Here is a 144,179-nt window from a genome sequence, read left to right as displayed (position 1 = left end):
GGGTATATCCGGTCTGGCCCAGGAGACTTATCTACCCTTATGTTTTCAAAATTTTCGGTACATCCTCCTTCTTAACATCAACCTGTTCGAACATATCAGCCTGTTTCACCCGGTCCTTACAAATGACAAGGTCCCTCTCAGTAGTGAATACTGAAGCAAAGTATTCATTAAGGACCTCTCCTACCTCCTCTGACTCCAGGCACAAGTTTCCTCTATTATTCCCGATTGGCCCTACCCTCACTCAGCCATCCCCTTGTTCTTCACGTAAATGTAGAATACCTTAGGGTTTTCTTTAATGCTAGCTGCTAAAGCTTTTTCATGCCCCATTCTAGCTCTCCTAAGTCTATTCTTCAGTTCCTTCCTGTCTACCTTGTAACCTTCTAGATCTCTGTCTGATCCTTACCTCCTCAACCTTAAGTACGCTTCCTTCTTCCTCTTGACTAGAGGTTCAACATCCCTGGTCACCCAAGGTTCCTTCATCTTACCATCCCTTCTTTACCTCAGTGGCACAAACCTATCCAGCACTATCAGCATTTTTGAATTTTAGCAGTCCATGGGGAATAGGTACACCAATGATGATCTTAGATTTTTGATTCTTTGACTCAGTCATGTTTCCACATTGGCAATTAAGATCTAACATAATAATGAGCTCAGAGTTACCTGAGAATGACATTGCTGAGGTTGGCATGGGCAATTAATAGTTCCAGGCCAGTGGCAAAATTACTTTTGCAAATGGATGTTACATTCAGCAAATTGGAATTAAATTGTGAGATCTTTAACAATACAAAACATGAGAAGAAATAGAGACAATCTAAGAATCCGCTTGCCAGAAGTATTGAACGATTCTATGCTTATGATTGTGTTTCTAGAGTAGAAACAAATTGAATTTGCTTCAGTGTCACGTGCGTGTACAGAGATGTGCCATTTGAAAACTAGGAAATTCTTCATCTGATAATTTTCTGTGTATGTAAAAGCACAACACTAACAGTTTGTTAGGAAGCTGAATAGTCAATCTTTTTGAGCATAATGATCAAAGCTATTAATACACGCTAGCACTGAAAAATCAATCACTTCCAGCCCTCTAGACATGACAGTCACAGTGATCAATACTGTGCTCCAAACTCTCTCCAACCAGAAGAAACCCCGGACACTATTATTTTGATGCGATACCTAAAGGACAAAATTAAAAAGAGAACAAGCTGCATAAATACTGAATAAATATATCTGTAACATGTCAATGATGTAAGCACTCAATTATTTATAGTCAAGACTATACAATATGTGTCAGTCAAAAAACAAATCAATCCCTGGAATCAGCAAGGAGCTAAAACATCATCAGGGTTTATAAAGCTCAATTCTGAACTGTAAAGGGACCATAAAAGGCTCTACAACTTGACATTTGTTACGAAATTGCAGTAATCCAGACTATCTAGCTTTCAGCCAATCCCAGCACAGCCCCAAGTGTGATATGCCATAATTGCCATAATAGGGAATGCCATGAATTTCCCAGTAGAAGGTAAAGTGGGTAACCACGACCAGAAACACTGTTTAATACTGATTTGGTGCTTGACCCACATTTGGACCTTGTCAGTCCTATTACTTGCGTCTAATAAACGTTTTCGGTAAATGTATGTTCAGCTGCATGAGGTCCACTTAACCAATCAATCCCAATACCACTATATGAAGGGATCGCCATAACAGTATGGGAAAGAAACAATAAAACACCGGTAATACATGGAAATGAAGTTACTGGTTACACTGGGGCACCATTTGAAGTATACAGGGTGAGTGGGGAGATTAGGCCTCAATCAGTATTTTTACTGGAAGTACCGATTCATTTTTGCTGCTACATAATTTTACATTGTCGGAAGGATTCAAAAGGGATTCTGAAGGGAGCTGGATTTTGACAAGGAGGTCAGAGGGGTTTTGAGCTTTCTGTCAGCAGAACTTATACAACGTATATAAATTATAATCCCTATTGGACTGCAAAACAATAGCTTTGTGGTAGTCGGGAAACAGAGAAAGGAAGCTGTATACAGAACAAAAAGCGGAAGGATTTTTAATATCAGGCCTGACTTACTGTAGAGGCATGGATTCATAATTATGCTCATACCCAATGAATGAATAATGCTATAATCATAGGGGTCCGTGTTGAAGGTCAGCCAGATAGAATGGGGTAGTCACATTGCTTATTGTGAGGTCTTCGATGTAAAAAGCTATAAATAAATACATGAAAGAAAACTCTACCAGCTTATGTCAAAGTCACTTACAGAGTAACAGAAATCTAGATCAGCCAAGATTCACAAGGAACAAAAAGACAATGATGTCAGAATATGGTGCCGGTGTGGGGGACAAGAGTTTAGAATAAGTGATGCCACAGATTTGAAGCCCACAGGTGGAAACCAAGAAACATGGATTTAAAGATTTAAGTTTGACATCGCAAGGAAGAAAGAAGCAAAGAAAACAAAGGGGCCACAAAGCGTGCCAGTAAGGATGTTTAAAACTACTCTAACAGCCACTACCACTTCTCTGGTCATTCGGAAATACGGAGGGTAGCAGCAAGAGAACTGCCAGGTTGAAGAGCACTGAATAACTTCAATACAAGGCACTGAAACCCCAGGTCTGTACTCTCTGTATGTCATTGAGCCCATAGCAGATGGTGACATAGAAAAGTATAGCACAGAACAGGCCCTTTGGCCCATGATGTTGTGCCGAGAGTTAATCCTAATGTAAAATAAAAAAACTTAACCTACGCACCCCTCAACTCACTGCTATCCATGTGCATGTCCAGCAGTCGCTTAAATGTCCCTAATGACTCTGCTTCCACTACCATTCACAACTCTCTGCATAAAGAACCTTCCTCTGCCGCCCCCTCTATACCTTTCTCCTAATATCTTAAAACTATGACCCCTCATACCAGTCAACCCTGCCCTGGCGAAAAGTCTCTGGCTATTGACTTTATCCATTCCTCTCATTATCTTGTATACCTCAATCAGGTCACCGCTCTTCCTCCTTCTCTCCAGAGAGAAATTTTCAAGCTTGTTTAACCTCTCTTCATAAGGCAAGTCCAGGAAGCATCCTGGTAAACCTTCTCTGCACACTCTCCAAAGCCTCTGTATCTTTTCTATAGTAAGGCAACCAGAACTGGACACAATATTCCAAGTGTGGTCTCACCAGGGACTTGTAGAGCTGTATCAAAACCTTGCAGCTCTTAAATTTGATCCCCCTGTTAATGAAAGCCAAACACCAAATGCTTTTTTAACAAAGCATGGGGAGGCAAGGAGATAAGGAGACCCCAACATCCTATAATGAAGTTCTAGGTATATCTGATGCTTATTTCAGCATCAGGATAAATCTGGCTCAACCCAAGTGAGGCTCAACCAAAGAAGGCAGAGGACAGGAGAATCCATTAATTCAATTACAGATGGCTCCTACAAACGAATAAATAGATGCAGCTACGAAAGCTTAAAAGATTACTTAATTTATGTCTGTTATAGTTCTTGGCATGTTTTCTCAAGTGTGATAATATTTCTTAGGAGAAAGTGAGGACTGCAGATGCTGGAGATCAGAGCTGAAAAATGTGTTGCTGGAAAAGCGCAACAGGTCAGGCAGCATCCAAGGAGCAGGAGAATCGACGTTTCGGGCATAAGAAGGGCTTATGCCCGAAACGTCGATTCTCCTGCTCCTTGGATGCTGTTTGACCTGCTGCGCTTTTCCAGCAACACATTTTTCAGCTCTGATAATATTTCATGCAAATGAGAGAGGATTTAACGTTCGAACAAGCTGTTCACATGAAGTGGGTAAAGCAACAGAAACAGAATTGTGCCATATTCTAAGGTTCCAAGGCATTTATCAACTATGTGAGCCCAACGGTGGGAGCCCCTTTCACTGAGAAACCAATGAAAAATCCCACACAAGCAACTGAAAGATCTAGAACCCCCCTTTCAACCATTTCGAAATAATCCTGATGTGGCACCACAGTACCTCATTGCAGAATTAGATGTCCAGCAGTGGCAATGTTTTAAACAGTTCCACAGATCTAAACTTCTATCTTGCTTTATTTTTAATTCAATGTGGGAGCAGGACCAGCACTTATTGAATTTCCTCAGTTGCCCTTGAGAAGGTGCCGGTGAGCTGTCTTCTTGAATCACTGCAGTCCTTTAAAGAAAGAAGGCTAAACCGTACTTCTAACAAACAGAATGTCAGAAATCAAAATATAGACATTGAAGCTGAAAATATCCTCAGAGAAATACAAGATTCTGCCCAATAGAACTGGAAGTCAAAGGATTCTGGGGAGAATTTAAACTTGACACAGGGGCCAGAGTATAGTCTTAGTGGATAATTCTGAATGGCTTAAAGAAGCAGACATCCAAATTAAAACGACAAAGACCAGGATGCACTGTCCTTAAAATCAAGGGCCTGCACACCACAACTCCGAGACACAAAGACAAAGAAGTTAGGGAAACTTTGTACATCTTGCAGAACCAGTGTCTCTCCTCAATGGGGAAATATGGTCAAATACAAGCATACAAACATACAAAAGAGGTGCAGATTTAGACCATTCAGCACCTGAGGTCTGCTCCACCATTCAATAAGATCATAGCTGATCTGTTTGAATGCTAAATGCCATATTCCCAAATACTCCTGATAACCTTTGATTCTACTGACTAACAAGAATCTATCTACATATGCCTTAAATATATTTAATGGCACACTTCCACCACTTTCTGATGCATATTTCCAAAGGGTCATGCCCATCTGATCATGTTTTTTCCTAACTTCTGTCTTAAAATAACGAGCCTCAATTCTAAAATAGTGCCCCCTAGAGCTACACTTCAATCATGTCATCCCTTACTCTTTGAAATTCCAGTGGAAACAACCCCAGCCTGAACTGTACCATCCCCAGAAGACAAACCAATCATTCATGGAAATAAAGAAGCCTAGCAAATAGGAGCAGCTCTTCAAGCTTTTTCCACCACTCATTATAATCATGGCTAATCATCCAACTCAATAGCTCATTTTGACTTTGCTCCCGCATCCTTTGATCCTGTTAGCTCCAAATGCTATATCCAACTCCTTCTTGAAATCATGCAATGGTTTGGTCCTGACTCTTTTTGTGATAGTGAATTCCATAGGCTCACCCCTCTCTGAGTGATGACGTTTCTTCACATCTCAGTCCTCGATGTTCTACCCAGTATCCTTCGACTGTGACAATCTCTCCTTCATTAAAGAAATCAAAACCACATACACTATTAGAGATGTGATAGCATGAATAACATTTATGTTCAATTTCTCGAGCAATAAGGGTTGACATCTCATTAGCCTTTTCTCATTATGTAACTGAATCTAATTCTAAAGTTTTTTTGATTCATGCACTTGAAGATCTAAATCCCTCTTCACCTCAAAATTCAACATTTGTTCTTAGTTTAAGAGATAGTCCACTTTTCCATTCTTACTAACAAAATGAACAACTTCACATTTTCCCACATTATACTTCATCTGCTAGATCTTTGTCCACTTACTCAATCTATTTATATTTGCCTGCACCTTACGTCTTACTTACAAAATATCTTCCTACTTATTTTAACGTCATCTGCAGACTTAGTTATTTTCATCTAACTTGTTGATGTAAATTGCAAATGATTGAGGCTCCAGAACAGATTCCTGTAGGATTTCACATAATATATCATGCCACTCAAATCCATGTAGGCATACACTGTTTTGTATCAGCCAGCCAATCATATATCTATGGTAATATGTTACTCCCTACACCATGAGGATTTAGTCTCTGCAGTAAACTTTGATGTGGCACCTTAATCAATGGCTTCTGGAAATCCAAATGCAATACACTTACTGGGTCCCCTATGTCCACTTGACAAAACCACACTGACTTTTCCCAGTTATCTTGAGTTTTTCTAAATGTAAAGTTACAATTGATTATCAATCTCAACACTAACCCCACGACAGACATCAGTCTAACCTGTCTATAGTTTCCTGGCACAATCCCTTCTTGAAAGGACAGGCTATATTTGGCAATTTCCTTTCTGATGGAACATTTCCTCAATTGAGGCAAGTTTGGAAGATTAACACCAATTCATTCACTAGCTCATTATCCATCTGTTTTAAGACCCCAGACTGAAGTCTGTGTGAACCTGAAAACTTGACAGCTCCATCAGTTTACTTAGCATCACCACCCAACTCCTGATTTACACTATCACTGGATTTATTTTGTATCCTCTGAACTGGAGATAGAAGCAATATACTTGTTCATTTTACCTGCCTTTTCTTTATTTTCTGCTTTTAACTACTTATTATCACTTTCTAGAGATCCACATCTCACTTTACTTACTCTGTATACACTCATCAAAGCTCTTGTCATTCATGTTTACATTCCTAGCTATCTTCCTCTCATACTCTAATTTCTTCTTCTTGCTTAATCTGTTAGTCATACTCTGCCATTCTGACCAATCGTCTGACATGCCACTCATCGTTGTGCAATTATATGCTTTTTCCTTAAGTTTATGCTGTCCCTAATTTCTTTAATTAACCTCTAGAATTTGCCTTTAAGTGTGAACATTTTTATTTTTGGTATTCTGAAACGTTTGCCTCAGTAGCTCTATTGATTTATCTCCTGTCCTAGTATTTCAGTTCACTTCAGCTAGTTCATCTTTAAAGTCTGCATTATTGTCCTTATTTATGTTTAAAATACAAGTCTTAGACCATTTTTCTCCCTTTCAAACAGGCTGTAAAATTCAATCTTATTGTGGTTGCTGTGACCTTCTACTCAGAGGTCATTCAATAATTTTGTCACATTACAGAATACCAATAACTTGCTCTGTGGTCATTTCCAGAATTATGCTGCTCTAAGAAATTATCTCAAAAGCATTCAACAAGCCCCTCATCCAGGCTCACGTGCCAAGCTGATTTTCTTCTGGTATATATGTATATAAAGGTCATCCATGATTATTGCTTTGTCCTTAATCACAGGCACCCACTATTTCTTCTTGTATGCTTTGTCTCAAATTGTGGTTACTGTTAGGAGTCTGTAGACAACTCCCACTAATAATTTCTTACACCACTACTCTTCATCTCCACACAAACTGATTGCATAACCTGATCTCTTCAGCCAAGGTCATTTCTAATTATTTGCATAAATGCCATCTTTGATTAACAATTCTTCACCTCCACCTTTGCCTTGTTTCCTATTCATCAAATAATCATTCCACAAGGAAGGGGACCTTTGCCCCATTGAGTCTGTGTGGTCAAAAATACACCAATACCTACACCAGTCTCATTTTTCCACACTAGACCTGAATGAAATGACATTTCAAGTGTTCATCCAAATACTTTGTCAAGGTGGTAAGAATACCTGCTTCAACATCATTCCAGATCACCGCCAGCCTCTAGGTTAAGAAAAGGTTTCTTTAAATCCTTTCTAAACCTCCTGCCTTTCACTTTAAAAAGTGTCCCCTTGTTCTTGACCTATCAACCATGGGGAAAAGCTGCTTTCTACTCATCCGGTCTATGCTCATAATCCTATACATCTCTACTAAATCCTCCCCCCACCCCCTCAAAATCTTTGTTCCAAAGAAAACAACCCAAGCTTGTACAGCCTTTCTTCACAGCTAAAATGCTCTATCCCTGGCAACATTCTAGTGTATCTCCTCTGCACCTCCTCCAGTGCAATAACATCCTTCCTATAGTGTGGTGAGTAGAACTACACACAGTACTCCAGCTGTGGCTTTACCAAAGTCTGTACAGCTCCCATATAATCTCCCTGCCCTTATAATCTATATCATTACTGATAAAGGCAAAGCTTTGAGGAGAAAGTGAGGACTGCAGATGCTGGAGATCAGAGCTGAAAATGTGTTGCTGGAAAAGTGCAGGTCAGGCAGCATCCAAGGAGCAGGAGAATCGACGTTTCGGGCATGAGGCCTCCTTCAGGAATGAGGAAAGTGTGTCCAGCAGGCTAAGATAAAAGGTAGGGAGGAGGGACTTGGGGGAGGGGCATTGGAAATGCAATAGGTGGAAGGAGGTCAAGGTGAGGGCCCCAATATAGAGGAGGCCACATCGGGTACAGTGGATGCAGTAAATGATGTGTGTGGAGGTGCAGGTGAATTTGCGATGTATATGGAAGGATCCATTGAGGCCTTGGAGGGAGGTGAGAGGGGAGGTCTGGGCGCAAGTTTTGCATTTCTTGCGGTTGCAGGGGAAGGTGCCGGGAGTGGAAGTTGGGTTGGTGGGGGGGGGGGTGGACCTGACGAGGGAGTCATGGAGGAAGTTGTCTTTTTGGAATGCTGATAGGGGAGGGGAGGGAAATATATCCCTGGTGGTGGGGTCCGTTTGGAGGTGGTGGAAATGACAACGGGTGATACGATGTATATGTAAGTTGATGGGATGGTAGGTGAGGACCAGTGGGGTTCTGTCCTGGTGGCGATTGGAGGGGCGGGGTTCAAGGGCGGAGGAACAGGAAGTGGAGGAGATGCGGTGGAGGGCATCGGCGATCACGTCTGGGGGAAAATTAGGAACCCTCCAACCACAAGGGATGAACTCAGATTTCTCCAGTTTCCTCATTTCCCCTCCTCCCACCTTGTCTCAGTCAAATCCCTCGAACTCAGCACCGCCTTCCTAACCTGCAATCTTCTTCCTGACCTCTCCCCCCCCACCCCACTCCGGCCTATCACCCTCACCTTGACCTCCTTCCACCTATCGCATTTCCAACACCCCTCCCCCAAGTCCCTCCTTCCTACCTTATTGAATTCCCTATAAACTAACCTCATTTATACAGTTCATATCATCTATACACAACCAAGGCATCAAGTGCTACATCAAAAAACATCAACAAGGACGCTCTGTCACTGGCTTGATGTTACATTTACAACCTCCTTCCTTTTTTCTAAGCCTGTCCACACAGCTCCAGCTGCTGCTGTCAGATGAGTGTGTCTCCTTTTTGACAGGGGCAGGCTGCCTTTAAGAAGAACAGGGTAGTTTTAAGTTATTGCTAGAAGCGTACACACCCAGGCCCTTTACTGAGCATGCAGCCAGTCCACAGTCCATTATACTCTGGACAGTGCAGCACAGCCATTGAGATCTGCAGGAAGCACAATATTTATATGCTCTCTGCCTCAATTCAACTAGGCATACATCATGATCTACATACCCGCTAACGGGCCTGATCAAATTGTTAGTCCGAGGACCTGCCATTGACAATCTGTCCATTTGCATAGCTTGTATAAGCTTGCTCTATCATAGAGATTCTGGTGCAAATTCAGGGATAGCAGTGTCAAGAGCATACCATCTGCACAGATTCAAAACTGAAGTTAAACCCCAGTTAATTCAATCACTTTGTGAAGACAACAAAGATATGAGTAATAAAAGGAAGTGGTACATTGTGTGGGAAGACAGTTCTTTTCCTTTCTGAAAGCTCAGTGCAATCCAGTATGACAGATGAAATGTAGGCTCTCTTTCTTTTATCGATGATTATGCCATATGTTGTGTTAGAAAATAGTCACTTTAAGCTCCAGGATCAGGATACAAATTGAGCCGAAATAGTGGAAATGATGGTCTTCTCTCTGTCATGTATCGCCAAGGATCATTAATAAAATCTATTTCTCCTGAATTAATTTCCTGAAAGTATTAAGCCACAATACAAAACTAACATTCAACTTCAGATTTGGACGTTAAAGAAAGTACATTTATAAAAGGAATTGGAGTAGGACAGTCTCATTTACATGATTTAACCATGCGATCTAAGATAGATATTGTAGAGTAATTTTACAATAACTTTTTGAATTAATGTAACAGATGGCCATTTCTAAGTACTTTTGTTCAAACCCTGGTTAACTTTAAATGCTGTCTTCAGCTAAAGAGGTCTAGAAATGCAAGGCTGAATCTTTGTTTAGGAGGTTTCAGTAAGAGTGACTGCATTGGTTAATGTGGCTTTGCATCCAGCAGGGTATTTTACCGAATGAAGCTTATGTTATCCTTTATAACATAAAAAAGTGCATATCATGGTATTAAAGAATCTAACAGATATTTATTATAGCTAGCTTTTATATGCAGGCATTACATTCTTCAGGCACATTAGTGTCTGAGCTGACATTGAACTATTAAGTTGCAGAGTAGCCTGCTTCTCATGGCATGTCATCCTTCAAGTGATTTTAAGTGAGAATATAGAAAATATAAGTAGGAACAGGCCATTCAGTTCATTTAGCTCGTTCCATGCTCTTTGATATCCACCTCCCAAGCTCTTTGACACTTTTAGTGTTTAGAAATTTACTTATTTCAATCTTCGACATTTCTGTGACTTTGCATCTCTAGTCTTCTTTGCTCAAGAATTCCATAGGTTCACCAGCCTCTGAGTGAAGAAATTTCTCCTCACCCCAGTCCAAAATATGTATCAAATAATTTGGGGAATAATCTGAAGAATGTGGATGCAGTGCAGAAAGCACTTTCTGACCTACTGAAGCTTGGAAAAGTGAGCAACACACAGACGCCTGGCTGCTAACTTGATATACAGCAGCACCCCCACAAGCTGTCCACAACACCGTCATCTTCCTCCACGTGGCTGAGCTCATTCTCACTTTGAACATTTCACCTCCAACTATGTCAACTGATGGCACCTGAACCATTCTTAATCCTTTTGTTTCTGGTTCAATACAAGATTGTGACATCAAATTTAGGATCTTCATAGGTCCTGAGCCTTTCACACCTCTTGTATAGGTGAGTCAGCTCACAACATTTTAAGAGTTGCTGCTCATGATGTGGGTTTCTGCCTCCATCCTCTTTAAGTGTAGAGAACTATCATGTATGCTCCATCTGGTATGGTAGATTCAAACTACTTCTTGTAGATAATAAGAAAAAAATTATTGCATGTTAGCAACAGGTTTACATCGGTATGATAAGCATTGTGACTGAGACTTTGCAGGGGACTGGTTACTAGGCCCTAATCCTTCGAGATCCTGAGATGTTCTGTGCACATGATATTATCATAGTGGGTGGGGCTCATGGCATACTTCAGTATTAACTCTTTCAGAACCATACACAAGAATTCTTATCCTTGTAATCTTAATGGTGAAATATTGTGTGATAGATTAACCTTTCAATTTACAACATAATGTGATAATAATAATCTTTCAGTTTACAACAATTGTGACTTGTATTTATAAAGTGCCTTTAATATCGGAGTACTTTTCAGGGTACTCCCCTGTAAAGGAGAATCGGAGCAAACACTGGAGTGGAGAAGTGCCTGGAATATAGTTGGCTACAGAAACAGAAAATCAGTACTCTCAGGCCAGTTAATAAAGCTGAAAACTTGTGCTTTGTTGAAATTGAAGATGAAATGAAAGGTCTACTCATTAATAAAGAACACAGTACTGAGAAGGGGCAGCCAGTTTAAAAAGCAAATGGAGACGGACTTCAGTCTGAACACAGTGCAGAAAGGAGGCCGAAAGTTTAAAAAAACATAGAAAGTAGGAACACTTCATCACACAAAGAGGCAGCGAGTTTAAAATGAGCACAGAGAGCAGGGAGTGACTTGATTGCAGACACAGAACTGATAGAGGACGCAGCCAGTTTAAAAAGAGAATGGAGAGCAGGGATTGGCTTCATTCCGAATACAGCACAGAGAGGATGCAACAAATTTAATGGAAGTTTAGACATTAGGGACATTATCTGAACATAATGCCAAACAAGGAAGCAGCAAGTTCGAAACAGCAGAGAGCAGGGAACAACTTAATTGTGAATACAGAGATAAGAAAGACAGCAACAGCTTACGAAGAGTGTTGTAAGCAGGGAACGAATTCATTCTAAACACAGAACCAAGAAAGAAGGCAATACGTTTAAAAAGTGCAAAGAACGTGGACTGCATTTATTCAAAGCATACCACTCCTGAGAGAGGAGGCAAGTTTTAAAACAATGTGGAGAATTTTAAGCAGCGTGTCAAGAGAGAAGGCAGCAAATTTAAAAAGAAGGCAGAAAGGGGAAGAGAATTATGATAAACACTACACCAAGAGAGGCTGATGGTGGGAAAAAAAAATCCAAGAATGACTTGGAAGTGCATGATAAAATAGGGCTGAGTCAGCATGGCTTTTCAAGGGGAGGTCATGTCTGACAAATTTGTTTGAATTCTGTGAGAAGTTAACAATTAATTTAGACACAGGAGAATCTGTAGACATGATTTATTTGGATTTCCAAAGCCTGTGACAAGGTGCCGCACAGGAGTTCTGCTCAGTAAAATAAGAGCCCATTTTATTAGGGGCAAAGTACAGGCATAATTAGAGGATTGGCTGACTGACAGAAGGCAGAGAGTGGGAGAAAGGGGCCTTTTTCAGGATGGCGGCCAGTGACTGGATTTCCACAGGAGTTAGTGTTGGGCCCACAATTATTCATGTCATACATTAATGAACTGGACACAGGAACTAAGGATGTTGTTGCTAAGTTTGCAGATGTCACAAGGTTAGATGGAGGGACAGGTAGTGTTGAAGAAGCGGAAAGACTGCGGAAAGAGTTGGGCAGGCTAGGAGTCTGGGCAAAGAAGGGGCAGATGGAATACAATTTAGGAAACTGTGAGGTTATGCACTTTGGTAGAAAAAATAGAGATGTAGACTATTTCCTAAATGGGGAAAAACTTCAGAAATCTGAAGCACAAAGGGACTTAGGAGTCTGAGTTCAGGATTCTCTTAAGGTTAACATTCGGTTTCCATTAGCAGTGAGGAAGGCAAATGAAATGTTAGCATCCAAGCGGGTTAGAATACAAGAGCAGTGATGTATTGTTGAGAGTGTTTAAGGTTTCACTCAGAATGCCCTTGGGATATTTTGAGCAGTTTTAGACTCAATATCTGAGCAAGGGTGTGCTGGCATTGGAAGCGCCAGAGGAGGTTTACAAGAATGCTCCTCAGATGAAGGGCTTATTGTATGAGGAGCGGTTTTACTTGATGGAGTTTAGAAAGATGAGGGAGGATCTGATTGAAACGTACAGAATAGTGAGAGGCCTGGATAGAACAGATGTGGAGATGTTTCCAGTGGTAAGAGAGACTAGAGGGCAGAGAAACTTGCCATTTATGAAGAGCAAGTAGTTTTCAGGGTTACATGACAGCAAGCTAGTGCAGGCTAGTGGAGTGTACATCCTGCAGGTTGGAGAAATCATGAACATATCATGGCATAGAATCATAGAATCCCTACAGTGTTGAAGCAGGCCAATCCCCTAAACAGCTTTCCACCCAGACTCACCCCCTACTCTATCCCTGTCACCCTGCATTTCCCATGGCTAATCCACCTAGCCTGCATATCCCTGGACAGTACGGGTACTTTAGCATGGACAATCCACCTATCTTGCACATTTTTGGACAGAGCAACACCCCTGCAGCAAGTATCACACCCTGGAAATTGATAAGGGCAATGGTTTCTCAGGTAGGTACAGCTAGAGATAAGTGAATGGTACCAAAGGCACCTCAGCTGTACAGGTTGGTGGGAGTGGGGAAGATGAAAGAATGGAAGGGAAGTAGTGCTAGGGGATTCCATTGGCAGGGGATCTGACAGGAGCTCCTGCAACATGAAATGTGACTCCAGGATGGTGTGTTGCCTCCCTAGTGCCAGGGTCAAGGATGTCACAGAACAGCTGCAGGGCATCCTTCTAGGGGAGGGGGATCAACCTGAAGTTGTGGCCCACATTGGTACCAACAACATGGTTGGAAGTGGGTGGAGGTCCTGAAAGCAAAATTCAGAGAGTTAGGAAGAAAATTAAAAAGCAGGACCACGTGAGCAGTAATCTCAGGATTACTCTCAGTGCAGTCCTTAACAAGTGGCATGCATTGTGTGGTCCTCAGAGAGCTTTCTTATCCAAATGGAAGACAGACAAGAAGAGGAGGAGGGAAAGGGTTCCCTATCACCACTACAGAGCAGGATCTGTGCCAACAGCTATTTGTTCTCTTGTATCAGTGAATCATCTACAACTGCCACAGTTGTATACTGTCTTAAACTAACTAATGTAGCATACCTAAACTTAACCAACTTAATAAACTATCAGAAAATTGTTATAAATTATTGATGGCATATATAAAGTAGCTGCAATCACAAAGCTCCCAGAAATCAACACTGGGGAGTTTAGAACAGAGGACACAATTAAAAGATAAGTGAGATGCCATTTAACAGAGACAAGATGGGAGGAAATCTTTGGGATTCTCAAGCCCAGAGTGTTGTGGAAGCTCAGTCTTTGAGTACATTAGAGTAGAGGTTGATAAAGTCTGGATTATCAGTGATGGAAAGGGTTCCAAGGATAGTGCTATGTAGGCAAAAGGCATTGAAGCGTTTGATTAACCATGATCATATCAAATGGCAGAGTAAGCTTGATAGGTGAATGGCCTACTCCTGCTCATTTGTTTCTAAAATTGAGGCCACCATGAATTGACATATTTCTACACTTTCAAGGGCATTATCAACTTGACATAGGAGTTCATGCGGAGATATTAAGACAGATGCCAGGCCAAAAAGGTAGATTTTAAGGAGTGAGTTGAAGTAGAACAGAGAGGCAGACTATTGGAGATGTTAAGGAGGGGAATTCTCGAGCTCACTGTCTTTTTGGCTGAAGGCTTGACCATATATTTTCTAAATGGGAAGAACATTCAGAAGCCTGGACAGCAAAGTGACTTGGGAGTCCTAGTTCAGGATTCTCTTAAGGTAAACTTGCAGGTTGCATCAGTAGTTAGGAAGGCAAATACAATGCTGTCATTCATCTCAAGAGGACAAGAATATAAAGGCAGGGATGCACTTCTGAGGCTTTATAAGCTCTGGTCAGACCACATGTAGGGTATTTTAAGCAATTTTGGGCCTATACCTCAGGAAAGATGCATTGGCCCTGTAACAAGTCCAGAAGAGGTTCACGAGAATGATTCCAGGAATGAAAGGAGGATATGAGGAATGTGTAAGTACTTTGGGAATATACTTGATGGAATTTAGAAGGTTAAGGGAGGATCTGACTTAAACTTTCAGAATACTGAATGGCTTGGACAGAGTGGATGTTTGGAAGGTGTTTCCACTGGTAGGAGATACGAGGACCCGAGGGCACAGCCTTAGTAGAAAGGGAAGACCTTTTAGAATGGAGATAAAGAGAAACTTCTATTGCCAGAGAGTGGTGAATCTATGGAATCCACTGCCACAGAAGGCTGTGGAGGCCAGGTCTTGAGTATGTTTAAGACAGAGATAGATAAGCTCTTGATTGCCAAGGGGATCAAACATTACAGGGAGAAAGCAGGAAATGGGGCTGAAAAACCTATCAGCCATAATTGAATGGTGGAGCAGACCCGGTGAGCTGAATGGCCTAATTTCAGCTCCTATGTCCTATGGTCTTATGGTCTTATATTTTAACAGAATTAAAATCGGACATCCTCAAGATGTACTTTTAACAGAAGTACAAACATTTCAATGTTTTGGGGCTGGTGAAGATTACAGAGAAACATAGCAGTAAGACCATGAAGGGAAATGAAAACAAAATTTAAATTTTGAAGAGTTGTTGTATCAAACCTGGCTCAATTGGTAGCCCTCTATGACTCGATGACACACTGTCTCTGAGTTAGAGATTGTGGCTTCAAATCATGCTCCAGGCCTTGATTCCAAAAATCTAGGCTGACGTTTGAGTGCAGTGCAATCTTTAGATTGAAATATTAAACAAAGACCCACTCAGTTTCACATAATAGCCCAGTAGCATTAATCTTAAAGAAGAGCAGCCATGATATCCTGGCCAATAGTTATCCCACAATCAGCATTATAATGAAAAAAGATTATCAGGTCATTACCACATTGCTGTATGTGGGATGTAGCACTGTTCGTTTTGGCAACTGTGGTTTCTATATTACAGCAGTAATTGTGATTCAAAAGTTCATCATAGACTGTAAAGCATATTGGAAATTCTGCTGGTTGCAAAACAATATAGCAAAAGTGTTTTATTTGCTTCGTCATTACCAATGCAGGTCAATGAACACAGGGAAGATTGGTGAACGAGACTTTGTGTAAGTTAATATGACAAATCTATTGATCACTGCCTTGTCTGTATGGATGATTGAAGCTATATACTTATTTGAAAGACAACTGACCCTATACACATCGTTCCTGACAAAGCCTTTTTTTTTGCTAAATACTGTCCATATCCTAAAGTATTTTGAGAATGAATACATTGACCATTTTATTATTTCTATTCACATTACAAGCAATCTCCAAGTAAAATGGAAAACAAAAATCTAAATTGTGTGAATTAAAACATATCTAATAAAAATAGATAAGTATTGGAAGCATGAACTATTGTCAATTGATAAGGAAAATACTTCAACCACTTAGAGTCATAGAGCCATACAGATGTACAGCATGGAAACAGACCCTTTGGTCCAACCTGTCCATGTCGACCAGATATCCCAACCAAATCTAGTCCCACCTGCCAGCACCTGGCCCATATCCCTCCAAACCCTTCCTATTCATGTACCCATCCAAATGCCTTTTAAATGTTGCAATTGTACCAGCCTCCACCACTTCCTCTGGCAGGTCATTCCATACACGTACCACCCTCTGTGTGAAAAAGTTGCCCTTTGGTCTCTTTTATATCTTTCCCCTCTCACCCTAAACCTATGCCCTCTAGTACTAGACTCCCTGACCCCAGGGGAAAGATTTTGCATATTTACCTATCCATGCCCTTCATAATTTTGTAAACCTCTATAAGGTCACCTCTCAGCCTCCGACGCTCCAGGGAAAACAGCCCCAGCCTGTTCAACCTCTCCCTATAGCTCAAATCTTCCAACCCTGGCACCACCTTTGTAAATCTTTTCTGAACCCTTTCAAGTTTTACAACATCTTTCCGATAGGAAGGAGACCAGAATTGCACGCAATAATCCAACAGTGGCCTAACTAATGTCCTGTACAGCTGCGAAATGACCTCCCAACTCCTGTACTCAGTACTGTAACCAATAAAGGAAAGCATACCCAAACACCTTCTTCACTATCCTATCTACCTGCGATTCCACTTTCAAGGAGCTATGAACCTGCACTCCAAGGTCTCTTTGTTCAGCAATACTTCCTAGGACCTTACCATGAAATGTTGAATAGGCTTAAATAGAAATTTAGTCAACCAGCCTAAATAAATAAATTGGAAACTTTCTTGAAGAACATTAAATATAGGTTCTACAATATTGGCATGAATAGTGGTATGTTTTTCACATAATGCGAAATTTACTCCAAAATAATTATATGACACAAGTTAGCCTCCAGACTTCCGATTCAGAATTCAACAATTTGATATATCTTACAAAATAATTTTTTTGCAGTTTCTAAACAGTTCTCATAATTGGCTTGCCCCCTACTGTCTACATGCTGTAATCTTTCCAGAAATCTTCTCTTGGTGAACTACTTGACTTGTGTACTGACAATTAGTTTTCTTATAGCAATTTGTTCACTGGACGAAAACAGCTTTGTGTGACATTGCAGTATTTTTGAAATTGAGTATTAAACAGGCAACCATTATTCAGCTAACCACAAATGTTAATCTTAATATCTAAACAAATCTAATAATGGGTTAAATTATGGAAAAATGTCTCAAATAAAAACAAGGTCTTTGGAAAGAGAAATTCTTGTTATCATCAACCTCTTGCTCATTAGTTTGTGCCATTTATATATTGGCAGTCTAATACTATATGCCATGTATTAGCTTACTTGCCCTTAATGAAGCCATCAGTAAATTAAAGCATATGTCAAACTATAGCTTAAACTCATAGAAATGTGCTCATTTTCTAGATGGACGAACAGCATATCTAGGAATGCACTTTTTTATATTGCACCATATATTCACATAAATTTTTTTCTGCCCCTTTGACTTTATTTGAATTCTCCTGTAACACAGCATACACGAGAGTGCACACAGACTATCTGTTTCTAGGAGTTGCATGAGGATATATATAACAGCTAATGGCCATTTTTAGATAGTATTTAAAGTCAAAGCATCAATCAATTTCCATTTATGTAGTGTTGAGGCACTGTGTGGAAATAACTGCTCCTAAACTCATCCATAGAATGCACAAAATCTAAATATCAGCTGGCCAATTTTTCCAGTATGGTGTAGGATTTAAATTTTAGCCTAAAAAGACACCAATAGATTTGAAACCCTTAATGATAGATTGATATTTTATACTTAAAACCTAATCATCTTTATCTCAATCAAAAATTCCAAAAACACTTTGTTTTATAGCAGAACAGAAAATTGGTATGATCTATTCAAGCAGCAAATCATTCACCCTGTTTGACTTTTATAGTTTTAAAGGGTAATAATATCCTAAGGGAAATTCTCTCAAAGCAGAGGCGATCCCTATTTAACGCCTGAGCCATATAATTTATGAGTAATCTCTTACCATTCAGGAGAATTCATTATTAGCCAACACTGCCTCACACCCTGAGGAGATTTGATTTTCAAGTCAGCAGAGACCCAGATACACTTTCAGCTGACGCCATCCATTAGTTCTATTAGCAAATGGCTCTATTGAGTCAGAGGAGAACAGCATCTGTTCCACTCCTGGACATCCAGCTGAAGCTGTCAGTCATCAAGTAACTTGGTGCTGGCAGGGTGCTCCATCACTATTCACTTATTTGTTTGTTAGTAGTTTGCTTCAATCCCCATAAACAAAATGGGCATTTGCCCCTGTTCACTAGGTGCGGCTTCTTGCTGGCAGAGTTCATGTTCCATACTAGTTGGGCACAAGTTAGAACCTTCACCCAACCTGAAATGTCATGCCTCACTGAGCTTTCCACACAATATTGAAAATAAAGTGCTAGCCTACAAGGAGATTGTTCATAAATTTTGAAGGTCGTATTTTGAGACGAAATTGCTTCACTCTATTGCCCAAAGCAGTAAAAGGACATTTCTTGTCTTTCAAGTATTGCCAACATCATCTTCAATAAATCCACAAATGTAAATGTTGTGCCATGTAACATCATACTATTCTAGAATATTGTTTAATAATTGACAGAGGCCTCATACTGTGAATCTGATCCAAAATGAAATCTTCCAACTAGTAAGTGGTACAAATCGATTTGCAGTACTATTGACAGATTGCTAGTCAGTATCTCTCACACTCCTAATACTATACTGTACATTGGGAGCCAGGGAGGGACAGCTGTGATGTGCAGCACCCTGTCTAGAAATTTGGAACTATGCCCATGGCCTATTTAGTACCACATAGATTAAAAATATTACCCAATGGGATTTCCTGCACAATATACAAGGTTGGAATGACATTCAACCAATGATCCTTTCTGAGTAGTGTATACTGGGATATTGTTCACCCAAAAAGTGTGATTTTTCTAAGCACAGCTGTCATTTATTGTTTAAATTCTGAGCAAGAAAATAAATTTAGCAAACAGTCCAATAGGTTTATGTTATTGTTGAGAATGCAGTGTTAACTATTATTCAAAACCAGATGGTAAATAGTTAGCAGATTACGCTTGTGAAATAAAGAATAACGTCACAAAAACATGTCTAGGCTAGAGGGGAGGAAAAGTTAATGCTAAATGATGTTGTTTATTTGACACCTCAGCCAACTGACGCAATCTATATTGACATTTATTTCAGTAACTAGTATAAATCATGTCATTAATGGATAATTGTTGTTTGAAAAGTATTAAATGTTTATTTTTCCTTTTGGAGATATGAGTCATCTAGTTGTGCTTTATTTTGTCATATTGGCATCACCAAGAAAACACTAGAGATGTGCTTCCTCAAGATTTACTAATTGGATTCTGTCTAAACAAATGAAAAAGAAGTTTGCCAAAACGACTTTTGTGAAAACTGTATCCTTTTCAAGAATGGTTTTATAACATGAGTCAATTATCAGCATGTATCCTTAAGGCAGCTATCAATGCCAGCATATAATACAAAGTGCCAGGATTCAAAGCAACCATGTATGTGTACGCACAGGGGAATTAGCGAGCTATAGATTTGGGGAAAGTGGGTGGAGAACATCATAATTATCTCTGAAATTGTGTTCCAAGAATCCTTAGAAAATAACAGATCTACACTGTGCTTAAATGTGAGTTGAGGTTTCTCAATTAATAGAATTTATTTGTTTTTCACTCTTGAATAATTATCTTCCCTCTCTTCCTGAAGGCATTAATTTTTCATTGGGTGATTACTTCACTTTGGCAAATTTTAACTCATTCAAACCTAGGGGCATGCTTTAATACCCATGAACAGCACGGAGATAAAAATGAGTTAATTCAGATTATTCCTGCAACCATTTGATGTGGAATATTTTCAAGTGAGCATTTTTGAATGTTTGTAGATTTGTCCATTATTTATTTACAACTAATATGTACTCTGAGAACAACTTCTGCCTTTGTTGATACAAATCTTTATTTAAATTTCAGGACTTTTTTGTGGTTAAATCGCTTCAAAGTTGTTTTGCTATAAATATTTACATACAGCAAAAGGACAGTTACAATGGGTTTTGTTAACAAATTCTGGTTAACAAATTCACTTTGTAACATGATGTAAATAGAATGTATCACAAACCTTTGATCAGAACTGTTTATGATAATTTTACCCATGTTATTATTGTTTTGCTTTAAATTTTACACACAAGAATAGAACTGTTAATGAGGAATCAGAGAATGGACATGCTGCATTTGTGAATGTTTTAATGCTTTCAGGAGTTTGAACATATTGATCACATTGTGAAGTACTTCCATTGTCTCTAAAGCTGATATAGCAAACATTTCAATTGACTTCACAATTACTAACTACATAGCCTTACCTATAAGAAAAAAAGTTGCATTTAGATAAAGTAACAAGCTTCATTAAATAATAATTTGTAGATTAGAGTGCTTTACTGAGCTGTAATCATTTATAGTAGCTCAACAGTTGTGTGCGAGCACGTATGAAGTTCTCACATTGATAAATATTTATAACATCAACTAGAGATGATACCTGTGATTTATTGGAAAAGAAACTTCACAGATACTCAGCAAAAGAATCACATATCATTGTCCCTCTGTTAATATATTTCTTTGTAATATTGGAATGATTGAGATTGGGATGTCAGAGTTATTCTGCACTGGGATACAAAGTTTGTTTATTGCACAAGTTAAAGATTAATTTCCTGTGTGAGCAGTGATGTATAAACACAATGAATTATGTGACATACTAAGTTAAGTTGTTGGCACATTTTTTAGGTATACATGTGCATGCATAAACCATTTTATTTAAGCTGGGAATGTATACATTCCTGCCTTCAAGGCAGCTATTATGAAATGAAAAAGAAAATGACATTTGCACATCATTCTGTGAATCAACTGCACACTAAACAGATGGGGCCTGATTTTCCCTTTTAATTGAGCAAAAATATAATAAGCTCAGAGTTTTAATAGCTTTTCTTCATTTGTATTTATAAAATGATATGTACTTAAAAAATTTACACAGGAAAAGAGAAGTTAGGAGCAGAAGTAGGCCAGTTGATCCTTCAAAGCTGTTGCGTCATTCAGTAGGATCATGGACTGACCTGGTTGTAGTCTCATCTCCACTTTTCTGTCTTAACCACATAACTCTTGACTCTCGTGTCTAACAAATATCTATTTAACCCATGCTTCAATCAAGACCCAGCCTCCACTATCTGGGGAAAGGAATTCTATTCTCTGATGACTTTCTGAAAGAAGTAAGTTATCCTTATCTCTGCCTTAAAAGAAGGCCTCTTACTCTTAAAAGATGTCCCTTAGGCAGATTGTGCAGGAGTCACCGGGGTCTCACTCACCAATAGGTTTTCCATTTTGGATCTTGATAAAAGCATTCATTCATTCTTCAGAGGAGTGCAGTGGCCAAACCTGGGGCACCAAGAGTGCTTGAACTGCACAAATGTGGAACAAGAAGGAAGGAAGAGCAATAGTGATGGAAGATTCATCACCTAGGGGAACAGACAGACCTTTCTGCAACCATAGGTGTGAGCCCGAGATGGGGTGTTGCCTCTCAGGTACCAAGGTCAAGGATGTTGCAGAACAGCTGCAGGACATTTCTATAGGGGAGGCTGAACAGTTAGAGGTTGAGAGATATTTTGGTACCAAAGTAAGGGGAATTGGTCATCCAGTCAGAATTTAGATAGCTTGGTTAAAAAAAATAGCAAGCAGGACATCAAAGGTAGTAATTTCCAGATTATTCCCAGTGTTGCATGTAAGTAAGTACAGAAATAGAAGATAAGACAGATGAATATGTGGAAGGAAATAAAGTGCAGGAGGGAGGGCTTTAAATTCTTAGGACAGACTCAGTACAGTACAAGCTGGGCAAGTTGCTGTGGACCTGGCTAGGAAGGGGTGGGAATGTACCTTAAAACAGACTCAGCTAGAAGTGTGGACATCAGGACAGAATATCAGAGAGAGCTACCAAGGTGCACAAAATACTGAGAGAAACAAATACTACGAGAGTAGAGAATAGAATAGGTGAAGTTGAAGGGAGAACTGATGGAAAAGTCTAAATCAGGATTATATTGCGTGTGTGCAAGTGTAGAAAGGATAGCAAATAGAATTTGCAAGTTACAGGTGCAGATTTGCCATGTGAAATTATGATTTTGTGGTGAAAAAGAAGACCTGGCTCAATAAAGAGCAGGGCTGAATTTTAAATTTTCCGAGCACAGGCTATTCAGAAACTATATGAATTAGAAGAAAAGGAGGAGGGTTTGCAGTATTAGTTAGGTGTTTATTGCAGCGCTAGAGAAAGAGGAATTCCCAGATTCAAGGACAGAATCAATTGGCTTCAGCAAAAGAACAAAAAAGGTGCAATTGCATTGCTTAGTGTGGTCTACAGACACTAACTAGTGGGAAGAGTATAGTGGAACACATTTGCAGGTAAATTAAAGAGAGGTATAATAAAATAATAAATGTTTTATAGTTGTTATAATGGAAAACTTTAACTATCTGAACATAAACTGGGATTGTGGTGATGTAACCGGCAGAGAGTGGCAAGTGAACCTAATTTGTGTTTAGGCTCATTTCCAACACCAGAATTAATCCAATCCAATCCAATCCAATCCAATCCAATAAGAAAGGTGGCACTGTTTGACATGATTCTTGGAAATGAGGTGGGCCAAATAGGTATTAGTAGGTGAACACCTAGTAGACATAGATCACTATATCAGACATAGATCAATGAACCAAAAAACACTGCAGCACAGAGGAAACAAGTAGAGCAGAGAAATTCCTATATATTGTATTCAAAAAGAACGGGTACCCAATAAACACAGTCTGCCGATTTCTGAGGAACAAACACAAACAAGCAGACAAAACACATCCAGAAATCCTAGCCACTCTCCCCTGCATCAAAGACATCTCAGAATGACTGCCTGACTACTCAGACCCTTTGGCATCATGGTAGCCCGCAAACCCACCAACACACCAACACACTAAAACAGCAGCTAATGAACTTGAAAAACGCTATACAGACAACAAGCAAAACTAATGTTATCTACAAAATACCTTGCAAGAACTGGAACACTACACTGGACAAACAGTCAGAAAACTAGCCACCAGGATACTTGAACATCAACTGGCCACAAAAAGACATGACCCACCATCACATACAGATGAGGAAGGACACTTTGACTGGGACAACACATCCATCATAGACAAGCCAAACTGAGACACGCAAAAGAATTCCTAGAAGCACAGCATTTCAACAGGAACTCTATCAACAAACACATTGACTTGGATCCCATTTACCACCTCTTGAGAAAAAGAATACGAAATGACATCACCACAGGAAATGATGTCACCACAGCAAATGATATCATCAACCCAAGGAAACCCAAACATATAAATAGAAAGCGGGCTACACCACCAGTGCTTCATTTGGAGGCTCACTGAAGATGTTACCTAGTATGGTGACAAAATGTCTGAAAGTGAATCTTCCAACTCAGCGAGCAAACCTACATACCGAACCTCAACCTGAGCTACAAATCTTGTCAAAGCCCGGTAAGATCACTGTATCGTAAGATAAAGGATAATGGTTAAAAAGGTATGGGGGATAATTAGTGGGGAGCAAACATTAAGAGTAATAATTAACTGGGGGAAGCAAACTTCAATTAGATAAGAATAGAGTGGGGCTGCATAGACAGGAGCCAAGGTTGGTGAGTAAAATTATAGCTGAATAATGGGCTACCTTCAAAAACCTAAATGGTTAAGCACAATCAATGAACAGTACCTCAAAGAGGAAATGTAGTGCAAACAAATCCAGAGGACCCTGGTTGAAATAGGAGATTGAAATTAAGATAAGGAGGAAAATAGTTTTAATGAAAATTGTCAGGTAGAAAATACAACCGAGAACTAAACTGAATGCAAAATGCTCAGAAACAAGTTGGAACAGCAATTAAGAGAAGGATTGTGAAAAACTCTGTTCATAGCTCCTTGGAAGTGGAGTCGCAGGTAGATAGGATAGTGAAGACTGCGTTTGGGTATGCTTTCCTTTATTGGTCAGAGTATTGAGTACAGGAGTTGGGAGGTCATGTTGCAGCTGTACAGGGCATTGGTTAGGCCACTTTAGGAATTTTGCGTGCAATTCTGGTCTCCTTCCTATTGGAAGGATGTTGTGAAACTTGAAAGGGTTCAGAAAAGATTAACAAGGATGTTACCAGGGTTGGAGGATTTGAGCTATAGTGAGAGGCTGAACAGGCTGGGGCTGTTTTCCCTGGAGTGTCGGAGGCTGAGGGGTGACCTTATAGGGGTTGACAAAATTGAGGGGCATGGATAGGATAAATAGACAAAGTCTTTTCCCTGGGGTCAGGAAGCTCAGAACTAGAGGGCATAGGTTGAAGGTGAGAGGAGAAAGATATTAAAGAGACCTAAGGGGCATCTTTTTCACGCAGAGGGTAGTACATGTATGGAATGAGCTGCCAGAGGATGTGGTGGAGGCTGGTACAATTGCAACATTTAAGAGGCATTTGGATGGATATATGAATAGGAAGGGTTTGGAGGGATATGGACCGGGCACAGGCAGGTGGGACTAGATTGGGTTGGGATATCTGGTCAGCATGGACAGGTTGGACCGAAGGGTCTGTTTCCATGCTTTTTACATCTCTATGACTCTAACACAATGGACAATCCCAAAGTCTTCTGTAGGGACATAAATAGTAAAAGAGTGGTAAAAAGAGCAGCAGGACCAATTGGTGACCAAAAAATGGGATTTACTCATGGAGGCAGGGAACGCGACTGAAGTATTAAATGATTATTTTCTGTCTGCTTTCTTCTGACTAAGCCAATGATATTAGAGATGTAACCTCAATTAATAGAAGGGGTCAAAGTTGGTAAGGAGGACATATTAGATAAGCTGTTGATATTTAGAGTTGACAAGATGCTACAACAAGAGGAGATGTGTCAGAGTACATTCAGGAAGTGAGAAAGGAATTTCATCGGTGTCAACTTACAGCTGAGAGGCATCAGCCATAGTCTTTTCAGTTTTCCCTGGACTCGGTGGTGCCAGAAGACTGGAGAACTTATGACCTGTTTTAAAAAAGGTTGTGAGGATAAGCCCATCATTTATAAACTAACCAATTTAACTTCTAAAAAGAATACTTCCATAAAGAATTAATAATCATAGGAAAAAAGGTTGTTTCATTAAGGTGAGCCAGCTTGGATTTCCTACATGTAAATCATGTTTAAGAAACCTACTTGTGTTCTTTGAAGGGGTAGCAGGGAGTGTTAATGAGGATAATGTTGCTGATATGGTGTGCATGGACTTTCAGAATATGTTTGATACAGTGTCACACAAGATACTTGTCAGAAAAATGATAAAACATGGAATAAAGTAGTAATATGGATAAAAACATAGCTGAGATAGAAAAGAGATGGCGTGGGAGAGCCAGCGTTGGACTGGGATGGACCAAGTTAAAAATCACACAACACCAGGAAATAGTCCAACAGGAGAGCCCTGCCTCTCCGAGAGCTAGTGCTTCCAAATAAACCTGTTGGAGTATAACCTGGTGTTATGATTTTTAACACAGAAAAGAGAGTAATACTAAATGGATATTTTTGAGAGAGGAGGAAGGTTCATCACAGGTCACTGGAATCTTTGCTTTTCCTGATTTCTAAAAATGATCTAGAATTTGGAGAGCAGAGAAGAATTTCAAGGTTTGTGAATGACAAAAAACCTGGGAACATTATAAACTGTGAAGAGGAGAGTGTAGAATTTCCAATGGAGACTAACAAGTTGGTAAAGTGGGTGAATGAATGGCAAATGAACTTCAATATGGAGAGATATACATGATGTGTTTTGGTAGATAGACATGGAGACAGTATCAAGGGTACTACTCTAAAAGGGGTGAAGTAGCAGAGAATTCTGCACATAAGTCATTAAAGGTGGCAAGACAGAGAGCATGCAGATAGTAACCTACGCTTCATTCAGAGGGATGTAGAGTGTAGGGAGATAATAGGTTATGCTAAATGTATTTAGGACACTAATCCTTAGATGAAGTATTACGTATCATTCTGCATGCCACAAAATAAGGCAGATATTAGTGAGTTTTGAGAGGATTTGTAGCTCAGGTTGAGGTTCTGGATGTAGGATAAGGAGGATGCGAATACATAGGAGAGAGTGCAGAAGAAATTTAAGAGAATAACTCTAAGGATGAAAAACTTCAGCTATGAGGATAGACTGGAGAACTTGGAAATGCTTTCCTTGGAGAGAAGGCTAAAAGGAGACTTGACTGAAGTTTTCAAAATCATGAGAAGTCTGTTTAGATTGATAGGGAAAAACCATTAAATAAAACAAGGAAACATAGATGCATGAATTCTGAAATAAACAAAAGCATAAATTGCTGAGAGGAAGTCAGGAGATCTGGCAGTATTTGTGGAGTTAATGTTGACTTCAGTGACTGCTTCTGAAAAAGGTTCACTGGACTCAAAACGTTAACTCTGTTTTTCTCTCTCCACAGATGCAGCCAGTCCTGCTGAGTTTCTCCAGTAAATTCTGTTTTTGCATACTAGGGAGAAACTATTCCCAGTCATAAAAAGGATCAAAGATGAAAGTACATAGATTTAAAGTCACTTGCAAAAAAAAAGTGATATAAGAAAATTTTTTTCACACACTGTAGTTAAGGTTTGGAATTCCTGGAGACCAGTGTTCCTGCTAATCTTTTATTCTTTTGTGCAAATCTCTGAGGTCCATGGGTGACAAAGACTTCCGGATAGTTTGAGAGTGCCATATATGTAATGAGGTGAGCAGCAGAGAATTATGAGAAAAACCTCCACTGGTCCAGGACTTTTCACAACTGTGGCTGAAGCCTGATGAACACCAGCACAGTAAGGACCTCCTCCATGTCTTAGTGTGGGCTGGGCTGCGTGTGGCAGAGGTAATGATCAACGTGATAGAAGTACCTTCTGCTGGAAGGAGATTAGACTTGTTGAGTAGACACAGGGTGATTTTGGGGAAGTTCTGATTTAGGTGGGGGTCATGGAGGTAGAGGATTTGTCATTGGTGACACAGGTAAGAGACATCTAGCAGTTAAGTGAAAAGACATTTCCTGGATCGAGCAGTCTTCAGTTTCCTTTGGTATAAGGCCTGGGAAACCCTACCAGCCCCAGAATTAAATTTGAAATGGTGGTAAATATAAGATGCAGTTTACTTTGAACTAATTGTCAGCCCTCACTGTCCTGAGACTGGGTAATGACCGACTTCCCGATATCAAGGTTTTTAACTTGCAAGCCAACTGAAATTTGACCATATTTTGGACTGTCACCACAACTTCCACAAGCACCCCTCCCAAACACATGCCTCTCCACCCCCAACTTGAAATATTGTCATCTCCATAGCAATAAAATTATTTTTTCTGCAATGTACTTATCTACTACATTTTCTGCAAATAGAATTCCACTTTAATTTTCTCTTCTACTTTTACTTGTTATCTCTTTCACTGAGTTAAGCACGAGTTAAGTTCAACTGCAGTGAAAGATCTATAGAAAAACATAACAGACACTCTACAGCTTGCTCAAATCTTTTAACGGACCAGCATCTGTGTTTTTGGATCGTGCTGTCATTAGTTTCAAATCTGTTATCTTCAGATCAGCAGACATGACAAACTCAATTTGTCAGTGGAAGAACAGAATACATTAGTTACTCATACTTATTTCAAAAATTTGGTCAATGGTTAAACAAACAAAATTGCTTGACTAGTGAGTGAAAAGAATGGACAGAACAAATAAGAAATATTAATGAGACCAAGTCTTGCAGGAAGTCAAGGACTGTAAAATCATTTGGATTCTCCCAGATCATAAATCCTGTATCTAATCTCACATGTTCAAATTCAAAAATCACACAACACCAGGTTATAGTTCAACTGGTTTATTTGGAAGCACTTGCTTTTGAAGCGCTGCTCCTTCATCAGGTGGTTGTGGAGTATAGGATCATAAGACACAGAATTTACAGCAAAAGGCTAACAGTGTCATATAGCTGTAATGATATATTAAACAAATTTAGATTAAGTCTTTCATCTTTTAGAATGGGATATGCTAGTTCTGAAACTGAAACACCCCAGTCCAACACTGACACCTCTAAATCATATTCAAATTCAATTCACAAAAGCAAGCTCTATTGAAAGCAGTGATAAGAAAACATTAATGATAAGTTTTAATAGAACTCTGTCATACAAGTTAATATTCAAAATAAAAGTTCATGAAATAAGGAGAAAAATTTCGAATTTTATCCTTTCATCTTCTAACATATTGCAACATAAAACCGAAAAAACTGTGGATGTTGTGGACCCTTCAAACCCTTAACTCCGATTTCTCTGCACAGATGTTGCTAGACCTGCTGAGCTTTTCCAGCAATTTCTGCTTTTATTGCAAGATAAGTGTTCAAATCCGAACTCTATGGACAAGAGAACGGGGAGCTGGAAAGAGAGGTAACAAGGTGGCAAGGCATATTGGGACACATTTCTTTATCACATTTATTTGTCTATTCAGATCAGATAGAATGAAATCTCATTTTCAAAGACAGAAAGTATGTTCAAGCACAGTCAACCAACCATAATTTGAAAACCTGTAATTGGGTAAGTTCTAACATTCACGGTAAGTGATACCACACAAGTTGGACTGCACAACTGCATGCCTGCTTTGCAGAATAGAATTGTTTCAAAATTTGGGATGAAAATTCTTAAGCCTGTATTTCCCAAATACGACTCCATTTGTGATGATGTTGTTCTGAGATTGTTTTTAGTAATTGATCATTTTGACTTGATCAAGCAAGTGGGGAATTGAATTATATTGTTTAATGGTGGCTCATTGTTAAACATTTTTTGTAGGGAAGGAATAGTATAGCTTGGTCAAAAGTTTTATTGCTATTTTGGCTCAAGCTAATACAAACTTAGGCTGGAAAATGTGAAAATGCTTTTGAAATTAGTCACAGCTTTTACTTTTACTGCTACATTTTAAAATAGTCTACCTTTGCAACAAAGTAATAGGTTCAGATATATTCGTGTATATGCCTGTTTTGAGCTTTAATTTGTTTTAGTCTCCAGGTTTCATTTGCGGTCACAAATGTCTCCTAGTGAAAGGATGTTGGTTGATTTTGAACAACACTCAGACATATAATTTGAGACATTTGGGAAGATGATTAATCAAAAGCAGGTGATACTACATACATGAAACCAATGCATTAATTGTTCATTGATGCCATCTTATCTTGGTAAAGATCTATATAACAGGTAAGTGAAGAGGGGTATGTGGTATTAAATGGATGATCCTATAAAATTATTGGCATAGTGACCAATGAATCGGGAGACAGAAGATATAATATCACTGAAATGAATATTACTTTTGAAGAAACCAAGCAAGAATTAGGCAGAGACTACCTAGCCATTCCTGAGACCACACACTCCTCATTGAGTTCATGATGTCTCTGATTACACACAAAGTTAATGGCTACCAAGTGTTAATAAGGCCTGGATTTTAGTAGGTCAATGCACATTAGGGAACACCAAGAAAAGAACTACTACTTCAGTCAACAGAGCAGAATAAGAAACCTGTGCTTAATCAAACCGGTGCTACAAACTGGCATCCTTATGTGTGTAGGTTGCAAATCACTGCTTTTAGCAAGCATCATTTCTTATGCGCATCATATGATAAATGTAATAAGTCCTGTAAAACTTGTGAAAACACATTCAGAATTGAAATGGTTATAAACTAATCAAGGCTTGTAAATTTTAGAGAGAATTTTGAAAGAGACAATCTATTATTGTAATTAACTTACAATTCAAGTTAAATCACATCCCAAAATGTTAGTGCTGACTTGGATTTTATCTGACCTTGGTAAAAATTTGGGGGCACAAACGTTAATTGTGTATTCTCAATTTGTAACCTCTACCATTAATCCCGCTCCCCCAACTCCCCAACATCACCTCCTCTTTCACAGTACCGATTCCCAACTCCCTTCTTTACTCCCATCCTCACCATCATTTCTCTTATATTGGGAGTTAATGTAAAAATTGGCTTTCTCTGTAAGGTGCTGAAAATGTGTTGCTGGAAAAGCGCAGCAGGTCAGGCAGCAGAGGGTCCTCCCTACCTTTTATCTTAGCCTGCTGGACACACTTTCCTCATTCCTGATGAAGGGCTTATGTCCGAAACGTCAAATTTCCTGTTCCTTTGATGCTGCCTGACCCGCTGCGCTTTTCCAGCAACACATTTTCAGCTCTGATCTCCAGCATCTGCAGACCTCACTTTCTCCTTTCTCTGTAAGGTAACTTACAGGCTATTTAAAACAGCTTAAATCTTTCAAGCATACTCACACGATAATTTCAACAGTAGAGCAATAGAAGAGCTGTAAATGGGGTAAGGACTGGGTTTGAAGTTTGCCTATTTGCCTTATTTTTGGGGTGGAATTGGGAAGGGATTTAAACCCAGACCAAGCGTACCCAGACCAAGAAGGGACAGTTAGGGGCAGGTTTGACTTGTGATCTGTACCTGCAAAATTAAAGAATTCCAAAATTATTAGAAAACATTAGACCCCTTAGCAAAGTACGGAATGGCACAATCAGGACGTTTCTAGGTACTCTCAGATGTTCTCCTCAGCCTGATCATTATTACCATATTTTGCAGATTCCTGTGACAGACAGATGCCCAAAATGAACCAGTCAAGAATATTTAAATTGATTTGACCCACATACTCTGGCGTGAGTAATTCTGGTATAACTGCCAAGACTAGCAGTGCACGTATTTGCAGCCCTATTGTATGAATATTATTTTATTCATTCATCAGTCTGAAGATAAGCTAATGTCTCTCAATACACAAATAAAATAATCTATACATAGCTAACTATATGGATTGAATCAGGAGAGCAAAGAACATAAATTGCTCAGCCCCAAGGGAATTTTGCTTGCTGATGTTTTTTTGTTGCCCTGGTGCCAAACAATTGGCCGACTCTAGAGATTTTGACAGATGGAACCTAATAATTGTGGATCACTAGCATCCAGAAAAAATTGTAAAGGCCGCTGCAAATCCAGTTGACTATGCTTAAAATAATGAATGATAACCTGTGCAAGACACAACAGAATTGTCATAATCTGTGTTGAGTGCATTATTATACAGGATACCTTTACCAAACACAGACAGCATTGTTCTTAGTTACATTGTATGATTAAAATTGAACATAGCCATCACTAAATAAATTTAATGTATTCCACCATCTCTATCTACACTACATAGAGTCAGTGCACTGTATTGACTGCAAGTTTTGCTAGATAATACTGAATCAATTTAAGCATGTCTTAACATATGACATTTTTGAGCTGGTTCATTCCATAAATCGGAACAAAATAAATACTTATTATAAGCAAGGCAAACAAAAAATGTTTTAAGAATTATGTCGAATTTTTATTTCTTTTCAGCATGTTCTGGATTAGTGAATTTACATATACATAAATTGTATAAAACACTGGAAAATCTCAGTAACTAGTTCCAATTTTGAAATTTACGTAAGTCTGGAGAAACTTTGCATCTGAATAAAATTGATACACATAATAATGATAATAATAAACAGTTAATTGGGTGAACACTTTGGCACTCTATTGAGAATTTGTTCGGTACTTGCTATATGAGTGAGCTCTACAAACATTCTAGAAATATTTCCTGTACTCATTCATATCTAGCTGTTCTAATCCACTATAAAATGAAAACAAAATATAAACATTTTGCTCTATCTGTTCCAGTGACAGAAGTCAGACAAGAGCCACAGTTAGGTGCACCCAGATGGCCCTATTCACAATTGCAGGAATAAGATACATTGGATACGCAGGCAAGGGTATTGCAGTTCAGGTGGCCACACAGTAAAGTTTTACAAAGAATCTGAAAAGACATGGAATAGCAACCCATGTCTTTGAGCAATCTTAAGTCTCCTCAGTTGCCATTTTAATGGACTATTTGCCAAACGTTTTGGCAAGCTCATTGAGATTAACTTTTCTTTTCAAGAATGATAACGCTTCACAATGCACAAGATAGTACAAAATATAGAACTTTATTTTTGAAAAATGTTAGTGTAATTATGTGTTACAAAATCATGGTACTATGTTTTTGATATTAGCTTTTAATGTATAATGTCTGATTATCCTACTGCTTGAAAGAGTAACTCTGCTTTTTGCATCAAATTCAGCAAACATTTGTCCAACAGAGAGGTAGGATTTCACTTCAATTCAAAATATATTTTCAGAGGACTTTGCTACAAAGCTTACAACAAATCTAGAAGGGAACTTAAACACTGGTCCAAATCTTCTGGTCAGAGTCAGATGCCATTTTTCTAATGTTGGACAGGCAAAAGTTTACCTATTTCCCGTTTTCTTGATTTTTCTGGCCAACCTTTAGAGGTTTGATTCTTCAAAACTCAGTCAGCGCAGGAAACCATAGAGGGAGTAGGGGGGTCACACACCATTTTTACTGCACTACCTGCCACATACCAGAATAAGTTCAAATTCTCCAAACTCTTTGCATGTTAGTGTGAGCATAAGAATGTATGGTAGAATATGTATGTGTGTAAAAGGGTAAGGTATTCTGGGTGAAGTTGAAAAGAAGTTAGGGTGATTGAGTTGTAGATAAGGTGGTGAAAGAAAGGTAAGGAGGCAGGACAGCAGAGTGGTGAGGTAGAGTCAGGCCTGCTCAAGTCAGTGGTGGGATATTGGTGGAAAAAATCAGGATTGGGAGAGTAGTCAGTCATATAGTCATGAAGGATTTAGATTTTTTTATACCTTTCATTTCTTGGGTCACTATCCAGGTTAGCAAGACTTGCCCAAATGTCTGAATTCAACTCACCATTATCGACATTCATGCAGGATCCTGGGGTCCTGGAGAAAAACCTATTGGATGTTCATACATCCCAGTCAATTTCCACGGAGTCAACGCATCATGCTATTCCAAGGGATCTGACACATGTCTTTAGAGATATGTCTGGTCTCTAGCAGGAGATTGGAAGATCTGGACCAATGTCTCTGATGACCCTGTTTTATTGATAAATTAAAGCCATGCCTCTTGATCAGTTTTAGCTGTGAATGATGCTGTTTAAATTCTTCATTATAATGTCAAACCTCTGCAATCTATCTTAAAGATTGTTAAAAACAAAAATGATTAGGTAGGCAAGGTGGTGCAGAGAAATGTAAACAGAATGCAGAGAGAAAAACAAAGCTTATGTTTTGAGTCCAGCGACTCTTTGCCTATTCTGATGAAGGATCACTGGACGTGAAGCATTAAATCTGCTTGTTTCTCTACAGATGCTGCCAGACCTGTTGAGTTATCTCCAACACATTCTGTTTTTGTTTCGATTTCCACTATCTGCAGTCCTTTGCTTTTATTTTGGTTCAGAGAAGTTATCTTTTCATTAATGTGATAGAATTAAACACAGCTTAACAACAACATAATGCCTCGCAAATGTTATTCCCTTCATGAAACTGGTTCAAATGATCATAACCATTTCTATAATGGGCTTGGACTCACAGCCTCAAACTATCATAATCTGGAACTTGACTGACAATTCAACTGTGTAAATTATTAAATTGGTTAAGTGATGAAGATTTTATTATCATATTGTGGAAATAGATAAAATTAAGGATTTCATGAGAATATTGAATGATTACCTACATAGAAACAATGTGCATAGTTACAAGGAAAAAAATCAGAAGATTGGCACCAAGTTAAAAAGCTCAGAGAATTAGTACAGAGCTGCTGAGCAGAAAGACCTCCTCCTGCATCATAATGATTCTGTGCTCCTGAAAATGCTTTTCTCAGAATGGGCAGAGCAGAAAGACTTTTATTGCGAATTAGACCATGGTCTATCTAATTTGAGCATCTGATGCTAATTTTGGAAGGCAGTGTATACATGTTCCATTTTCAACATAAATCTCACCTTGATCAACATAATTTTTTTCTGAGAGAAGATGCAACACCATCTTCTGAAAGCAATTATTGACAGACAATAAATGCCAGCTTTGCAATTCTCTGCAACAAATATAAACCACACAGCCTACCAATGAAAATTAGGTAGATGGCTATCCAGTGGTCACACAGGAAGACTTCAAGAATTTGAGACATGTGCAAAAAAACTTCATAAAACTACAGAGCAGACTGCATTTTAGAGGCATCTCAAAGCATTTTACACATTCATTTAAAAAAAACAGTAGTCACTGTTGAACCAGAGCCAAATACAACAGTTCGCCTGTGTTGAGCAAGATCTTACTAATGCAATGAATACAGTTAATAGTTTCTTAGGAGCATCAACTGAGAAAAAACACACATTTTGAGCAGAAAATGGCAAGAACTCCTTTTGCTCATCTTCCACAAGTGCTGCTGTGATTTTAACATTTGCCTGTAAGCTAAAAACTGGGATGGATCTGACTTTACTGATACTTCCAAAGTACCACATCACAGTCTGGTGGAAGTATTGTTCCTGTATTCAAATCGCAAAGTCAGGCCAGAACCAACAGGCCAAGTCAGAAATGAACACTGCCAATCAGGCCAAGCTTAATATGTAGAAGAAAGAGGCTGAATATCAAAAAATGTATTAATATATTGCAAAAATATCTATTAATATAAGTTTCCGAATAATCAAGGACCATCAACATCATCAAAATAAACCATATATTAAATTCACATGTCAAAGTTGATAGTAGAATACTCGAAATATTGCACCATCAGAAATATTTGTAATATTGACAGGTCACAGTTTGCAAATACCTTGAATGTGACACTGCCTGTAACATCCCAGTTACTACTGCACATTGCAAGAAATAAACTACGCATTGATGACTCTAAATAAATTGAAAAACATGTACGTAAAGTGCTGATAATGAATTGTCATTAAATTGCAATTTGATTTGTAAAATAATCTTTGAATATCACTTGATCAATTTGGTCTCTTCATCAGTATCACCATCCTCTTCATTCTCACCATTATGGTCTCCTGCATGATTCCCATCACTTGCCTGTAAATAAAAAAAAAAGTTGCACTCATGGAGCAAAGGTAACTTTCACCATTCTAGCTTTCATCAAAACCAAAATGACAATTTTCCAGGTTTTATTTTATAAAATAATGGTGTCAGCAAACACCACATCAGGTTGCTTCACAGAGGACAACAGAACAACAGATTATGTAAGGGAGTATGTGTTGCACATAGTATTGGATACTACTTTTGTGGAGCTAGGAACTAATTATACACAAATGTTCCACTGGGCCACATTCATGTGTCAAGTCGCATGTAACATTTTACACAGGACGTTGGCCTAATGCATTATTCTTACTAGGCAGCCTGGTAAACTATATTAAACACAAAGTTTTCTAATCTTTCTAAATCTAAATTATTCTAACTCATGACAACCAGAAGACAAAATGTGGTATGCTTTGGTCTGCAGATGGCATGTAAGCCAACATGAAACTTTTGTGCAGCCACATACAACATCTCTGTAAAGTACTTTCCCAGGTAATAAAGATGGATTCAATATATAATTTAATTCCACAAGACTGCAACATTATCATCCCTTCTTATCCATTCTTTTGTCCAAATTCTGAGGTGTTCTTTTTTCTCAGTCGTCATTTTTACACGAAATGCTAACTCTCGGGCAACTTTTCCACACAGAGGGTGGTACGTGTATGGAATGAGCTGCCATAGGAAAGTGGTGGAAGCTGGTACAATTGCAACATTTAAGAGGCATTTGGATGGGTATATGAATATGAAGGGTTTGGAGGGATATGAGCCAGGTGCTGGCAGGTGGGACTAGATTGGGTTGGGATATTTGGTCAGCATGGACAGGTTGGACCGAAGGGTCTGTTTCCATGCTGTACATCTCTATGACTCTAAGAATATGGTTTCATTTGCTGGGTATTTCTAACATTTTCTTATTTTAGATTTCTAGCAACCATATAATTTTACCATATGTTTCCTTTTTTCTCTGTAATTTTCTTGTAGATCTTCCATCCTCCTTTTAAATTTTAGTTTCCTAAATAAGTCATTACTTCCCAATAACAGAAATCACAGCATGAACAACAGATTTCAATTATGCTTACATCATAATTGTTTGTGCTCGCATTTGATTACCAACTGCTAAGTTCAATTAGGTCTGTGCAAGTAATGTTTGACTGAGTGATCCAAAGTGCACATTTTCATCAAGATGAACTTTGGGGAACTTAAGCTATTTATCCCAGAAGTATCTAATTAGTAATTGTGCCAATGTAGATTACTCAATTATATTGTAATCAACTAAAGATAACAATTGGACAACATTACTTAACATAAATGGAAATTCAATGTTTCAGATGGTGTGTAAAAATATGTTGAGGTTTCAAATTTAAACATTTCCATGTCCTCAGTTATCCAGCTGCATAACAAAATTTATCAGAGGTATGTAATGTTGAAATAACTTCAGTATATCCCATTAACTGTGGGGAGGCGATGATCTATTGATATTATTACTGGATTGTTATTACAGCAACCCAGGTAATGTTCTGGGAAGCCGGGTTCGAATCCCAATATAGCATATGGTGAAATTTGAATTCAAAAGAATCTTAAATTAAGAGTGTAATGATGACCATGAATCTGGCATCAGTGTTCATGTTACCAGTAGAGTGCATGAATACAGGCAGTCCCTGGTTGTGAACAGGTTCTGTTCTGGAGTCCATTCGCAAGTTGGAATATAATGCAGGACAATCTAAAGGAGCTGTTCATGAGTACAGGAAATGTTTATATGTTGGGTGTTTAAAATTATACTTCTGTATGAGATTGCATTCATTAGTAGGAGTGTTCGTAGTTGGATGTTTGTAAATGGGGAACCGTATACACAAAGAACAGAATATCTCTATTCACAGTAAGACAAGACTTTCATTTTTGTACTCTCTACCTAAATAGAAACATAACAAATTAAACATCAACTTATAGTAACATAGAGGTCTACAGGACAGAAAAAGGCCCTTCAGCCCATCAAGTATGTGTTGGTCAAAAACAACCACCTAATTATTCTAATCTCATTTTCCAGTACTTGGTCCATAACCTTTTATGTCTTTGCATTCTAAGTGTACATTTAAATACTTCTTAAATGTGATGAGGGTTTTTGCTTTTACCACCTTTACCACCACCTGAGTGAAAAAATGTTTCCTCATATCCTCTCTAAACCTCCTACTCTGTACCATAATTAAAAGTTTTCAGCCTAGGCAACATCCTGGTAAATCTCCTCTGCACCATCTCCGATGCAATAACATCCACCCTATAACGTGGATTTCAGAATTTGACATCAGATACTAGCTGTGGCCTAACCAAGTTTTTATGGAGTTCCTGTATAACCTCCCTGTTCTTAAACTACATGCCTTGGCTGATAAAAGCAAATATTCCATATTCCTTTTTAAGTACTTTATCTTCTTGACTTGACTTTAAGGGATAAGTGGATATACACACCAAGGTCCCTCTAAATCTCAGTGCATCCTAGATTCCTCCCACTCATCATGTATTCCATTGCCTTATTTGTTCTGCTTAAGTGCATTACCTCACAGTTATCCAGATTAAATTCATTTGCCGCTGAGCAGCCCATCTATATTCTCCTGTAATCTAAGGCTATTTTACTCATTATTTACTACCAATTTTGTATGAAACACGAACTTACTGATCAATCCTCCTACATTCAAGTCCAAATAGTTTATATATACCACATACAGTAGGGCCCCAACACTAAACCCTGTGAAACCTCACTGGACACACCTTCAATCATTACCCTCTGCATTCTGCTGCTCAGTAAATTCTGGACCCATTTGTCCAAATTTTCTTGGATCCCACAGGCTCATACCTGTACAATACAAGATCTCAACAAAAGCCTTGCTGAAGTCTAAGTAGACTCCATAAAATGCATTACCCACATTTGTATACCTGGTCACCTTTTCAAAAATTTCAATCATGCTGACTGTTCTTGATTAATCCCTGCCTCTACAAATCCAGATTACATCTGACCATCAGAACTGCTTCCATTAGTTTCCCCATCACTGAAGTTAGACTGACTGGGCTTAATTTCTTGGTTTATCCCTTACTTCTTTCTTGAATTATGGAACTACATTAGCTATCCTCCAGTCCTCTTGCACCTCTCCTGTGGCCTGAAAGGAATTGAAAATTATTGCCAGCATCTCTGCCAATTTCTTCCTTGCCTCACCCAATAGCCTGGGATACGTTTCATCTGGTCCTGCATATTTGCCTACTTTAACAGCTGCCAGACCCCTCTCTGTCCATGCTAATTTCTTTAAACATATTAATAGTCTTTTCATGATCTAATATTCTCAAATATTAACAATCCCTGTAGTAAGACAATATGTGTTTGCAAAGGGTTTCTGGGGTAGGTGATTCCAAATCACAATATGTTTTCAGGCTAGTTCAAAATGATGATCTCTGATGAAATGAACAGAAGCATTTTAGGATCAGACAGCCCCTCTCAAAAAGTAATGCTACCACACTGACATCAGTAAAAAAAAATGAGAATCATCACAAGACAATGAAAAAAGGTTTTGAATAAGGGATAATACTTAAAAATATCTAGACATAAATAAATCTAGCAAAAAATATTGCTGTAGACTTCCTCCCACTTTTCACATGTAGATGTTCACTTAGCACAGCAAAGTGACTAAACATCAGGCTTTTTATAAAGTGAGACTTAAGCTGCAGATTTGCTCAAAACTGGAGTTTCTGTCAGATTTAGTTCGGCATGAGTTGAAACAAATAACAATTAACAAGCCTTTACATAGATTATACATATATACCATTATATTTTCCTGTGACTGCAGTGGGACTACTTCTTCCCCAAGCTGGCGATATGTGACAAGGTGCAGATCAGAGATCTTTTCTGGAAGAGATTTGTCCAATGTTTCAGGCAGCAACAAACTGAGGATGCCTGCTAGCAGTCCAGTGGCTCCAAACACAACAAAATGCAATGATGCCTGAATGGATTTCTGTCAAGGGCAGGAAATAATATTAGTTATCCAATGATACAAGAATGACACTGGACTAAGAAGGTATAAGTGACACCGATAACGTAATAAAACTCAGAAACTAAATGCTGAATTGTCCAAGGTATCCAGGGATATGCAAGCTAGATGGATTAGCCATGGGAAATGCAAGGTTAGAGGAATAGGGTAGGGGAGTTGACTCTGGGTGGGATGCTCTTCGGAGAGTCAGTGTGGACTAAATGGGCCAGTTTTCTTCCATACTGGCAGGATGTTATGATTCTAAACGTATTCCTTGCGCTAAATAGTTTTTAGTTTTTCTTTGCTCACCTGTCTGCAAGACACTGCACTTCACGGCTAGAAACTGATCATGGGTTCAGAAGGAATTTCCATCTCATATCCCATGGATATCAGGAGCTTGGTGCTATCTTGTCCAATTGCTATTGTCCATTTATAACCCCAGTTACTGATAACAGATTATAGTTAGAATTTAAACCAGCCCATTACTGCAGGAAATGTGGCTAGGCTCACTAAACTGTACAAAAGGCCACATGTAAAAGAGTCGGTGCCAGGAATAACCTCCCACAATTAATTTGAAGGAGCTGATACATGCAATTTATTTGCATGTGGAAAAATGTCAATTGGCTAATTAAACAATTAGACAATTACTTGAGCCCATGCAAATTTAGCGGCAGTTACGAGATTAAATGGACATCACATAGCTTTCTCGTTCATATGTAGTGGCATCCTGTTTTAAATCTATGGTCTCTTTGACGCAGTGAATTAAAAAAAAACACACATATAGCTGTGTCACTAAAACTAAATTACTAATTTATTATAAAACCCAGATTTACTCAAATAATTTCCTTACATTCACAGTGGTAGTGGAATGGGCAGTATAAGTAACTGAAATTCTGAAAAAGATGCATTCATTGGCAAGCTAGGTAAATTCATGACTGAGAATGAATAGACAAATAAATATTCTAGGATACGAACAGATGAAGTAGAACAGAATGAGGCTCGTGGAATATAAACGCTAGCATGAGCTAGATGAGCCAAAAATGCCCACTGAGTCATAGAATCATACAGCACCGAAACAGACCCTGCCATCCAACCAGGTAAAATGAAGGGCTTTTGCCCGAAATGTCGATTTCGCTGCTTGTTGGATGCTGCCTGACCTGCTGTGCTCTTCCAGCACCACTGATCCAGAACCTGCCATCCAACCAGTCCATGCTGAACATAATCCCAAACTAAACTATCCCACCTACTCACTCCTGGTCCGTATCCCTCCAATCCTTTCCTATTCATATACTTAACCAAATGTCTTTTAAACGTTGTAATTGTCCCGACATCCACCACTTCCGCAGGAAGTTCATTCCACACATGAACCACCCTCTAAAAATATTTGCCCCTCATCTCCTTTGTAAATCTCTCTCCTTTCACCTTAAAAATTTGCCCCTGTCTTGAAATTCCCCATCCCAGGAAAAAGATATCTACCATTAACTGTATCTGTACCCTTCATTATTTTATTGATATCTATAAGGTTGCCTCTCAACCTCCTCAAGCTCCAGTGAAAGAAGTCCCAGCCTATTCAGGTTTTCTTTAAACTCAAACCTTCCATACTCCGCAAGATCCTGGTAAATCTCTTCTGAACCATCTCCAGCTTAATAATATCCTTTCTATAACAGGGCAACTAAAACTGGACACAGCGTTCCAGAAGACGCCTCACCAATATCCTGTACAACCTCAACACAACTTCTCAACTCCTTTACTCAAAGTTCTGAGCCATGAATGCAAGTGTGCCAAACACCTTTTTAAGCATCCTGTCTACGTGTGATGCAAACTTAAAAAATTTATGTACCTGAACCCAAAGGCCCCTCTGTTATACAGTGATAGTTTCACTTCTTTCATGTGTAAATCACAAAACCCTTCTTTTTAAAGTTGCATTCTTGGGTTAGCTGCTAACAATGGTGATAGCTAGACAATATGTTGAAGGTGTTAGCCCCTCACATACCACCTCACATACACATGGACACAGGTACACACAGACATGCACACAGACACCCACACACACCCTTATAGACACACACATTCCCACACTCACACATGCACTCCCTCGCAGACTTAAGACACTGCACCCACTACACACACACACACACACACACACACACACACACACACACACACAACCCCCACCCCAGACAGACAGACACACACACCCACCCACAAAGACCCACATGCACACATATATTTTGTGTGGTGAATTTGTATTGCAGAGTTACATTGCACTTTGCTCAAAAGCTGCATACATTCATGTAGAACTCTGAGCTCAAAAACTGCAGTAATTTATGTAAAACACTATTATCTCATTATTTAGATTAGAATCAATCTAAACATTAGGTCATAGACAGAGAACACAGGGGGCTAACACCTTCAACATATTGTCTAGCTTACACCATTGTTAGCAGCTAACCCGAGAATGCAACTTTAAAAGAAGGGTTTTGTGATTTACACATGAAAGAAGTGAAACTATCACTGTATTCTAACAGATGAAAGGCTTAACAGACAATCAATTTTTCAATGTATAATTTCAGTTACATCACACTGCAAATTTTTGCTATAAATTCTGTGTTACGATCGAGCCCTCCACTATCACCTGATGAAGGAGCGGAGCTCCGAAAGCTAGTGTGCTTCCAATTAAACCTGTTGGACTATAACCTGGTGTTGTGTGATTTTTAACTTTGTACACCCCAGTCCAACACCGGCATCTCCAAATCATGTGTCCCAATGCTATGTCAGACTGACAAACACCCTGTATAGTTTTACAGCATTTTACATGGATTCATGCAATTTTTGAGCAAAATAAAATGTAATTCTACAAAAACAAATTCACCCCATAAGTTTATATGTATGCACATGTAGGAGCGACAGATTGAATGTGCATGTGAGCATGTGCGTGTGGGTGTGAGTGCAAGTGATGGAGAGATTGAGTGTGAGTGTGTGTGTGTGTGTGTGTGTGTGTGTGTGTGTGTGTGTGTGTGTGAGATAGATTTCCTACAGTGTGGAAACAGGACTTTCGGCCCAACCAATTGACACCAACCCTCCGAAGAGTAACCCACCCAGACCCATTTCCCTCTGACTAATGCACCTAACACTATGGGCAATTTAACATTCACCTGACCTGCACATCTTTGGACTGTGGGTGGAAAGCGGAGCACCCAGAGGAAACACATGCAGATACAAGGAGAATGTGCAAACTCTGTACAGACAGTCGCCTGAGGCTGGAATCCAACCTGGGACCCTGGTGCTGTGGGGCAGCAATGCTAACCACTATGCCACCGTCCTGCCCAGTGGGGTGGACAAAGTTAAAAAGTTAGAAAGGTTAGTTGCAAGGAGAATGTTTTGTCTGGATGACAATCTAGAACCAGGTCACAGTCTCAGGATATGGAATAGGTCATTTAGCCTATAAGGTGATCGTGAGACCACATTTGGAGAGTTTTTAGATTAGATTAGACTAGATTAGACTTACAGTGTGGAAACAGGCCCTTCGGCCCAACAAGTCCACACCGACCCGCCGAAGCGAAACCCACCCATACCCCTACATTTACCCCTTACCTAACACTACGGGCAATTTAGCATGGCCAATTCACCTGACCCGCTGTGGGAGGAAACCGGAGCACCCGGAGGAAACCCACGCTGACACGGGGAGAACGTGCAAACTCCACACAGTCAGTCGCCTGAGTCGGGAACTGAACCCGGGTCTCAGGCGCTGTGAGGCAGCAGTGCTAACCACTGTGCCACCGTGCCGCCCGTGAAACCTTAGTCTCCCTACCTAAGAAAGATGAACTTGCCATGGGGGAGTACAGCAGAGATTAGGAATAGGGAAGGAAACATTGCTGCATTCAGATTGGCCAACCCATGGTACTGGCTAGCACAGAAGGCTGAGGAGTACAGGTTTAGATCAGAGTGATGCTGGAAAAACACAGCAGGTCAGGCAGCATCCGAGTAGCAGGAAACTTGACATTTCAGGCAAAAGCCCTTCATCAGGAATAGAGAGCACAGGAGTACAGGTTACTGGGTATATTCAAGAATGAGATTGATAAATATTTAGATACTAAAGGCATCAAAAGAGAAATCAGGAACATGGCACTGAAATAGAGGACCAGCCATGATCATGTTGAATGGGGAAGCAGGCTGGAAGGGTTGGATAGTCTACCCCCGCTCCTAGTTTCTTTGTTTCACTGGAGTTCACTCATGAGAAAGATGAGGCAAGTGAAAAAAGTGGTAGGCATATCAACATCGGAGTTGGGAAGGAATTTCTAGAATTTTGATCTCACGATAGCAAAGAACAATAACATAGTTTCACATTAGGATGGAATGTGACTTGGAGGGAAACTTGCCAGTAATGGAGTTTCCATGCATTGGCTGCCCTTATCTTTTTAGGCAGCAGAGTTCACAGGTTTTGAGGTGTGGTCAAAGAAGCCTTGATAAGTTGTTGCTATGTATTTTGTATATGGAATACACAACTGTCACTGATCATCAGTATTGGAGAGAGTGGATGTTGAAGGTGACTTACGTGGTGCCAATCAAGCAGGTTGCTGTGCCATGGATGATGCTGAGCTTCCTGAGTGTAGTTAGAACTGCACACTTCCAGGTAAACGCAAATTATTTCATCACACTCTGATTTGTTCCTGGTAGGCGGACAGGCTCTGAGGACTTCGTACATGAGTACTGCCAGCAAACTCCCAAACCTCTGACCTACTTTTGTAGCTAGAATGTTTAGGTGGATGCCAAGTTCAGCTTCTGGTCAACGGCAACTTTGGGGTGTTGATAGTGGCTGATTCAACAATGGGAATGCTATTTCATCATTCTCTTGATGGAGAGTGTTACTGCTTGGCACATAGGGCATGAATGTTACTTGTTATGTACCAGCCCAAACCTGATGTTGTCTGGACTTGCTGCATATAGATATGGACAATTTGAGTCTTGAAGGAGTCAGAAATAGTGCTGAACAAAAATGTACAATCATTTACAAACATTCCCACTTCTAACCTTATGATGGGGGGAAGGTAATTGATGAAGCAGCCCAAGACAGTTGAGTCCAGAACACCACTCTAAAAAACCTCTAGAGCAATACCCCAAAGCTGAGATGACTGGTGTCCAACAACCACATCCAATTCCCTTTATGCTTAGTATAATTTTAACCAATGAAGAGTTTACCCCAATTCCCATGGAATCCAGTTTTGCTAGGGCTCTTTGAGTCACACTCAAAAAAGTCTTTATGTCAAGGGCAACTACTCTCACACCTCTGGAGATCAGCTCTTATGTCAGTGTTTTGACTTAGACTAATGAGGTCAGGAACAGAGTAGTCCTGGCAGATCACAAACTAAGCATCAGTGAGTACCACTTGACAACTCTGTTAAACTGACCTTTCATCACTTTGCTAATGACGAAGAGCACATTGGTTGGACGATAATTGGCTAAATTGAACTGGTTCTTTATTTTGTGGATGGAATATTATCCAGATTTTCCACATTGCTGGGTAGATGCCAGAATTGCAGCTGTACTGGAGCAGCTTGGTTAATGATGTGGCTCCTTCAGGAACACAAATCAGGAGCACTATTGCTGTAATGTTGTCAAGACACATAGCCTTTTTTAGTACCCACTACTTTCAGCAAAATGAATTGGTTGAAGACTGAGATCTGATGCTGGGGATGACAAGTGGACACAGATGGATCACCATTGGGCAACTCTGGCTGAAAATGATTGTAATACCTCAGTAATGTATTTTGCACTTATATCCTGGGCTTCCATTTCAAGAAAGATAGGATATTTGAGGAGCTCTCACCTCTGGTTATTTGCTTATATAAAAATATACAAATTAGGACATTCTGCCAGCCTGCTCTGGCATTCAATAAAATCATGGCTAATCTGTCTGCATTTTGAATTTCAGATCTCCATCTACTGACAACCTATAATTTCCTTGGCTAACAAAGCACTTTCACTTAACCTGCACTTTAATAATTATTCAATTATTCCAGCTTTGTCTGAGGCAGAGTTCCAAAGTTGCGCAATTGTCTAGAGAGAAACAAATTCTCATTTATATCTTTAAGGAATGACACTTAATTTTAAAACAGGGCCCCCTGGTTCAGAAAACATATTTTATGCATCCACCTTGTCAGAATTTTATAGGATCTGATATACTGCTTTCTCACTCCTTCTAAACTCAAGTGGAAACAATCTAATTCATTTTAATCAGTCCCCATAAGACAAGCTCTTTATTCCAAGCATCAGTCTAGTAAACCTCCTCTGAACTGCCTCCAGTGTATTTGCATCCTTTTTAAGTATTCCAAAATTGCACACAATCTTTGAGGCATGGTCTCACCAATGCCCTGTATAAATGAAATACATCATCCTTATTTTTTGACATTCAATTCCTTTCGTAATAAAGAAGGCCATTCCATTAGCTGTCTTAATTAATTTCTTTACCTACATACAGGTAGTTCTTCTATAACACAATGTTTGCATTCTTATGCAACTCCATCTTATCGAAAAATCGCACTTTAGAAACAGCACTTAATGTTGGCAACATAATTGCATTACAGTCAACACATGTTTTAGAAGTTTGCACTTTGGAAACAATGCCCCCAATTCGTCAATTGCATTATAGCAAACTTGCATAAATGAAACATACGTTATAGCAGAATGACCTGTACTAACTTTTTGTGACTAATGCACTAGAATATCTAGACTCTTAGAATTTTGCAGTCATTCTTTTAAATGATGTTCCGTTTTATTTTTTCCAACAACTTCACTTCTTCCCACATTTCACTGCATCAGCCAGTCTTTTGCCAACTCACTCAACCTATTTATATCTATCTTAACCTAATGGTCTCTGTACAACTCACTTTCCTTCCCAACTTTGTGTTATCTTCAAATTTAGCTATTACTATACGTTTGCTCCTCTCATCTAAAACATAAATATAAAAAGTTGAGGCTCCAGCATGGACCCCTGTGGGACTCCACTTGTCACATCCTGTCATAGACTCACAGCATGGAAACAGACCTTTCAGTCCAACCAGTCATAGAGTCATAGAGATGTACAGCATAGAAACAGACCCTTCAGTCCAACCCGTCCATGCCGACCAGATATCCCAACCCAATCTAGTCACACCTGCCAGCACCCAGCCCATATCCCACCAAACCCTTCTTATTCATATACCCATCCAAATGCCTTTTAAATGTTGCAACTGTACCAGCATCCACCATTGCTCTGGCAACTCATTCCATACACGTACCACCCTCTGTGTGAAAAAGTTGCTCCTTAGGTCTCTTTCAAATCTTTCCCCTCTCACCTTCAAACTATGCCCTCTAGTTCTGGACCACCCGACTCCAGGGAAAAGACTTTGTCTATTTACCCTATCCATGCCCCTCATAATTTTGTCAACCTCTATAAGGTCACCCCTCAGCCTCCGACGCTCCAGGGAAAACAGCCCCAGCCTGTTCAGCCTCTCCATATAGCTCAAATCCTCCAACCCTGGTGACATCCTTGTAAATCTTTTCTGAACCATTTCAAGTTTCACAACATCTTTCCGATAGGAAGGAGACCAGAATTGCACGCAAAACTCCAACAGTGGCGTAACCAATGTCCTGTACAGCCGCAACATGACCTCCCAACTCCTGTACTCAATACTCTGACCAATAAAAGAAAGTATACCAAACGCCGTCTTCACTATCCTATCTATCTGCGCCTCCACTTTCAAGGAGCTATGAACTGGCACTCAAAGGCCTCTTTGTTCAGTAACACTCTCTAGGACCTTACCATTAAGTGTATAAGTCCTGCTAAGATTTGCTTTCCCAAAATGCAGTACTTCGCATTTATCTGAGTTAAACTCCATCTGCCACTTCTGATTGGCCCATCTGATCAAGATCCTGTTGTGATCTGAGGTAACCTTCTTTGCTGTCCACTACACCGCCAATTTTGGTGTCATCTGCAAACTTCCTAACTGTACCTCTTATGCTCGCATCCAAGTCATTTATGTAAATGAAGAAATGTAGAGGACCAGCACCAATCCTTGTGGCACTTCACTGGTCACAGGCCTCCAGTCTGAAAACAAACCTCCACCCTACTCTCGGTCTTCTACCTTTGAGCCAGTTCTGTATTTCATGAGATCTAACCTTGCTAATCAGTCTCCCATGGAGAACATTGTCAAACGCCTTACTGAAGTCCATATAGATCACATCTACTGCTCTGCCCTCATCAATCCTTTTTGTTATTTCTTCAAAAAACTCAATCAAGTTTGCGAGACATGATTTCCCACACACAAAGCCATGTTGACTATCCCTAATCAGTCCTTCCTTTTCCAAATACATGTACATCCTGTCCCTCCAACAACTTGCCCACCACTGAGGTCAGGCTCACTGGTCTATAGTTCCCTGGCTTGTCCTTACTACCCTTCTTAAAGTGTGCCACCACGTTAGCCAACCTCCAGTCTTCCGGCACCTCACCTGTGACTATTAATGATACAAATACCTCAGCAAGAGGCCCAGCAATCACTTCTTTAGCTTCTCAGAGTTCTAGGGTACACCTGATCAGGTCCTGGGGATTTATTCACCTTTATACATTTCAAGACATCCAGCACTTCCTCCTCTGTAATATGGACATTTTGCAAGGTGTCACCATCTATTTTGCTACTTTCTACATCTTCCATATCCTTTTCCACAGTAAATACATCATACAAAGACCTATTTATGAAGCTGTTTTCTGCCAGATAATTTTATATCCATGTTAATGCATTCCCCCTACAACACACTTCCACTTTTATGTGGAAATCAAAGTATACTACATCTACAGGGTCCCTATTTCCAGAGTGCTTGTTACTCTTTCAAAAAAAACTCGAACAGATTGGTTATACTTTTCACTGAACAATGCTGATTCTTACAGTTTACTTTGGATTTTCCAAGTGCCCAGCTACAACCTCCTTAATTATCAATTCTAACACCTCCCCTATGACAAACATCAAATTAAGTAGCCTACAGCTTCCTGTTTTCTGTGACCTATCCCTTTAGAACAAGTGCATTGTATTTGCTACTTTCCAGCCTGATGGAACCTTTCTGCAATCTAGCAAACCTTGGAAAATTAGCACAAACATATCCAATACGAGCAGCATCAATAGTCACGACTGCAAACACGATCCATCGAATGTGGATTCATGTAGATTTATTTATCACTTGCTGCTTAGGACAACTTGCATGTCAAAGAACTTATGTTGTACTTCCACAGTTTTTAGGTATGTCTGATGCTACTCCTGGCATGCTTCCTATACTCTCCAATGAACCAGGATTGATCTTTTGGTTTGATGGTAATAATAGATTCAAAGATATGCCAGGCCACGAGGTTGCAGATTGTGATTGTCTACAGGTCTGCTGCTGATGGACACAGCATTTCATAGAATCTCAGTTTGGAGTTGCTGGATCTGTTTGAATGTATTCCATTTTGCATGACAGTGTGCCACACAGTATATTAATAGAATATATTAACAACCAAAACACTGAGAGGACATCAAATTAAAAATTCTGTGCTTTCTGCAGCCTTTGACATGGTTGACGATACCATCCTTTTTCAATACCTCTCAGGTCATCCAACTGTATGACTATTTCTCATCTGCTTCCATTCTGATTTGTAAATCACTAGCAATAGCTTCTCTTCCCACTTGTTTGGAACTGGAGTTCATTGGGCTTGAAATGTTATCTCTTTTTGTTTCTCTACCGATGGTGCCAAACTTGAATTGCTCCAGCACTTTGTTTTTCTTAAAGCAGATGTTAACTGATTACTATCACCTGCTATCTAGTTGACACAAAATCCTACTGTTGACACAATGTAATCTGCTCTTTCCTAAAAAAAAATCCAGGTTTCCTCAGAAGGGTGGGTATCTAACTGAACGTTCAAACAAACTAACCTACTTGCTCATACAGTTTGACTTTGTATATGGTTGTATATACCATATCAAAATATACAGTTTCCATCCTTTAGTCACCACAGTACATTCTCTCTATATTTAAAATCAAACAAGAGAAGGTATATAGTAATTGGTTGAATTTGAAACAGGATGGATCCTACACCTATCATGGGAAATACTAAATGATTTCCTTCAGTGTCCATTAGCTGTAAATGCTCCTGACAGCCATATTAATATAATGAAGATAAAATAATAGATGTATTCAGAATGACAATGTGAAGGAACTACAATTTTAATATAATCAAAAATAGAATTGAAGGAGAGTTCAGAAAATTATCTTTACACAAAAGTTTGTTAGATTTTAAAATTTTATGCCTTAAGTCATATATTTTACAATGTTTTTAGGTAGCTGCTTTTAAAAAGTAAGAACAAAAAGGCTATAGGAACAGAATAAATGAGATTAGGTAACTGGTAGGAAAAACAATGGTGTAAACTTAATATGTAAACAATGGTGAAAGAATAAAATTAATCTGCTGTACATTCTGTAATTGCAAACATGATTCGATCAATATTTCATCAATAAAGACAAAGTTGACAAATGCTGTTGTCGAGTGAAGATTTTGTTTGACTTATTGATAAAGGTTGAGAGACTTCACAGGGCAATATTTGTGACAGGAAATTAAAATTCTGAAATTTATGGAGGTATTGATAAAAGGTACTCAGAAGTAGTATTAAAATTTTTTAAAAAATCATTATTATTACTCCAATGTAAAATTCCTTTTTATCTTCTTGTTTATTAAAATTCACAAATTAACCCCCACTACAGTAGCAATGGACACAATGGAACAATATGTTTTCTTATATTCCAAAAACTAGCTTTTGAAGGCACTAACTATTAAATGCCCTGGTGAGCATTTCTATGGTACATTCAATTATCATTATGTGGTTATAATATAAGACTAAGAATAGACAAATTTCAATCAAATCAATACGCTTTCTGTGGAAATCATTTAATACTTGAATAAATCACAACTTTAACTTAAATTATCTCACACCAATCTAAAATTTATAAATTGAGCATGTGTACTAAATATTCCCAAAAGCAGTCCACCCCTACTTGAATATGAAAATTGAGCCTCTCATCCAAGTTTATCAGTGTTCGACACTTCTCCTAAATACAAGGTGATGCTCAAACTCTAACAAGAACAAGAACAAAGACTCCGCATTTGTCCTAAACATATGCTTTTGTTTAGTAGTTTTATAGGGGAATGTGGCTCCTGACATTTAACTGTTTTCTTTGAGGTAGCTAAGTAGGAGTATTACAGATAGATTTTACTTCAGTGCAGAATCACGGTCATCTGAATGCTTTCTTCGGTTTTGTGCCAGTTGCTAACTCAAGGCAAGCATATTAACAGCCAGAATCACCTGTCAGCATTTCCCTTGCTCTATCTGAATTGAACAAACTCTTGTAAGGATGTGAATACAGCAGGGAGTCTAAGTTGATTACTGTGCGGATATTTGGTTTTCACCTAGCAAATTAACTTAGCTACAAACATAATTGGCCACCAAAGGTGGTCACAGTTTGAAATATTCTTGATTTAAATTTGCATTGGCACTTCTAATTTATTATCTCAATAATATGCCAGGAGTTGCCAATACAGAGAAATCTTCACACCAACAATTTCAGAGACCAGACACACATTAAAGTACTCATAGGATTGATATCCAGACCCATAACACACCACAAAATAATTGGTCCAGGAACAAACTGTTTTTATATTGATAGTTAAGTTGGAGTCAATATTTGTTGAATATAACACAAATATTTTCTCTTACAGGTATTTTTTTCCTGTTATTATCATATTTAAGATTCTTACCAGAGTATTAGGGACAATTAGTGTATCTATACAGTGCCTTAAAATTGAACAAGAGGATAGAAAGTTTCATATGCCTCCAAAGGTTCAAATGGTCCAAATATCCTCCTCCTGTGCCATAAACTACTCCATGGCTAGACAGGCAAACAAACACATTCACAACTTTTCCCTCAGGTTTTATTTAAGGCCATGAGAACTGAAAATAACCTGAAAAAGTACCAAAAATACTTGTAGCATTTTAAATCAACTTAAAATACATTAACCCAATTTTTCAATTTTGGAATCGCACCTGCTGCTGACCCCTTAAAAATACAGATGATTTAGTGAGCTTGAGAACCTAGGTTTCCTCTTCTCTAACATTCATTTCAACGAGCTGTTTCCTATCGGGGAATTGTTATAAAATATAGCAAATTAGTTCATCACCCAACAAAATTAGAAATTCCTAACTGACAGGAAAATAGAAAGTAAAAGAATTGCTGCACAGAAAGCAAAATAAAAACTTGGACAAATTGGGTTGAAACATAAACATTAAAGCAAAATTAAAAACAACAAAATAACAGTAATGTTTAAACATTCCTCTGATGGAATGAAATTCTACACTTGTAAATTTAACTTTTTAGGGTCAGAGGGTTTGTTCAGCAGTAACTATGATTTTGGGTGTGATTAATCACTCCGAATAAACCTAGACTTATTTTGCTTCTTACCTAAATTGTTGAAGTTCACGACAAATGAGTGATTTAAAAATTATTCCATCTTTCAAAGACTACATCAATGCAGGAGCAAGGTATTATTGAGAGCAACTTCCACATTTCTACATTTAAATTCATATTTGGGGACTCCAGAATTGGTTTAGGTTTTACATTGTAAAAACAATGATGTTAACAGCCTCACTGTCAATACTACCATAAATTCTAGACTGTTAAGTTGTGCTAAATGTAAGCAAACAATGCTTTTTAAACTGAACTTTACAATGAAAGCACTGAGAAGAACAGCAATTTATATTGCACTTAACCATGCTAACAGAAATCTAGATTTTTAAAAACAATAATAATTTCAAAACACAACAAATCAAATCAATTTCAGTTGCAGAAATAAGCATTGCAATTCTGCCATCACAAACAAATAAATAAATGAATGCAATTGACAATCAAACCATACAAATCATTACTGCGACAGCACTGCGTCACAAAGGTGATGACATGTATAACTCATGGGGCACAGAGATTTCCAATGAGATTTTTTGCATTTCCATCGACAACTTGCAAAAGTGGTGCTGGATCATGCTGTATCATATTTCAGTTGTGGGCAGGCTAACAGTTTTTGCCTGTATATAGAGTTTATGGAGTTCATATTGATTTCATGGAGCACATTTATGCTGCTGCTGGTTGCAAATTCTGAGCCAGTATTTTCATACAGAGCTTGTTCATAACAGAAAGGATAATATTATCCCTCAGTTAATGGATTGATGCCTATTATATAGCATACACTTAAGCACTTGCAAAAAATTTTCTAAGTTTCTTAAGTCAATTCTGACCATATATTTTCATTTCACTGAGAATTTAGGACTGTTTAGTATCCAGAAAAAAGTCACTGCATGCAGAAATTTAAGCATGTGAGAAAGGGTTAAGTGCAGAAAGGCAGGAGATTGGACAGACTCCGTCAAGCATCCTTCCAAACTGTGTTAGGATTAGGATGTGAACAATACAAAGTTGAGGGAAAAGTGAGAAAAGTTTTATTATCAGAACAGTTCCAACAGAGCTGCAGAAACTATTGACAGAACTTTTTGCTGTGATGAGCAGCATGGCAATAATGAGAAAGTTGGGGCAATCTGAAACGAGGAATTAAGAGGTCATGAAAAGGGGTCATGAAATATCTTTAGCAAACAGGGTTAAGGAAAATCCCAAAGCCTTTTATTCGTATATAAGGAGCAAGAGGGTAACTAGAAGAAAGGGTTGGCCACTCAAGGACAAAGGAGGGAAGTTATCCTTGGAGTCAGAGAAAATGGGTGATATTCTTAATGAGTACTTTTGTTGAGGAGAGGGACATGGTGGATGTTGAGGTTAGGGTACATACTTGATTACTCTCAGTTAATTCGACATTGCAGGGAGGAAATGTTTGGTATTCTGAAAGGCATTAAGGTGGATAAATCCCCAGGTTCGGATGACATCTGTCCCAAGTTACCGAGGAAGCAAGAGAGGAAATAGCTGGGGCCTTAACAGATATCTTTTCAGCATCCTTGAATACGGATAAGGTTCCTGTGAGATATTAAAAAGTTAATTTGCTCTACTGACTTGCGAGAAATTGAATGCCCCAAGGGTAAGGTGGTGTGTCTTTGTCTGATAGGTGGAATGTGGGAGGTTATCTGGCCATTTCCTTGCCATTCAGGGATGATTTACATTTTCATCCAGAAATCAATAAGAAGATTACAGTTGGAACTTGACCACTCCTCTACAGTTACAAAAAACAAATTGCAACAGATCTGACCATTAAGCGATGATGTGCATTACATTGTTTCTGGAGATGGGGTGGTCACTACATTGTATCTTGAGTGGCCTGTGACTATAAGGGGTTGGCTGAGGGTTGACTTGTGGGCAGTATTAACTGTGATGTTGAGAGTTTTGTACAAAGGAAAGACTGTTTCTTTTGTTCAGTAAGAGCTTTTGCCACGATCCCGTAAGCTCTGCGAGGTGTGTGATAAAGGTTCCTCCAGAAAGCTTGTAATGTACTATGCTTAATAAATTTGGTTGCTTGTTCACAGAAGTTGCAGTGTTGCAGTTGCATCAAGTGTGTAAGAATCTCAGGAGTAAAAGAACTTAACACCAGATGAGTGGAGAATTGGTAATGTTGTCCCCTTGTTTAAGAAGGGTAGCAAAGATAATCCAGGCAATTATAGACCAATGACCCTGATGTCAGCAGTAGGGAAGCTGCTGGAGAAGATATTGAGAGATAGGACCTATTTAACGATGTAAACAAAATAGGCTTATCAGTGATAGGCAGCACGGTTTTGTGCAGGGAAGGTCATGTCTTACCAACTTCATAGAATTCTTTGAGGAAGTGACGAAGTTGATTGATGAGGGAAGGATTGTAAATGTCAAATACATGGACTTCAGTAAGGTGTCTGATAAGGTTCCCCATGGTAGGCTGTAGGAGTAAGTGAAGTTGCATGGGGTCCAGGGTGTACTAGCTAGATAGACAGAGAACTGGCTAAGCAACAGGAGACAGAGTGTTAGTGGAAGGGATTTTCTCAAAATGGAGAACTGTGACCAGCTGGGGTCCAGGGTGTACTAGCTAGATAGATAGAGAACTGGCTAAGCAACAGGAGACAGAGTGTTAGTGGAAGGGATTTTCTCAAAATGGAGAACTGTGACCAGCTGTGTTCCACAGGGATCTGTGCTGGGACCACTGTTGTTTTTGATATACATAAATGATCTGGAGGAAAGTATAGGTGATCTGATTAGCATGTCTGCTGATTGGTGATTGGTGGAGTGAGAATGCAGCAGAATATAGATAGATTGGAGAGTTGGGCAAAGAAATGGCAGATGGAGTTCAATCTGGGCAAATATGAGGTGATGCATTTAGGAAGATTCAATTCTAGAGGGAACTATACAGTAAATGAAAAAGCCCTGAAAAAAACGGATGTACAGAGAGACCTGGTTGTTCAGGTTCACTGTACCTTGAAGGTGGCAATGCTGGTCGATAGAGTGGTCAAGAAGGCATACAGCATGGGTTCCTTCATCAAATGAGGTATTGAGTACAAGAGTTGGCATGTCATGTTACAGATGTTTAGGACTTTGGTTTGGCCAAATTTGGAATACTATGTACATTTCTGGTCGCCACATTATTAGAAGGATGTGGATGTTTTAGAGAGGGTGCAGAGGAGGTTCACCAAGATGTTGCTTGATATGAGGGTGCTGGCTATGAAGTGAGGTTGAGTAGATTAGAATTACTTTCATTAGAAAGACAGAGGTTGAGGGGGGACCTGATTGAGGTCTACAAAATCATGACCAGTATAGATAGGGTGGATAGCAAGAAGCATTTTCCCAGAGTGAGAGAACTCAATTACTAGGGGTCATAAGTTCAAGGTGAGAGGGGAAAAGTTTAGGGGAAATATGCGTGAAATGTTCTTTATGCAGAGGGTGGTGTGTATTTGAAGGTGAAGGTGGTAGAGGCGGGTATGATAGCATCATCTAGACAGATACATGAATGGGCATGGAGCAGAGGTATACAGATCCTTGAAAAATAGGCAACATGCTTAGATAGAGGATCTGGATCAGCACAGGCTTGCGGGGCTGAATGGTCTGTTCCTGTGCTGTAATTTTCTTTGTTATTTGTTCTTAATTATAATAGGAATGAAAAATTCAGATTTCTTTGTAAAGAAAATATTCCAATTTCCAACTCCACTGTCACCACCATTTCCCTGCATGCTCATAGACAGCTACCTCTTCCCCTTTTCTCCATACAATTGGGAATTGCCAAACCACCAGTCTTACATCATCATCATGGCTGCTTTCAGGACTTCACACTCTCAGGACTTCACAGTGGGACACTTATGCCATGTATGCTTCTGCTAGATTGCTTTGGCCACAGGAGAACATATAATTCACTCATTTTGTGCTAACTGGAGGCTGCCAATCTCTTTTCAAAGGGGGATGCTTGGATCACGCCAATGGAGTCTTGTATTAAAGCCCTGAAAGGGTGTTCCATATCATTGTGTCATGCTTTGCCATTCACAACTGGAGCTGATAAAGGCAGGGGATAGCCTGGATGCAGATGAAATATGGGAATCAAGAGCAATCCTCTGTAGAGGTTGTAGAGGATGTTCAGGGTATTAAAACTAAAGATAATAAGAACAGTAGTAGATCAGTTGGCACTTTGAGTCTGCTCCGCCATTCAAGAGGATCATGGCTGATCATTCTATTCTGTACCTTGTTCCAGTTTTCACCTCATTCCTTTGGTCCCATTAAAGGGACCATGATAAAGCTACGCATTATTGAGCACAAATGTTGTTGGCACTGGAGTGTCTGCGTAGGTCAATTATAGCTGGCTGTATTTACTTTTCTGAAGATGGTGATTAATTCAGAATCTTTCCTTAAGAAGAGGACAGGCAAATCAAATTTGAAATCTCCAGGAAGAACAAGGGTATCCTTCCATTGTAATGTTCAGTTGGTTACATGGATCAAGTTATTTTTGCACTCCATGAGCATTTTCTGTTGCTGAATAGATAAGCCAGGTTTTCTGAGGCTCCTAACATTTCTTGTCAAGGATGAATTCTACCTGTCTGGGAGGAGAACTTAATATTGGCTCCTTCAGAAACACAGATCATACCTGAAATCCATCAAGCTCCTCAACTGCAGGGTAGTCGGGGGGAGGCAAGGGTCGGGAAGTAAATCAGACCATGCACCTTTTTCATGACAATAGTTGCTGCATTCTGTGATTTAAATGTCCTGCAGTACAGACAGCCAATTTGTCAACTTCAGTTAAAGGCTGGCATGAAAGGTAAGTCTGGGTTAGAATACCATTTAAGTAGGGTGCCAGGATGCAAAGCTGATAGGGTGCGAGTTAAGCAATGAGTGTTAAAACAGGTTAGGTGGGGAATGGGTATTCAGTCTGACTGGGAACAGGAAGACTGAGATCTGAGGAAGTGTCACTGTGCGAGTCAATGGTAAGTACAAAATTCAGCCTTATGTATTTAGATGCTAGGGAGATAGCAAATAGATGAGAAATAAAAAGCGATTTGAAGTCAAATCCTTTCAGTATTTTCAGTGAGAATGGGACAAAACAGGATTACAAATTATTTTTTAGCTGCGATTTGACAGAAAAGAAGGGAACATAGTGAGGGCAGTTCCATCTAAGTCCAAAGATGTACAAGTTAGGTGAATCCTCCATGCTAAATTGCCCATAGTGTTAGGTGCAGGGGTAAAATGTAAGGGAATGGGTCTGGGTTGGTTGCTCTTCGGAGGGTCGGTGTGGACTTGTTGGCTGAAGGGCCTGTTTCTACACTGTAGGGAATCTAAGAAAGCTGAAGAACAGGCAGGAAGGCATTGGGAGAGAATACTCTGGTCGACTACAAAAGAAAATCTATAAACTCATTGCACTCATTATTGCAAGTCAAGGGTGGAAGACTCAAGGAGTGGTGGTTAGGGCTGGGGGCTGGGGAGTGACGGGGGAGTGCTCGTTCACAAAAATGATTGTGATAGTGAGAAGCTAGGTTTGTCTTTGCATTCTTGGTTGGTCTTAAAATACTGAACAATCTTTATTAACATGGAGAATACTTTAATCATGCTTTCAGTAGTATTATGATGATGTGTTACCTCAGATATTAGAGTATCACAATTGGCAGGACATTTACAACATTCTGAACATTTTGGAAAGAAGACTTTGCTAAACAAAGGAGACTGGCTGCAGCAGACGAAAGTGTTGTACTTGCAATTGACACAAGTTACCTGATTGGAGTCACTAAGTTTACAATATTTTCATAAAGAAGATACATATTCCAGTTTGTGAATGTATTACAGTTATTGAATTTGAACACAGACAGTGATAGAAAAACTTGCCTGAACTATCCTTTCCCTCTCTTTTCTCAAAGTCCCTCTCAAAGTTTGAGAATTGAAAATATGCATCACTACAAGTGGAAAGTTTCTAAAGGGGATGTTTTCTTGCTTCAACTTGAGAGTTCTCAAAGGAACAATTCTGAGTCAATCACCATCTCAAGAAATGCAAATCCAACCAGCTATAATTGACCTACAAAGTCATCCCAGTGCCAAGGGTATTTATGCAAAGTGCCTTTGGATGCAGATAAACATTAAAGAAGAAACCATGAGCTTTTTTTTCTGAACTTCACTATTTTAAGATAACATCTTGAAGTTTTTTTCTTACTTTGCCCAGATTGAAGTTCCTGTATGTTTGCATATATTATATTTGCACAGGTGAAACATTTTGTTAATAATCATTAATAAACTTTACATCATTTCTGGAGGAAATCTTATTTGTCAGTTAAGGATCCTGGGACTGAGTTATAGATGGTCTTATATACATGTACAAGTTGCCAACATCACCCGTCTTTTCAATTTAAATTTAATTGTGACCAACGGAGAACGTAACAAGGAAAAGAATCTGTTGACCCCCTGTAACTCAGTCACAAAAATCAGCAAGCCAAATCAAATGATTAAGCAGTTGTTTCTAAGGGCAGAACAAATTTGGAACCTAAGGATATGGGCATTCTAGAAGAATGACTAGGGCAGGGCAGTCTTTTAAGTTGTAAAGAAGGCCAAGGGTTTAAAATCAAGGACATGATGCAATTTACTAAATTTGTAACTGTATAAAATATCATGGTAAGTTGTTGGCTAAAGGTTAGATTATTGGAAACTTGAAAGTGACTTTAGGGAAAGTTTCCCCACTGAACCCAAATTATGGTGATAAGACGTGGCCTTATCAGTGATACTTACAATATAAATACAGATACCACAAAAGTGTCAACTTCAAAGTGATGGTTGTGTCCGTAGGTGTGCAACATTTATGGAGGGAGAGAATTAGGGAAAAAAGAAGGAAAGTTAACTCAGATGAGAGTAAGCAACTTAAGGAAGAGGCTGATATTACTGAGAATAAAAAGCCATTCAATGCAGAAACTGAGGGAGGAAATGGCATCTTCCTGGGAAACATGGAATTCTATTTGGGTGTGTGGAGCAAAAGAAGAATTTACAATAGGATATATGAAGGATGGAAGAAGGTGAAATGCTCAAAGGAGGATTTGCATAGGAGTAGAGGGCAGGCCAAGATTTGACTTAGCTGCAAAGATTATACCATAACCATGATTTAGGTGTGGCAAGTGAGGAAAATATAAATATTTTCATTGATGCAAAGATTAACATTACGAAAGTATTTGCTAGTGAGTAGGGAAAATAATTTTTGACCGAGTAGTCAATGGAATAGGATAATCAATTTGAAATAGCCATGGAAAAGAGGGAGGAGAGACATTATCTGTGAATTTTGGTCTCAACAGGGTTATAATACCCTGCCACAAAGCTTTAAGAGGAAACTGAAAATATGTTCGACAGAAGTGAGCATGTTCTTACTACTGTGTGCACCTTTGGAAAATTAACTCAATGCCTTCATCTAAATTTGATCTTTATTGAACACTTTTCTTTCCAAGCACTACCCACAGACATCCAATGACTCCTCAACCAACAGATGCTGATGCTGAGACGTACAACCATTCTTTATTCTATCAGCTTCCTCATGTATGGTTAGTCTTTAAGTTCAATGCCTGCATGTCAACTGCATTTTCGAGGTAAAAAATCTGTCATTTAAACCAACGAAATAATAAGGCAAGTGGCAGAAGTGCAACAATATGGGGAGAAGAGGCAGCTGTTCATCATCAACTTTTATCGCTATCGACATCATTTTCTAATGGCATAGTAGGACATTGGCAAGGAAATTGTTTATTGTCCATTTTTAGGCACTTATTCAATGATGCACAGAGGCTAGCCTGATACCTGACCATGGGAATTATTTATATTATTTGCATGAGCTGCTCCCATCTCTTGTTTTTCCACATTGGACACCATTACTACAGGTTGCTTTCCTTGAGGATGATCCGACAGAACAACATAGCAGAGAAGAGGCACTGGAAAAGAATGGCTCGGTTAGATACGACAAAGACTGAACTATTGAGAAGGGAGAATGAAAGGAGAGATGGTGAAGGTAGACAGCTATAGATTCAGGCTAGGGCAGCTAAGAGTTAATAAGGTGATTTTGGATTTGTGGGCAACTAGAAGGAGAAAAAACAGAATTCTTCATCACCAAGACTGAGCACAAAGCTCCTTGTAGTTGATGACTGCAGTGAGGGTAGAGCAATAGAGTTTTAAGAGAGCATTGTGAGCACAACTGATTTCTAATAAGTTGAATTAAGGTTCAATATTGATCTTAAAAGGGAGCTAGTTCTAGATTTCTATTAATTTTCAGATTATTTTTAAAAAATTGCATATATAATAAGGTGATTATAATGATATCAGCCGAGTGGACCTCATAGAATATGAGTTCCCTGATTGGGGCTGATAATCTGGTCCGATCAGGGAGCTCTGACAGATATAAAGAGGAGTGTCAGAGGTTCTGTTCACTCAGAGCTGGCTTTGAGGGAGCTAGTTCAGTGTCAAGGGCTGTCCATGTATAATTAAAGGGTGACTTGGTGATGGGATACCAGTCCCTGTGGAGTTAGTTCAATAAATGTAGAATATTAGTAACAGGAAACACTGATGTAGAAATGCAACTCTAGAAAATTCAATTTTCATTCAGTAGTTCAATATAGCCAAAAATGATTTTTAATGCACAATAGTTGTGAATTGTATGGATACAAATATCTAACATTTTGGTACCAGTTACCAGCATTGAAATGCACGATAGAGGTTTTTGGAGTGCAGTGGGCACTGTAGGGTCTGGGGTGCATCATCAAGCTGGATAATGCTATTTTGATTTGATGAGTTTCCATTTCATAGGTTCCTGTTAACTGTTTATTGGTTCTGTTACAATGCTCCAATGAGGACTGGTGAACCCGTTAAAGTTTATTGTTCTAAGAGCAGAAAGGCACCTGCAGGATCCATTTCCATTTGTATTTTATTCAAATGTGCTGTTTGATATCTAGTTCCTAACACTAAATTATTTTACAAACATGATCTTCTGCTAAACTAATGGTTCGCAGACTGATTGTTGAAAACAGTTACATGATGTGGTTTACCCTGTCACCAGTAACCAATACCGTCCTTACTACTGAGCTATCCAAAACTATAAATACAAACAGAGGAGAGTTTTGTCACTCAAGATACACAAAAATAAACTACACTTACATATTAAATGTAAGCAAATGTCTTGGCACACTTCTCAGATTTTATTAAAATAATAAATCTTTTTTGGATGAAAATGTGGATGGATGGGTTAGTAAGTTTGTAGATGATACAAAGATTGGTGTTGTGGGTAGTGTGGAAGGATACAGTGGGATATAGACCAGTTGCAGACATGGGTGGAGAAATGGTAGGTGGAAATTAATCTGGGTAGGTGTGAGATGCTGCACTTTGGGAGATCAAATGTTAAAGAAAAGTATACAGTCAATGGCAGGACTGTGAACAAAACTGATATGCAGAGGGACCTTGGGGTTCAAGTTCATAGCTCACAGAAAGTGGCCCCACAAGTAGAAAGGGTGGTAAAGAAAGCATACGGCACGCTTGCATTTATTAGTTGGGGAAGTGAATTCAAGAGTCAGGATATCATGTTGCAGATTTATAGGATATTGGTTAGATCACATGGAGTATTGCGTTCAATTATGGTGCCACATTACTGGAAAAAAGTGGATGCTTTGTAGAGGATGCAGAAGAGGTTTACAGGATGCTACCTGGATGAAAGGATATGAGCTACTAGGAGAGGCGAGAAGAGTTCAGCTTGTTTTCTCTGGAGTGGCAGAGGCTGAGGGGAAATTTGATAAAAGTCTATAAAATTATGAGATGCATTCATAGGATTGACAGAATCTCTTTCCCCAGAGTTGAAATATCTAAAACCAGGCAGCATGCATTTAAGGTGGCAGGGAGAAAGTTCAAAGGAGTTTCTTTTCAAAATACAAAGTGTGATAGGAGTCTGGAACATGCTAGAACAGGGTGGTAATGGAGGCAGATATGATAGGGACATTTAAGAGACTTTTAGATAAGCATATGAATGTGCATGGAATTGAGGGATATGGGCCAAGGCCAAGCAGAAGGGATTAATTTAATTTGGCATCATGTTTAGCACAACATTGTGGGTCAAAGGGCCCATTCATGTGCTGTATTGTTCTATGTTCTAAGGTTATTATTGATTAACAGCGACACGTTGGCACAGTGGTTAGTGCTGCTGCCTCACAGTGGCAGAGACCAGGGTTCAATTCCTGCCTCAGGCGACTGTCTGTGTGGAGTTTGCACATTCTCCCCGTGTCTGTGGGTGCTCCGGTTTCCTCCCACAGTCCAAAAATGTGCAGGTTAGGTGAATTGGCCATGCCAAATTGCCCGCAGTGTTAGGTGAAGGGGTAAATGTAGGGGAATTGGTCTGGATGGGTGGTGGATCGGTGTTGACTTGTTGGGTTGAAGGGCCTGTTACCACACTGTAAGTAACTAGTTTTAATCCAACTCTAAGAGATGAAGCAATAAATCAAATGTAAAGTCTAAACAAAACCATGTATTAGATACCTGTACCCTGCAAGGATAGAGGGAAAAGTATATGGAAGAGCGTTACTGAGAGATGAGAGAATTGTACACTAACCAGTGATGGAAGAAAAGGTGCAAGGATTCCTCCCAGTCTGGCAGACATTGAACAAATGCCTAGCCCAACATTCCTGTAGGAAAACAAGGAAATAATAAGCAAATATTTGAAATTTCAAAATATATAATCTACATTCTACAATATGTAGAATAGCTCAGGACACACACTTGTGACAATCTTAAAGAGCATGCCCACCTGCTTTGTAAACAAACATCTCAGAATTTTTAAAAACTTGATTCTATTTTGAAATTCCAGGTTTTTAGAAAGTTTTTCTCCAAATGATAGAAACAACAGGAAACAAGCTGAAATATGCAGAATTTAAGCAATCAGCTTCAAAGCAATTCACTATGATGTCACCACTTCTAAAAACTAAAATATACAAAAAGATTCAAGTTAATAATAAAAATGAACTTACTCCTAACTGTACACAAATAGAGGGTATCAAATATCACAATACATGAGAGGCAACTTATAGCACCTCTGAGTTTAGTTATTTCACCAAGTCTGTATGCTAACGACATGCACTTACATCACACATTCCATATAATGAATGTATCAAAATGGCACACAATCAAAACGAATTTAACAAATCTGGCAACCTGTGGTCTAATACCTGAAGATTAGCTTGGGACTGACTGGATCATTACAAAGTACCAATATTCTTCAGAGAAGTGAATCAGCTACCTTTACCTAGTCTAGCCTACATATTACTCCAATCTCACAATGTATGATAGATTCTTAAAACTCTGGGAAATAAAGTGGGGATCACTAGTGTCATGTCCACCACAAGAACAAATAAAAATTGCACTGGAGAAAAGCTTACCAATTGAGAAAAATCACATAAATGAAACAGTTAATGGGATATCAGAAAGACACACCTGCAATCACTCCAATGGTTTCAACTGTTGTAGACGTACCTGACAGATGTGGGATAGAGCTCAGAGCTGTAAATGTAGACCACATTAAATGCAGCGCTTATTGAAAGTTTACCCAATATAGAAAATGCTTGACTGTTGATAACAGAATATATTCCAATGCCTGTAAAGATAAAATGCTTTGTATAAAATCTGCACAGCAAAAACCAAACACACATAATTTAATAGCATGCAATACCAATTTAGATGTAATAAATTAGATTTATGAAAGGAAATATTCTCTCAAGGATATTCAATAACTGATGATGAAAAATATCCATGTGAGTAATGTTAAGGCAAGGGTCAAGTTCAGCTAAGAAACTCTGCAAATTTGAATGTCCTGGCACGATTGCCTGGATTCAACATGACAATTGGTAATTATGAGTGATGACACTTATCAACTGTACTCCAGCACAAATCAGCAATTTCCAGAGGACACAGTGAAATAACTTATACAGAATAAACAAGTAAAATAGCACAAAGTAAAAATTCCTGAATCAGATGACGAATTCCACTGATAATAGTCATAGAGTCATAGAGATGTACAGCATGGAAACAGACCCTTCGGTCCAACCTGTCCATGCCGACCAGATATCCCAATCCAATCTAGTCACACCTGCCAGCACCTGGCCCATATTCCTCCAAACCCTTCCTATTCATATACCCATCCAAATGCCTCTTAAATGTTGCAATTGTACCAGCCTCCACCACTTCCTCTGGCAGCTCATTTCATACATGTACCACCCTCTGCGTGAAAAAGACGGCCCTTAGATCTCTTTCATATCTTTCCCCTCTCACCTTCAACCTATGCCCTCTAATTCTGGACTCTCCGACCCCAGGGAAAAGACTTTGTCTATTTATTCTATCCATGCCCCTCATAATTTTGTAAACCTCTATAAGGTCACCTCTCAGCCTCCAACGCTCCAGGGAAGACTGCCCAACCTGTTCAGCCTCTCCCTACAGCTCAAACCCTCCAACCCTGGCAACATCCTTGTAAATCTTTTCTGAACCCTTTCAAGTTTCACAACATCTTTCCGATAGGAAGGAGACCAGAATTGCACGCAATATTCCAACAGTGGCCTAACCAATGTCCTGTTTTGAGAAGATACGTAGTTCAGGTTGAGGTTCTGGATGTAGGTTTGCTTGCTGAGCTGGAAGGTTCATTTTCAGAAGTTTTGTCACCATACTAGCTAACATCTTCAGTGAGCCCCCAGATGAAGCACTGGTGGTATGGCCTGCTTTCTATGTGTTGGGTTGGTGATGTTATTTTTTGTGGTGACATCATTTCCTGTTCTTTTTCTTAGGCCATGGAAAATGGGATCCAAGTCAACGTGTTTATTGATAGAGTTCCGGTTGGAATGCCGTGCTTCTAAGAATTCTTGTGCGAGTTTCTATTTGGCTTGTCCTAGGATGGATGTGTTGTCCCAGTCGAAGTGGTGCCCTTCCTCATCTGTATGTAAGGATACTAGTGAGAGTGGGTCATGTCTTTTTGTGGCTAGTTGATGTTCATGTATCCTGGTGGTTAGTTTTCTGCCTGTTTATCCAATGTAGTGTTTGTTAACAGTTCTTGCAAGGTATTTTGTAGATGACATTAGTTTTGTTTGTTGTCTGTACAAGGTCTTTCAAGTTCATTAGCTGCTGTTTTAGTGCATTTGTGGGCTACCATGATGCCAAGAGGTCTGAGTAGTCTGGCACTCATTTGTCTTATCAAGATGTCTTTGATAGGAGTCCCCTGATTTTTAATCGTAGTTCTTGATTCTGCCATAACAGGGATCATCCCCTGCCTAGGGGCTAGGGTTTCTGGACATGTTTTGTCTGCTTGTTTGGGTTTGTTGCTGAGAAATTGGTAGACTGTGTTTATTGAGTACTCATTCTTTTTGAAAACACTTTATAGATGATTTTCCTCTGCTCTTCCTAGTTCCTCTATGCTGCAGTGTGTGGTGGCTCATTGAAATAATGTTCTAAAAAAAGGGTAGACCGCAAAACATTTCCAGAATGCAAGAAATATCAAATTCTTAAGTGCTATAAGCAATGAATTACTAGCACTGCTGCGCTAGAGAAATTATATTAATTGATAAATATTAACCTAAGTATTCTGAAGATTCATAATTACAGTAACCTATATTCTTCAACTAATTCTCTAAACATTTATATCTATGTTGAGAACTCAGCTAAAAATAGGCTTGTATTATTTTTCCAATCATAATTTGTGACCAGTGTGCATCTGTGCTCCAGTGGGTAGGTACATTTGATGCTATCACCTCATTTAAATGGGTATTGGGCTCAGCATTTGTCACCTTGCCAGATGTCTCTGCTCTGTGTTCAATATGGGATCGAGCAGTGTGTGTTAACAACATAGGATACAGTCGATTTAGATCTTGCAGGCAGACTATCCCTCCGAAAGAAATATGCTTTTGAATTACAACAGACTGTTGTTGAAGCCAATTGCTTCAATGTAAACGAGGAAAATTGAACTTTAGGGCAGAGAGATGTCTTCAGGATCTCTAAAACAGTTCTGCAAACATTACTAGTAGAAGTAGACAGGAGGAGAAACATTAAGGTTCTATAGCAGGTCATGAGACTCTCAAGCGAAAAGAAAAAATTGAGACCTTATGGTCAGGGAAATTAATTCTAGCATCTGGACTCAAACTCATTACATGTTACCAATGAGTTACAGTTTACATTGATGTGATTGGTTGTTTTGGTGTAATGAGTGTCCATATCTCTAGGCCAGAAGACCTGGGTACAAGCCCCACCTTTTCATAATATATTTAATAAAAATATCTACATTGATATGATAGATATTGTTACATAAAGATTTTGAGGAGGATCAGATGTTAGGTCTCACTTGTTCAAGGTTCTAAGCTGTTCTGCCCACATAATTATCCATATGACCTCACAATGAGCTGAACACCTCAGTATTGACTCTTTCAAACCCATATTTGACAGGTGACTGTTCAAGCTGTAATAGTGTTCACTTCTGTTACAATACTATATGTGGAACGTGGGTTTCCTCCGGGTGCTCCGGCTTCCTCCCACAATCTAAAGAATGTACAGGTTAGGTGAATTGGCCATGCTAAATAAGTAAACGTAGGGAAATGGGTCTGGGTGGGTTGCGCTTCGGCGGGTCAGTGTGGACTTGTTGGGCCAAAAGGCCTGCTTCCACGCTGTAAGTAATCTAATCTAATCTAATCTAAATTAACTTTAACACGTTGAGATCCAAAGGAATCTTGACTGGATAGATAGGCAGGGGATAATCCCTGTTATGGCAGAATCAAGAATTATGATTAAAAATCAGAGGACTCCCATTTAAAATAGATTAAGTACAATTTTTTCTCTCAGAGGGTCACAAGCTTTTGAAACTCTTTTCTCCTCATCTCAGTCCTAAATAGTCTATCCTGTATTTTTAAACTGTGATTCCTGGTTCTGGACTCCCCAGTCATTCAAAACATTCTTCCTGCACTTAATCTGACTAGTCCTGCTAGCATTTTATAGGATTCTACGGTTTCTCCCCTCATTCTTCTAAACTCCAGCGAATATATCCTAACTGATCCAATTGCTCTTTATATGGCTCTCCCATTCCAGGAATGTGTCTTGTAAATTTTTGTTGCACACCCTCCATAGCTAGGAAATTCTTCCCCAGGTGAGGAGACCAAGGCTGTATACAATACTCCAGGTATTCTCACCAAGGCCCTGTACATTTGCAGCAAGACATATCTACTCCTATACACTAATCTTCTCATTATGAAAGCCAACATACCATTTGCCTTCTTCTACTGCACCTTCATGCTTACTTTCAGGCATTCAGATAATAATCTGCCTTCCTTTTTTTGTTACAAAGTGAACAACCTCATAATTATCCATATCATACTTCATCAGCCATACCTTTTCCCACAAGCTCACTTTATCCAAATTACACGGAAGCATCTCTGATTCATCCTCACAGTTCTCTCTCCCACACATCTTTGTTTCATCTACAAACCAGGAGATTAGTTCCCTCATCTAAATCATGAACATGTATTACGAATATCTAGGATCCTAGTATTGATTCCTGCACTACCCCAATAGTCACTGGCTGCCACACAGAAAAAGAATAATTAATTCCTACTCTTTGTTTCTTATCTGCCAAACAGCTCTCTAGTTTTCTATCCATGTCAGAGTGATACACTGTTTTAGAATTCCTAAGAGTGAGAATCATGAAATAATTGCATTGTTTTAATTTATAGTCATATGAAAATTTCTAAAAAGTTAAAATATCTGAGTTCATCAATAGCAGATAATACATATTGCACACACAAAACTTTCTGCTGATAATTGCATATCATCACTCAACTGCTACCTTTATCATTAGTTTTCTAGATCAGTGTAGTCAATTTTTGAAGGCCTCCTATGTAATAATCTCAAACAATGATACATCCACAAGTTTCTATACCAGATTTGATTAAAGTGAGAAATCATGCACAGCCTAGATGGTATTGAGTTGATAATTTATGTGCAATTCCAGTAACGGTATTAGTTGAAAATTGAACAATCTGTAGCTCTGTTAGTTTCCTATTCTACTCAATTATATATATTCACTGACTAATGAGTGCCAGATAATTTCAGTGAAATCGGACTCTTCGAGTTTTAAAAGTGGCAAAGTAGTGATCAATATGCAGCACAATCAAGTGGCCTGAGAATTTGAAAAACTAACCATTAATGCGCAAAAACAGACGGTTTGAATGCATGCAATATTACAGCCAGACACTAGCACCCATTCAACTAATTTTCTGGCAGTGATATTCATCACTTTGAACAGTGATAAAGTAATGAAATAAAATTTCTGCACAGTTACAGAAATGAAACATTGCTATGACCTTTGACTAAATGACAAACATACAGGTATTTTAATCATATATGTAACTTGCCTTTCTTTTCTGGCAACAAAATTATAACAAGACAAGTGGCACCTCCCAACAGAAGGAATCCTGCTAATGTCCGTCTACGGCCTGACCTGAAGGAAGAGCAGGGACAATATGTTGGCCACAAAACAGAGGTTCAGACATTCTTTTTGCCATTCTGCAACATATTTTCTACTTCTTCTTTATTTACACAAAGTTAAAATTATTCATGGATTACAACCACAAAATATAAACAGTCTGCAGCTACAGGAGGTAATAAGGAAGGCAAATTGAATTTTGGCATTTGTTGTGAGAAGAAGAGTATAAAAGTAAGGAAATGTTGCTGCAACTGTACAAGGCATTACTGAGACTGCACCTGGAACACTACATGCAATTGTTGTCCCATTACTTGAGGAGAGATGTAGTTGCATTGAAGGCTGATCAGAGGAGATTTACTAGATTGATTCCAGAGAATGAAGGGTTTGACTTGTAAAGAAAGATTGAGCAATTCAGGTCTATACACTCTGGTGAATGAAAGGAAACCTAACGGAGGTGTACAAAATGCTAAAAGGGATTGACAAGGGAGATAGGGAGGATTTTCCCTTGTGTGGGGCAATTTAGAATGAAAGGCCATTGTTTTAACATAAGGGGTAGCAGATTTAAATCGGATATGAGGAGAAATTACTTCTCTCAAAGAGGAGTGAATCTGTAGAATTCACTACCCGGAGTGTGGTGGACACTGGGATACTGACTAAATTTGAGGAGGAGATGGACATATTTTTAATTAGTAATGGGTTGATGGGTTATGGACAGTGGACAGGAAAGTAGATTTGAGACTAAGGTAAGATCAGCTATGACGTTATTGAATGGCAGAGCAGACCCCAGGGGCTGAAATGCTTATTCCTGCTCATAGTGCTTATGAAGAATAAATAATGTTCTGTTATTTTCACGAATATTGGACAGTGAATATTTCAAAGATTAGAATGCTGCAATAAAACAAAATAGGAAATGATTTTCCTTCTAATTTTCAATTTACAAAAATGGTTGTTTCATTAGAAATGTCATACAAAATCAGACTATCAGTTACTGAAAATGCTACCACATTACTTAACAAAATTTACATAATTAGGGCACAAGCACTAAATGATTGAAATTATTTATACATTTCTGTTCTGTAATATAAAGGTATTATAACCATGTTAAAAATTGATTCCTTAATTTAAAATGCTATTTAATTAGGGAATTTTGTGCTTTACCAGGAACACACAAACAGCAGAACCAGTTAAGCCATTTTTGACAGTGTTGGCTGAGGGGAATACTGAAAGCATGGTAAACTGTGGTCTTGCTTACAGTAAGGATTTTTAGAAACTATCTGTACTACCAGATCCATACAGACAGAGCTCGAAATTATTAGTTTATTCAAAAGACAGCATATCTGCCACCTCAACAAACCTCAGTTTTATGAAATTAATTTAGGAATAGGGCTTGAATCAACAGCTTTCTGACTCAAAAGGACATGGGGATAATGATACTAAAAGACCAACAGGGATAAATGCACTTTAGCTGTTAAACTTCTGAACTAAGTCGACACAAACGTTCAATCATATGTGCCATTAGAAACAGCAATAGCCTACTGTTCATGTTACATAATTGAAAGATTGGCTAAAGACTGTAAGTGGCTGTCAACATCACCCCAAAGTTCATTAAAAGCTATAAGTATTATGGATACTCACTAGAAAAAGACAACGTTATTGTCAATAGATTGATTAATTTTTACCAATGAATATCAAGACAAAACAGAAAATCATTTTAGAAAATGAGATGAGCAACAAATAGTCAAAGAAGTGAAAGATTTTGTAAAGGTATTTGCATATAGAGAGGAGTAGGGTATTGTCAACTCACCAAGAGCGGTTCAACAGAAAGAAACAGAGAGGATATGAAGGCAACTCAGCTATTCCCGAAAGTGCTACATTTAGATATTGATTACCACCCATGTCACTGGCATTTAGAGTCAGACCATAATATACAAGACTGCATATAAACCTAATGAGGAAAGAGAAAGAGCAATAGTTACAAGATTATTATATGGAAGTTCAAAGCAAATATTCTTTGTTTTATTTCCTAATCTAAAATCATTTTGTTTGTATTTATAATTTATTCAAATTACATTTGATGAAATACAATGTTTCGTTAGGTAGCTGAACAAAAAAAAACTTTCAAGAATTTTAACAATTTTTAACAATGACAGAATAAAAGTTGACAGGAGTCAGAGCCCAAACATCGCATTCCAGAAAATTCTAGTACAGGATTTGAAACTTGTAAAAATACAGTCATCTTAAAAGACAGATAGAAAGAATTACTCATTTAATCTATGTCTGTTGAATTTCCAATCTCAGTTATGTTGTAAGGGAGTAGCGAATAAGGAAACAAATTATATCAATTGTTCTCAAACCTCCTAGTTCCAGACTGCAAAAGTCCAAATGTATGTAATCTGCTTGGTCACAACTACAATACAACACACGATATAAAATGTGAAACAAAGACAAATTATTTGACCAAACCAGTCCATGTTGTTATTAATACTTGACGAAGCATTGGTCTCCTATCTTTCCTCTTCTAATTTAACAAGACTCTTCCATTTCTTTCTCCCTCAAATGCTTATTTAGACTTTCGTTAAGTACATCTATGTCATTTGCATCAGCCAATTACTGTAGCAGCAAAACTCTAACATAAAATGATGTATCAAATTGTCGTATTTGAGACATACCAAACATAAATCATTATTAATGTCCGCCACAAGAGAACTCGATCCCGGAAAAGATCAAACATATTACTGGACTCATCATCAATTTCTCCAGTTGGTGGCTTCAGAAACACTGAATAATTCTGCTGACCATTTTTCTTTGCAAAGTTGTCAAGTATATTCTTTGCTTCATTCCATCGCCCTTGAGTGTACAGCCAATGTGGAGATTCTGGGATACATCTACAAAGAAGTCAGTCACAATTTATTTTAAGGTAAAACTTAGCAACAGCTAATACAGACATACACATCTTTATATACTCATTTCAACCAGATGGGAAAATGAAAATTATGCGAAACACAAATGATGCAACTAATCCTTATAAAAAAAATTAAAACCGTACAATAAACACTTACTTGATGAAGGAAAACCTTCCAGTCAAAATAGCCTTACGTTTCTTACAATTGCATATAAAATCTCCTTGCAGCACAATGCCTATTTAGCAGCAGTACAGTCACTTGGTGGTTAGCACTGCTGTCTCACAGTACAAGAGACCCAGATTCAATTCCAAAAAAGAAAATGCTGGAAAATCTCAGCAGGTCTGACAGCATCTGTAAGGAGAGAAAAGGGCTGATGTTTTGAGTCTAACTGATCCTTTGTCAAAGCTTTGACAAAGGGACGGTTAGATTCGAAACATCAGCCCTTTTCTCTCCTTACAGATGCTGCCAGACCTGCTGAGATTTTCCAGCAATTTCTCTTTTGATTTCAGATTCCAGCATCCGCAGCAATTTGCTTTTACCCAGGTTCAATTCCAACCTTGGGGAATTGTCTGTGTGGAGTTTGCATATTCTTCCTGTGTCTGTGTGGGTTTCCTTCAGGTGCACCTGTTTTCTTCCACTGTCCTAAGATATGCAGTTTCGGAGGACTGGCCATGCTAAATTGCTATGTGTCCAGGAATTTGCAGGCGAGGTGGGTTAGCGATGGTAAATATGGGTTTACAGTGGAATGCTCCTCAGAGGTTCAGCACAGACATGATGTGCCAAATGGTTTCTTTCTGCACTGTGGCGGTTCTATAATTCTATTTATATATGAATATATGAATTATGTAGTTAAGATACTTCTTGCATTCATGTATTACAGTGGTGAGCTGAAAAATGCTATTAGACAAAATTTTGCTTACAAGATGCAATTCCAGTTTTGTCCAGAATAACACCAAAGTTTACGGCTGTAATTACAAGGTTGGTTTCCCATAAAACATATATTCAGTACAAAATGTAGTCATAATCTTTTTTGGTATCTATGAATCTGTGTTATGGTCGAGGATTTTTATTTTCTTTTATGCTCAGTGGCAAAGGGCCACTCCCCTGAAAAATAGGACTCTGGAGAATCAAATGTCATTTGCTTATGCTCAATCTTTGTCAATATAGTAAGTAATCCAGCAGTATAGTAACATCATATGGATTATTACTTTCTCAAAGGTAAGAGGGCGGTGATATAAATGGAGGGGGTGGGGCAGGGGGCACCGGTAGCTGAGAGTGCAATAATTAGATGGAAGTGGAGGTAATGGTGATAGGTCAGAGGGGAAGATGGAGTGAATAGGAAGATGGAAGGAAGATGGACAGGTAAGACGGGTCATGAGGGCAGTGCTGAGATGGAAGGTTGGATCTGGGATAAGGTAGTGAGAGGAGAAATGAGGAAACTGGTGAAATCCACATTGATGCCATCGGTTTGGAGGCAGAGAGGTTCTTCCTTCAGGCATTGGGTGGTTAGGGAATGGCGGTGGAGGAGGCCCAGGACCTGCATGTCCTTGGCGGAGTGGGAGTGGGAGTTGAAGTGTTCGGTCACAGACAATTGGGGTTGGTTGAAGCAGGTGTCCTGGAGATGTTCTCTGAAGTGCTGTGCAAGTAGGTGTCTTGTCTCCCCAATGTAGAGATGACTGCATCTGGAGCAATGGATACAGTAAATGATACGTGTGGAAGTGCAGATGAAACTTTGATAGATGTGGAAGGCTCCTTTGCGGCCTTGGACTGAGGTGAGGGGTGAGGTGTGGGTGCAGGATTTGCAATTCCTGCAGTGGTAAGGGAAGATGCCGGGAAGGGAGGGTGGGTTTGTGTTGGCCGTGGACCTGATGAGGTAGTTGTGGAGGGAAGTCTTCACGGAAAGTAGATAGGGGTGGGGAGGGAAATGTGTCTCTGGTGGTGGGGTCCGTTTGTAGTTGGCGGAAATGGCAGAGGATGATGCGATGTATATGGAGGTTGGTGGGGTAGTAGGTGAGGCCCGGGGGTTCTGTCCTTGTTGTAGTTGGAGGGGTGAGGTTTGGGGTCGGAGGTGCGGAAAGTGGATGAGATGCACTGAAGGGCATCATCAACCATGTGGGAGGCAAAATTGCAATCTTTAAAGAAGGAGGCCACCTGGTGTGTTCTGTGGTGGAACAGGTCCTCCTGGGAGCAGATGCAATGGAGGTAGAAGAATTGGGAATAAGGGATAGCACTTTTACAGAAGACAGGGTGAGAGGAGGTGTAGTCCAGGTAGCCGTGGGAGTCAGTGGGTTTGTAGAAGATGTCAATGTTGAGTTGGTCACTGTTAATGGAGATAGATAGATCTAGGAAGGGGAGGGAGGTGTTTGAGATGGTCCAGGTGAATTTAAGGTCAGAGTGGATGTGTTGGTGAAGTTGATGAACTGTTCAACCTCCTTGTGGGAGCATGAGGTGGCTCTGATGCAGTCATCAATGTAGCGGAGTAAAACGTGGTGAATAGTGCTGGTGTAGCTAAGGAAGATGGACTGTTCCATGTAACCGACAAAGAGACAGGCATAGCTGGGGCTCCTTCCAAATCATCATCACCCTCATGACCTGTCCATCTTCCTTCCCAACTATCCACTCCACCCCCTCCTCTAAACTATCACCATTACCCCAACCTCTATCTACCTATCACACTCTCAGCTACCTTCCCCCAGCCCCACACCCCCCCATTTATGTCACCACCCCCCTGGCTCACAGCCTCATTCCAGATGAAGGGTTTTTGCCTGAAACATCAACTCTCCTGCTCCTTGGATGCTGTCCGACCTGCTGTGCTTTGCCAGCACCACACGCTCGACTCTCATCTCCAACATCTGCAGTCCTCACATTCACCTAGAATTTTAATTACAGGCAAAACCAGAGTTGCAAATGAGCTCTGTTCTTGAATATGTTCGCAAACCAATTTGTACTCAATCTGGTACAAAATGCAGGTCACCAGAAAATAGCCTTTCGTACATACAAGGAAATGTTTGCATGTCAGAATTTAAAATTACAGCCACAGCCCTGTATGAAATTGTGTTCATAAGTAAATTAGAGAACTGAATGATTTGGTGGTCCTGACTGGGGTAGGGAGCTGGAATGTGCACTCCATCTAACCCTGAGATGCAAATGAGCTCTTTCACCAGTATGCTTTTGCCTCCATCCAGAACACTGATGTTTTCTTGTCTGATCTGTGTATTTGGGCTGGGAGGGTGGTGGATTTAGAAGGATGTTAAAGTTATATAGGTAGAATTCATAGATGTTTACCTGTGATTAGAACCTTTGTATTTATAATAAACAGTAGTTCTTGATAAGTGCGGGAACCTTGTCTGTTTTCTGTTAAGTTGGTTCTATCAGACAGGTAAAATTAGCGATTTAGGTACACTGATAATTTTTTTGTCTTTTGTAATGACCCCATGAATAACAGGGCTTGGTTACCAGCATGTCATCTCAAGTTGTAACATAATGATGTAGCTGAAGGTGGTTGGCTCTTGAATACTACCCTGAAGAACTCCTATAGAGATGTTTTGGAGCTGAGATGACTGACCTCCAGTAATCACAACATTTTCCTTTTGCCATGTATGACTCCAAATCAGTGGAGAGCTTTCCCCTGATTCCCATTCACTCTAGTTTTGCTAGTGTTATGTCAGACTCAGCCAAATGCAGCCTTGATTTCAAGAGTACACACTCTGACCTCACATTTGGAATGTCCATAAATGAATCATAGTTATTAGTTCAGTTGCCCTGATGGAACCAAAATTGAATATCAATGAGCAAGTTATGTCTATTGCAATCTGATCCCATCCATTTAGAATTTCTTGTACCCATTTAGTTTCATTACAAGTCCATCACTGTTATCTAACCAAGCATTTTATAACCACTGTGCAATGGTGATGGGAATAAATGTTTGAAGTAGTGGATAGAAAGTTGATGGATTTTGGAGAATCTGGAGGAGAGTTATTTGGCACATAATCCCAACCTCTGACCTATTATAGCTACAGAATTGAAAATAACTTTGTAGAATGAGTTAACTAATTCAACAAAAATCATTTCTTTGACAATAATGAAAGTATTTACAAGGCTGTCAAATTGCCTCTGACGTCTGAAATAAAGAGTTCACCAAATTCATTCAGAGTTATTTGGTTAAGGCATCATCGCATGAATCTATTTTCGATCAGATTTGACAATTTCATTTTCAGAAACTTCCCTCCAAAACAAAACATCTTCCTTTCGACCTACTGATTTTGATGTTTCTCATTCCTTTTTTGTTTTTGGGCAGTTTGTGCATTACTAACATGTGATAATTGGATGACGAGATTATTAAAATCATCAAGCAAGGTTCATCTACTCTTCAGTCTTATCTTGTCAACTATCCACCTATTCTATATGATCATGATCCTTGAAATGGCTTACTGAGATACACATCTAAAGGTTGAATTACAAATATTAGATACCTGTTATAGCTGTAACTTAGGTAAGTTTTCTTCATGACTGTCTTTTGATTTCATTAGTATTTGGGGTCTTAACATTGTTAGTGTGAGACATATTATGTTCATAGGCCACCTGGTGATTAATTATACCCATTATCAATCCACAACTTCACTTCATCCTCACCATCCATCAATTGTTATGCTGCTATGGATATGGACAAAAGATCCATAGGGATTTTTGGCATGGTTTTATTTTTAAAAATCACCACAGGTTTTGATTTTATCCATCAGCCATACAGACTATTATCACCATGAATTTTGTCTTCTCATGTCTTGTGACTCTCACTAGAACTGTTTAGAAACCTTTCTACCATCCCCCCCACCCCACTTCCCACCTCCCATCCAACCTCTACCACCATTACCACTACTGAATCACTAACCATCAATATCCTTGGATTTGCTCTTGACTAGAGACTAAATCCTCCAATGAGTCTGATTCCCGAAAGCTTGTCCTCCCACCATCTGCAAAAAAAAACTCCCCACTTGCCTGGATGAATACAGCTCCAACAATATTCAAGACCCTTGATACCATTGAGGACAAAGATGCCGGCTTGATTGGTACATCTACAAATATTCACTGTAACAACCACTCCCACACCAAGAAGTAGTAGCAGTGTGCTATGAGATGTCGTGCAAAATTTACCAAGGCTCCTTAGACAGCGCCTTTCAAACTCATGATCACTAGCACCTGCAAGATCCCCTCCAAGCCCCTTGCTATTCTGAAATAGAAACATATTGCGAATAGCACTGCTCAAGTATCTATACCAAATGTACTACAGCGGTTCAAGCTTAATACCACTGTCTCGAGGGGAACTTGGGACATGCAATAAGTGCTGGCCCAGCCAAGAGCACTCACATGCCATGAATGAATAAAACAAAAGATGATGGTGAAAGCTGAATACAGCTTTATGTATTAAAAAGGAATAAGAGATTCTAATAGTAGCGGAGGTTAAAAGTCACTAATAAGCAATGAACAAGAGTTTAAAAAAGTTTTATGTGCAGTTTTAAAATACAGTTCTTAAAATATAATCATACTAACTATCACAGAATAAGATTCCAAACTACCGAGAGACAAATTATGGGATTTTACATGCAATAGACAAACGTGAATCAAGTGTTAAATGAGATTATATTTAAAGGATTGGATCAGAAGATGAATCTCAGGGTTGGCATGGTCAAATCACTAAAATAAACAACACAATCTTCCTATCTGCTAAAATAAAACCAAACAGAATCTTGGGATAGACTGCCATGGATATTGTCTGGACATTTAAATCCAGAAAAGTCATTTCAAAACTATATTCAACCCTGATAAGACAACATTGGAGTACTGCAGCTATATGAGTCACTGTGTTTCAAATACAGCATTCTCCTAGTAGAGATGGGCACGGAGACCAGATACACAGTTAATCACAGAAGTTTCAAAAATCATGAATGATGAAAAGTTTACAGCTTGAATCTTTCCTCTCTTATACAGTCAAAGACTCATACAGCAGAAAAAGATCCTTTAATCCAACATATCCATGCTGGCCAAGTTTCCCAATCTAAATTAGTCCCACCTGCCTGCATTTGAACCATATCCCTTTAAACCTTCCCTATTCATGTATCTGCCCAAATGCCTTTTAAATATTGTACTGTATCTGCATTTATCATTTCTCTGGCAGTCCATTCCACATTTGAATCACCCTCTGTGTGAAAAAGTTGCCCCTCAGGTCTCTCCTAAATCTTTCAACATTCACCTTAAAATTATGCTCTGTAATTTTGAACTTTTCCCGCACCCTAAGAAAAGACCTTTGCTATTCACCTTATCTATGCCACTCATGATTTTATAAATCTCTGTAAGGTCACCCCTCAACTTTCTATGCACCAGTGAAAAAAGTCCCCAGCCTTTCCAACCTCTCCTTATAACTCAAACTCTCCAGTCCTGGCAACATCCTGGTAAGTCTTTTCTGAACCTTCTCCAATTTAAAAACATCCTCCCTGCAGCAGGGCAATCAGAACTGTACACAATACTCCACAAGTAGCCTCACAAACATCCTGTACAACCTCAACATGACGTCCCAACTTCCATATTCAATAGTTTGAGCAATGAAAACAAGTGTGCTAAACACATTCTTAACCACCCTCTCTGTGACGCAACATTCAAACACTTGATTAAATGTTTAAATAAAATACTGAGGAAACTAAGGACAAAGAAAGTAATATCAAGCAGGCTATATTTTTCACAAGCTAAAAGGATGATATTTATATGGAAAACCTCTGCCATTGATGTAGAGCAAGACAGACTTAAGGAGGAACAAGACAAGTTCTTGTTAAAAAAACAGGACTCAGAAGTATTAGAAATGTGCTGACAGAATTATGAAGACAGGTTTGCTAGGTGAAACAAAATCTTTGTCCTGTCTGAAAATATTTTTAGTATCATAAATTCTGATAATAATTATAGAAATATCTCTTCAACCAATAATGGTGAAAAGCCATGAAGGCAAAGAAAAACAAATTAATGAGTTATATGGTGAGCTTCTGAACAAACATTATAATTTCTATAATGCTCAGCTCAGACAGGGTTGACTTCATAATAGCTTTTTGAAGCTAAGGAATAGACAATGTGAGCGAGGCTTGGGTGATGGAGGCAAGTCATCTGTACATCTAAATTTGCAAGAATACAATCATATGATGAATTAGAGCCAATCTTTTAAATTAAATTTTAAATAGTGGTATGTAACTGATACATAATTACAATATAGATAAATGGGTCAACTACAAACATCTAAGGCAAGATTAATGTTTCAGGTAGATGAAACATGTGATTCGGACATGGTGATGGAGAGAACAAGGAGAATCTACTCCATAATAACTTAAAATCAATATCAAATATGACTAATACTACTTAAAATAGTATCTGTTGAGATTTAAGTTGAAATATACTTTTCGAATTTGAACAAATTCGATTGTTTTGTTTCAGGTCACTTATAAGACAACTTTTCAAATAAACAAAATTACTTCGCGTTTAGAGTTTTTCAGAAATGTTGATAGGGTGCATGACAGGGTATGACAGGGTAGCTGTTCAACAGGTTGTTTGCTCTTATGGAGATTTGAGGACCAGACGATATAATCTCAAAATAAGGGATCACACATCTAAGACAGAGATGAGGAGGAGTTTCTTGTTTCAGACGGTTTGAATCTGTGGAATTCTTTACCACAGAGAAATATTGAGAGTGGTCATTAAATATATTCAAGGCTGAGATAGACAGATTTTTAATCAGGAAGGGAATCCAGGTTACTGGGGAAAGATAGGGAAGTGGAACTGAGGATTATCCAAGCAAACATGGTCTCCTTGAATGGTGGCACAGACACAATGAGCTGGATGATTTACTTTTGCACATAAATCATAAGAGTCATAGATCACAGAAGAGGCTCTTCAGTTCTTGAATCTACACTAACCTACCTACACTAATCCTACTTTCCAGCAGTTGGCGCAGAACCTTGACATCTCAAGTGCTCCTCCGTGTACTTTTTAAACTTTGTGAGGTTTCCTCATTTGCCACCTTCCCAGGATATACATTCTAGATTCCCACCACCCTGTGGATGAAACACCTTTTCCTCAAAACCTCTCTAAGCCTCCTACCCTTCAGTTTAAATTATGTTCTATGGTCTTACAAAAAAGAAACAGTTTATTAAATATGAAGACTTGCCCTACTACTGCAAAAGAGATTGGAATTTCAAAAAGTTACTTGTAATATTATTTTTCAATATAGTAAGATTTAAAACAAGTAGAAATTGTTATTCATTAACAAGAAAAAGAAAATGATCCCAAAGTTTCTAATGTTCAGTAGCTCATGGAGCAGCATCCAGAAACAAGATGTTCCTCTTGAACCAGAAGATTACTGTTTCCCATTTATATTTTCCTCTAAGACATATAGAATTTCCAACTTACAAAGATGGGAGCAGAATGAGTATGCCCTCAATATTGATCACAATGGCCAAAATCCGCCATGGTCGAATAAAGTATCCAAGCAGGGCATAGAGAGAAATTCCGGCAGCAAATGAAAGACTCTGTAGTGACCCTAGAAAGATGAAAGTAATTTAAATTTCACTTCAATTCAACAATATTTAAGTTGTAATCACTGCTTGGTCTTATTGCCACTTAATTACTTCCATGTTAGTCTCAGCTAAAAGTAACTTCTTCAAGCTCAGCATTCTACTTTGTTCCTTAAACTTTATCTACTAGGCCCCTTAGAGTCTTAGCGTCATATAGCTTGGAAACAGACTCTTCGGTCTATCAGTCCCTGTCAACCACGTTGTCAAACTAAACTAGTCCCGCCATTTAGCGTATATCCCTCCAAATCTTTCCTACTCATGAACTTATCCTAATGTCTTTTAAACATTGTAACTTTTTTTTTGAAAACACAGAATGGTTCATGTGTGAACTGCCACAGCAAGTGGTGGATGCAGGTATTCCACATGAACCACTCTGTGTAAAACTGTTGCCCCTCGTGTTCTTTTTAAATCTTGCTCCTCTCACCTTAAAAATATGCTCCTTAGATTTGAACTACCCTACCCTAGGGGAAAGATCCTTTTCATTCACCTTATCTATGCCCTCATGATCTAATAAACCTCAGTAAAGTCATCGCTCAATTTCTTTTATTCCAGTAAAAAACTCCCAGTATGTCCAATCGTTTTTTTAGTATCTCAAACCCCCCATTCACAGCTGCATTCTGGGAAACCTTGCTTGAACATTCTCCAGTTTAATAATATATAACCAGACAATCAGAATTGCACACAGTATTCAAGAAGAGGCCTCACCAACATCCTGTATTACATCAACATGGCATGCCCCCTCCTAAAGTCAAAGGTCTGAGCAATGAAGGCAAGCATGCTAAATGCCTTCTTACCTGCCCTGTCAACCAGTGACACTAGTTTTACAAAATTACGTACCTGAATCCCCAGATCTCTGTTCTACAATACTATCCAGAGCTCTACCATTAATTGTATAAATCCTGTTGTTACTGATTTTACCAAAATGCACCATTTCACATTTATCCAAATTAAACTCCATCTGCTACTCCTCAGCCCATTCCCCTAATTGATCAAGATCTTTTTTCTAATCTTAGATAACCTTTTTCACTATCGACAATGCCACCAATTTTGGTGTCATCTGCAAACTTAATAATTATGTCTCCTATATTCTCATCTAAATCATTTACATAAATGACAAATAAAAGTGGATTCAGTACCAATCTCTGCGGAACACTGCTGGTCAGAGTCCTCCAGTCTGAAAAACAATCCTCCACCAGCACCCTCTGTCTCCTAACAAAGTTTGTATCCAATTTAAAGTTCACCCTGAATTCTATGTGATCTAATTTTGCTGATCAGCTTACTATGCAGAACCTTGTCAATGGTTATATTAAAGTAAATAATGTCTACCGCTCTGCCTTCATCAATCTTTTAGGTTACTTCATTAAAAAAAACCTGAATGATGTCCTCACATAAACTACTATTCTCTCTCTAGTTACTCCCTTGCTCTTAGTGTATTTGTAGCATTGTTTTGGATTATCTTTAACTTTATCTGCCAAGGCTCCCTCATATCTCCTCTTTGCCTTCCTGATTTCTTTCTTAATAATGCCCCAACATTCTTTATACACTTCAAGAGGCTCACTTGATCCCAGCTGTCAATATCTAATATAGGATTATTTTTAATTCTTGATTAGAACTTTAATATGTTTATTCATCCAATTGTTCCCAATCTTACTGGTTTTGCCTTTCACTCTAACGGGAGTATAAAGCTCCTGAACTCTTGTTACCACTCTTTTGAAGGCCTCCCACTTGTCACAAACAGTCTACTCCAATCAACTTTTGAAAGTTCTTGTTTCATATGCTTAAAATTTGCATTACTCCAAATAAGAACTTTAACTTTTATGGAAGACTTATCTTTTTCCATAGTTATTTAAAACTAATAATATTATGATCACTAGTCCAAAAGTGTTCCCCTACTAACACTTCAGTCACTTGCTCTGCCTTTTTCCCAATAAAAGGTCAGGCTTTGTTCCTTCTCTAGCAGGACCATATACATATCGATAAAGAAAATTTTCTTGAACATATTTAACAAAAACAGTAGAACTGGTCCCAAAAGCAGTCTATAATTAGCATTCACAATTTTTCTAAACCTAAGCTGAGATAGATTTCAAGCATGTAACTTTTATCTATTAAACATAAAAAGAGAGACAATATGATGTGTTGAGTGGGTAGATTAGCAAAGGGAAAGAAAAACGTACTGAAGATAAATAGCCATAGTTTTCCAGATCAGCTAAAAATTGAAATCATTGTGTTCACAGAACTACATCCTCAGAGGATCCACAAATTGGACGTAGTGTGCTTTTCTCTAGAAAAGACTAAGATTGAGATTGTTTAACAGAGTAGGTGTAGAGAAGATGCTTCCATTTCTGGGGGAGATCAAATGTGGAGATCATTAAATAAAAGGTAGTCACTAATAAATTCAATAATAAACTCAAAAGCCCTTTCGTTAACCAAGCAAACGAAAACAAATTGTTGTCAGCAAGTCTGACAGCATCTGTGGAGAGAAAACAGAGTTATCATTTCAAGTCCTGTGACCCTTCTTCAGAACAAGAAGCAGTTAAGTTTAAAAAAAAAGTTGGTGGATAACTCACAGCCTGCAGGACTCAACATTGAGTCTTACAATTTCAAAGCATAAACACCTCTTTCCATGTCTGTTGGCTACCCTCACAATCCCAGGTCCTATTATGAAATAGCTTTCTTTTAACGTAGCCAACCCATTTTCAACTACTTATAGTTGATCACTTGATCACTTATCTAGCTTTTCTTCCCTGGCTTATAATCAACAATTTATCTGCCTGATGACATCTCTCTATCTCTCTCTGTGGGATCTGTCTCCACCTATTGCTCAATCCTTTAATTTCCCCCAACCCCCTCCAATCAGCACAATTATCACTTTTCTGAAGAAGGATCACTGGACTCAAAACATTAACTCTAATTTCTCTCCAAGAAGCTGCCAGATCTGTTGAGTTTCTTCAGTAATTTTCTGTTTTGTTTGTTTCAGAGCTCCAGCATATCTAGTTCTTTGTTTTATTTTACTTCTTTAACCAAAGCTTAGTGCGGGCCACCAAAAGTAGTGCTGGCCACCACAAACTGCACAGATGTGTTTAAAGAGGAGGAGAGATCAAGTCCTTCACCAACTTTACATCCAAAATCCCCTCCATTGTACCTGCCACAGCACTCTAATATGTTTGAAGCCTACCACAGGACCAAAGACAATGGGTAACACAGATGCTGAACAAATAAGAGGAAAGGAAGGAGCAGAAGGTTACTTTGATAGGTCTAGATGGAGGTGATGGCCTATTGTATTATTACTGGATTGTTAATCCAAAGATCCAGATAATGTTCTGGGGACCTGTGTTTGAATCTTTCCACTGCAGATGGTGGAATTTGAATTCAACAATAAAAATCTTGAATTTACCAGTTATTGGTAAAACCCATCTGGTCCACAAATGTCCTTTAGGGAAGGAAACTGCCATCCTTACCTGGTCTGACATACATGTCACTCCAGACCCACAGCAACATGGTTGACTCTCACCACACTCTCTGGGCAATTAAGGGTGGGAAATAATGCTGCCTAGCCAGTGAAGCCCTCATTCCACGAATGAATAAAGGCTAAGATGAATTGGACAAGGCTTGTGAGGAGCATAAACACAGGTATGAATCAACTGGTTGCATGGTCTGTTCTTAGGATTTGAAGAAGACTGCCTAGAGAGCCAAAAAACTCGGCAAAATGTAATGTACTTGTAATGCATTACTTGTAATGCTCTCATTGATCTACACCGTGTATAGCAAATTTAAATTAGCAGCACAGACATTGTGGACTATGGATCATTCAGTAGCCTGTGCTTGCTTTCCCAATGAAATAAACTCTAAGAAAAAAAACATAGTTGCACACACATGCTTCTGTCATCATGTACTGCCTTAAAAAGGAACAATATGGGTATCTTACCAGTTAGTGCCCAATACGAAACAGCCACATATTCCTGGAGTAGTACAAAGGACACCAATGACATTCCTCCATTCATCACACCAACACCAAAACGGGATACCGCAAAGATGTCATAGGTAGGAGTGAGTCCACTTACAATTCCAAGTATTATATCTAGAAAAAGACCTAGGCAAATGACAAGTCATCTTAGTGTAATTTCACACAAAGGTCCAATAATTTACAAGTTTTAGAATAAAAGAAATCAATTCTATTCTCTTAACCATTTAAAAATATGACAATATCATTTGGAAATTTTTTGACACTGTCTATAATCATAAACACTCCACTTCTAGTGTAAATAAACAGAATTGCCATCAAAGTGGGAGTGCAGGAGCCACTAAAGTATCCCATATGCATTTTTGGGAAATTGTTCTGAGGCAGTAATTTTTTAAAAAATATTCTATTGAAAAATAGATTTTTAAATATTACAACAAATACAAAACAATAGAATTCAAAATAATACAAAGAAAGAAGACCAAAACTGCCCTCATGTACAAATGTATAAACATATATAAAAATATTTAAAAACCCCAATTAACTACTTAACTAAATAAATAATAACTAGCAACAAACTAATAATAATAATACTACAGTTCAGCAACACAAAACATTAACTCTCGAGTATCGAGAGCATTAATTTTCACATAGATTTGCGGATTCCTCTCTCTGAATATTGGACTCAAAGCACAATTGTTACAGCTATATAAAAGCCTTTATTAGTTGGCAGATAAATCTGTATCCAGGTATTGCAAAAAGGGCGGTCGTGCCTTATACAAATTCTCGGTTTTATGGTGTAACATACTTATAAGAAAATCAAAGGGATATGCTCCATAATAATCTTACACCAACCCAACAGGCCCAGGGGATTTTCAGACATCCAACCTAACAAGATACTCTTTCTTGCATAGAAAGTGAGGATGTTGAGAAGTTTTTTTATGTGCATCTACAGGGAACATACAGGCCCGCCAAGAGGAGGAGAGATCAAGTCCTTCACCAACTTTACATCCAAAATCCCCTCCCTTGTACCTGCCACAGCACCCTAATATGTTTGAAGCCTACCACAGGACCAAAGACAATGGGTAAGAGTGCCCACACTAACTTTTTACCTGGGGCATGTTGAAGATACTCCTGGGTTTAAACTTTGACAAACTATCTGGAGCCAAGTGGACCTTGTGGAGAATCTTCAACTGCAAACCATGGGTCCTATTGCAAATTGATATCTTTCTTGCATTTTCCCAAATATCTTCCCATGTCTTTGAGGATACCTCAATGCCTAGCTCTCTCTCCCACACCCTGCAGAGTCGACCGAATTCATCTGAGGGGCTGCCCCCCCCAACTGATGATATAAAGTGCTGACAGAAAGTGTACTCTTAGCACTGTGCATCCTGCTCTCTGATCGGATTTGTAGGGGTCAGTCAAAAGTGTAGTCTTTTTTTGAATAAAATCCCTAACTTGAAAAAAAAAACAGAAGAGGTCCCTGCTAGATTGCTCGTATTTCCTTGCTAACTGATCAATATAACCACTCCCCTACTTCTGGTATTAAAAGATGAAAAGTAAACCTGATCAAACCCATTCTGCTGTATGTTTCAAATGCTCCCTATCATCTAAGGGTGTCTCCTATAATAAAGCAATATCCACTTTTCCTTTCTAAGACTCAAGAGTACCTTTTTCCTCTTAATTGGTGAGTGACTCCCTTGATGTTCCAGGTACACAATTTAATCAAGTCATTAGTCATAACCTTCTGCAGTAACATTTAGATTCCAAAGAGGAGGAACTTGAATTACAAATTGCCAAGCCTTAGTGTTGCAAGATCCATCGCACATAAAAACTACATAAACTAAAACTACTACAGGTAACAAACCTACAGACTATCAAAGACTATATACAACAAAACCAAAAAAAAACCCAACATGTAAAGCGCCAATGGCAATGAATAGGGGAACTCACCCTCTGCCCCAAAGCAGGCATCTACACATCCTGAAACCCAACTTCCCATCCTGCTGGCATGACTGCAGTCAGGACATTTAAATACCTGAACTGGGCATAAATTGCCTGTAAGTTGACATCTGCCATCCCAATCATTTCCTCTCCACCTAGCTATAGCTGCACCACAAATATAAGCAGAAAAGAACAAATACACCATGATATAACAAATGAGAACAAAGAAAATTTTAAAGAAAAAAAGATAAGCACTCCACCCATCCTTTGGTATTACTTAACTTAGAAACTGAAAGTACACATCCCAACTTCCCCTGAGCATTATTTAGACCAAATTATTACCAATAAAAAAAAGGAAAAGAAACCCCTGATCCATCTTCTTTTTTTAAAAAAGAAAAGTAGAGGCATACCAAAACAACACTACTATTTGTACATACTAAATTGTTCAAATTAAGTTACTTTGTCCACAAAGTCTCTTGCCTTCTCAGAAATGTCAAGATGTACAGATCCATCTCCAGTGATCCAAAGCACTGCTGGATACCTCAGAGTGCTGGATCCTGAGCTCCTTCAATCTTGGTGCCATTGCAAGATTTTCTTTACTGGATCACCACCGCTGAGAAGTCCTGGAAGGATATGATCTTAGAGCCCTCGTAAACGAAGGCCGTCGGATCCATCCCCTGGATTCTGGAAGCTTCCACGATTCTCTCATCTCGATCATGATGAAACTGCATCAAAATAGGAGGACATTGGTCCAAAGCTGACCTCCGCACCGTGACTGATGAGTCCTCTCAATCTTCAAGCTTCTTATTCCAGTCTCCAAGCTAAGTAATTTCAGCAAGCAGTCCTCAATAAATTTCACTGGTCGCTCACCTTCCTTACCCTCTGGCAGACGACAATCTGAATATTCTTTCTCCTACCCCTGTTCCTGAAGTCATCAACCTGGTCAAGGAAATTACAGACCTGTGTCTCCAGGTTCTAGATCCTATCCTTTGAGGAACCAGTATCAGCTTCCACCACTGTGACTCAGTGTTCTACCTATCCATCCTTTTCTCCAGGTCTCCCAGCTGCTGTCCATGCTTCTGCAGAATGAGAGAGATTTAACAAAGAAAGTTTACGGCCCTTCAAGCCTGAGCTGATCCAAATGTACTGTCCAAACCTGTCGGTCAATTCCTAAGGATTTGTATCTCTCTGCTCCCCACCTACTCATGCATCTGTCCAGACGCATCTTAAATGAATCTACCATGCCTGCCTCTACCACCTCTGCTGGCAACGTGTTCCAAACACCCACCACCCTCTGCCCACTTGCTGAGTGTATCCCCCTTAAACTTTTCCCCTCTCACCTTGAAAGCATGACCCTTGGTTATTGAATCTTTCACTCTGGGAAAAAGCTGGTCTCTATCCACCCTGTCTATACCCTTCATGATTGGGGTCAGCTTCTCCTCTAACTGCTTGCCAACATCTCTTGAGATTTTGTGAGCTCCTTTACCAGGAGCTGGTAGGAAATCAAGTCCAAGGATCTCGCAGGCTGGGCCAGGGGCCCCGCCTCAGACATACCCACTCCTTTCTTCGACATCTGTGAACAGTGAAAACCGAGGTAAGTTGCTCTCTGACAGTTTCCTGGGACTCTACGGCCTTTCCAGAGTCCCAGAATATTGCGGTGGTCTGGGTAGGGCAGGTTAGGGCTTCGTCCTGCTTGTGATGTGATGTGGTGCAGAGCTCTGCAATGTGATCTTCCAAGATCGCCACCATCTTAGATCCACCTGAGGCAGTAATGCTTGATGAGGCAGGTGGGTGTGAAACTCTACACACTCTTTGCACTTGGCCTTGACGTGCTCCATTCCGTGATGTTTGAAATGGTTGGTGCCTTCGCAGAAGCTTCTTCTCCAGTTTGTGTATTCAAGGTAAGTGATTCCCATGTGTTGGTAGGGATGTTGAATTTGTTTATGGAGGAGTTCAAGTGTCCTGGTAGCATTTCCTCTGCCCTCTTTGTGATCAATTATAATTGCAGAGCTTAAGCAATCTTGTATTGGGCATGTAGGCAATATGAACTGTCCATCTTGCTGGTTGTGCATGACTAGTGCTTGATTCTGTGAATATTGGCCTGGATGAGGATATTGATACATCTATCCTGCCAGTGGACTTTCAGGATTTTTTGAAGACATCACCGGTGACAACTATCCAAGGATTTGCAATGTCTGTTTCACATTGTCCATATCTCTGATGCATACAGGACGGTGAGGACCACAGCTGATCTGTAGACCACAGCTTGGTGCTGTGTTTGAGGTCTCAGGCACCTGAGGGATGCACTAGTACACTGGAGTTGATGTTGGATTTCATCAACCGAGAGAAGGTTCCCGAAGTAAGGGAAATGATCCACATTATCTGGGCGTTTGCTCAAGGATTTATAGTTGTGGCTATATTGTGTGGCTGGAGAGAGCTGGTACAGAATCTTTGTGTTCCAGAAGTTTAGTCCGAGGGTCATTCTCTCATACACATCAATGAATGTGCCTACAGTGATTTGTACCTCGTCCTCCGAGTGTACGCACATGCAAATGTCATCTGTACTGAAGCTCGGTGATAGAAGTTGGTCTTAGTTCTGGCCTGGAAAGGAAGGTTGAACATTCTCCCAAACATCTTGTAAGTTAGCTGCAATCTAGGGGGGGGGGAGCTTCATGGAGATGGAATGGAATGCTGGGGTGAACAAAGTGGAGAAGAACATTAGTGCAATGACGCACCCCTGCTTGATCCTAGCTTGCACTTAGTGCAGACGTAAATTGTCAGGGAAACTTCAGACTTTATTATAGCAAGTAACAATGGGCTGATTATCTTTTCGCTCTTGGCAGAAAGCCACACCTTGCAGATTACATCTGGTTTAACTCCAGGGATGCACAAGAACAGGGGTTAAAAGCTCATTTTCCATTCTATTGAGGTGGACTAGTGGGACTGAACGCTCCTGTGCAAGAACCAGCATTCTAATGTCAGCATACTGTGTAAGTCACAATTGAAAATTAGCCCAAGTTACCTGTGTTCCAAAAAGCCACTCTTTCATTTTGAGTGCTGAAAATCAAATAAGAAAAAAAAACCATCAGGATACACAACAGAATATTACAGGGGTTTGAGCAAAGTGGATTATGGCACGATATGTGGCAGAATCAGACAAGTGTAACCAGGTCCATCTCAATGGCAGGAGCAATTAGCTTCACCTTTAATGCTTTTCATGACGAGTTTTTTGATAGGGAGTGATGAATTCCAAATTAAGTGGAAATTTATTGCTTGTTAAAGACCTTGTTGACAGCCCAACTCACTGTTCAGCCTACCTTATGTTCAAGCATAACGTTTTAAGAATCCCAAAGTCACCAAACAAGCTAGACACTGGGAGAACTAAACGTGGAAATCATAAAGTGTGCCCAGTGGATCCAGCTTTGCACTTGCACTGATTGACATCCTTGTTGGCTACAACCAAACCAGTGGCCGGCCGTATGCATCTTTCCTTATGTATACTGGCATGCAGCATCCAGCAACTCTTCATGGCCATCTTGATACCTTTCCAATGAACTGGAAGCATACACAATGGAGTACATACTGGGTATGCCAGGTGCTGGTTGGGAAAGGTAGGCACAGTAGGCAATTAAGGTTGGGTGGGTGTGAATTTGGGCAAATTGAAATATAATCGGGTTTACAAGATCAGCTTCTAGAAGCAGGACATACACATTTGGGAACTCAGGCCAAGGCTGGAAACTACAGGCTAATAAATACTCACTGTTGCATTCTATCAGTTGCAAAGAAAATAGCTGCGATCACACTGAGTGAGCAGACTCACCTGGTGAGGAAAATGGTTGCAGTAATCACTGATCATGGGGCTTCTGAAGGAAAGGAACACTGATCACAAACCAATGCACTGTACAAGACACATACCTATTCTGTAGCCATTCTACAATATTGACAGGTGTATTGCACCTTCCTGGCATAGCCATTGCTGGGCAATTTATCAACAGGTCCACCTTTGGACATAGAAGAAGCTGAACACCACAGATGTTGAATGAAGAAAACCAAAGGTGTTAGCATGTTCCAATACCATGTGTATACATTATTCCCACTATTTCCAAATTATGTAGTTAGGTTTTCAGGGCACATTCATCTATTGAGTCTTGTCCGTGACATTGAAGCAATTCAGGATGGTGTATCAATATGTTTCGGGCCAACACAGCCAAACTACTTACCAAGTATGGGGTTAAAGCACAAACATTTATACAAAAGCTGAGAATCGAATACAACCATTAAAACAAAACCAGAAGGTGTTGGAAAAGCTCAGCAGATTTGGCAGCAGTTTTAGAAAGAAAGCAAGCTCAACGTTGAGCCCCTTTGTCATTTCTCCACAGACTCAGAATGCTATCTCTGTTTTTCTTTCTAAAGATGCTGCCAGTCCTGCTAAACTTCTCCAGTATTAACTGTTGTTTTTCAGATTTCCAGCATCTGTAGCTCTTCGTTTTATACAAGCCATTCTAACTTATGCCACTAAAGTGCCATCACTAAATTTTCTTCTTCCTCTCCATCCAATGTCTTAGTGTCCTCCCATGTTCTGCAGATGGATGGAGGAAGACTGTACAGTGGTTGACCCTAGCAGTGGCTGGGGAACTCTGGGTACGCTTGTGGCGGAAGGAGCCAGAAGCAAGATGACCCTCCTCAATCCGAACTTTCAAAAGGTCAGGGGGGCAGATAGTTTGGAGGTAGAGAGTTTGGCAACCTCTGCAGTGTCCTGACTGGAAACTGTCAAGAGGTGTGTGCGAGATTCCTCCTCTGGATGGATGCCTTCTAGCACTATTTGTTTCCTTCTGAGGAGGAGGCACCTGGATTGGGATCAAAAATTCCTTACCCCCATGTCTCCATGTCTTCAGTCCTGAGATGAAACAATGGAATACAGGTTTGCGGGCATCACTAGTGGGGCATGTGGATGCTAGGCTTGGCTCTCCATGGCATCTGCCAATGGGTGCTGACAGTTGCATGATTCACTGCATTCTTGCAGCGTTTGTGCAATGAGGGCCATTGTGTACCACATACCTGCCATTCCTCTTCCTCTCTGTACATGTGAATTAAATCCCTGACTGCTGACACCATAGGATCCTCTCCTGCCTGGGTCTTAGCAGGTGCCTAGTCTATGCCAATACTCTAAATGTCAACAGTCTTGGACACTTCCTCCTCAGCCAGCTGTGGAACTATCACAGTGAGGTGCTCGCCAGCTTGCGCACCTATGCTTTCTAAATTAATGTTCCCGCTGCAGATGTCAATACATGAGCTGGTGGGGAAATCAGGATGCAGGCTTGCCATTAGTCCTTCTGAAACCAAGGCACTCTCATCCTCAGAGATCCAGGACTTGACTTCTGCAGGAGCTGAACATTTGTCCACAGGCATCGTCAGGATCCAAGGGAGAGGCTATATCATGACCAGTGGTTAGAACTGGTGTGCAGTGAATCAGACAGAGAGCAGTTAATGAGAGAGTAGCAGTGACGCACAGAGTTGTAGTAAATTACTTGGCAGGACAAGTATGTCTCTGCAATCTCACAGGAGCAATCCTATTCTTTTCATGTATGGGCAAGTATTCTTTCCTCAAAAGGGTAAGAAGCCAAATATTGGGTAAACTCCCCCAGCCCCACCTATACAGCCTTGTTCTGTCCTGTTATGATACGTCTTCTCCTGTATTGAGATAAAGATTGGACTTGGATGAGATAACAGTGGGTGGCATGGCTGCTGGCACTGGTGCAAGTGACGGATGATGTTCAGGTTTTTGAGTAACTGAGGAAATAGTACAGAGATCATGCTGGATTAGTATTGGAGGCTGAAGGGGAGGAAGATAGCAAAGGTTGGCACTTTCCATGACATGGTGAAAGTCAATGATAGTGATTTTTAAGAAGATTTCGAGCTCAGATTGATGATACGTATGTATATTAGATTAGATTACTTACAGTGTGGAAACAGGCCCTTCGGCCCAACAAGTCCACACCGACCTGCCAAAGCGCAACCCACCCATACCCCTACATTTACCCCGTACCTAACTCTACGGGCAATTTAGCATGGCCAATTCACCTGACCCGCACATCTTTGGATTGTAGGAGGAAACCAGAGTACCCGGAGGAAACCCACGCAGACACGTGGAGAACGTGCAAACTCCACACAGTCAATCGCCTGAGGGGGGAATTGAACCCGGGACTCTGGTGCTGTGAGGCAGCAGTGCTAACCACTGTGCCACCGTGCCGCCCACAATTAGCTCAGTGAACTTGAAGGTTTGTTTTCAGACGTTTTGTCACCATACTAAGTAACATCAACAGTGAGCATCCCTGCTGAAGCGCTGGTGGTATGCCCCACCTCTCTATTTATTCTTGGTTTCTTAAGGTGAATGATGTCATTTCCGATTCTTTCGAGGGGAGGTAGATATCTTCACCAGAGACTCTCATTGATGTTACCTAGTATGGTAACTTACATACTTAAAAGATCAATGATCTTTTTCCAACCCTGTTGGTCAATCATCCACACCCTGGAAAGAATGGGTGGCAACCTCAGATCAGTTCATCAGTGTCTAATGGGACAGACTCATCTGTCATTATTCCAGGAAGTGGACTCTTCCGCTTTGCAGCCCCTACCCACCAGGCCCTCCAAGTCCCTGTCAGAGAATCACAGTGCCATCTTCCTCTTCTCTGCATTTTCCAAGCCAGTCATTTGATAACTAGGACAGGTTTGTATTGTGTTTATATAAATAGAACATAAGGTAGACAGAGGGTAAACTTGAACAGGGAATACGTTATTGTGAGTCCTCTCAGCTCTGCAATCTTTCTTGGACTGCCTCCTCAAGCTCCTGCACTTTGTTCCTGACCCAAAAATGCCAAACAACATACATAACACCTCCCTCCCCAAATTTCCATACTCCCCTTATTAATATATATAAAACTAGTGATTTTTGAGAATATATCTAACTATTATACTAGCATTTTAGCTAAGGTACATACATTGTCAGGAATATTTACAAAAAACAACTACCCTACCATATGCAACATTCACATCAGGTCTCTTGGTGGATGGCGATTCCTTAAAGACCGTCTCAGGAACCTTTTCTAATTTAGTCTCCCAAGCTACAGAAAGCTCGTTTGTTCTGCAGGTCTGCCCCTATCTTACTGACTGTTGTTGCCCGATGGTGCTGCTGTCGACTCCTCCTTGGGTATGGCCAATCCTGGCTCAGAGATACGTGACTTGATCGACATCTGGTTTGTTATTTGTGGCTGGAAGAGATCAGAGAAGTGATAGAATGAAATCAAGAAGATCAGATGGTCAGAAGGTCAGGAACATCAAGGTCAAGAGTATTCCAAAGAGGAGAAACTGTACTGGGGAAAAATGGATCCCAGCAGTGGTGGTGACTCAAAACAGAGCCGTTGTCACAAATGATGCAGACAAGGGATGAAGTGGTCTGAAAGAGACATGCAAACCAGCTGTCTAATTCTTTGATTCACTCCAAACCAGGGTATCCTTGGTGCACTTGCTATGGTCCTTTTCTTCTTAGCGGAGGAGGGATAACAACTTTCATTCCTCACATTAAACACTTCACTGATAAGGACAACTTCCAGCTCCTGGATAGGTAAGGATGTAAGTACGGTGGTTCCTATGACAAGTCGTTCCTCTTAGTCCTTAGTTCACCACCATGCTCAAATTCAGTTCATTCCAGGTGGCGTCTGCACTTGACTCATTGACACCTGTACTTTGTTTTCTTGGGAAAAGTACTTAATTTTCAGGTTCCAGTCAGGAATATCCATATTTCCCAGTCGTGGTAACCTTGACAAAGCATCTGCATTGCAGTGCTGCACTGATGGTCAGTATCTGATTTCATATGAGTAGCCTAACACAGCCAGTGCCCATCTCTGCAGGAATACTGCCGCCATGACAATATTCTCATACACTGATCAGAAATGAAGGTTAGCAGCCTGTGGTCTGTCAGCAGCATGAAGCACTGCTGTAAAGAAGTGGTGAACTTCTTAATACCAAACATGATGCCCAATCCTTCCTTTTCCACTGGGTATACATCTCCACCATCTTCATTACTGACCTAAACACATTGGGCCTTTCCTCTCCATTTGGCAAGATGTGTGATAGTACAGCAGCAATCCCATTAGGTGAGGCATCATATGCCAACTGCAGTAACAATTTTGTGTTGAAATGAGTCAACACTTCTGACCTTTTCATGGGTCACATTCACATTCTTGGGTCCATTTTCATGGCAGCCATTTTCCCAGCAACTGAAGAAGGAGGCTTTAGCACAAGTTGCCAGATCAGACATAAATTGCTATGGCAAGTTCATAGGTCTCAAGAACAATTTCAGACACATAGAATATCTGGGCCAGTTAAACAATGAAGTCTTTAAAAATCTTGCATTTCTCCCTTTGTACTTGTGGGCCATGTTCCTGCAACCCTTTTAATGTTTCTTGTAGGCTTTTCTCTTTGGAGGATCCCGTAGGTGAAATATAGTCCATATAATGTTGGCCAATGGCAACTTACTCAAAATTTGGTCCATGACCCTCTGGAATACAGCCAGTGCTGATGTGATGCCGAAAGAAAGTCATTTATAATGGAACAGTCCCGTGTGTGACTATCATCAGCAGTGGCTGGGACTCCTTCATGACCCCATCTGCAAGTAGGCTTGCGACAGATTCATTTTTGAGAATTTCTTTCCTCTAGCCAGTCCACTGAACAAATACTACAAATCTTCTCTGTGCCATCTATTTTTAAAACTGGGATGATTAGAGTGGACAATTCACTGGTTCCAATGCTCCCAGGTTCATCAGCCGTTCTAATTCTTCTACTTTACGCTGGATGGCATAGAGTACTGGATGCACGTTCAGACTCCTTTGTTGAACCTCCCACTTCAACCAAAATTTAAGTTTTACCCCTTTCATTTCCCCTAAGTTTACCTTATGTCCTAAAACTTTGGCAAACTTATTTTTGTAACCACCCACAAATTCAACTTTAATTTCTGTAACCAGGAGCATCTGAATAATGCAAGGTGGTCACCTCTCACTACATACAGAGACAGCTTGGCACACTGGTCCTTTAGTTGTGCTTTACTAATACAAAGCCCTCAGTTGGCACCACTTGTTTCATGTATGTCTGTCGTGTATTCTTGGCAGACTTCAATGGCAGTGCCTTTAACATTTCTCTATATATATTGATTTGGGAATCAGACGTATCACTGCACTATATCCACTTCCATCTTTACTGTCTTACTCTCTAATTTGGGAAGAATCCAGAAACAATCAATCAATCAGTTTCACCCCGTACCAACAGGATGCTTAATCAAAACTTTACTGACTCTAGGTCCTCTTCTCCCACAGACCAGGCTGTCTGATGGTCTGCTCTCTGGCTGGCAGCACGAACCTCTTATCCTCTGAATTGTCTCCTTTAGACCCACCTTCTCTTGCTTGAGTTGTACTCAGCAATTTCAGGCAATATGGCCCATTCATTTAGACCTGCAGCACTGTGCTTCTCGAGTCCAATACATTTGAGTCCTTGTGGTCACTCTTGCCACACTGGCAGTTTTCTACGTTTGGTATCACACTCTGCTGACCTTTCACTACTTTACGCACCCAGGTATTCCACTAACCTCTTTAAGGCAGCACAAAATGAATTATAGATTCTTCTCCATGCTGTACCTGTTCAAAATAATGGAAGTGTTCCACAATCATTAGTGGCTTTGGTGCAAAATAACTCCCTAACTTTTCACATTGTTCTTGGTATATCTTCTCTGCAGTTTCTCAGGTGCAGCAGACTCATTAGAATTGTGAAGGTCTTGCTCCCAACAGTGCTCAAGAAAACCAGAACCATCATGTCATAAGCCACGTTATTCATATTTAAATACACATCAAACTATTTGGTGCATGGCATCCAACATTCTATCTCTTCAACAAACACCCAATGCACCAAACTGGCATGCCATTTGTATTCCCACCATTCAAGTCCAATCACCATTCACAGTTCTCTCGGTGAACAGTCCCTGCACCAACTGTGTTAGCACACTATTCTTTTCTGATGTCACCCACAGCCCAGGCAGCCCTGCAATTGCTCTTTGCAATGACTGTGGAAAGTGCAGCCCTAATCCCCTCACGACTGCTTCCTTCAATGTAATCTCACCAATCCTGTTCTATGTTTGAAGTCCAATTGACGTTTTTTTGTCTTGTCACCTACTCTTACCACCAGTTACAGTGTTTGGGATTCACTTGAACCATAAATAGAACATAAGGTGGATGGATGATAAACCTGAGGGTAAAATTGTGTGTCCTCTCAGCTCCACAGTCAGTCCTAGATTGCCTCCCCTAGCACCTGCACTGGATCACCTGACCTACTCTCTTAAAAGTGCAAAATCCCTTTAGACAATGGATAACACTTCCAAATGTTAGTGCTTGTCCAGGTGCTTGGCAATTTTGAAAGTGATTCCAGCGTTCTAGCAAATATCCACTGAGTGACCAGTTATTTCAAGAGTGACACATGGTGTTTTGGTGTGGAAATTGTCCATCGAGGGACGCTATTAGATATGTGGATAATTAACGTGGTGAGTTTGGCAAGATATGTCAAGAAAACCTGCTAGGCCTCACACAAAAAAAACCAAAAAATAAAAATCGAAAACCTAGTGAAAATCAGACCTAGCCACAAAATGCTTATGATTTAGTCCAAAGTACCTCAATCAGCCTACAAAACCAAGAACCTCAAAAAACAACAGTTCACCTTACAAAGTCAATGTTATTGGTTACTGCCAGTGCAAGGGCCACAATGCTCACATATCTGCTCTTCACAAACAATCCAGAAACTGATCTGTATGTCTTCTTTTTGGACTTACAAATGTACAGACTGGGAATGAGGTATGTTGTATAACTAATTCTTCTTACATTTAGTAATTAATAAAATATTGACTTTTGTTAATGCAAGAATGTTTAGTTAAATTGGCTTCTTTGAAAACTGAAAATAATTTGGTCCTGGAAGGAAGGACTTTCCCTTATGGATGCCTTGACATATTAACCTTGTTGAAATCAACTAGCAAAGGGACAGGTGAATAAAGAAAGGGAGCCAGTACATCCTACCTCAGGTGGGAGCTTAACAGTTGCAGTATTCCATATAGAAATGTAATAAATTGGGGAACTATGCTTGGTTATATAACAACTGTCATAGTCCTGGCATTGTAAAGGCATTCCAGTCAAACCAACAGAAAAAGAATCACAGATGAGATGTTTAACTCAGCCTATTCTGAACAAAGAGTACTGAAAGTCCAAGATGACACAAGTGACCACATAGTTATCTGCCATAACACACAATGGTTGTTGACCAGATGCATCAACACCATCTTGTTCATTAAAATGACTCAACCTTAAGCCTGGTCACATAACTGAAACTGTTATTTTTTGAACAACTTTAAATTATACCATCCCTTAGTTAGTTACTTACATCAATACAAATCAACAAAGCAACTTCAAGTTTAGATACAGCCTACTTTTTGTCTCAAACTCTCAAAATGGAAAAAAAGCCCTTTATTTCATCTGAAAGCGAGATCATTTTTGCACCTTCAAATGCAATTCCACTCATTTTGACAAATATTATTTTGCCGAATCAGCCAATTGCAAAATATCACTAGACATTAACTCACTGGGCTCTAATGCATGGGAATTAATGCCAATATCTTTATTTTTAAAAATTCTATTGATAACTTCTTTCCTTCCCCTTTCTTTCTTTGTATACTTCTGTGAAAGTCTAGATTAGAGTGGTGCTGGAAAAGCACAGCAGTTCAGACAGCATCCAAGGAGCAGTAAAATCGACGTTTCGGGCAAAAGCCTTCATCAGGAAGGGCTCTCTGTGAGAGAGCATGTGTTGCAAATCATTCACCAAATTGAATGCTTCAATAAACCATCACTTGTTTGTTTTAACTCTAAAGAAAATTCCAAAGAAGAAAAATTACAGAACTCGAAATATAAACACTGTTTCTCTCTTAACAGACTAGCTGAGTATCTCCAATACTTTCCATATTTGTTACAAAAGAAAGTTTGTTGCAAGTCATTTAAAAATTGGACTTCACAAACAGAACATTTGGGGGAAAAACACAACATACTCTATCATGAACAGGAAAATTAAAAAAAACAAATCACTTATCACTGACAGAAAAAAAACAAGTAGAAATAACTAAATTCTCTTCTTCCTTTTTTCTATGACACTGCATATAACTATCTTCAATACATCAAGGAAATAGCAATTATCTACACTGCTACTATATGTAATCCTTTTAGTGTTATTGTTCTAATTAAACCCAACATGAACCTTGCATGATTCTATTTATTCTTCTAAAAGAGATTACTTACTATTTAAGGTATTCCCTAACCCTGATAATATGAACTCTATATACAATGATTATTTACACAATTTCTATTTTGGCATCATCAACTTCTGTGTTATTTCAGTGTCCTATGTATTCCTCTGAAGCTGATAATTTGGGAACTTGCAAATACTTATTATGTTTCTGCCTTTGAAGGAGAACCACTTGCAGAGAGGATTTACACCACCAGCTAATAAAAACAAAGCGCTGAAGAAACTCAGCGGGTCTTCCAGCATCTGTAGAGAAAGAAACAAAGTTAACTTTGTGAGTCTGACAGAACTCTTCATTGTGATATTCCTACATTCTTCAGAGTCAGATTGCACTCGCAAAAAATGTCATATCAGATTTGGAAGGTTAACTTTGTCCCTCCTTCCACAGATCCATAAACCTGTTGAATTTCTTCAATGTTTTCAACTTTTATTTCAGATCTCCAGATCACAATATTTTAATACATGTTAATCTGATGTCAAAAATAGGAAAAGAGTTAATATAGGGTTCTTTAGAAAAAAAAATACAATTTGACAGAAGCAATATAATTTAATGAAAGAGTCAAAATATCCTTCAAATTCTCCATTACCTGTCAGTCAACTGAGTCTTTCTCATATTTCCACTAATTCCACTTTTCCTATCATGTCAGTACTTGTAGATCAAAGCATATAGTATGATTGGCTATGAGACATAATCCATTTTGCCGTATTGAAAATTCTGATGCTATTTGGTTTGCGATACCTTCCATTGCCCAGGTGTGCAATATGCATTAGTCCTTTCAAAGTCCACATTGATTCCACTGTACCATTTACTCTAGCATTAAACCCGCATGGTTTAATGCTAGAGTAAACACACTAACATGGCAGTTTCTACTCTACACCCATTTTAGCTCAGTATTATTGCTATTTCCTTCTATTTCTATAGCTTATACCTGGCAGATCAAATTCATTGCAGAGAAATGTGAGGTAATGCATTCTCGTAGAAAAAACTTGGGAGACACAATCCAGGGTCAATAGTGCAGCTTAGAGTTGAGGAGTATAGGGACCTCGAGATTCATGTGCATAAATCTTTGAACGTGGCCAGGCAGGTTGAAATACCTGTTAACAAGGCTTGCAACATCCTTGGGTAAGTGTCTAAGACCAGTGGGCCACATGGTGGCTCACACCGTAGGGATTCTATGAAATTCAAAATGAGAAACAAATGATTCAGAGCAGATCTGATAAAGAATTTTTTCATCTAGAGGGTAGCAGATAAATGAACATGCTGCCTGAGAGAGAGTGGTGGAAGCAGATACTCTTGCAACTTTAAGAAGCATCTGGATGAGCATTTAAAATATCAGGACATAGTAAACTATCAACCAATTGCAGGTAAATGGGATTAGTAAAGTTTGGTGTTTGTTGGTCATCATCGATACGTTAGGCTGAAGAACCTGTTTCTATGCTGTATAACTTTATGAATTGATAAATAAAGGGACAGTGTATTAAAAAAAGGGAGTTATGTTTGTCAACATGTTAGTTTGACAATGCAAGTTGATAATTAAGAAGCAGTGGATGTAGTTTATTTAGATTTTCAAAAATATTCAGCAAAGTATCACAAAAAAGGTTTTGCATAAGGTTAGGATGCATGGAGTTGGAGATAATATATTAACATGTATAGTTCATAGGATGAAAGACAAAAAACTGGGTAGAAATAAACAAATCATTTTAAAGTTGGCAAGCTGTTCTAATAGGGTGAAATAAGCCTCAGCTTTGAGGCCTCAATTATCATCTTATAATCTAATTGCCTGAGTTTGATGAAGTAAATGTGTAATGTATCCAAGCTTATATGCAGCATAAAAGTTAGGTGGGAACATTAGTGTTCAGGAGGAAAAAATTTGCTTAATTGAGAAGATAAGACAATTGCAAATTGAGTACAATGTAGGGAAATATAATGTTACTTAATCTGATAGGAAAGATACAAATGATGTATATTGTTTAATTGCAGAGTTAACCATTAACTGTTGGTTTCACAGGGATTTCGTTACCTTTGTACACAAGTTAGAACACAGTTACATAAAGCAATTATGAGGAAAATGGTATTGAGCCTTTATTGAAAGGAAGTTGGAATACAAGAGTAAGGATATCTTAATGCAATTGCACAGGGTCTTGGTGCAACCAAATCTGCAATATAAATTCCAGTTTTAATCTTCATACCGAATGAAGGATATACTTACTGTAGAAGCAGAACATCGAAGGTTTGCTTAATGGTTTCCTGGCTTAACAGAGTAGTTTCATTTAAAGAGATGTACTACAATTAGCCAATATTCTCTAGAGTTTAGAAGAATGGGAGGTGTTTTCAAAGAACACAATATTCTAAGAGGATACAACAGGGTAAAAGATGAAAGGCTGATTTCCCTTGTTGCAGATTCAAGAAATAGGAGGAAGTCTCAGGATAAACTGACAGCCATTTCAGACCAAGAGGAGAACTTCTTCACTCAAAGGGGTATGATTGCTGGAATTTCTACTCAAGATACTCAGTCCTTAAAGAAATTGAAATCTTCAATTAATTGATCTCCTTAGAGTCCAGACATCTAAGGCTTGGGACAGAATCTGAAACCTATGAAGATTTGCTACAATCTTACTAAATGCAGAAGAGATTTAAGGGGCAAAAAAGTTACTTCTCTCCCATTTCTTTTGAATCTATTTTATATGTATTCACAAATGAGGGAAAATCTTCACTGCTGCAGTGCACCAAAATGGATGGTCAGCTGACATATTCTTGATGGTATTCCCTAATTAAACAGAAAGTTTTCATGCTTTTAGTTCATATTGAATTACCTTCACATCAATAAATTGATAAATAAAGATACTGTTCTTTTAATATCCATACCTGTTAAGTAAACTTTCTTCCTTCCAAATCGATCAGAAAGTTGTCCAAAAATGATTACACCAACCAAGACACCAAAGAAATATACTGAACTGGCCAAAAAAATTTTGTATGAAGCATCTCCAATGAGGAACCACTGTCAAAATACAGCAAAGACGTAAATGAGGAACAGGTCAAACTGTAATCTAGTCATTCCAAATCTTATTGAACAGAAAAAAGATTCTCAGGAGACTCAAAAGAGCAAATGCTAAAAGGACTCTCTTGTGGGAATCTAGAACTGGATACAGTTTAAAAATAAAGGATTTCTGGCATGTAGAGAACTTTTTTTTCCCTCTCAGAGGGTCATTAGTATTTGGAATTCTCTTTGCAGATAGCAGTGGAGACTGAGGCATTGAATATAGTCAAGACTTATTTGGACAACTTTTTACTCAACAAAGGAGTCAAAACTTATGGGTATGGGTGCAGTAAAATGAAATCATAGTAAGGATCAGATCAGTGGTGATCTCACTGAATGGCTGACTGTGTAGAATCAATCGGTTGAAAGACTAGTTTTTCTGCTTTTCTTCCTTCTGATCTTATAACCAAAATAGTTCTAGTTCCTGATCTTTGACATTATTTCATGAATAGAGAGCTCTAATTTTGTTCCAGACTGTGTGATAGCTCATTTCTATACAACTAAATATTTTCACACACCCTGAAGATTTCATTATAGATTTACTGACTTAACAAATTTCAAATGAGGTAATCATTCTTTAGAAGTCTTACCTACCTCTCTGATAACTGATGAGGAACCAGTATCAAAATGCACATGCCTTTGAATCTCAGACTTGTTCACCATATGAAGCCAGTGCTTAAATGCCTCATTCTGACTGACTGAAATGTTATCGTGGCTTGAATCTGGTGAAATATTTCCAAAGTCCCAGTGATAAGGTACCCTTGCTCCAGCTATAGTCATGAAGACTGCCTGGGCAGCAACAAAAACCTAATTAAAGAAAGGAGTCATTACACAGCGAATGAGTACATCCAGTGTCAGTACTAATGAATAATATACTTTACTGCTATGAGTCTATCACTTAAACAAGAGGTCAGTGAAAGTATTATTCCAGTTTTCTGAAGATTTACCTTTACTCAAAATCATAATCCCTAACTTCAGAGAAGTCAGTTTGTATAGCCTTCAATTAAATGCTTCATGTGATCAATTATTTGCATCAATACCAAAAATTATTGACCACGAATTTAGCAATCCATAATGACTATTGTAATTAAGGTAAGATGCATGAAAAAAAGTCTGCAAATAATGCAAAATTTACCTCTGATTTACTCAGATTTTCCTGTAACATTAATGTGTGGTCTTTCCTGCCCCAACAGTGAATTTGTCCTAATCAAAAAATAAAATATAAATACACAATCAGGATTAGGAGTAGTCTATTCCACTACTCAAGGAGATCATGGGCAATTGAATTGTAACCTCAAATCTAAATACCCTCTTACCCCAATAACTTTTGAACTTTTGCCTATCAAGAATCTATCTGCCTCTATCTTCAAAGCATGCAAAAACCTTGCTTCCAACTTCTTTTCAGAGTGTTACAAAGAGTCACTCCTCTCAGAATTTTTTGCCTAAACTTCATTTTAAAGGATTAACCACTGATGTTTTTTTTTTAAAAAAAGACTGCTAATTGTAGATTCTCACTTAAAAGCCTTAATATCAAACTAGCTGTCCATACCTACTTGGTCTGGGTCCCTCAGGATCCTGCATGTTTCAATCAAGGTGCCTCTTATTCTTCAAAGTTCCAACAGTTAAGAGGCCTAGCCTGTCCAAACTTTCCCCATTAGACAACCCACCCATTCCAGGTGTTAGTTTAGACAGCCTTCTCTGGCATGCCTCCAATGTGTTTACATCCTTCCTTAAATACAATGACTACTGATGTACACAATACTCCAGATATTACTTCCTCTGTGGACATGACAGTAGTGCATTATCATTCCTCATGCTTTTCAACTTCCAAGCAGCCTTAAATGTGGTTAAAATCTTCGGGTAAAAAAAAGAGGTCTGCAGATGCTGGAGATCACAGCTGAAAATGTGTTGCTGGTTAAAGCACAGCAGGTTAGGCTGCATCCAAGGAATAGGAAATTCGACGTTTCGGACATAAGCCCTTCATCAGGAATCTATTTTTTGGACCTAGTGTGGGACTGGAGCTGGGGGTGGGGGCGGGGTTAGGGGCGGGGACAGAGATCGACGTAGGGGCGGGGTTAGACGTGGTGACGTTGCTCGGTGTGGGGGCGGGGTCGTGTCGTGACGGAAATAAGCGTGAGGGCGGGGTTACGTGTGGTGGCGAAAGTCGGCATGGGGGCGGGGTTATGCGTGGTGACGAAGGTTTGCATGAGGGCGGGGTTACGAGTAGTGACGAAAGACGGCGTGGGGGCGGAGAAACCTGAGGCGTTGTGGTCCTGCAGGTTAGTGATGTCAGTGGGGGCGGAAGTGGCTGCGGCGACGGCAACCGAAGGGGCGGAAATGGTTGTGGCGACGAAAGAACCGTAGTCATTCCCGGTAGCCGCGGGGGTCGCGAGTCCGTTGGCGATCTTCCTGGCGATCGTGGAAGCGGTTGTCTGTGCGGTGATCGTCGGGGCGGTTGTTTGGGCGGTGATCGCGGAGGCTCCGAGGTCGGTGGGGGTGGAAGTGACGTCACGGTCGGCAGCAGCCGTTGGTGCCGCGGGCACTGTAGCGGCCACATGTGTAATGGATCCGACAGGCCGATAGAAGATTCTGGAACAGTTGAGGAACCACGAGTGAGTACATGAAAGTTTTCGGTACTTACTGTCTTTAATTTCTGATATGGCTAGGAAGAACTGTTTGTTTAGTGTGTGGATTCTTCTGTAGATGAAGAACAACAGAGGTCCTTTGCAGGTCTGTGAGAGTGTTGTCCTGAGCTGGGTTAGGGCTGATTGCAGGGAATGTAGGTAGCGACGCATGGCTGCAAGGGTGGAGCGGAGGATCCGGAGGGAGGTCTGATGCTGGAGGCTTCGGATTTGTCGTAGGTACAGGTTGTCCTGGTTGGGTCCAAATTTTGTTGGTTGGAATGCAGTTCGGAGTCCGTGTGGGATCAGTCGGTTCCGTAGGCAGGTGCTGAGGAAGGAGATGTGGCTGTGGTAACGAGTCTGTTTGAGAACGTGGCTGAAGAGTTTCTGTGCAGAGGAGATGATCTGGGGGGTGCAGTGAGAGAAAGACTCGCTGAAATCCTTGTAGAGGGAGGAAGAGAGCTTCTTCAAGGAAGGCATCCTTGCAAGAGGATTCGCAGTAGGTTAAAATCTTCGGGTAAAAAATGAGGTCTGCAGATGCTGGAGATCACAGCTGAAAATGTGTTGCTGGTTAAAGCACAGCAGGTTAGGCAGCATCCAAGGAATAGGAAATTTGACATTTCGGGCATAAGCCCTTCATCATTCCTGACCATATTTATTTCCAATCCCTCTCTTCTGTTGTGCAGTTTTAATAGGTGCCCTTTACCTATTTCCATTCTTCCCACCCAATCATAGCCAGAAAGTTTTCAGCAATATTTTCTCTTTGTCTATGCACCACTTCTTCAAGGACCCATCTTTGTTCCCCTCCTATAACTCATTTATATGCTTTCTATAATTCATTTACATGTTTCCCCTTGGCAAAATATCCACATTCATGATATTAGATTCAACATGTATTTTGACAACATTCTTGATACCATTCTTATCCAGCACTAGATGAATTGCAAATTTTCTTGATTAATCATTAAAATTACCTTAACTGTTACCTTCTATTTTTAAACAATATGTTCTGACACACTTCTGAACCAAGCAAGACATGAACCCAGGTGTTCTGGTCTAAAGCTAACATTTCACAACTACCTGAATCAAAATATCCAAATTCTATACAAATAATTAAGTTGTGCAATTTGCTTCCTTTAGAAATTTGTTTATGACCCTTGTCCTTGGATCAATGACAACTATCTCATTAAAATTACACAGTAATCAAAGGACTACAAAAAGATGGGAAGGCATCCTACAAAACATTTAAAAAGTTTACATTTCCCAATAATCCCTTCTGTTAGTTTGGTATAATTTTCATTATAAACTTCCATCACTTTTAGCAGGATTTTCACTCTTTGATGAGGAGGGTGCGCAAACTGTCAACATCAGTCACATTATGTAATTTGAAGATAATTTGATTTTGTTTCCCTTCTCTGATATCAATCATCCAATTTCCACTAATACTGTCTAACACTGATAAGAACCGTCAGGGTTTATTACAAGTTATAATAATATCTTAGCTTGGCAAACTGAAGATTGACAGACTTTCCAAAATTAAGTCTCATCATACTTTAATTCAAGTTTAGTTGCATATTTTTCATCAATAAGGTATCTCAGTCCAGACAACATTTGTACTTATTCATTGGCTCACTCCAGCTGCGTGATATTGAAGTACAACTTGTTTTTGTAAACTTTTGTAAACTCAATATACAGCAATCACCAAACACAAAGCTAATATTTTTATATTTCTTATGTCTATTCCCCACTACATAACAAATCAAGATAACAAATTTAACAAAACTGTTCCACATACAGTTAGAATTCAAGCCCAATATAGCACTACACTGTTAAAGTGAGTCAGTTCACAAACACATTTGCCAGAGGACTAAAATTCCTTGTGATTAATATACAATGTTTCATAACCCACTGCCTTAGAACTGTCTGCAGGATGGGCCATTAGGCGGTGCCCAGACACTCCACCTTAACACTTTGAGCAGTTAACTTTGTCATATTTCAAGTCCCGGATAATATGAACATTAACTGATTATTTGGATTAATGTTATTCCAATTCTGTTTTCTGTTGTAAAAGCCAGATCTGCAAAACTGTTTTCAGTTTAATTCTGTCTTTATTTAATTCCTCCATTTTACAGATACCTTCAATGATATCTTGAACAAATAAAATCTCGCAATCAATCCTCTATTCATTGTGACACCAATGATGGTTCCATTTGTTCACTGGAAGACTATTCGAATTTTATTCAAGAAAAGAGACATCTGACCCAGCCTGGTTACCTTCTTCGAGGACCAAATAGCAATTAGAATCAGAAACTTGTCAATTTGGAACAGGTTAGCATAATCCAACAGTTTAAAACATAAATACTGATTCAAGTTTCCCCAAATTGAATATTTTCAATCTGTAATGCAAGTTGTTAAAGTCCATGGCGTATTGCTTCATAGAATGACCAACCATTTTCCAAAGTCTATCAAGGTCTGAGCAGAACTCAAAGGATTTAGCAGATCATTCTTCTTATAAATGTCATTCAAAAAGGTTCAAACCTTCTTCTGTCTCCAAGACCTTGACTGTTCACCCTATCCATACCCCTCATTATTTTATAAACCTCTATAGATCCTCCCGTCAGCCTCCGATGCTCTAGGGAAAATAGCCCCAGACTTTAGAGCCTCTCCCTATAGTTCAAACCCTCCAACCCTGGCAATGTCCTTGTAAATCTTTTCTGAACCTTTTCAAGTTTCACAACAATTTCCCTTTAGCAGGGAGACTGAAACTGAACATGGTATTCCAAGAGTTGTCTAACCAATATCCCATACAGCTGCAATGTTACCTCCCAACTACTATACTCAATGCACTGACCAATAAAGGCAAGCACATCAAACACCTTTTTCACTACCTCGTGCATCTCAAAGTCTCTTTGTTTGGCAACACTCCTCATGTCCTTACCATTAAGTGTATAAGTCCTGCCCAGTTTTACTCTATCGAGATGTAGCACCTCACATTTATCTAGATTAAATTCCATCTGCCACTCCTTGGCTCATTGGGCCCACCTGATCAAGGTCCTATTATATGCTGAGGTAACCTTTTTCGCTGTCCACAAGTTCTCCAATTTTAGTGTCATCTGCAAACTTACCAACCATACCTGCTATATTCATATCCAAGTCATTTATAGAAAATGACAAAAGCAGTGGATGCAGCACCGATCCTTTCGGCACACCACTGGTCACAGGCCTCCAGTCTGAAATGCAACTCTGCACCACTAGCCTCTCTCTCCTACAATTAAGCTAATTTTGTATCAAAATGGCTAGTTTTCCCTGTACTCCATGTGATATAATCTTGTTATCCAGTCTACCATGCAGAACCTTGCTATACACCTTACTGAAGTCCATATAGACAATGTCCACCACTGTGCCTTCATCAATCCCCTTTGTCACTTCTTCAAAAACACTCAGTCAAATTAGTCAGACGTGATTTCTCACACACAAAATCATGTTGACTATCCTTAATCCGTCCTTGCCTTTCCAAATACATGTAAATCCTGTACCTCAGAATCCCCGTCAACAATGTGCTCACCACTGATGTCAGGCTTATTGGTCTATAGTTCCCTGATTTTTCCTTAAATAATAACATGTTAGCCAACCTCCAGTCATCCAGTGCCTCACTTGTGACAATCAATGAAGAAAATATCTCAACAATCAACTCCCTAGCTTCCCACAAAGTTCTAGAGTACATCTGATCTGGTCCCAGAGGTTTATCCACCTTTATGCATTTTAAGACATCCAGTACCATCTCCTCTGTAATATGAACTCTCCAAGATGCTGTTATTTATTTTGCCACATTCTCTAGCTTCCTTATCCTTCTCTCAACACTGATGCAAAATACTATATTTAAAGCCACAGAATCTCCTGTCTATTCCCCTAACCAAAGAATTCCCCCCTCAGTACTACCTTTTGATGCTTTTTCCTCCCACCTTGTACACTGAACCTCTTGTAGTGCCACATGTTTAGTCCTTGTTGCACTGCTCCAAGCATCCTTTGCCCAAACCATTGTTCATAACATAACACCAAGACTTCAGGGGAGCTACACAGCTTACCTGTTTCACTCAAACCATCTGATGATTACTATTTCCTATCTGCTTGCTTATGTGGGGGAGGCGATAGCCTAGAGGAATTATTGCTAGACTGTTAATCCAGATACCCAGGCAATGTGTGGGGACCCAGGTTCAAATCCCACCTTTGCAGATGGTGAAATCTGAATTTAATAAAAATCTGGAATTAAGAGTCTCATTGTGACCACAATTGACAATTAATGGGAAAACACTTCTGGTTCACTGATTTCCTTTAGGGATGGAAATTGTCATACTTAGTCTGGCCAATGTGTGACTCCAGACCCAAAGCAATGTGGTTAACTCTTAACTGTCCTCTGGGATGGGCAGTAAGTGCTAGCCTAGCTGGTGATGCCCTATAAATAAATTATTTCAACCTCAAGTGTGACCACCTCACTGAATGCAATATATATGTAGTTATTTGCCTCATGAATACACGTCAGTTACTCAACGCATTGCTCTAGTTCAAAAAATCTCAGCCTCAACCGTTTGCTGTTAATTATATTCCTTGCACATAGCTCATATTGGTCAGAAGAAGTGTCCACAATTCCTGCATGCCATGAGCCAGGCATTCGACTTGACTACTTTTATATTATTTTTCTTGTTGTAACTTTAGTTACTTTAACTTACTTTACCATTACCTAAAAACTTTTCTTCATTCTTATCACAAATCAGCTTCCACTCCTATACCAAGAGATTATTTATTTTCCTTTGCTGGCTTAGAATTTTATATTTTTCGAAATTATTAGAGTTGAAACATAGTCTTTCACAGCAGCTGCAAATCAACCAATCAACTCATCACTTTTCTGTGATGGCACTTGACGTCTCTCTTCTTGACAAGTTGCTTTAAGTGTGTCTGCCCAATTTCACAGTGAAGACACCAGCCACATACCTGAATATCAAGAGAGTCAGGGGGAAGGGTTGAGAGTAAAACAGAAGGAACTGGGGAAGATTAAAGGGCTAAAGGACAATAAATCACCCAGACCAGATGGACTTTTACCCCAGAGTTCTGAGGAGACCATACAGGAATCAAGGAAGGTCCCAGAGGAGTGGAAAATAGCTAATGTAACATCCCTGTTTAAGAAAGGAGGAAAGCAAAAGATAGAAAACTATTGGCTGGTTAGTCTGTCCTTGGTTATTGCTAAGATTTTAGAGTACATTATTAAGGATGAGATTACAGAGTACTTCGGAATGCATGGTAAAATGGGGCTAGGTCAGCATGGCTTCATCAAGGGGAGGTCATGTCTGACAAATCTGTTAGAATTCTTTAAGGAGATAACAAGCAAATTAGACAAAGGACAGCCAGTGGACATGATCTATCTGTATTTCCAGAAAGTCTTTGTCAAGATGCTGCATAGGAAGCTGCTATATAAGATAACAGCCCACAATGTTAGAATCAAGGTACTGGCTAAAATAGAGGATTGGCAGAAGGTAGAGAGTGGGGATAAAGGAGTCTTCTTCAGAATAGCAGCCAGTGACTATCTGGATGAAGGAAATGAGGGCATTGTTGCTAAGGTTGCAAATGATGCAAAGATAGTTGGAGGGATAGGAAGTGTCAAGGAAGTGGGGAGGCTGCAGAAGGAGGGTTAGACAGGCTAGGAGAGTGGTCAAAGAAATGGCATGGAATGCAATGTGGCAAAGTGTGAAGCTAATGACTTTGACAGCTAGGAAAGGCATACGCTATTTTCTAAATGGGGAAAGGTTTCAGAAACCCGAAGCACAAAAGGACTTCGGAGTAGTGGTTCAGGATTCCCTTAATATTGTTATGCAGGTTCAGTTCACAATTAAGAAGGCAAATGCAATGACAGAATTCATTTCAAGAGAACTAGAATACAACAGCAGAACGTACTACTGAGGCTGTATGTGGCTCACGTCTGACCACATTTGGAATACTGTGAGCAGTTTTGGGCCCTGTATCAAAGGAATGATGTGCTGGCATTGGAATGGGTGCTTAAAAAAAGAAGGTTTGCAAGAAAGATCCCAGGGATGAAGGGAATGTCATATAGGATGTGGTTGAGGACTCTGGGGTTGTACTCAATGGTGTTTAGAAGGATGGGGGGAAATCTCATTGAAACTTACAGAATTCTGAGAGGCTTGGATTGAGTGGACGTGGAAGAGATGTTTCCATTTCAGAGAAACTAGGACCCTATTTATGTGTTCGTGACTGTCTGCAGGGCTTTTTGTTCCTCCATCTCTCATTAACTTCTACCATGATTATCATAAAGAGATAGGTGAGTGTGCTACATTAACTAGTTGACACAAAGGTCAAGAAGGCTTTTACGTTCCCTCTACTGTCAGTTGCTATACTGGATCTGTGGCAATATCTTTAAGACTAGCCGTGTGTGAGTAGTGTACGTCTGAGCACTTCTTGGCAATGGACTTTGATATCCCTTATCAAGTAGAAGCACAGTAAGTGTAAGCAGCAGGACATTTTGTGACTAATGTCTGATCTTGTACCATGAGACTTCATGGGTTCTGGAATCACTGTTCAAATTTCAAAGGCACCTTCAGCTTGCGTACAAGTGTGTCACCACTTCTAGTGGTACAAGACATAGTCAAGGATGGTGATGATGGGTATGGGTACGATTGTCTGAGTATAACTGTGGGACAGTTTTGCACAGTCCCCAGATGTTGCTCTAGATTGGATTAGATTCTCTACTGTGTGAAAGCAGGCCATTTGGTCCAACAAGTCCACACCCACCCTCCAAAGAATAATCCACCCAGACCCATTCCCTGACATTTATCCTTGACTAATGCACTTAACATTGGGCAATTTAGCGTGGCCAATTCACCTAACCTACACATCTTTGGATTGCGGGATGAAATCAGAGCACCCAGAGGAAACCCACACAGACACAGTGAGAATGCAAATTCCACACAGACAGTCACCCAAGGCAGGAATTGAACCCAGGTCCCTGGTGCTGTGAAACAGCAGTGTTAAGCCATGAACCACCGTGCCAGGCGGTCTGTCCAAGTTTCATTCCTTTTTGAGGAGGCTTGCAAACATATCAAATTTACACACAGGAGGACGTAGTGATGCACACACAGATTTCAGACTTCCATCAGTGAATCCAATAGGTTTTAGTTTTCTATCGTGGTGGGATTTGAATCCCTTCCTGCTACACTGGAAGCTGCTAAATAAGATTAGAGCCCACAATATTAAGGGCAAGATACTGGATCAGCTGATTAGCAGAAGGCGAAGACAGGGGATAAAACAGTCTTCAGGGCAGCAGCCAGTGACCATTTGGACGAAGGAACTGAGGGCACTGTTGCAAAGGTTTACTGGTTCAGTCACTGTCCCATACCTCACGAGCATGTGAGTTATTTTAATTAACCTGCTCAGTGATGTCATTACACCTCTGAAGCAGGTGGGTCTTGAACCCAGGTCTCCAGGTCCAGATGCAGCGACTCCACCAGGAGCACATTTATTGATGTGTACGTAACTTAATTTTCCTGAGGTGATTTGAATTTTTCAGACAGACATGGACTTCAGTGAGGAACTGTCCATTTCTAAGACTTAAACCAGATATCAGAATTCTAAATATGAAACGATAAAATTTCCCCTACAAAGGTTTTGATGAGCAGCAGAACTTCAATTATAAATCCTTGTTTGATACAATGTTGGACTTCGTTAAAAAGAAGTTAATACCAGTAAATTAAATTTGCCTCATTTAGCGATCGAAAACATGTTACAAAGCTACCTACGGTTGGATCATTTCTCTTTGTTTATCGAAAAGGACAATTCAAGCTTAAAAGTTCGAATAAACTAATTTTTCCCCTTTTCCTGAATCACATTTGCTGCATCCTGACAAAGTTCCTTCTGGCACATCTGTCGGGCAGAGTTCAGCTCCTTACTCACCTGCAGCAAGTTCAATAAGACGATGAGGTACACTTGGTACCTGCCGACCCCGCCCATCCTTTGGTAAGCCTCGTCCACCCCCATCACACTGACCCGCTGCCCAGATGTGGGCCGCAGCACTCAGCTTGGCTCGGGCCGGCCCGGGCGGACTTTCAAGTGGCTCAGTCCCGGAACCAAGGGAGGGGAAAGAGGCTGCGCTCATCACCATGGGAACGGAAACCTGCCTGGCCGGCCCCGCCTGCCTGCCACGCGGCCGCCCGCAAACTTCGGTTAAGCTGGCGTAGCGCAGGCGCATTTGTGCCCCTCCCTGTCACCCCGCCCCCCCCCTCTCACCCGGGCCACACTGGCCACCACCCTTGATAAGTGCGCATGCGGTCTGCTTGGCTGCCCATCTGTTATTACGGCATGGGCGTCTGTGTGGAGCGTGGGAAACTATTCAGAACTTTGCACAACTCGTTCTGTGCACACGTTCCACCTTCAAGTGTCACGAGGTGCTTCAGATGATATGTTTGCCGAAGATTATGCACTCACAGAGACTTGCCCTGAAACTTTAGAGGGTTTGGCGTTCAACTTGGCAAGCGTCGTCGCACATTTTCCCACAGTTTAGATCAGAGTGGAAAAGTCGATTTTCCTGCTCCTCGGATGCTGCCTGACCTGCTGTGCTTTTCCAGCACCACTCTGGTCTCAGCTCTGGTTTCCAGCATCTGCAGTCCTCACTTTTGCCACATTTTCCCACAGTGAAGTATCGAGACTAGAAATTTCACCGTGAATCTTCACTGTGCATCCTCATTAGCCAATTCCAATTTCATCACACAAAGAATGGTATGCCAATGGAATTCACTACCACGGAAAGCAGCCGAGGCCAGTACAATTGTGTGATTCAAAGGAATTAGATATAACATGTGGGGCTAACGGGATCAAAGGGTATGAAGGGCAAGTGGAAACAGGCCATTGAGATTGATGATCAGCTATGATCATAATGAATGGAGGACTGGGCTTGAAAGGTTGAGTGGCCTACTCTCCCTCCAGTTCTGCTGTGTTTTCTTTGTTAAATGGCAACCATAGTAAAGGCTGAAATGATGACTATAAATTGAGCCTGCATTTGACTTAACCTGCCTCCATTCACACCCTCATTTCCATGACCACTAATTAACAACAAACATATCTCCATAATCAATTAAAGGATTGGTTCATCAGTTCTGGAAACTCACTTCATTTTCTTATGGCTTTGCTACCTGCAGCACAACTTTATTGATGTACTGAGAGTTCATATTGTATCTCTACCCACATAGGCTCAGTCCTTTCAAGTAATAGGCAAAATAAGTATCCAACCAAAGTAATCATCCTATTTTCGAGGAGAAACTGAGGTCTGCAGATGCTGGAGATCAGAGCTGAAAATGTGTTGCTGGAAAAGCGCAGCAGGTCAGGCAGCATCCAAGGAACAGGAGATTTGACATTTCAGGCATAAGCCCTTCTTCAGGAATTCCTGAAGAAGGGCTTATGCCCGAAACGTTGAATCTCCTGTTCCTTGGATGCTGCCTGACCTGCTGCGCTTTTTCAGCAACACATTTTCAGCAGTAATTATCCTATTTGTTGTGGTTCTGTTTGCCGAGCTGGGAATTTGTGTTGCAGACGAATCGTCCCCTGTCTAGGTGACATCCTCAGTGCTTGAGAGCCTCCTGTGAAGCGCTTCTGTGTTGTTTCCTCCGGCATTTATAGTGAATTGTCTCTGTCGCTTCCAGTTGTCAGTTCCAGCTGTCTGCTGCAGTGGCCAGACTACTACGACCACTAGGACTCATAAACCAACAGCCACTCTCAGACAACAACTCACCAGGACAAAGGACCCAATTCCCAGCATGAGCAAAACCAACATAGTGTACAAAATCCCATGCAAGAACTGCACAAAACACTACGTAGGACAAACAGGAAGACAGCTAACGATCCGTATCCATGAACACCAACTAGCCACGAAACGACACGACCAGCCATCCTTAGTAGCCACACACATGACAAGCAACATGAGTTCAACTGGGACAACACTACTATTATAGGACAAGCAAAACAGAGAACAACCAGGGAATTCCCAGAGGCATGGCACTCATTCACAGATTCTATCAACAAACACATTGACCTGGACCCAATATACCGGCCACTGCAGCAGACAGCTGGAACTGACAACCATAAGCGGCAGAGACAGACCACTATAAATGCCGGAGGAAACAACACAGAAGCGCTTCACAGAAGGCTCCCAAGCACTGAGGATGTCACCTAGACAGGGGACAAAACGTCTGCAACACAAATTCCCAGCTCAGCGAACAGAACCACAACAACGAGCACCCGAGCTACAAATCTCCTCACAAACTTTGAATCATCCTATTTATTTATGTTAAACCTCATTTTGTTTACTCTTAAAGTTTATTAGTGTCCTCCAGCAGTTTGTTACAGATTTCAGTGTTGAATATCCATTTCCAATGTGTTTTTTTAATTGATACACCTGTAAAATACTTCTATTTTTAAATTCTTAATTGATTTAATTTAAAGTTGATTGATTAGTATTCCTACTTGGGAATTCAATATTCACCCCTAATTATCAGTCTAGTATGTCTGCAGTTGGTATTAACTAAAGGGTGAACTGTAGAACTAAACATAATTTCTTCAACATCTTTCTTACCATGATCTCTATCAGTGGAAGCCTTTGTCATGTGATGAGACTGGCTAGTAAAAGCTGGCTCCTGCGCCATATGTTCATAAGGGTGGCCCTCCAAATCGGGTGCCCAATGACAAACAGAAACAAATAACTCCACGGAAACATATCCACCCCTGCCCCCATCATTAGCCACAACTTCAATTGCAGTGCAGCCTACCTGACCAATCCCAGCAAGCCCAACTATTATCTCGTTTCAGGTTAGTGTCCATTACTCTGTTTTACATTGGGTGCCTTCCCAGCAGTAGTTAATAATCCAGGCTGCTTTGACTGAAGAGCAACCAGCTGTACAATTGTTTGGCATCTCTTGGAGGTGGAATCACCACTCTAAAAGGAATGGAAACTCTCATGCTATGTAGTTTATAGTATGATCAGCGAGGGTCCCAGAGGATTGGAAAATGGCTAACATAACACCCCTGTTTAAAAAGGGAGTAAGGCAGAAGACAGAAAATTACAGACCAATTAGCCTAATCTTGGTTGTGGGTAAGGTCCTGGAATTCATCGTGAAAGATGGGATTTCTGAGTACTTCTATGTGTATGGTAAAATACGGCAGAGTCAGCATGGTTTTATCAAGAATAGGTCAGGCCTGACAAATCTGCTGGAAGTCTTTGAGGAAGTAACAAGCTGAGTAGACCAAGGAGAAGCAATAGATATTATCTACCTGGACTTCAAGAAGGCCTTTGATAAGATGTCACACAGAAGGCAACTGAGTAAGATATGGGCCCATGGTGTTAGAGGCAAGGTGCAAACAAGGATAGAAGCTTGGCTGTCTGGCAAAAAGCAGAGAGTAGGAATAAAAGGTCCTTCTCAGGATGCCAGCCAGTAATAAGTGGTGTTCTGCAAGGCTCAGTGTTGGGACCACAACCTTTCACTTTATACATTAATGATCTCAATGAAGGAACAAAGAGCATTCTGTCGAAGTTTGCAGATGACACAAAGATAGGTAGATGAACAGTTAGCATAGAAGAGGTGGGGAGGCTATAGAAGGATTTGAACAGGTTAGGAGATTGGGCAAAGAAGTGACAGATTGTGTATAATGTGGGAAAGTGTGAGATCATGAACTTTGGTAGGAAGAACAAAGGCATGGACTATTTTCTAAATGAGGAGAAAATGCTGAAGTCTGAAGTGCAAAGAGACCTGCGAGTCCTAATCCAGGATTCTTGCAGGTTGAGTCAGTAGTTAGGAAGGCAAATGCAATGATGGCATTTGTTTTAAGAGGACTTGAACATAAACCAAGGATATATTTCTGAGGCTCTATAAGGCTCTGGTCAGGCCACATTTGAAGTATTGTGTGCAGTTATGGGCCCCATAGCTCAGGAAGGGTGTACTAGCCCTGGAGCGTGTTCAGAGGAGGTTCATGAGAATGGTCCCAGGAATGAACAGCTTAATATACTAAGAATGTTTGAGCACTCTGGGTCTATACTTGATGAAGTTTAGATGGATGAGGGAGTATCTAATTGAAACTTACAGAATACTGAATGGTATTGACAGAGTGGATATTTGGAAGATGTTTCCATTGGTAGGAGAAATTAGACCTGAGGGCATAGTCTTAGAGTAAAGGGATAAGGAGAAACATCTTCATCCAAAGAGTGGTGAATCCATGGAATTCACTGCCACAAAAGGCTGTGGAGACCAGATCATTGAGTATATTTAAGACAGCAATAGAAAGATTCTTGATTGTAAAGGGGATCAAGAGTTAAGTGGAGAAAGAGGTAGAGAAACTTATCAGCCATAATTGAATGGTGGAGCAGACTCAATGGGCTGAATGGCCTAATATTCTGTTTCTATGTCTTATAGTTTTATGATGGAAACAGTATCAGATCACAAATCCCAGAAATAGGCAGGCTAGCACTGCCTGTGGTTTTCTGACGCACCGTAAGTCATGGTTGCATTTGTTAGAGGGCAGACATCTCGGTTTCAGTACTTACAATAGCATAGTAGCTCAGTGGTTAACACTGCAGCCTCAGTGCAAGGGGTCAGGGTTTGATTCCAGTCTTGGGTGATTGTGTGAAGTTTGCACATTCTCCCTTTGTCTGCGAGGGTTTCTTCCAGGTACTTCGGTTTCCCCCCACAGTCCAAAGATGTGTACGTTTAGTGGATTGGCTATGCTAAATTAGTGTCTAGTGTGCAGGCTCGGTGAGTTAAATATGATTTTATATGGAAATGGTGGTATGCTGTTCAGAGGGTCAGTGCAAACTCGATGGGCTGAATGGCAGTTATCTGGCAGCCATTCAGGGTTGCCCAAATGATTCACTATAGGAGTTCCTCAGGATAGAGTCCTAGGCCCATCCATCATCAGCTGATTCATCAATGACCTTCCTTCCATCATAAGGTCAAAAATGGGGATGTTTGATAATAAATTCATAATTTTTAAAATCAATGCGTCTTCATTGATGCTGAAAAAGCACAGCAGGTCAAACAACATCCAAGGATCAAGAGAGTTGATGTTTCAGGCATAAGTCCTTCATCAGGAATGTGGAGGTGGAAGGGGGCTGGGGGTGAAGGTAGGTGGGATGGAGATAGGTGGATCCAGATAAGAGGTGATTGTGATAGGTCGGTGGGGAGAGTGGAGTGGATTGGTGGGAAGGAAGATGAACAGGTCGAGAGGGTGGTGCTGGATTGGAGGTTGGATCTGTGATGAGGCTGTGGGTGGGGTGGTTAGTTAGGGAGCCTTGGAAACTGGTGAGGTCAATGTTGATGCTGTGTAATTGTAGAGTCCTGAAGCAGAAGATGGCTTCCTCAAGTTGGCTTTGAATTGGTGATGGAGGAGGCCCACAGTTTGCATGTTATTGGGAGAGTATGAGGGAGAGTTGAAGTAGTTGGCCACAAGGCAGCGGGGTTGTTTGGTGCATGCTGATCAGAGGTGTTTCCTGAAACAGTCCATATCTAAATGCAGTAAGAACTGGTCAATATTCAGGATTTGGGTGATAAAAGGGAAGTAATTTTCACAGCACACAGGTAATGACCACTTCCAACAAGACAGATTCTAACCATTGACCCTTGATAGTCAATGGTATTAGTATCACTGAAACCCCCACTATCAACATCCTGGGTGTCGATCATTGACCAGAAACTGAACTGGACCAGCCATACAAATACCGTGTTTGCAACAGGGAAGGAAGCATGCAGTAAAAACTCATCTCCTGGCTTCCCAAAGTGTCCACCATCTATTAGACACCAGGTAGGAATGTGATGGTATACCCTCCATCTGCTGGAGAGTGCAGCAATACGATGCAGGTCTTTAGATTCAAACATCATGGTGGTAAGCACTAAGTAAAAATAACAAACAACTACAGATGCTGGAAATCAGAAACCAAAGCTGGAATTGCTGGAAAATGTCAGCAGGTCTGGCAGCATCTGTGGAGAGGAAGTAGAGCTAACATTTCAGGCCCAGTGACCATGGTGAAGGGTTACCATGGTAAAGGGATACTGGGATTTGAAATGTTAAAGCTGTTTTTCACTCCACAGATGCTACCAGACATGCTGGGTTTCTACAACACTCCCTGTTTTTGAGGCAATTATACATATATTTACATTCACAGAAACTCCTATCTATCCCCCAACTAAAACCTGCCCCCTCAATGGAACCTTTCCACTCTTCTGCCTCCCCACTCTGTACACTGAACCACCTATGGTGCCACACAGTTGGTTCCAGCTGCATATGTCCAACGATCCTGTGTTCTAACTGATATCTGGATCAGTATTTCTATATTTCAGAGTCACTGCACCCAAAATGTTCTGCTATTTCTGTTCTTGATTATGGAGGTACGTTTTTAAAAATTTTTTTATTCATTGTGGAATGTGAGCATTGCTGGTTGGCTAGCATTGGTTGCCCATCTTTACTTGACTTTGAGAAGGGCTTCAAAACAATCTTAAGATTCTAGAAATGCATACTATGAAGCCATTGATAAGAGTGGTGCTGGAAAAGCACAGCAGGTCAGGCAGCATCTGAGGAGCAGGAAAATCAACGTTTCAGGCAAAAGCCAGATGCCTGATGAAGGCTTTTGCCCGAAACATCAATTTTCCTGCTCCTCGGATGCTGCCTGACTTACTGTGCTTTTCCAGCACCACTCTAATCTAGACTCCGATTTCCAGTATCTGCAGTCCTCACTTTTGCCTACTATGAGAACTGTACTCCTGAATCAAAACTAATCCCAAAGTTTTTGATTTTCCAGGTTAACAAGTAATAATCAGGTCCATATCATCATCATCTACTGTAGCATCAACAATATCAACTTGGTCAAGACATTTTCAATGTATAATTTCCATATGCTTTTCTTGCTCAATTTTATGAACTCCTCTGTTCTGTATGATTAATTTTTCAGCAGTTATCTGAGATTGTAAAACTCCAGAATGATGGCCATATTTGCTACAGTGAAGGTATTGGGCATCACCCACTGGACAACCTCTGACCTACAATGCTTCCTTGAACCACCGTGCCATCATTTCAAAATGGCTGTCCCACCTTTTTATCACTTTGGTGGGTTTTTGTCAGGTGGGGCAACCATCTTTGAGCCTAGCACATTGATGAACTTAATCAAACTCTCAATCCTGCATTGAAGTAGCCCCCAGGGTCACACTCTGAGCTAAGCCTGCAATCTATGCTGGTTCGTCTGTTTGAAGGTCAGCCCTTGTTCAGACTGCAAGAATTAAGTTTTGCACTGTTGTGAGATCGAACAATCTCAGCCTTCACGGCCAAGTCCCTATATGAGTTGGTGACACTATATAAATAAATATGCAATATCTTTGATGGAAGGTACCATGACAGGGACCTCTGGTTGGACTCATATATTCATTTTTAAGATTTTCAGTACTGAAATAAGCATCAAATGCTCCTAGGACTGACTGAAAATTGTTCAGTTTTCATTAAAATCACGGCTGTTTAGATTCCCACTGCTCTAAGAAACACCTGACCAGGAGTTTCAAATCTGTGGCTGTGGAATTGTCAATTCCAGAATCCCATGTAAGTGTTTGGATTGACCCTTCAGCCACATTGAAGAGACTTGGAAAGTCCAAGGACTAGGTCTCGACTTTTCTTAGTTTTGTTTTGTTCAGGGGATGTGGATTTCTCTTGCAAGCCAGCATGTATTGTGTATACCAAATTGCCCTGGGGAAGGTGATGGTGAGCTGTCTTCTTGAACAACTGCAGTCCTTTTAGTGTAGGTATGTCATTAATGATGGTAGGAAGAGAGATCCAGGACCTCAACTGAGTGATGGTGAAGAAACAGTGATATATTTCCAAGTCAGGATGGTGAATGGCTGAGAGAGGAGCTTGCAGGCAGTTGTGTTCCCTTATATCTGGTGCCTCGTCCTTCTAGATGGTAGCTGCCCATGAGTTTGGAAGGTAATATTTAAGGAACCTTGGCGAATCACTACAGTGCATCTTATACACACTGCAACAACTGACCGTCAGTGGTGGAGGGAATGAATATGGGTGGATATGGTGCCAATCAAAGGGTTGCTTTGTCCTGAATGGTGTCAAGCTTTTTGAGTATTTTAGGAGTTGCGCACATTCAGGCAAGTGGGAAGTTTTCCATTGCACTCTTGACTTGTGCCTTGTAGATGTGGACAGGCTTTGGGAAGTCGGTAAGTGAATTATTTGCTGCAAGATTTCTAGCATCTAATCTGGTCTTGTAGTCACAGTATTTATATGGCTAGTCCAGTTCAGTTTCTGTTCATTGGTAACCCCCAGGACACTGATAGCAAACTTTCAACAATTTTAATGCCAATGAATGTTTAGGATGATGATTAGATTCTCTCTTGTAGGAGATGGTCACTTCCTGACACTTGTGTGCCTTTAGTATTACTTGTCACTAGTTAGATCAAGCCTTGATATTGTCCAGATCTTATTGCATTTAAATATAGACTGCGTCAGTATCTGAAGACCTGCGAATGGTACTAATCATTGTAGATTTATCAGCAAACTTCCCCTGATTTTATGATGGAGAGAAGGTTATTGATGAAGCAGCTGAAGATGACATTCCCCTGAGGAACTCCTACACTAATGTGGTGAAGCTGAGATAATAGGTCTCCAACAACCATCTTTCTTTGTGTGAGGAACAACTTCACCAAGTGGAGAGTTTTCTTCCTGATTCACATTGATGCAATGTGAAATAATCATTGTTTAAGGATTTTCAGCCGTAATATAGCACCTTTTGGGCTGTAACTTTACAAAAATGTACATTATAAATTAAGAACATTGAAAATGTTTTGAGATACAGTGTGCTATGGTGTATAGGAAAACTTTTCACATCTTTTGTATTTCTTGTGAATTCTTCAGGTTTTCACCCTCAGATTATATACTTGACAGGGAATGCAATCATTTTGTAGATATTTAATATATTACAATCATATTGAGTGGAACATATCATGCAGGAGCAAGTTGAATATTATTGCAAATTTTGTAACATTCAAGTTGAAAACTGTTGATATTTCTTCAACAAATATTATTGTTGAACTATAATTGAGGACTGAAAGATTGCTCATGTTGTGCCCCTGTACAAGAAGGGTAGTAGGGATATTCTGGGTAACAACAGACCAGTGAGCCTGACATTGGTGTTGGGGAAGTTGTTGGAGAGGGAACTGAGAGATAGGATCTATTTACATTTAGAAAAGAATGAGCTTATCAGTGATAGGCAACATGGTTTTGTGTGGGGGAGATTGTGCCTTACCAATTTAATAGAGTTCTTCGAGGAAGTGACCAAGTTGATAGATGAAGGAAGGGCTGTTGATGTCATATACATGGACTTTAGTAAGGCGTTTGATAAGGTTCCCCATTGTAGACTAATGGAGAAAGTGAAGTCACATGGTGTGCAGGGTATTCTAGTTAGGTGGATAAAAAACTGGTTGAGCAACAGGACCCAGAGAGTAGTGGTTGAAGAGAGTTTCTCGAAATGGAGAAACGTGACCAGTGGTGTTCCACAGGGGTCAGTATTGGGGCCACTGTTGTTTGTAATGTACATAAATGATCTAGAAGAGGGCACTGTTGGTATGATCAGCAAGTTTGCAGATAACACAAAGATTGGTGGAGTAACAGAAAGCATAAGGGACTGTCAGAGAATACAGGAGGATATAGATAGACTGGAGAGTTGGGCAGAAAAGTGACAGATAGCTTTCAATCCAGACAAACGAGTGATGATGCATTTAGGCAAGTCTAATTCTAGAGTGAATTATACAATGAATGGAAGAGCCTTGGGAAAAGTTAATGGGCAGAGAGATCTGGGAGTGCAGGTCCATTGTATCCTGAAGGTTGCTGCACAGGTGAATAGAGTGGTCAAGAAGGCATATAGTATGCTTGCCTTCATTGGACGGGGTATTGAGTATAAGAACTGGCAAGTCATGTTAAAATTATACAAGACATTGGTTCAGCAGCATTTAGAATACTGTGTACAGTTCTGGTCGCCACATTACCAAAAGGATGTGGACGCTTTGGAGAGTGTGCAGAGAAGGTTTACGAGGATGTTGCCTGGTATGGAAGGTGCTAGCTATGAAGAGAGGTTGAGTAGGTTAGGTTTATTTTCACTAGAAAAAAGGAAATTGAGGAGGGACCTAATTGAGGTTTACAAAATCATGAAGGGTATAGACAGAGTGGATAGAGACAAGCTTTTTCCCAGGGTGAAGGATTCAATAAAGAGATGTCATGTTTTCAGGGCGAGAAGTGGAAAGTTTAAGGGGGATACACGCGGCAAGTACTTCACACAGAGGGTGGTGGGCATTTGGAATGCATTGCCAGCAGAGGTGGTAGAGGCAGACACGGTAGATTCATTTAAGATGCGTCTGGACAGATGCATGAGTAGGTGGGGAGCAGAGGGATACAAATACTTAGGAATTGACCGACTGGTTTGACAGTACATTTGGATTGGCTCAGGCTTGGAGGGCTGAAGGGCCTGTTCCTGAGCTGTAAATTTTCTTTGTTCTTTGTTCTACATTTTTGGTAAAGGAAGAGTAACAGATTTGGAGGAGAAAGGAGATGACCATCAGACATTTAAATTAATTACTTAAATTATTTGTACATTAGCTGCTTATTTAATAAATACATGGACTGGAATGGTTCAATGTGTTCCACCAACTTCCTGTACTTTTAAAGCTTGAAGAACTATGTGGCTTTAAGAACCCGATATGCTAATGAGACAAGAATCAGGATGTAACAACATGGCCAATTGCCACATGCAATCTGTCAGAAGTATTCTAGCAGAATGTTGAATTACTAGTTTGCTGTAACTGTAAGTTGTTGCTTGAGTTGATAAATAAACCAACATGAGATTTTCAAGCAAACTGTAGCAAACTGAGGATTGAAACCCCCATGCATATTGCCATACCATTCCTCTTTTTTTTTGTCAAAGGAGGGAACTTTCCATTTCTGACAGGAGCTTCTAATTGGGGCTTCTTCAGAAATGTGGACCCACACTTCCATTCTGACAGTTCTCTTATAGTGCATAAGTTCCAGTGGAAAGTAAACCACCTGCCCACCAGCAACCCCAACACATTCACTTTTCACAGCAGTCAGGTACTGTATTCTGAAATTTAAAAGTCCTGAATCAAGGACAGCTATTTTGTCAGCTGTTGTCAAAAAGTAAATATATAAATTAATTATGAGGTTAGGGGGCAGGTGGGTAGGGGAGGAGGGTGTCATGTAAGTAGGGTGGTGGCTGGTTAGTGTTAGGGTGCTAGGTAAATATTGTGCCAGCTGAGTAGTGATAGATTAATGGGTAGGGTTCGTGGTGGCCAGTATGCCAAGTAGGTAGAGCAAGTGAATAAGGTGTAAGGTGGCAAGAGATGTGGTAAGTGATGCAGTGTTCAGCATTGATTGAGGTGGGTGGGGAAAACCAGGCTGGGTGGAATTGGGGGTGGTTCCAGGAATAGACAGCATCATGTCTGGTGATGGTTAAATAAAGGTTGGAACCTGGGAGAGATGCAGAGAGTGGGTCCAGGTTGATGGAAGGGATTTTGGCTCACAAGACATTGGAGGTCATTTCTGGAGATTATAATTGAGTTCATGTCTGGCTGTGGAGGCGTGGGGCTGTATCTAGAATATTTGAAAGAGGATTCAGGTCTATTGGGGGGAAGGAGGCAATGAGTCTAGTGCAGGGGAAGGAGTGTTGGATCTGGAACAAGGGAAGAGGTGGGGGCAGCAGCCTTCAAGGGAAGTGGGAGCAGATCTACCTAATATGGGGGAAGGGGAGTCAACTCACATTGGTGAAGAGAGAGGTCAGGTCTGGTAGCAGGGGAAGGAGGTTTCAGGTCCAGCAGTGGGGGAATAGAGGGGGCTGAGTCCAAAGAAAGGGGGTCAGGCATGTTCACATCCGAAGTGGAAAGACAGATCTGGAGCAGGTGAAAGGGGGCTGATGGATCCACAGCAGTGTAGGAATATCAGGTTGGCAGGTCCAGTTCATGGTCTTATGATGTAAATGATTGGGGGTATGTCATTGGGGAGTTGTGATGTACATATGAGGCCAATTAAATAGCTACTCAGATGTTTGACTGTTTTTTAACAGTCTAAATTTTCCTGGATATCTGCTTATTTTATTTCATCGGACCTGCCAAGTTCTCTGATTTAAAATGAGACTTTCAGAGGGTTTCAGGGTTAGGGGAATTGCCCAACAGCATCTTCAATTTCCCAAGCAATTCCTTCAGTGTCAGCTACTATGGGATTCCATAGGGTCTCCATGCACAACTCCGCTATGCTTGCATAACAACTGCAGAGTTTCTTCAGCTGAACAGAAGTAGCAAATTCAGCTGCAATTTGTTCTCAGAAAGGAATGCAAAAGTTAAGGATCAGCATTAGGAAGTTAAACATATTGCCTGAGCATGATCCTGGACACGCTATGTTTGTGCTAAGTTAAAATTCACACAACACCAGGTTATAGTCCAACAGGTTTAATTAGAAGCACTAGCTTTCGGAGCACTGCTCCTTCATCAGATGGTTGTCACCTGATGAAGGAGCAGCGCTCCGAAAGCTAGTGCTTCTAATTAAACCGGTTGGACTATAACCTGGTGTTGTGATTTTTAACTCTGTACACCTCAGTCCAACATCGGTATTTCCAAATTATGTTTGTGCTGTTTTTAAAAAGGAAAATAGTGATAGAATGAGAGGATTGATAGGGTTATAGCATCACATCTTCACAGAAATCAAGAGAAAGAAAATATGGACATGATTTTGAAATATGTCTTAATTTGTTATATTAATGATGGTAGTGACAGAATGGTTTCAGTGTTTCACCATTTCTGATCAGCAGGTCAAATTTCACACTTTGCACTATTGTTTCGTGTAAAAGATTTCCAAATTGAACATTGCCAGAATGTTATTCAGTAGTTTACTCTGTAGGTGGAGCTGGTATCACTCGCCTCTGTTTTAAGTATGTGAAAGAAAATGATTAAAGATTTGGACTGCCAGTAAAAATTCCTTCTACTCAATAAAGCAGTGAACCTATAAGCAAGCAGGACTGAAAGTTTAAGTTTACGCACGAAGATGTAGATTTATTTATTTTGTTCTATAAAGCTAATAATAATCATATTTTAGAAAATGTATCTTTCACACAGATTAACTGAAATCTCAGGGACTAAATTACTCTTACATATTAGTTTCAACATAGCTTAATTTGATATTTGATTGTCCAAACTAATTTTTAACATAAGGACTTTTGGAATAGCTGACCCTTTAAAAACAATTCTGTTTAACAGTAGCAACATTTTGTTGCTGTGCCTTTTTACTTAAGCAGCAAATACTTACCTATCCCCATCTCCGTCACAATCTAAGTTTGCAGAGCTAAACGTGCTAATTCACATGTCTCATGAGATCTGCTTTCACTAGCAACATAAAAAATTAAAAACTAAGATTGATAGAGTTTTGAAAAGCAAGGGTTTGAAGATTTATGGAAAAAGGACAGGCAGATGATGTTAAGATGTATATCAACATTTATCTAATACAATGGCAGAACTGGCTTGATGTTCTGTATTTTCTGTACTTATTTCTATGTTTGTATTTTGTTAATGAATAACTGCAAAATGATGCCTCAGTTAAGTTCCATAATATGTACAATCCTGATGATTTTTGACAAACTGACCACAGCCATGAATGTTCATGTCCCTCAATGCCTTGAAGCAATAATAGTGTACATATGTCCAAGTCTAATAACCAGTGCACCACTTCATAAAAGAGGTAATATATTCCCTGTTTGCCAGATTCCTTCACCATCTTTCAGTCTGAAAAGCAGTCAGAAGCAATGAGACAGCACTGCATATTATCCAGATGGCATATAAATGGCTATACAAATTCTTTCCCCCAATCTTATTCCTTTGATGAAAAAGAGTCTATTGCATGCAGCTGATCTATGACCACATGATTACAGGCAAGCGGCCGTCCTGATATATTAATCATGTCACCCTTAATTGATTAGCTAAGGTTGGATGGATTGTCCGTTGTAGAGAAAGGATATTGTCTCCTTCCTGGTTCATGACCCTCTTCAGACAGCAATATACAAAAGCTGAACAACCAGACATAAACATTCACAAAGATCATGATGGAATATGGCATCAAAATATTGAATTGACTGCTGAGATTTTGCTATTATTGTCTGAAAGAATATTGTACATATTTGCATTTTGCAGAATTTCACGTGTATGGAGGTATTAACATGGAACAGGTGAAAGAAAAGGCACCGCAGAAGACTTGTCTGCAGTGTCATATTTGCAAATGGGAAGAAACACAGTCAGTGATACCATCACTTAAATTAAAATTTAACACAAAGTCATACAAATGTATAAAATGGCCAATTAATACTGTACACTTTTCCAATAATTTACCATTGCCTTACTTAAACAACAGCAATTATGAAATGATTTTTCAGTTGCTATCTTTTCCCACTCTTTTCAAGGTAAACTCTTATAGCACTTGAAATAAAGTGCTGCAATCCCAAGTTACTTTCCTTGTTTTCTGTAAAATGCATGCGTACTTAGTATATCCTACCACCTTGCTTAATATTTGTCACATCTAATATTTCTACAACTGTGCCATTTGAATGGGAAGATGTACAGAATTAATCTGGTATCATCCTGTTTAAGAAATGTGAAGCCCCTGTGGACTGTATTGTGGTTCAATGGTTTGAAGCTGACTGCATATTGATGATAGTTGTAATTTTATTTACGTAAGACTAATACATTTAAGCTGCATACAACAAAGAACAATTGAGAGTTACATTATACCATTAATATGTTTTAGAGTAGAAGGCAAGGAGCATTCCCTATTCCTCCTATTTACATATCTTTTCACCTGAACTAGTGACCATCCTGGAACTTCCACACTGAAGCTGATGCAAACAAAGGCTGTACCCCAAAATACAGAAATGTAAAAAAATCTATCTAATCACAAATGTCACAAATTATGTCTTCAGTCACAGGCCCTGGCATTTGATTTAACACAAGTTTTGTTCTGTTCTTCATTTCTATTTCCAAGGTAAAAGATGCAACCATACATCTTAAGATCACACATCATACGAAATAGGAACAATGGTATGTTGTTCAGCCCCTCCAGCCTACTACACTATTCAATAAGATCATGGATAGTCCAACATTCCTCATGTCCATTTTCTGGCTTTTTTCCCATAACCCCTGACTCTCCTACTGATCAAGCATCTATCGAGACAAAAGAGAATTCTATTTGTAAATAAAATCTATATTCTAACATATTGTTCCCTCATTGTAACTAATGAGGAGGAACACTAAAGTATTTCTTGTAAACTTGTAGATTATCAAATTAAATACAAAACTGCAATTAACAAAATTTAATACTGAAAGTAGTAAAAAGAAATTTCTGTTTGATTATATTTTAATAGATAGCGAAAAGATTTCAGCCCATTTCTGTGTACAAAAGAAGTAAATAGTAACTCTTTAGACAGCTCTGAACTTCACCTCTATTTTTTGTCAGTTCTCAGGTTTTACATTGATGAGGATATTTGTGATCGCACATCAGCTTATCTTGAGAGACTGAAAGCCATAAATTTTGCAGAACAGCAATTCTAACAAAATATTTAGGGTTATTTAACTTTTATGTTGCCTAATTCATCAAAAGGCCCTGAAAAGTCAATTTCTTCCAAACTTGAGAGACAGCACTGTCATCTGTGCTAGCTCTTCTATTTCCCAGACATTTCCTTAGCATATCCAGGGATCTGTGTGGGAGCAAGTCATTGATGTCCTTCATTCGAACACTACCAATCCACTGTTTTGGAATACTGAATTCAAAGAAGCAAGATTGCTACGTATTCATCAGTGATTGAAGCTCTAGCCAGAATATATATATATATGGAGTGTAGTTCATTCATAACTGTAGACTTCATTGCACATGCCTCTGGAATGCAGACTGACAGTTCAGTTAGACAGACATGTATAACTACATTGAAGTACACACCACTGTGGGTGCCACAGTCTTTTTTAGGGTGTAAAGATCTCAATAGCAGGTTGGATCTTCCCTCTACAGGAAGTCTTATGGTTCCATTTTTGAGTCACAGGCAGGGATTTATACAGAGGTGCCCCCTATTGGCATGAAGATAGGTTTTCTACTTAAAGGTAGTGAGCAGGCTCATGAAACTAGAGGACCAAAGAAATGCCTACTAGCTTGAGAGACGCAGCAACCTGCTATAGAGGATACGTAATTGAGAGGGTTCAATAGCAAGGTGACCTCTAAAAGCATTTAAGATATGTAAATAATAAAAAAAGGAGCCAAAGTACAGTAATGGGAAACTTTTCCACAGGGCAAACCTTTGGTTGTCGAGTCATAGAATCACAATCTCACACAGCACAGAAACAGGCCCTTCAGTCCAACTTATCCATGCTGACAAAGTTTCCCAAACTAACCTAGTTCCACCTACTTGCGTTTGGCCCATATCCGTTTAAAACCTTTCCTATTCATATGCCAGTCCAAATATCTTTTAAATGTTGTAACTATACCTGGATCTACCACTTCCTCTGGCAATTAATTCTGCATATGAACCATCCTCAGTGTTGAAATGTTAACCCATGCATCCCATTTAAATCTTTCTCCTCTCACCTCTAGTTTTGAACTTCCCCACTCCAGGGAAAAGAATCTTTGCTATTCACGTGGTCTATATCCTTCCTGATTTTACAAGGAGTTTATGAGGTCACCCCTCAACCTTCTATACTCCCTTGAAAAAGGTCCCAGCCTGTCCAGCCTCTCCTTATAACTCAAAACACCCCATTCCTGGCGATATCTTGGTAATTTTTTTCTGAACCCTTTCCAATTGGTTGCAACTACACGCAGGCAGACTGGGCGGACCTCCTGCAGGAGACTTGCCTCTTTTAACCATATTTATTTATGTCACCTTAATCCTAATCTTGATCCAAAAGGCTTTCTTTTATTCTGTGACTGGGTCCCCTGATTCTCAACACAAAGCCAGGGCAAACGTACTTTCTGCATCTACTTTGCCCATCCTTTTAAGAATACAATAAGGTGCCTATGAGATTCAAATTTCACCATCAGCAATGGTGGATTCAAACTTGGGTCCCCAGAACAATATTTGGGTGTTTGGATTAACAGTCCAGCAACAATACCACTAGGCTGTCACCTCCCCTAGCTACTGTGGATCCTTGATAAGTATGTACCTGTCAGGCAGGTAGGAAGTTGGCGAGCGTGGGAGTCATGATTTACTAAGGAAGTTGAATCTATTGTCAAGAGGAAGAAGAAGGCTTATGTTAGGATGAGAAGTGATGACTCAGTTAGGGCACTTGAGAGTTACAGGTTAGCTAGGAAAGACCTATGCAGAGAGAGCTAAGAAGAGCCAGGAAGGGACATGAGAAGTCCTTGGCAGGTAGGATCAAGGAAAACCCTAAGGGTTTCTAATGGTACATCAGAAATAAGAGAATGACTAGAGTAAGATTATGGCCAATCAAGGATAATAGTGGGAAGTTGTGCATGGAGTCAGAGGAGATGGGGAAGTGCTAAATTAATACTTTTCATCAGTATTCACACTCGAAAAAGACAATGTGCTCGTGCAGAATATTGTGATACAGGCTACTAGGCTAGATGGGATTGAGATTCTCAAGGAGGAGATGTTAGCAATTCTGGAAAGTGTAAAAATAGATATGTCCCCTGGGGCAGATGGTATTTATCCCAGAATTCTCTGGGAAGCCAGGGAGGGGATTGCTGAGTTTTTGGCTTTGCTCTTTATATCGTCATTGTCTACAGGAATAGTGCCAGAAGACTGGAGAATAGCAAATGTTCCCTTGTTTAAGAAGGGGAGTAGAGCCAACTCTGGAAATTGTAGACCTGTGAGCTTTATTTTGGTTGTGGGAAAAGTGTTAGAAAGGGTTATAAGAGATAGGATTTATAAACATTAGAAATGAATAAGTTTATTAGGGATAGTCAACATGGTTTTGTGAAGGGTATGCGGTGCCTCACAAACCTGATTGAGTTCTTTGAGAAGGTGACCAAACAGGTGGATGAGAGTAAAGCTGTTGATGTGGTGTATATGGAAAGGCTGAGGGACTTGAGGTTGTTTTTGTTAGAGGGAAGAAGGTTGAGAAGTGACTTAATGAGACGTATAAGATGATCAGAGGGCTAGATCGGTTAGATAGTGAAAGCCTTTTTCCTCAGATGGCAATGGCTAGCATGAGCGGGCATAAGTTTAAATTGAGGGGTGATAGATATAGGACAGATGTCAGAGGTAATTTCTTTACTCGGAGAGTAGAGGGACATGGAACATACTGTCTGCAACTGTAGTAAACTCGCCAACTTTAATGGCATTTAAATGGTTATTGGATAGACATATGAACAAGAATGGAATAGTGTAGGTTAGATAGGCTTCAGATTGATTTCACAGGTCGGCGCAACATCGAAAGCCAAAGAGCCTGTATGCACTGTAATGTTCAATGTTCTATGTTCTCGATTGCTTCATATTCTTCTGAACCTCAGAGATTGTGGCCTAATCTACTCAATCTCTGCTCATAGGATAGTCCCATCATTCCAGGAATCACTCTCATAATCCACTGCTGAACTCCCTCTACAACAAATATATCATGTTGTTTTTCAAACTGACAAGCAACCAGAAGACTAGCAACAGATTATGATCATTTATTCATTTGTAATCGAGGAGAGTCAGTCTTGAGCACTCTAAGTTTAGACTTTGGCAAAAACAAACACAAGTTGTCATCTCTTATGCACTTTAGAGTATGTATTCAATTTCTAATCTGACCAATTTACAACAGTATACTAACCAAATGTTGCTTATTTCCTCTAGTGCATACATCAGACATTGTTCCAAGGTATCCCCGGATCCTTTTGATAGAGGATGGGAGCAGCTAATTATGAACAAACACCAATTCTTGCAGTACCCCACAAGTCACAGTCTACCAACCTGAAAATGACGCAATTATTTCTACTCTTTGTTTTCTGCCTGTTAACAATCCCAAAATGGTGACAACAGATTGCCTCTAATCTCATCTCTACCATCTCCGCTACTACCAAAAGCAGAATCCTCTTCCTTAAAGCATTCATTTTGGATCTTCATTATGAGGCATTGTTACATTTGAAAGAAAGCGCATACATCTCTTCTCCTGTTCCATACCTGTCTTTTTAGGCTGAAGAGACAGCAAAAGCTCCACCCTTAGTTCCTTCCTTTTCTTAGAACAGCTGCCCAAGTAAAGGTACTTACAGAGGTTCCATCTGTTGTTAAATCCCATGGGACGCAAGCTGAGACTTAGAGAATCTGGGTTGTGGCAAAATTTCCTGTAATTCCATTGGCATTTTTCCTGAGTTACAGGGGAACTCCAGGAGAATAACTGTTTAATTTCAGCTTCTGTATATTTAGAATCAAAAGAATGGGAAAAAAGGTTTAAAAATGGGAGAAATGTGTGTTAGGTAATAAAACAAACACACATATTGTTAGAATAATAGAGTAATAAAATCATACAGCATCAGCCCAACTAATCCATTCTGAACCATGTTCCCAAACTAAACTAATCCCACTTGCCAGAGTTTGGCCCCGATCCCTCCAAGCCTTTCCTATTCATGTACTTATCCAAATGTCTTTTAAACGTTTGTAACTGTACCTGCATCGGCCACTTCCTCTGGCAGTTCATTCTACACACAAACTCATTGTCTATGTGAAAAAAAATTGCACCCTCCATATCCTACTTAAAACTTTCCCCTCTCACCTTAACAATATGCCTCCTGGCTTTGAGCTCCCACATGCTAGGGAAAGAGACTCTTTTTTATATTGGTATGGCCATCAAAACCTAAAACAGGGGAAAGTTAGGGCGGCATGGTGACTCAATAGTTAGCATGGCTGCCTCACAGCACCAGGGACCTAGGTTCGATTCCACCCTAAGGTGACTATCTGTGAAGTTTGCACGTTCTCCCTGTGTTTACATGAGTTTCCCCTGGGCACTCCAGTTTCCTCCCAAGTCCAAAGAGATGCAGGTTATGTGGATTAGCAATGATAAATTGTCCATAGTGTCCAGGGATGTGCAGGCTAGGTGGGTTAGCCAATGGGAAATGTGGGCTTACAAGGATAGAGTGGATAATGGTGGAATGCGCTTCAGAGAGTCAGTGTGGACTCAGTAGACTGGATAGTGTGATTCCACATTATAGGGATTCCATGATTCAATTCTATGAGTTGGGTGCTTTTCTTGAAGGTGTTTGTTAACACCCCATACTATGAAAACATTCTAATACACCCAAATTGAGAACCAGAGAAATCTCAAACTAAAATAATTGCTGATATTAGAAATCAGAAACAAAAACAGAAATTGCTGGAAAAACTCAGCAGATCTGGCAGAGTTAACATTTCGGGTCTTCCTCAGAACTGCAGTTTGAACCAAAGAAACTTGCATCACCATGTCATTTAGAAACTGGATGACCAGAAATTCCAAATGCTTGAACCATTCATATGTAAAGAACCTTAGATAGAATGATGTTGACCACAATGGAAATTATGATACCAACGGTCAGAAAGGAACTTATGTGTAGTACAAGGCCAGATAAGCAAATTACAATGAGTGACTGTTACCAATGCTGAACTTGAAGTAACTGAAGAAATAGAATTTTACAATTTCTCATAGCATTGCTAATGTTTTCTGGGATCTTCGTATGATGGCAAAACTATGAGTTAGTGTGACACAGATGTGAAAGATTATTTACAAAGAGTCCTTGAATCCCCAAAGAGAATTTTTGACTGGAGAAGCTGGTAATGGGATGTCACATGTTATCAATACTTTTTGAAACACTAATCAATATTTATGGGTCTGGACGGGCTGACATTCTTGTTGTGGCCTATGCTCTGATGTGTACAGCTGCTCATAGAATACTATAAATTGAACTGTTCTCTTCATTCAACATAGCAACTCTTTCAATTTACTGGCAAATGAAATATTATCTGAGCACTATAGTGTGTTTGCAATTTGTCAGTACTGATGAGATTTGCATGGTGTTTTTCCCTTTCCTAGTATGCCAGATAAACAGAAAAAAAAATCAGCCTGGAAATTTTAGATGTGCAGAGAGGTCTTCACTTCCTTAGGAGGCTAAGGAAATTCAGCATGTATTTAAAGACTCCTACCATTTTTATAGATGCACCATAGAGAGCATTCTATCTGGATGCATCACAGCTTGCTATTTTGGCATCTGCTCTGCCCAGGACCATAAAAAACTACGTAGAGTTGTGAATGCAGTCCAGTATACAAGCCAACCTTTCCATCCTTAACTCCATCTATAATTCTTGCTGCCTTGGAATGGCGGCAACATGATCAAAGACTTCTCCCATCCCGATTATAATCTCTTCCAGCCTCTTCCTTCAGACAGAAGGTACAAAAGCTTAAACACATGAATCAACAGGTTCAAGCACAGCTTCTTTCCCATTGTTATTAGACGTCGGAATGGATCTTTCAAATATCAAATATCAAATTTAATGTTGATCTCACTTTTTGTGCACCTTCCTTATAACATAACATTATATTCCTTGCCCAGTGCTATTGCACTTGGGCATTTTGCATGCTATGATCCACCTGTACTGCACACAAAACAAAACTTTTCATTATACCTAGGTACATGTGGCAATAATAAATCAAATTTTAAAAAAAGTAAGAGATTGGAGGTATGGGTTGTCATCCCAAAATTCATAATTAATGTTATTTTTTTGTTTTTTAAGCCTTTATGCATTACTCATTCAACATCAGACAAATAAATTGCAATTTAGCACAGTGAATTGTTCTACAATATAGGTTTTCTGCAGAGGAGTATATTCCTGCCAGTATTCTAAAACAGTATTTTTACTGCTCCTCTATGTGTGCAAGGGAAACAGCAGGAGCTGTAATGGCAAATGAAGATGTTACTTGAAGTTATATCTCTTCAGTAACATTTAGCTAGCCCATTCAAATGATCTCCAATCTGTCAACTAGAGTGTAGATCTATGACATTAATGCCAATGGCATCTTTACTTGAAGGCTAAAATACTCATTTTCTAGTTCATCCATAAAAGCAGATAAGGAACCCTGGAAGGCATCCACTTCGCTTTCTCCTTCCAAAGGGGAAGCTGTTAGAAGGAAGATATAGTTAGGAAGCAGTTGAGATACAGTCAAAGGAGAAAAGTATTGCGGTTAAGCTTAATGAACAAACTGCACCACACAGAGAGAATAAATTCTACCATAACTGGTAGTCTAGGGAGCTGAAAAACTTCATCTGAAACAGGGCAGGACAAGATAATTGTAGAAAAATGCTGTTGTACTCCTGCATTCAGAGACATGACTGCAAACTGTTTTTCATTTTTTCAGAGATCAGGTACTAATATGCATGATTAGGTACCTATAGTCACAGACTAGCTGCAAATTCACAAAGTGCATCCTCTTTCAACTCCTAAAGGAGTAGGAGCCCATATGGCCACATGTATATTATCAATAATGCCTGCACTTTGGGGAATCCAGCCAGACAGTTCTGGTTCTTTTGTGTTGCTGTCTATTTTCTATGGGGGAATTGATGAATTCACTGGCCTGAGTATACAAATCATCTTGATACAACTGCTGTTACTTCGAAAGATTCAAAAGCAGAAGAATGCAAGGTAGACGTTGCCATGGCAACCACAAGAAGAAGAGTTCTTTTCCTGGAAGTAGCTTTCAGATCTGGCTCTAGGTTCTGTTACAACTTTCTTGGGAAGTTATTGTCGCCACATGTTGGTTTTTAGGATATCCACCAGTAGTGATTGTGTTGGTATGCATAAAACAGCGGTATTATAAGGGTGTACAAGAGGCCCAAGTTGTATAAGCAATTCTCTTACATACCTGTTCTGCCATTTCTTTTTCTTCCCTTTTCCGTCTCAAATATGAAGAAATGTCCAGAGGGATAGCCAAAGCATATTAGAGACTTTGGCTCTAAAGACCTGTCCACCAGCAATAGCCACAGTCTCGTAGGAGTTAGTTTACTTCAATTGTGACATTAACACTTACTTGCCCAACAATGTTGCAAGTTGTTTGTGTAAGGTATTGATGCTGAGCAAATCTAGTCTTGACAATAACTATGCAATTATTAGAGAAATCATGTGAAGAAGTCATCAGTAACGCCATTAAGAATTGTGTACCTGCCAACATCTTCCTTGCTAATGTTCATTTTGAATCCTGCCTGAACTACTTAGTTTTACTCCTTGGCAAACTGTTGATCTAAAATTAAATGCAAGAGCTGAATAAAAGTGAAAGCAATTCCCCACATTATTAAAGCAGAATTCGAATGAATATAACATCAAGGATCCTTATTCAAACTGGGATCAATGAAGTTGATTTTCCAGTGGCTGAAGACATACCTGGCTCAGCGAAAAATATTAATGTTTATCAGAAGGCCAGTTATCACAGCCCCAGGATGTCATTGACATAATTCCTCACGACAAGATTTCCAAAGATAGGGATTGCAAACCTCAGTGGGATCATGAGCAAACCATTTGGAATTGGAGCTCTATATCACCAATGATCATCATGGAGGTCTGACTGGGTTATAACAGCTCCCTCTCGAATAAGCCCTGTTCCCACAAGACCCACCACAGCCACTCACCACTGCACATTCTTTAAGGTACTGCACCAATTCTAAAGCCTCAAAATGGGATCTCAGTTTCAAAAAGATTTCAGAAGCATTGCTTCAGGAAAATGGTCATGCTCCTTTCATTCATCATCAATGACTTTTCCACTGTCATAAATTCTAGCATGTTACAAATCACTACCATTTCTACAAAGTTCCATTCAAAATTCCTTCAATATTGGAACAGCCCTTGTTGGCCAATAACATGTGCTGGACAAATTCTGGGCTTGGACTGATGAATGACAGTTAATATTCACAACATGTAAAAGCCAGGCAATGGCCATCAATAACAAAAAGGTATCTTCTGACCTTCAAAGCATCACCAGTACATTGAAGGTCACTAGTTTTCAGAAGGTTAATGGTATAATTGAAATCAGCAGCCTCTACAAGGATAAAGCAGAAACCAGATATCATGAAATTTTGCCTCCAACAGGACATTTTACTTGATACAGCAATGATTTTTTTAACCGTCCATAACATTAGAAATTGGGTAGAGATACAATGGTACAGAAGAATCCAGCAGGCACTTATTAAAGCAAGCTATTTTACAAATGTTATATGCACAAGCGTGTAAGTATTTGAGCTAGATTAACTTATTCAATTAAATCATTTCTGCATGTTTTCAGCAGTGTGCAATGCTACAAATGATCTAAGGTAAGACTAATATGTGATCTTTAAATCCTTAAGACACATGCCATAACACAGTGATGATGTCATGACCATGTCCCTTTAAGTTATTCTGACACAGTAACCACAGGATATAACACAACATGAACCTAAAAATAAAAAAAAAATCAATGTCCATGGATGTGCAGGCTAGGTGGATTAATCATGAGATTTGCAAGATTACAGGGAAAGTGTAGGGGGATGGGCCTGGGTAGGATGTTCTTCGGAGGGTCAGTATGGACTTGATGGGCCAATTGGCCTGCTTCCAAACTGTAAGGTTTTTGTGATTTGCTGTCGTTAAAACCACAATGCTGATTAGGAGGGAATTCCAGTATTTTGATGCAGTAAAATTGAAATCATGGCAACATATTTCCAAGTCAGAATGGACGATGGCTTAAAGAAGAACTTGCAGGGAATACAGTCCCTGTATATTTGCTGCTCTTGACTTTGAGGTGATAATATTCATAGATTTAAAAAGTGCTACGATAGGAGCCTTGGAGAATTTTTATAGTGCATTTTGTAGATGGTGCACACTGATCCCACTGAGCTTTAATGGTGAAGGGTATGAATGTTTGTGGATGTGGTGCCAATCAAGTGGGCTGCTTTGGCCTGGATGGTGTTAAGGTTCATGAATCTTATTAGAGTTGCACTAATCTAAGCAAGTGGGGAGAGTCAGGTGGGAAGTTACTCACTATTACAGAATTCCTAGCCTTTGATAGGCTCTAATAGCCACAATACTTGCATTGCTAATACAGTTCCGTTTCTGGCCAGTAGTATTGCCTAAGATGTTGAAATTGCAAGATTCAGGGATGATAATACCATCAAATTTCAAGGTACAATGATTAGAATTTTTCTTGTTGAAGATGATGATAGTCTGGCACTTTTTTGGCGTGAATGTTTCTTTCTATTTGTCACCCCAAATGTGGATATTTCCAGGTCTTGCTGTATTTGCACATGGACTGATTCAGTATCTCGTGAGTCACAAATGGTCATGAACATTGTACCTTTGTCAGCAAACATCCCTACTTCAGACGTTATGAAGGGAGGGTCATTGATAAAGCAGCTGAGCCTAGGATTACCTTGAGCTATCCAAGATCCTTGTGGCACAATGGCAGCACCTAGTCCTCTGGGCTAGGAGATCTGGCTTCTAGTACAACCTGCTCCAAAGTTGCATCATAATATGTTTGTATAGATTGATGTAAACCATGTTTAGGTAGCAGATTGCAGATCTGATGAGTTTCTCCAGATGTTTCTTTAAATAAATTACTATCTTACTGTATATATAATGAAAAATAGTGAGGGAGATACGAAGCCAAACACTAAGACAGATTCATCCATGTTACATTCCTGATATAATCACTCTTTATCATTTGTTATGTTTTCAGATTATTTTTGATAATGCACACAGGAAGTAAGGAAGAGGTGGATTTTAGCTCAAGGCATGTTCTGCTTTAAGAATTAATTTGCTGCTTCTCATTGCCCAGTTAACTATTGGGCATCATTTCAATGATGCAGAACTATTTCCCACTCGTTTCATGTGGAAAGAAAGTGTAGAATTTCCACTAGTATGGGAAAGATAATAGACAATGGAAAATAGACAATAGGTGCAGGAGTAGGCCATTCTGACCTTCGAGCCTGCACCACCATTCAATATGATCATGGCTGATCATCCTTAATCAGTATCTTGTTCCTGCCTTACCTCCATAACCCTTGATTCCACTATCCTTGAGAATTCTATCCAACTCTTTCTTAAATGAATCCAGAGACTGGGCCTCCACTGCCCTCTGGGGCAGAGCATTCCACACATCCACCACTCTCCGGGTGAAGAAGTTTCTCCTAATCTCTGTCTTAAATGGTCTACCCCATATTTTTAAGCTGTGTCCTCTGGTTCAGCACTCACCCATCAGCGGAAACATGTTTCCTGCCTCCAGAGTGTCCAATCCTTTAATAATCTTATATGTCTCAATCAGATCCCCTCTCAGTCGTCTAAACTCAAGGGTATACAAGCCCAGTCACTCCAGTCTTTCAGGGTAAGGTAGTCCCACCATTCCAGGAATTGACCTCATGAATCTATGCTGCACTGCCTCAATAGCTGGCTCATCTGCTTTAGGGAATCATGGTTAGACCAAGGTAAGAAGGTAATTTTCTGGGTATTAAAGGCTACTTATTGCTTCTTCTAACCCAAAATGAAGATGTGATGAATTATTTACAAGTCCTCACTGGTATATCTGTTTGCTGCCAATCTAGTGTTTCAGCCTGGCTTCCCAATTCCTGTTAAAATATCATTTGAGTCCTTTGATATAACAGAATCTTGATTTAAATAAATCTCTCTGTCTCCTACCTGCTTTAGACAAGTACCTCCTCCTTTGTCATCTAGTATCAGAAATTGCAAAAACAATGTCAATTTCCAGTTGGTAAATGATCTTTGCATTCCTAATCTTTCCACTGGTTGGGTAAGGTTAACAGGGATCCCCAAGGTGAGGCAGAACTGGAAAATGACATGCAGTGGAATTTGGTTCCCATTTAAAACTCTTTATAACAATATTACACAAAGTCAAAATCTATAAAGTGCATGATAGCTGATCTGTAACTTGTCTTACATTTCCATCATGGTAGAATACTCTCACCACAAGGACCATAGAAGTTGAAGGTGAAACCCCAACATTACTTTATTATAGGAAACTGGAATAGACAATAAATGGAGCCATGCATTCTAGGTTCAGGTTTGTTTCTGTGCTGTACAACACTATGTTTATGACTTGGGCTTAGACTTAGATCCTCCAGTCCCATACAGACAGCAAGAATGAACCATAATCTTGGGCGGCACGGTGGCACAGTGGTTAGCACTGCTGCCTCACAGCGCCTGTAGACCCGGGTTCAATTCCCGACTCAGGCGACTGACTGTGTGGAGTTTGCACGTTCTCCCTGTGTCTGCGTGGGTTTCCTCCGGGTGCTCCGGTTTCCTCCCACAGTCCAAAGATGTGCGGGTCAGGTGAATTGGCCATGCTAAATTGCCCGTAGTGTTAGGTAAGGGGTAAATGTAGGGGTATGGGTGGGTTGCGCTTCGGCGGGTCGGTGTGGACTTGTTGGGCCGAAGGGCCTGTTTCCACACTGTAAGTCTAATCAAAAAAAAAGTCCCAATCCATTGCAATTGCCTTTGCTCCAGCCCATGTGGTACTCTATTTTTGAAGGTGCTTCTTAAACATACTTTATCAGGTCATCTTTGATCAGTTTCATCACTTTTTTCCATCAAGTGATGTCCCAGTTTACTGCCACTCTGACATGCCAACATACCATGTGTCAAGGAGGTGAAATCCAATTCCAACTAGCCTCAGTCATCTCTTTGTGATGATATCTCATGGGCTCCTCTGAAAGTACACTGTAGTGTTTCTTTGTTGGTGATCTTATCCCTCTTGTGATGCCAGGATCTTACATTGTTAACAATGGTGGAAGACATCCAACTTACATGACACGTTTACTGTTCTCTTCCATGACTCATTACCTTAGATCATGGTTGGTACTATGGACATGTAGAATTGCAATGTTGATCATGTGGAAATGCTATTTTGCCAATTCTTGTGTCACCATGAATTTGTACATTGCCATCCCTGGAAATGTTGGCCCCTTGTAGGGAAAGAAGTTGACGTCCTCAATGTATTGTTGCCTAATGGTGATGGGAGGGTCTTGTGTCATCTATGATCATTGTCTTGATCTTCTCACAGCTGAAGTGTTGACCAATCTTGGGGCTGCTAGAATAATGTTTTAAGATACTAGTATACCACTCTGGAGTGATGTTCTGTCTTGTGAAGTACCATAGTGACTGTCAATGGATGCTATCAAAAGCCTTCTTTGTTGTACAAGGTGATTAGTAAAGGTGAAGTAAAGTCACCATAGTCTTTAAAGACCATAGGGTTACTCTCTTATTAGAGAGAGATGATTAGTGGTTTAACCTGAGAGTCACCACAACTCAGGCAAAGGGAAAGGCTGAAAAGGAGAATCCTTCATGGTATTCTCAACAGGTGCAGGAATTGAACCCATGTTTCTCGCATCAATCTCCATCACAAACTAGCTATCCAGTTAAAGATTAATACATGAAATGGCTAACTGACATCACAAGATAAATGCTGACCATCTGGATATAAAGGACTGTAGCTAACAGGAATTGTTCTACTTTGCAAGACCATTTATAGTGCTAAGTTATAGTGCTAAGTCCATAGAGCTAATAATAATGTATACTTACATTAAAATTGAGCCTGATGTCTCAGAAGAGACTGTCATATAACTCAAATATAAATCAACAAGCAATTAAGAACTTTGTAATAAACCTATTCTGTTTATCAAGATTGAATGTGTTTTCTGCGAAAAATGTCATGCAGCTGCCTTCTTCACTTGGTATCGATAACTAATACCAATAAGCAGAATTAGTGGCAATGAATCTACCCAAAGCATCTCAGAGGTCCCAGTAAACACAGACACAACATATATCTGTGACAGAGTGCAGATTTCACCGCATATATTCTTGAAATTAAGGGAGTGGAGAACTAGGACCTTATTCTAGGCTGAGTTTAAAATGTTCCTCTCTGCAAAATGCTGCTCACTGCATGATCTGCACCCTGGAAACCTACCTGTCTTCACAAAGGGTATCAGCTATTTCTGCTTTTAATTTGCTGAGCTTTGTTGAAAACATTTTCAGATACCAACATTAGCCCCAGAGCCAGTTTAAAAAAAATGCTCTTTGCTCATCTTTGATTTTTTTTCAAATTAGACAGTTTCTTGTATACATCTTTCTAAATGCACACGAAGGACTGCCTTCACCCTCCATTTATAGAGACTTGTGGTTGGTAAATCTTCCAAACCCGAAGAGGGCATTTCATCCATTCCCCCCAATTACCTGTTATCAATTTCCCTTTTACTCCATTAACTCCCAAATTTCAGTTACAATGATCACCATTTTCTCAACATGTTTTTGAGGATATTTAATTTGTGATTCAGCAGGATTATTATAAGTAAATTCTCATCATACAATTATCAACTAGTTTAATGCATTTGAATTCACAGAAAATGTAATGCATTTTTATAAATGTACTAAAAAAGGGAAGAAACTTAGAAACTAGTATATGCACCCGCATTGCACTGTGGAAATTTACTCCCAATTTTTGTTTGTTGTCAAGTAGTGTGGTACATCTGGGGCCACTGTTACTTGTGTTTCTGTGTATTGGCATGTTGTGTGATATCACTGGTCTTCTGTGTCTATTGCATTGTTTATTATGATTTTATTTTTACTCCTGTCACTAATGTTCAATCCTGATCTAGTTTTTGTTTAATACTTGGTCAACTGTTCCAAATGTTACCTGGTGATCACATCTGTTCCAAGCTTTTGGCTGTCTCCCTCTATCAGATTAAATTCCTCTGTGGAACCACGTACCTCAAAGCAGTGAACCACAATCAATTTAATAATGCTTGGGCTGCATAGGCCGCACCTTGCATCACTTTTCTATGTGACTTTACATCCATTCAATTGCAGTATATGACCCAATGCTCTTTCTAAACTCATTTCCCTCCTTTTGCTGACAAAATATAGCATAATTTTAAAAATTCTAGAGCATTTTAAACTTTCAGTTCTAAAGCTTCACACTGAACTCAAAACAGTAACTCTTCCTCTCTCCACAGATCTGCTGAATTTATCCAATACTTTCCGATTTTACTTCAGTTTTCCAGCATCTGCAATACTTTGCTTTTATTCCTCATGAGGGTCATATTTTATTGCAAGACAGGTTGAGGATGGATGGGTAGATGCTAAAGATGAAACTCACAGTCTTGGAGCTGAGCTTTAGAGGGAAGCAAAAGAAAGCTGGCTATCCCAAAGAAGCTTATCCCATGGCTATAACACATTTGGCACAGTGGGACTTCCTGTCCTCAGGAGGAGGAGGTTGCATCCTGGAGAAGGTACACCGATCTCATTGACCAGCAGCTCCTGAGTGCAGTTATAGGCACTCATGGGAGTATAAGGAGCAGGACAAAGATAATGGATAGCTGCTGGAGCCAGGTAAGTCTCAGGTTTTAGAGCAGGGAACACTCCAGAAGCCCTGGAAGGGAGAGGAGATTGCAAGATAAACATCAAGGAACAAACAAGGAGGTAATACCTTGGGAAGTGTCCTGATCCTGAGTACAACTTCCAGAGTAGGCAAGTGCTTTATTTGAATTGGCAATGCTTTGTTTAAGGCCTGATTGTCATACCTCATGCCTTTAATTATGGTGTGCTGAAGACCAAAGAGCTTCAAGATGAGTACCCAGGAAATTGATCAATTTCTCTGTTAGAGAGGAACCCAGCAGAGAGAGAAATTCTCTTTCAAGTTGTGGAAGGATGATTCCAAAGCATAAAGTCCACCAGGCATAGGAAGATTACCAAAACTGTTAGCACAAGCATCATCACTGAGTGTCGCTTGTAGCACAGGATAGACAAGCAGGAGACTGGAAGAACATAGCAAGCTAGGCAGCACGAGGAGGTGGAGAAGTCAACATTTTGGGTGTAACCCTTCGTCAGGACTATGTTCTTCCACCCTCCTGCTTGTCTACATGTAGTGCAGGAAGCATTTCCATCATGTCCCAGGTGTAGCAAAATGAATACAGTTCTTCGTTTTACTCTTGTTCTCAAAAATGCATTAAACATTTTATAATCTTTGCCCTTCCGTGGAACCCTCAACTTTTTCTTTCTTTCAATTTTCACACCTCTCCCCCCAGTCTCCATTCCTTTACTCCATTCACATGTACTCGTAGCAGCATTCTCATTCACCTTGATCAAACTCTGTGGATCATTTTATTACATCAAAATTGCAAATTGCTGTTGCTAGCCGATGCACTGTCAATCTGTCAATATTTCTCACCACACTCTAGACACACATGCCCTGTTGTTAATACAAAGACAGGTCCCAAGTAGGGGATGGGATTGTGAGATTGTAAATCACGTGCATAGAACATAGAACATAGAAAGTACAGCACAGAAAAGACCCTTTGGCCCACAATGTTGTGCCAAGGTTAATCCTAATGTAAAATATAGTAACTTAACCTACGCACCCCTCAACTCACTGCTATCCCTGTGCATATCCAGCAGTCGCTTAAATGTCCCCAATGACTCTGTTTCCACCACCACAGCTGGCAACACATTCCATGCATTCACAACTCTCTGCGTTAAGAACCTTCCTCTAACATCTCTTTTATACCTTCCTCCTAATATCTTCAAACTATGACTCTTCGTACCAGTCAACCCTGCCCTGGGGAAAAGTCTTTGGCTATTGACTCTATCTATTCCACTCATTATCTTGTATACCTTGATCTCTTCTTCTTTCTCTCCAGAGAGAAAAGTCCAAGCTTATTCAACCTATCTTCATAAGGCAAATACTCCAGTCCAGGCAGCATCCTGGTAAATCTTCTTTGCATCCTCTCCAAAGCCGCTGTATCTTTTCTATAGTAGGGTGACCAGAACTGGACACAATATTCCAAGTGCGGTCTCACCAGAGCTGTAGAGCTGTAGCAAAACCTCGTGGATCTTAAACTCGATCCCCTTTGTTAATGAAAGCCAAAAATGTAAGCTTTCTTAACAACTCTATTCACTTGGGGAGCAACTTTGAGGGATCTATGTACTTGCACACCCAGATCCCTCTGTTTTTCCACACTGCCAAGAATCCTGTCTTTAAACCTATATTCAGCATTTGAGTTCGACCTTCCAAAATGCATCACTTCGCATTTATCCAGGTTGAACTCTATCTGCCATTTCTCAGCCCAGCTCTGCATCCTGTCTATGTCGCGCTGCAGCCTGCAGTAGCCCTCTATACTATCGACGACACCTCCAACCTTTGTGTCATCTGCAAATTTACAAACCCCCCACCCCTCAACCTCCTCAT

At 39.7% G+C, this 144,179-nt stretch overlaps 1 protein-coding gene across 1 annotated transcript; it reads right to left on the bottom strand.

Annotated features, from left to right (window-relative positions):
• Positions 1 to 35,113: 35,113 nt before the first annotated feature.
• LOC132820775 (solute carrier family 22 member 15-like) lies at positions 35,114 to 112,011 on the bottom strand. The gene is made up of 12 exons (XM_060833068.1): positions 111,847 to 112,011; positions 101,864 to 102,076; positions 101,098 to 101,230; positions 83,877 to 84,041; positions 79,788 to 79,917; positions 71,112 to 71,327; positions 70,247 to 70,387; positions 68,372 to 68,457; positions 63,468 to 63,588; positions 62,551 to 62,623; positions 39,258 to 39,446; positions 35,114 to 35,454 (listed from the first exon to the last, which is right to left on the bottom strand). The coding sequence occupies exons 1-12, from the start codon at positions 111,928 to 111,930 to the stop codon at positions 35,368 to 35,370; spliced, it is 1,638 nt and encodes a 545-aa protein (XP_060689051.1). The 5' UTR covers positions 111,931 to 112,011; the 3' UTR covers positions 35,114 to 35,367.
• Between the last annotated feature and the right edge of the window lie 32,168 nt (positions 112,012 to 144,179).

This window comes from Hemiscyllium ocellatum, chromosome 12 (genome assembly GCF_020745735.1).
Source record: "Hemiscyllium ocellatum isolate sHemOce1 chromosome 12, sHemOce1.pat.X.cur, whole genome shotgun sequence".
In the NCBI taxonomy this organism is placed as follows: Eukaryota; Metazoa; Chordata; class Chondrichthyes; order Orectolobiformes; family Hemiscylliidae; genus Hemiscyllium; species Hemiscyllium ocellatum.
This window is presented reverse-complemented; position numbering and strand designations above follow the sequence as displayed.

Coding starts and splice junctions, on each gene's coding strand:
- LOC132820775 (XM_060833068.1), bottom strand. CDS start 111,930: ATGGGGGTGGACGAGGCTTACCAAAGGATGGGCGGGGTCGGCAGGTAC. Junction 102,077..111,846: donor TCTTATTGAACTTGCTGCAG/GTGAGTAAGGAG, acceptor TTCTTTAATTAG/GTTTTTGTTGCTGCCCAGGC. Junction 71,328..79,787: donor CTCATTCTGCTCCCATCTTT/GTAAGTTGGAAA, acceptor ACTTCTTTGTAG/ATGTATCCCAGAATCTCCAC.